The 144,179-nt window shown below is 41.1% G+C and overlaps 2 protein-coding genes across 2 annotated transcripts; both read right to left on the bottom strand.

Annotated features, from left to right (window-relative positions):
- Nucleotides 1-21,329: 21,329 nt before the first annotated feature.
- On the bottom strand, nucleotides 21,330-25,974 carry NDNF (neuron derived neurotrophic factor). The gene is made up of 3 exons (XM_074155130.1): nucleotides 25,784-25,974; nucleotides 24,618-24,742; nucleotides 21,330-23,980 (listed from the first exon to the last, which is right to left on the bottom strand). The coding sequence occupies exons 1-3, from the start codon at nucleotides 25,972-25,974 to the stop codon at nucleotides 22,593-22,595; spliced, it is 1,704 nt and encodes a 567-aa protein (XP_074011231.1). The 3' UTR covers nucleotides 21,330-22,592.
- Nucleotides 25,975-64,524: 38,550 nt separating this feature from the next.
- On the bottom strand, nucleotides 64,525-116,287 carry TNIP3 (TNFAIP3 interacting protein 3). Its single transcript, XM_074154990.1, has 13 exons — nucleotides 116,264-116,287; nucleotides 116,064-116,149; nucleotides 106,675-106,810; nucleotides 96,840-96,926; nucleotides 95,061-95,150; nucleotides 93,865-93,930; nucleotides 92,439-92,570; nucleotides 88,506-88,634; nucleotides 82,928-83,044; nucleotides 79,786-79,911; nucleotides 77,622-77,783; nucleotides 74,152-74,212; nucleotides 64,525-64,556 (listed from the first exon to the last, which is right to left on the bottom strand). The coding sequence occupies exons 1-13, from the start codon at nucleotides 116,285-116,287 to the stop codon at nucleotides 64,525-64,527; spliced, it is 1,248 nt and encodes a 415-aa protein (XP_074011091.1).
- Between the last annotated feature and the right edge of the window lie 27,892 nt (nucleotides 116,288-144,179).

Here is a 144,179-nt window from a genome sequence, read left to right as displayed (position 1 = left end):
TGGTCCACAAAACATTTCTGCACTGCAGATTAATCAAGTTTGCAGCTACTGCTTTGAGAACTTCCTTCCTGGGGATCTACATATCTCCTTTCCAACCCCATCCACTTCCTCTTAACCTGGTAAGATTAGGAGCAACATTTAAAAAAAATAATCTTTAGCTTACCTGGATTGTACCCCATTTGCAGGACACTTACAATAGTCAGACTATTTCCTCTTTATTCATGTATATCTGCATGTTTCCAGTGTGCAAATAACGTTTAGCTTTGACCAGGTATGCAAAGGTTTCAATCAGATATTTCCCTGGAATTTGCCAAGCCCATTTCTCTGACTAGGTACAAGGTCATTAACTTTGTATAGGATCATTGTTCTTTTTTCATTGTAAATGACTTCCCAGACCTTCTACACTGCAATATCTGGACCAGGATGGAGAAAGAGCTTTGCACTTTCTGATTTTGCATGGAAGTTTTTGGGAAGCAAAGGTTTCAGCTTGTCTAATGACAGAATCTGAAGGGAAGATGGGAAGAGGGATAGCATACACACCTCAAGATTTTTTGTTCTTTTCTTAGTTGTATGGAGTTCAGCCTAAAAAAATATTTTTTTTACTATTCCATTGCCCAAAGAAAATAACTAATATATGTGGCAAAAACCTTCCCCTTCTTTAAAGCCAGTAACAGCAACTATGATACACAATGCTGACAAGCTGAATACGAAACCATATTGCTTTAGTCCATGCAGCACGCCAGCGCATGCAGACACAATGACTCTTCTATTGCTTCTGAAAACAAACCCAAGAAGTGTGATACTCTCAAATGAAATCTTTAGAAACAGAAGCAGCAAATTAACTAGCAGAGCTTAGTAAGAGTTGTGTACATGCCTTTAAAGTCTGTCCTTGCTTTGGGGACAATGGCTGCCTTGCTACTAGTAGTCACCAGGCACAGTGACTCTTAAGTACCTGGAACAAATTGTGTTGACATTGAGCCAACTTAAACCATGTTATACTACCACCTAAAATCTCAATCTCTTAGATCTAAGACAACCTACTTTCCGAGAAAATTAAATGTGCCTTTTGTAAATATGACAGTAAGCCCCATATACTCAGTGTCGCGGGGTTTTTTTCCAGTTCTAACAGTGTTTGTTTTGTCTGTATTTTCTAGAGATCTGAAAAACTAAGTTATTCTTTCTCTAATGCACTTTGATTTGCTGAGAAAAATTCCTTTCAGAGCTATTTTTAAGGACTGCTTTCTTTATTTGTGGCTTGTTTTTTCTACACTGATTTTTTCAGAGCTTTCTGAACTCAGTGAACATTTCAACCTAAAAAATTATTCCCCCACCAAATCTCTCTTCTAGTCAATGCACGGCTGGCATTTTGGTTCTTCTGTAAATGAATACAGACTTCTTGTGATGTGATACTCAAGGTCATGCAAAGCAATAGATGGTAAGATTAGTTTTTAACTTATGTCTCTTTCTTTGCTTAAATGTAGAGAGTAGTTACTGTCGAAGTTTCTTTCTTAGATATTTGAAGTTCTGGAAGTTAGCTCCAGGATTTCAGAATTAAGACTTTTTTCCTCCCTCTTTTAAAAGATTAAAATATATATGTGTTTGCATTTCTGTTCCCAAGCTGACTGCATGTTAATTGTTTGCTCATATTGTTTCAGAGTTTTTTTAACTAGGGTTAAAACAAAATTCTTAAGACAAAATTTTAAGTGAGTACCAGATTAAACTACAAATTCAGGTTTCATAGCAATGTATTAAGTAATAACCACTTAAATAATCTACATCATAGGGACCTAAAGAAGCACAATATAATTTGACTGTAGCAGATTTTTACTGCTATCTCACATGACAACGTCACATAAGCAATATCGGAAAGTAGTCTAAAGAGCTAGTAGAAAATGGTTAAAAATACTGAGTAGCAGTAACTCTCTTTTAGAATAGCAGGCTCTGCCCTGAGCCCTGTAGTAGTTACGTTTTTATCTTGACAAATTGAAGGTGTGATCTGATAAAACAGGTTGCAGTTCAATAGTGAAAAAATCTCATAGCTACAAAACATAGGCAAAAGGAAGAGAGAATACAATTGCATGGGTAGCAACTCTTTACAAAAAGTACTGGAAGCAATAGCAGGTCTTAAACTGAACTTGAGTCAAAGTTATTATGCTGGTGTGAAAAATATAATATACACTCTTATTTATACATCCCAGCATAAAAGACTGCAAAATAAAATAATTTTCAGTATTGGTTCAGCCTCAGCTGGAGAACTGAATTCATTTTGAGGCATCATATTTCTAGAAAAAAAGCAGAATGGCAGACAAAGTTCTAGCAAGTTTTTGTTAAGAAAAACATGTCAAGTATATCTAATTTCTTTCTATAGTAGTTACAGGCTATATAGACAAAGGAGAAGTAAAGTCCAGATGATTACCATAGACATTGATCAAAAGTCTAGTAGATATGGCCTCAGAAGAAAGACTGAAGACATTCAAGTGTTTTGTCCAGAGAACGGAAAACTTCTGGATATGTAATAATAGTCTTGAAAGACATTAAAACTGCTTTAAAGAAAACTAGAAAAAACTTTTTTCTTTTAGTGACCACTAAAATTGAAAATACTTTCTAAATTGAAAATTTACATTTTGACATTGAAGATGCTTTCTAAATAAGTACTTGCACAGGCTGCCTACTGAGGTCACTGTGCTTTCATCAACGGTGGTCTCAGAGAATAGGCTAGGCAAGCGTATGAAGTGACACTGGGACAGCCAGTGTTTGACATCGCCCTACACCAGATGATTTACTGAGCTCTTTTCTAGTCCTATTTCTGTGCTGTTTCCTGTGACTGTGTGAGTTTTAAAGTGAGATGCACAAAAAGTGGTGGCAGACTGATATATAAAGTATCAGTACGTAGAGAAAAAATTGGAGGCAGCTTTCTGATATCCAACAAGGACCTCAGGCCCCAGATTTCTACCTTTTGTGATTTGACACTGTTGCTTTTTCTAACCCCTCCTCTGTTGCTGGAGCCAGTCCGTCAGCTTTAACCGGAAAAAAACCATAAGACTTTCCACCCCTCATAGCTCTGGCGGTTTGCTTAGGTTCAAAGGGCTGTTCAGCAGGCTGATGTAAGACAAGCCTGTTGATGGTTATTACATTCATAGAAGCTGTGTCTAGCTAAGAAAGTCTCCATGCCTCAAATATTTGGAGGCGAGACAAGTACCCAGGGGCATCACCATGCACACCTGGCCCAGTCATATAATTTCTCCTAGACACCTGCTACTGGATACTGCCACGGAGTGACCTCTGATACACTCACATGTTATACTCTGATATAAAAGAGCCCAGAAAGACATGAACTCAAAGAATCTTGGAAAGTCAGAAACTAGAGTCCAAATCTCCAAAACTGTTATTTTAAAACATTTAGTGCAAGCCATTTTCATTATTTTCTTCAGTGGCAGTAACTGACAATCACTTTATGCAGTAGCAGATGAACTCCAAATGACCACATCCTTACACGTTCTGAAAGTGTCTTCCTCAGCTCTGTGATATGCTATTTCAGCTCAAGAGAAGCTTCCTAAATTGATCTCACCCACACTACTTTTCCTGTCAGCCCCCTTTTCCCCTTCATTAATGGAAAGTGACTTTTGAGATCCAGCTTCTCCCTGGTGAGCTAGTTCCTTCAATCTTTCACATACGTGCATAAGGGTAATAATTTCTCAGGCCCCATTTCCCATTAGGCCTTGCATTGAGTTGATCATATGCTCCTTCTGGGAACAGTAAGTTTTAAACTTACCTACTTCCTCTGCTGTTTGTAACCTAATCTTGAGAGGGCTCTTCGTGTAACACGAGCTTTGTCACCAAGCTGATTCCTACTCTGTGCAACTATTTTTATTTGTTGAAAAAAAAATAGAAATTAGGCTCCTTTTCAGTACCTACTCTGTGCCTGTCATTTAACTTGTTGTATTTGACAGTCCAACCACACAATAATTTCTTTACAAAACTTTGAAAGAGCTTTAACGCTGTGAAGTATTTTTCCACCATTCCTGAATAGGACATGGACGCTAGAACACCGTGTTGTTTTCCTGTAGCAGGAAGACAGCTGACTACTGTACTATGAACTTACCATGGTTTGTTAATATTATTGTAGCAGACGGATGACAACTCTCATTACTGACCTTTACCTTTCATTCCTGCCATGTGGTGTTGGATATTCGTATTTTCACTTCTTCATGAACCTTTAGGACTCCACTATGTAGAGTATCCTAAAGCTGCTACAGAGAATGTTTTAAAATCCTCGGAGAATGGCTACATACACGCAGAAGACATTTCTCAGAAATGCCAGCTATGGAAAATTCATTTTGGGCACTGTAAGCACATTTTCAAAATCTGTCCTGTCCTTTGCTCAGAGACTTCTCTCAGGTCTCCTTTCACTTTAATTATTATGCTCTTTGGCCTCACTGTCTTTCTCCCATTCTCAGAAAAACAGTACTTGAGTTACCCTCTTTTCAACAGCATAAATGCCCACTACCTTCTACCTTTCAGTATTCTGTTAAACTGTGTCTGAACCCCTGGTGGAGGGCTTAAAACCCCTGATTATCCACTCTAGATACTTGTTTCTTCCTGAACTGTGAGCTGGAGCGATTTTATTCGCTTGGTCAGAAACCTTGGTCACAGAAGAGAGCAGTTTGCTCCAAGGCCTACAGGAGATGGGAAAACAAACAGATCTACAACACTTAGTTGGGGAGCTAAGTCTAATTTCTGTGTCCACCTAAGAGGCAATGCTTATACAGCTTTAATCATTTTAGACCACATCCCATGTTCAAGTATTACCTTCTTGCACTGCAGCCTGCATACCTACTACTTTCCCTTCTGACCCCTTTCCAGCCTCTTTACTCGCATCTTGTCTTCATTCCTGCTTCATTTTGGCATTTCTACTATTCCTTTCTAGTATTCCTATTCTGCTCAAGTTTTAGCCACCAAATACTTCCTCCCATTCCCCCTTGAAAGAATTTAAAACTCTTTCCATGAGTTTCCATGCATCACTGGTCTCACCATCAGCACCACTTCAGTCTGTCTTGTTGACTTTGAATTCAAAGAGGTCACGTTTCAAGGACCGCCACATGCCTCCAGCATTTACAGACACAGATTTATTTCTTTTTTCCCCCCTTTTACAAAGCGTTGAATTCACAGCTATCAACGGTATTTGACCTAAGATATTAGACAAAAACCCAGGTGATTTGAAATGCAAGGAGAATTCTCATTGACTTCAGGGGTCTAGTATCGGGAGTATTATTTAGAAGGCTGTTGGATTTTTTTTTTCTGGGTTTTGGTTATTTTTAGAACAGCTGAAATCAGCACACTGTGTAATTTCAGGTGTATCTCATAAAAGGCAATACAACATTTAGCCCCATAAATGGAATGTTGTTTCTTTTGGGTTTTAAGTTCTATGCACAATGAGATGTTGCAAGGAGGACTGTGTCCTGTGACTATTTCTGTGAAATAGAATTATTTTGTATTGAGCTCTACTTTGACTCTAAGCTGAAACACATTCCTATACAGTTCCTTAGTTATTCTGTAATTATTTTTTAATTTTATATTACGTTAGATTTCTGGTAATTCTATGCCATCTCTAAATTGCAAGGTTATAATAAGAGATTATTATAAGAAAAAGTTGCATCAACATGGGAAAGAATCTATCTTCTAGTCAATTTCAAGAATACAGATTCATTTTTTTTCTTGACAAACAGAAAATATGTCATGGTTTCTTTTAAATTGAAATATATATTAAAAAAATATTGTTCTAAACCTTTTTAGAAGTTTTTTGTGAAAAAAACATACAAAAACCAGTTTCTTAGAGCACACACCAAAATGAGAGCTACTAACTTAAGAATAGGCAAGAACTATCCTAAGTACATCTTAGTGCTTTCCTCAGTTTTCAGTCTTCTACCTGCCTATCCTCCCCTAAAGTCACTTTCTCAGTTGATTACATATTGCCCCAGGAAATACTTACTTTTCAGTGCTGTAACAAATTCCTCTGGAAGAATGGGAAATTCTTACTGCTTTAACAGAGGCCTAGAGGACAGAGACTTGAATTCTTCTGTGGATCTTTGCTTCACTCCATCCAAATGTGTATTGTATTCTGAAAGAGAAGCCAGAAGCCAATCCTGCATATAGAAATTTAAATCTGGGAATTTTCCACCTGCAGGCCTCAGCAGAACCAGCTTCACCGACACCTATAGTCATGAGCTGCTTTATAAGGCTTAAGAACCTGCATAATCAGGGGTACCATATACATCTACGCTTAGAATGAACTGAGCCTAACAGAAACCAACAAACCACAAACATCTGTCAGGAATTTGGTTTTCATTAAACCATGCAGGATGAATATTTGAAAATGGCTTTTCTGTTTGAATGCTTCCATTTGAAAACTCTAATCCTCATTATATTCCGCCTAACACCATGGGTATGCAGCAACTGTACCCCAAACACACAGAATTCAAAGTCAAGTCAGCTGAAAACGTAGGATCAGAGATTAACAGAGCTGCAAGTTACATGTTGGTATGTGCTGTGTATACTTGTGGGGTTTGTTTTGTTTTTAAAGCAGCACATCCAGCCATATAGCCTACAGTTTTGCAGAACTTCAAATAAAGAGAGAAGAGTCATCCAGAAAAAAAATGAGATTTTATACTGGCAATATTTAAAAAACAAATGTCATATCATTCTGAAGAACTGATTTCAATAACAACTCTTCTGATTTATGACCACCCACCGAATAGCATCAATTTCTGTAAAATTAATTTGTGCCCTCTATTAATCTTTGTAAATAACATTTTTTAGATTGCAACTATCTAAAATTTTACTGTCCACCAGAAAAATAGAAATGGTTTTGATGCCGTAACTGTTGGCTACTGCACATCTTGGGGCATTGTATTTCTTGTTAACATTATTTAACTGGGCTGCCATGAGGTAGATGCAACATTGTGAAATGCACTGTTTTGGAAATCATATGCCAGGCTCTAGAGACTGCCTAATCCTATTCCCCTACCTCCTGGATACAGTCAAAATATCAAATAAGAAAACTACAAACACAGTACTTCTGTTGTTATTAGAAAGAAAAGTTACACAAGATAGTCTTTCACAATACTTAGTAGGATAATTTATTTGACTGTAGGAGTCTTATTTCCAAGTCTGTATTATACAAGATGTCAGACTAGACTCTAAAAAATGTAAAAGGAGCAATCATCAAGTAGATGACTCTGGTTCAAATGATTTTTTAATATTGTTGCCAGTGTCTGTAAGGATCAACTGTAAAATGACTTATGTACATTAGAAAAACAAGCAAACAATAAGAGAGGAATTAAGAAAACCAATAGCTATTTCAAAGATTAAGTTGTGTAATTGCAAATATTTTGTGCAGCTTAAGATTGCTTAGTGAAGTTACTTAGTTTTGAAAGCACTGGAAGAATTAAAGACAAGAATATAATTTTCCTTTTTATTCATTATTTTTATGTTTCAAAAGTGAGACAGAAATAAGAAATATGTTCTTCCTTACAAGCAACGGCAGAATGATTCAAACAAGTTCACTCTTTCAGAGAAAGCCTTCTATTTAAACTTTACAGGTCTACTTAGATTCACAAAGCAGAGATGTCTGGAGACTCAAATAATTGGGGAAAGGGATTTCACGTGGCACCCTGTCAGGAACTACTTTCACTGTTCACCAAGAACAGAAGCTGAATTTAAAAAAAATAAATTTATAAAAGCCTGTTAAACCCACACTTTGGGACAGAAGTTGATTTTGAGAGCAGATTAAAGTCAGTGAGGAGTCCTGTAACTATCTGAAATTGGTAGAGAAGAGGTGCCGATGGAAAAGTGTATCTGTATATATATACAGATTCATCTACTGATTAATACGAGACAGGTACTTAGAAAGCACAGTTTTTGAAGAAAAGTAATAGCTACAGAAAGACATTTGAAAGATGTCTGCCGCTATGTTGCTTCCTTTCTGAGGTATTCATCCTTGGTTAACAAGACCACCAAATCCTACTGCTCAGTCTGAAGCTGTAAGCTGGTTCTGTTTTACCATGTGCAAAGCCTGCCTATATAAATGCTTTCTCTTAGCTTAAGTATGTTCTCCTCTCTGACATTTCAGAGAAAACAATGGCACCCCTCTGGGTCAGGCTGCAGAGAATTTGGGTTTGATATTGTTTGTGGGACGCCATTCTGTTTATCACACAATAGGGTTTCTGTTTCTCCGTCGGTTCTATTGTGCTAAATCACACTGCTTTTTTTAAAGTTAGGTTTTAAGTTATAGCCTGTCAGGCGCCCTAAGGCATCTAGACACTGGGTTCCCCATAAATTTAAAGTTATTACTGCTCAGTATTGCCGTAAATGAGTTAGTCATCTTTTCTCATAAAGCAGCAAGGGAATGGACTGAAAATACAATGCAGCTGCATCTTATTTAGAAGTGTGTCTTTCAAGAGGTACAAGACATTAACATGCCCTTTCTGAAACTATATGAAAGTCTGCCCAAACAACAATAATTCATCACAGAAAGGCTGAATGAAGCCCTGTCTGCACTCAAGAAGTAGCCATAGTTAGCCCTTGTTGTACAACATGGCTGTGGCCAACCTGCATGCTGACCACATGTCCTTGTTCTGTTAATGTGGATGAAAAGCATTAACCTGCACAGAATCACCAGATGCAACACAACTAACGTGGTTTTTCCTGATCTGTGACTAAGCAAGGTTATTCTTACAGCATGAAGGGAGCCTAAGAGAGAAATGGGAGAGAAGGATGAACAGTGGATGCAGAGCACTCAATATGCAGCTGCTGCTATGGCCCTGCCTGTCCCACCAGTGGATTTTTGAACCCACCCAACCTGCTCCTCACATAAGGCACAGGCACACATCTATACACACAGAGCCCCCAGCAGAGAAGCGGAGTCTCTATTTCCCTTCTCATGCTTAGACAAAAACCATCCTTTTTTCTATTTGGAGTTCCTGAATTTTATCATTTGTGCAATAGTTCTTGACACTGCATTACTTCCATTTAGTTTACAAACCACAATAAGAGTTACTGGGTTACATACCATACATCTTAATGCTGATAAAGCACCATCAAATAAGAATGGCATTAGTTTATTTCGTCTTGTGTTTTGCATCTTTACAGACTTGCAGGCAGTAGGCGTAACCATTATTTCTAATGAAATTTTGAAGGTTGGAGAATGTTTATAATAATGATAAAAGACATAAGAAAAAACTAGAACAGTCCAAAAGATTGGGAGCAAAACATTAAATAGACATATGTAAAGCATTTGTCCATTGCAGGGATTTTAACTCTTAATAGCCTACACTTAGTTGAAAGCAATCAATCTCTAATGCTCTTGAGTTGGCTTTTTAAAATTTGTTGGTAATAGATACTGTTATGAGAGATTAAAGTCACATAATAACCCCCTGATTTAAGAATTACGTGGTTATTTGGCCTTATAGATCCCACCAATGAAAGCTGTTAGCAAGAACTGAGAACTTAAAAGGTTTCAATAAACTAAAAAATAAATCTGAAATACTTTCTTCATAAGAAATCTACTGCTTTGAGAAGTCTAGGAAGAGACAGCTACTGATTTTGGCATCATCCCACATGGTATTTTGTCCCCCCTCTCCAGCTTACAGTATCTGCCTAATGGGACAAAGCAACCAAAACCCCCATCACCATATGAATCAAGACATTTATCCATTTTGAATGCAATATGACATTGATGAGTGCCACAGCAGTCAAACATCAGTAGGAACTAGAGCTGGCTTGGACTAAATTCAAAGACAAGTCATTTTTAGTAGACTCTAAAATACCTTTTATGAAAGATCATTTACTAATCCCCCTCTCTCTCATAAAAACAAGGATGAAGAAAATATCAAATGAGAAAAATTCACATTCAAACAGAGAGAAGGATAGTCAGGAAGATGGATTCCCTGCAGGTTGGGTAACCTGCAAGCTTCCACTTGCTCGTTCAGCCATCAAAGAGCATATGCCCACAGGCCTTGTCCAAGGGAGAGACATTTGGACTGCATTAAGCTTCCAGGGGGTATGCGTGCAAAACTCCAGTATGAAACAGTTATTAAAAAGACTGCATGTTTGCTATTTCTGTGGTTTGTCAGAAAGGTCATTGTTTAAGTAGTTTTCATTTAATGAAAATGTGCCTCTATTCTTGTTATTGTTGTTTGCTTGTTTCTTTCATGTACGTTCCTCCTTCTCAATATCATTGTTTGTCATCATATTGTGAAGTATCTTGCTGTTCCTCTAGTTGTCATGGAACTGGTTAGATGTTATAGATTTGTATAACTTTTCATTACACTAGTGGTTAATTTACAGATGGGTGTGTTTCTGCCATAACAACTTCTCTGAACTCATTAGGAAGTTCTGGACTGGAGTAGGATAAAAGCAATCACAGTGGTCATGCAGAGTAGTGTAGGAGCTGCATTACTTTAGCAGACAAAGACTTGTTATACTTCTCAGGAACTCATCAGATCTTTCCTCTTACTCTGATCTAAGTACCTCGACTGAACAGACACCTGCACTTGCATTCACACAGGAGGTCTACTAAAACAGTACCAAATGTAAGCAAAATTATTCATCCTGTGCAGAAAATACACCAGATACTGAGCCTCCACGCTTTATTATGAGGATGTCTGCTGAACTAGCAGAAATAAGCAGCCGAGACAACAAAAACAGAGCAATTAAGGACTTGAAAGCACAAATTACAGCTGAGGCACAGAGCCGTCAAAGAGATCACCCAGTTAACCTTTGCACAAACTGGAGATGTGGATAACTGTACATTTCCTCCATTATATGAGAACTGATGAAAACCTGCTTTTCATATTTTGAGATGGAAAAGAATATTAGAAAAATCATACAAAGAAGCACACAAACAGCTTTGAAAAGATAGCCAGAAACATTAACAGATGAGTTGACAGTAGATAAATATTTGTATTTTACATTTCACATTTATCACAACATAGACTTCTTTTCCAGAAAAATGTCCCTGCTAGGGTCTAGGACAGACAGCAACCAATTTATTCATTTCTCTTGGTATATTATGTTCTTTTAAAAAGAGCGATGGAGCCAAGTGGGGCTCTCTACAGGGGAAAGGACACAGTACCTCCATTTGAGAGCTACTGGGTATGCTTAAAGGGTGCAGAAGCAAACAGCGAGGAGTTATGAGTTCACGAGACAGTTCAGACTCAGGAGATAGCTGAGAGCAGTGGGAGAAGCTACACACAAGCCCCAGCGACAATGGAAAAAAGCTCACCAGGGACCAGAGTGAACTTGCAGTCTGCTTCAACCCTGAATGCCACAGAGCTGCCTGAAACCAAGACTGGAAGTGAGGACAAAGTGAGCAGCAGGAGATTTGTTTATAAGCCCTTCCCCATGTCTAGTCTGTCTTTTCTCTCTCTTGTCTCAGTTGTAAGAGGTTTGTCTGATGTAGGTTTTGTTCAAAAACCTGAGGTTTGAGTTTAAAAGCTCTTTGAGGGAAGAGATCTGGACAGACCTACCTCAAAGCTCTGGTCAGAGATATTTTTATTTTTTTTTTAATGACAGAGGTATTTTGGTGTTTCGTTTAATTACGATGACAAATATTTAGCTACTATGTGCAGCATATTAGTAGCTACTAGTCAAGCTGTACCTCTTAGAGAAGGGTGAGTGACAGCATCACACACTATGCACAAGAACACAACTTAAGCTCAGGAACAGCAATGATGACAGAAGCAATTCCTTTACGCTTAGATATAGTCAGTGTGGCGCTCTAGTAAAAAGGATTTCATAACTTTCCAGTCTTTCTCCACTTCTCCCATACTTCATCCAAACTAGGAGCTGCTGATCAAAACCTCCAGGCAGAGCCTCCTGCAAAGCATGCTATGAACGCTAGCCTGAGTTATTATACAATCAGTCATAATGCTACTTGAGCAAGGTCAGAGGAAAGTGGTCAAACATCTCCAAAACACGCTGAGAAAAGGGGCTTTCGTTGTCAATACCAACAGAGAACCTACAACTTAAGAGGATCCAGAAACAGTTGTAACTTGCTTTAACCTACTGCTCAAACCAAAGCAGCAGGGACTGTGTTTTCTCTGTGTCCTTTAGGTCTGCTCCACCCTCTCTGGAGAAGGCGCGAGATGAATTACCCGGCACTCAGCAGTCACCAATTACAGAGGAAACAGAACCACTGTATTGTCTATACACTGTCACGCGTCATCTGCCTGCAAACTGTGCTGCAGCAGCCATTGTCACTGTGCTGTCCTCCCCAGCAGCCAGCAACACAGTTTGAACAAGAGAGGGTGAAAGAACATAAGGAAGGCATTAGAGGTTAGGAGCGGTTGCCCAACATGACTCAAAAAGGGATCTCAGGAAACATAATGGAATCACTCATGAGCAACTGTCCATCCGGTCAACATCCGCAGGCAGTCTGCAGCTGCTTCTGCTCTGAAAGCAGACTAGTTCTCTAGAACATCACAATACATGCATTAGCTTATTGTACCTGCCCATTAGTTTTAAATGTGTCAAACATTAAAAAAAAAAAAAAAGCCCCAAACTTTTGGTCTGTGAAAGAACGGCTGTGAAGAGACAGTATTTGGAAAAGAAAAGTCGAGAGGAGGAGCAATGCCTTGCTATGGAACAACGAAGGGAGAGAGTTGTCTCTAGCTTCTAATTATAACGGTATGCAAAACAACATGAAGTAAATGTATTTGTGTTTATTTCACATTCAGCTTCCCAATTGTGTGATGGGAAATTGAGGAGAATAAACACAGTAATAATAATGGGGCCAGATTGCAGCTGGCATATGCATGGGCATGTGGGAGGAAAAATACCAGGAGTGCCTACACTCAGCAGGGTCTTCATCAATGTGTCCTCAAACAATTAATTAATTCCCCAGGACACAGAGGATGAGTAAGTCCTGATTCTACCATGGAGCAAAATTAGAACCATGCTTAACTGCCTGAAAGGAAACACCCTCCCACCAGCATCATCCCTCCCTGATGATAAGTCATGTGGCTTTGAGATGTAACATCCCTTTTAATAGGCATACTATTTTGTGTCTATAAACAGGGAGTATTCAACTAATAACATTTCCACCTGTTCTTTTTCAGTTTTCCTCACAGCAGGTAGGATCAGTAAGGAAAGTCTTCAGAGGAGAGGATATCTTTTTGAAGTGAATGATAAACATTTATCTAACAGTTCATCAAAAGGTACTTCAACTCTATACTTTTCAGCGGGCAGAAATCAAATTGTAAATCAGTGGACTTTCCAGAATACACAATCAGAATGCCAACTATACATTCATTATTCGCTCATGCCTATTATGAGATAGGCAAGTCCCTTTTTTGTTAAATAGACTGATACCTACCTTTAAAGAGCAAGTTGTGGTAGAAAGTAATAACTAGCTGCATTCAAAAATGTGTAAGTGTCATCAGGTCACTTAAACTTGCATTTATAAACTTTTTTTTCCTAAAAGAAATGGCTATATAAGAAGGGAAGGGGAAATATGTCCCCCACATCCTGATATTGGCAGTCGTTGTCCAGGCAAGCTAAGGGTTATGATTATTATAACCAGTTATGTGTCCTTTAGAGAAGAGATAAAAGCATTCTTCCAAAGCAGACTTTGGAACCATTGAACAGATGAAATAAAGTAAGAACTTGCATCTCCAACAGGATTAATACCACAAGTTTATAAACCAGTCTAGACACTTATTTAGAAGACTAAACCATCTCTGAATTGTACCAGTTGCTATTGTAGCCTTTTACAGATTCACTGAAACTCTAAACAGACTGTAAAATCCTTAGAGTACCTAAAGACAACAAATGAAAGGCTCTCCTCAATAACATGGAGCTACTGAGGAAAAGGTTTAATACGGAACAATGTGAAAAGCCCAGCTTCTCCTCTACGTGCAGGTTTAAATTACGCAGCCAGAAACAGCTGCTGCAGGTCAACAAGAAAATGCAGCATTTGAAAAACAGCAGCTTGAAAAGGCAAAGGGGTGGGGAAGTCAAGTAGAAATGAGTGTGCTATAAACATTAACACTTAAAGAAATTGGGGGTGAGGGTACAGGGGAAGAAAAGTAAAGTCTTTTTCTTTACAAAGCATTTAAATTTCAGGTTTTATTCTATAACGCTCGGTTTCACCTGAAATAGTGTGCAATCCCAGGTGTGGAACAGTACAGATAACAGAATAGGTATGAATTAGGCATGAAATTAAACCACTGAGTACCTGACATCAGACCATTTTCTAATCCAGACTCTCTGATCTTTTTCCCCAATCCAAAACACCCATACTTTAACAATAAGCAGAATAATTTCTTGTTGCTCATTCTAGGAGCAAACCAAGTTAAAGCAATGTTTCCCATTTGTGATTTCATGAGGAAGCAGCCCATCTTACAAACAGATTTCACATGGTCAATCAGGCTTTTCTCTACCAGACTTGCTAGACTTAAAAAAATAATTTTGAGACAATTAAAATGAGAATTCAGGTCCTAGAGGAAGGTATACATTATAAGATTAATGGTTAATAATCCTGTCAACATTTATTTAAGCTAAGCCATTGGAGCAGAAATTTGCAGTTATTTCAGCTGCTTTTTGCTACAAACACTCTTAATAAAGTGAAGCAATTAAGTACACACCTGCTTACTTCTAGTGGGTGTTATACTACATCTTACTAATAACCGAGATGTTTCACTTGCAAGATGACACAAGAAGTGTGTAACCTCTTCTGTCAAATTCTGTATTTGCCATCACTTACTGGGCATCCAGAGTACCTAGGGCAGGTTTTTCAGAAGTGTCCAGAGATGGCTGGACCCTTCTAACATAAAAATTTGTAGGAGTAATTTTGATGATAATTAATGCCTTCTGGAAAAGCCTCATGTAAAACTAGTCCATGCATACAAAACATGATCTGCTGTACTGGGAAGAAGCATTACCATCTGCTGAATCTAGGATGTGGCCTTTTTAGATTGAAACCATTTATAGAATTACAAGACTGATATAGTCAAGAAAGAAATCCATTGACTTCAAAAGGCTGAAGATTTCACTTCAGCTGTCCAGAGGAAGAGATTGTTTCCCGATAATAGTTACAAGGTGTAAACAACATCAGAGAATTGCTCACACCACTGCCCAATACAGCAAAAGCTATGACAAATTTACATTTTTAAGAAAATTTACTTCATATTTTTCTATCTTATTTCAAACACTAAGTACCTAGCTAGCATTGCAATTAAACAATCAAGCAATACAGATATGTTTAGTTCCTATTCAAATCAAAACAAACTAAAGCCTCTGAATACCCATAGCCTTAAACAGCCTAGAGCCTCCCATTACTGCCACATAAGAAAAGTCTGAAACACCATCTGAACCCAGCATTAAAGTACAGGCATAGCAGGGGTGGACAAAACAGGTAATGAGAATCAGCATGTGTATCAACACAGCAGTAGTACCCCCAGAAACCGATAATTATTTCCTCTGTATCAGCCTTTTAACAGCTTTACCATTATATTATCAACACACGTTATGATATGAAGTACTTATTCACTGTTTACTCAGAGAACAGAGCAAGAGTTCTAGAAGTCTTTTGTTTGTTTGTTTCCTAAAGAAAATCACATAGTTTATATTAAACCTCTTATGCATGAGGTTAGATGGCTCAGGAAACCTAACACAGGTAAGAAGTACATACACTTTTCAGACAAAAGGAGGGAAGAAGAGGGAAATTATTTTTTCAGTAGTGCCACATTTACAAATCACTCACAAACAACTGGCTGAAATTCCAGTACCACAATAAGAAGAAAAAATAATTCTCCCTGGCAGAGCTAAAAACTAAAACCAAAACCCCTGCAGATTAGAAAATTCTCATTTTACTTAAAAACAAACTTAAAGAGGCAAAGATAGACTGACTCATCTACCTCTAACAACTTACTCTTATCTTCCCTCTTCCTAAGGCAGGACAACATCTTTTATAGTCCATGTTAAAAGGCTTGTTAGAGGAAGCAGGGTCACTTGGCCCCAGTGGTGGGGCTGGTAATGAAGCCCAGCTGCATCCTCCCAGGCTCTGCGGGACAGCCACACGCTCTGGAGAGCGGGCTGACAGTTCCCTGCAGAACTGGCTTGCACTTTGTGTAGCCGCTTAAATCAGTGAACGTGAGGTAAGAGCAGATGGAAAAAGCCATCTTCCTTGGTGTGGTTTTATTTTGTACCCGTATCGCCATAAAAAGTCTATGTAAGGGAAAGCTGGCTGTGAAAGGGATTTTACAGGGTTTTCCTCAGGTTTCTATGGTCTCAGTAGGTGGCTTTGCTGATATGCCGCAGCTCCACATTTTTAACACAATCATTGTTACTTGCCTCCCAGAAGAGGAAGTGAAATTGCTCTGAGTTTGTTTATTGGGGAAACCTGTGCATCTTATTCTGCTGCATCTTCTAAGCAGATGTGTTGGAATGAAAACCAGTGGCAAGAAGTAACAGGCAAAAAAATAAAAAGTGTATAATAGACAAGAAAAAAACATTCAGATTCCTCTAGTCTCCTTCTAACATCACTGGAATGCCAGGAGACCTTTTAAGTAATAGCAAACATCATGAAATGGAAGAGGACATAAAAGAAAATGTTAATACCTCAGGAGTACTCCAGTCCTTCCTAGCTTTCCGCACAAGGGCAAGAACTTCATGTATACTTTGGCATCCAGAATCTTATGAAATATTTTCTTTGCATATGCCAAGACTTTATCTGTTCATTGCAGCTTGGACCTGCAGGAATGGTTACAAAATGAAATTGGAAAAGAGAAATGAGTGGAAATATACAGTTAAATTCTCCACTTTATTCTTCCACCATAAGCAATTAGTTTGTGGTTAAGAAGAATATAGATTACTATTGGTGGAAAAAGAAGCCAAACAACCTCCTTTTCCCAAGTAGTAAAATATATTCTTGGCCAAAGAAACAATGTAAATTAGTCTATACACATTATTTATCAAATGCTGTCAATTCACTCGGTCTTTGTACTCTCTAGAGGGCCTCAGAGTTTAAAGCCCAAATCCTCAAATGAGATCTGCTTAGGGGAACCCCTGCCCCTACACTGACTTCCGGCCACAGCAGGTCCCTGTGTGGACACAGAGCATCCCGTTACAAGGCAGGGATCCAACTGACATTAATTGTACCAGGTAGCTACTAATTAAGCTGATACACAAATCAGGGGAAATTGGCATACAGGCTGCTTTGAGAATAGTCCCCTGGACCAAAAGCCAGTAGGTAGTGCTTTCAGCAAAGTAACCCTTCCCAGCACAGTTTCTTCATTTGCTAATTTCACTCATTATGCCAAGAGTGAGTTTGTTTGACTTCTCTGAGAAATAAGTTTACACTTCTAAAGCAGACAAAAACACTGTGAGGAGATGCCACACTTTTCAAACAGGAATTATGTTCCTGGTGCTGGCAAAGCGAGAAGATAAAATAAGCATTCAGGCCAAAAGTGTGGGGTTGGATTCTTTTATCTGAGACACAAAAAGAAGGTCTCCCTGGAGTAACTCTTTGACCTGTTGAAAGCAGCCTTAAAACCTGAGAAGGCTCGCTGGCTGGATTAGCAGAAGTGCATGACAATTGGCATTTGGAACTAAACACTGCATTCACGAGTACAAGCTTTGTTGCTGGTTTTATTAGTAGCAGTATATTTTTTACAAGACAAGATAAAAATGAGTACCACTTGTACAAAATGGAAGTAGGTGGCTTCTCTAATTGATCCAAACAGGGGTGAGTGAATAATGACTTTTCCTCAGGCTCTGTCAAAGACTAACAGCTTACTAGTATATGAGTAACATTTCATGACTGCTAGTCTTTAATTTACTGGTAAAAGGTTTTCATAGTGTACACTAGCCTTCAGCCTCATGTTCTCTACTCAATACAAGCCAAATGTGCTTTATTGAAATGTGTCTTCACTTCTAAATAACTCTGAAGTCACAGTAATTTGAATTAATAGCTGTAGTACTGTGAACCCAAATTACTGGCTGCGCTGTACAGATCTGGGACGATCTCTGGGTGGTCAGTCAGACCAAAGATGTGTGTGTTGCCACAAAACTTAAGGCCTGATCTGTGCTATCACAAAGGTTTATGAAAAGGTTTCCAAGCAGAGAGAGGGAGAGAAAGAAAAGTTCAAGGTTCCTGGTACACAGTTGCTCATCATTGTTTATATACTGAATTAGATAACATGCATTTTCACATTCCATTTAACTGAATGTATTCAAACATGATGACTTCAAAGCTGGATATTCAAGAGACTTTGAGCAACCACAACTATTGCATTTTTTTGCCAAGTGCCACGGTAAAAATATTTGCTTTTCCAAATAATGATTTTATTTCTCAGTTGTATGTTATCAATCTTAAAAGCGCTACTTAGAACCCACACAAATATGGCTCTGAGACCCATACATTGTTTTTACAAGTGGAGTTCTTGAACTGAAGTTGTATGTCTGTGTGTATAACTGATTGATTTATTCTGCAGTTTTGCTACCATCATAATCTTGTGTTCTGTAACTCATGGACCATTTTGTCCTTCAGGCTCTTTGAAGCTTACATTGTAAGGCTGCTGCCAGATTTGTCAGTAAGTAAATCAGTAACATTAGATAAGCTCCACTTTGATTAAGGTGTTGAAGATTTTCTTGCTGTGGTATGCAATGGCCCAATGACTCTTTACTCGTTTTGAAACAAACAACAAAAAATAATCTGTAGGGGATTTCTTCTCTGTTACACAGTCCTGCAGTAGATATGCCTTAATGAGGCGCTGCCACCAGGGTAGGCCACCATGTACTGCTTTCCTATAGCGTTACACATTCCTCAACTGCATATTGCAGCATGGCATTTTTTCCCAAAGAGACACATATCATAGATATGGATGCTGAACTCCATTTACCCTTCTATTTTCAAGCTTATGTTTCTATTTTAATTACCGCTCCAGCCTTGTGCTTAAAAAACCTTTTATATGTTATGTATATTTGATTGTGTATTAATATACTGGCTTTTTTTGACCTTTTGTGCCAGGTATCCATCTATTATACTCTTTAAGATGTTTTTTATATGTTTTTTGATATGAAATTAGGGATACAGGAGTGACAGTGGATTAATGACAGGATCGAGATCCGTGACTAAGTCAGACCCATGTAGGCCAGCAGTTCAAAATTACTGTTGTTCTGTGGCCCATGTGAAATGAGCCTGTAGATTTGTTTTGTTTCTTGGTGGACAGAAAGCTGTAAATTGGTGATGAGGTAAGCCAGAGGATGAAGACACATATAGTTTGAACTGCGTTCATGGCCAGGCTGACTGGCAGCGATGGGGCATGAGGAAACCTCTTCGGTCGCCCATGGTATGATTCCTTGTGTGGGCTCTGTGCTTCACAGACACTCAGTCTGGAGCTTTCCCAGTAGATGAGACCTGTTTTACTTTAATACCTACTTCAGTCACCTCCTACTTAAGGGTGACTTATATTTGCACTGTATAAAGACCAGTGTCCTTATTTTTACTCCATCCTTCAAAATCAGAACTGCCTCTCTCAGATACACTTGACTCCATTAAGATGTGAATAATGGGATGATTAGTAGATGTGATACTAGTATGGTCCCAGTTTCATCCAGAAAAATAGATAGAGCTAGTTGTCTGGGAAAATAAGAGTTCCAGTGGGAATAAAGACAAATATTGTGACATTTTTCTTTGAATATGTAGTGTTCAGAAATAGAGCATGTATGCATGTTGAGGAATTTTTTCATTTTGTGACATAGTGCAAACATAAGTGGTTAGCAGGCAGAAAAGCCAAGTGAGCTGGATGAATATTCAAACAGAGAAATCTGGCTAAAGGAAACAAATAGAAAATGATGATGAAACATGTTTTCAAGTAAACATCGTAATACGCCACTGGAAGGGGTATTATCAGCAGCAAACAGAGAAATGCTTAAAAAATGCAAGCGTTGCCTTTAACTGAAAGATTCAGTAGCTTTTTGGACAGTGACATGTCGGGAAAGTATCTCCCTGGCAACTGGTGATCCACCACTAGTGCCACAGTCTCGTTCTTGAGGGCTTCCCAGCTGTAGTCATTTACTGGTCACCTATGCCCTGGCACAGTAATCTGGCAGGTGTGTGTTACTCAAGTCATTTGCTTTAAGAAATCAGAAAGATGTTTGCAAATGAGGAGAGGAGATCACCTCTGGAGAAATCTAAATTTCAGTTATTAGGTTTATCATATAATTACATTAAACACAGCAGGTGTCTTCTGATCAGTCTTCATACAGTATGTGCCTCTTTCTTGGAGAATCATCACAGCAAATTCAGCATGTGGCCCAGCATGGGAGCTTGCACAGCCGCAAAACCCCGCTGCCGCCCACCAGTCTGCAAACTGAAACATGCTGGGGGCAGCAGAAAGGAAAACCTGAAGAGCTCAGGGCTACAGGAAAACTGGAGCTCACCTTTCCAGGAATGGAGAGGTCTCATCTCTCCCATGAGCCGCCTAAGAGGAACCTGCTTTCGGTCTTTATGTGGATTTTAGTCCCTTTCCCTCATCCTCAGAGCCCCAAGGGGGGCTGCAAAGTGCTAAAGTCACAGCAGTGACACATTTTGTGGCCAGGCACCTAAGGAAGAACCATAGAATCATAGAATTGTTCAGGTTGGAAAAGACCCTTGGGATCATCGAGTCCAACCATCTTCCCTACTCTACAAAGTTCTTCCCTACACCATATCCCCCAGCACCGCATCTAAATGACTCTTAAACACATCCAGGGATGGTGACTCAACCACCTCCCTGGGCAGCCTATTCCAGTGGCCGACCACTCTTTCTGTGAAGAATTGTTTCCTAATGTCTAGTCTAAACCTGCCCTGTTGCAGCTTGAAGCCATTCCCTCTTGTTCTGTCATTAATTACCTGTGAGAAGAGACCAGCACCAACCTCTCTACAGTGTCCTTTCAAGTACCTGTAGAGAGTGATGAGGTCTCCCCTCAGTCTCCTCTACCTCAAACTAAACAGCCCCAGCTCCTTCAATCGCTCTTCATAAGATTTATTCTCCAAGAAGACAGACAGAGGTTGTCTTTGAATAAGCCCTGACATCCACTGCCCGAGTGCTGTGGACTGATACACATGGTGGGACCAAGAAAAAAAGGTCTCAGTTACCTGTCCTGAGGCCCTAACCCACACTATACTATTGGGACTGAGGCAGTATGTGTCCTGCTCTTAGCCGCTTGATATGGGGCTGGGCTAGTTGCTTCTCAGAAGTGTGTTTTCCATTAGGCAGCTCTATACAAGTTTTTGAGTCAGTGAAGGTGACATATGGAAAAACAAATAAGAAAATTTAGAAAAGATGAGATCCAGACATTTAATATTTTAAAGAAATCTACACAATGGAAATATTTGCAATTTAAATGAAAGTACATGTTTTTTTCTTAGCATTACCATTCTTTTTAATGGAAAAAAAAATAATCCTTGCTGCTTACTTTGGTCAAAACCAGCAGCATCCAGAACACAAATGTTTTCAATGATAAACTAACAAAAATAACAACTGGTTCTCTGGTGTGTTATTTGTTTGAATTGTATGGTCTCTCTAACTCAGACTGCGAGCTCCTTCTGTAGCACTGGCAGCGCTCGCAACCATGGCAAAACAGGATCCATTTTCACCCGGGACAAGTGAAGCTCCTCTGTGCTGTCCTGCTCCTTTAGTACTTGTATCACTGTAGACCCAGAGTATGCCACAAACCCTTCAATGGCCTGCGCTCCCTTGCAGATTTGAACTGACTCAGTAGCATCAGTAATTCTACTGCACTTCAGTCACCTTGCCCAAAAAGATGAAGAACAACAGAAGAGAGGCATGTACTAGCTGAATTCGGTTCAAGCTTCAAAATGCCTCTTCTGTCCCCAAGTCTGTCAAGAATCCCCTCAAAATGTCAAGAAAAGAAACAATATATAATCTAATATTTTTAATTTTATGTACAGGAATATAACGTTATGGCAACTTTGTACATGAAATACATACAGTATTTAAACATGAAAATCAGCTAGGTAAGAATTTACATTAGCAATGAAACTGCTTCATGTGCAGCCCAGTTAATACTTAGTTTAGATCTGTATTTTATTGGGGAGAGATTTTAATAGTTTACAATCATAGAAACATAAACATTTAAAACAAGACTCTATAAAATAATTTACAGAAGCCCTAGCATCTACACTGAGAGAAAGGGTGTATGGCTGTGAGTTTTGTGTGTGAATAACAAGGTGGACGAATGACGTATCTCAGCCTTTTAAGTATAAAATAATTTAGGAGCAGTTCATGCAATATGGAAGCAAAGGAGTGCCAGTTCCTTCGAGGTTTCCTGCTACCTTGGACATCTACTGAGCATCACATGTGGGTCACCGGACACATGGTAATACCGTTGCCAGATGCTACCAGAGAGCACCAGCCTCAGTTCCTCCAACCAATTACTTATGTAAACATAAATATACAAGTTGATATCTTTTCTACACAGTACAAATACAGGTCACAACTTCTCAGCTGTGTAAGTAGTCAATCCATATACTTGGAAGTAAGATAATGTTCAGAGCGGAGTTCCATATATTTCTATGTACAGGGACACTAACAGAACTTCCTCGTTTTCACCAATTTGCTCTGATATTTCACAGAGTGCCCACCATGCCCTATCACGTAAACGTCCAGCAGGTAGGACTTGCCAGGCTGCAGGCCTCTGATTGTCTCTGTGGTCACTGCTTTCTGGATGTTCTGGCTGTGGAAGTATTTACAGAGAACCTTTTCCGATTTCTTCCTCGTATCTGGACCCAAGCACTGGTTCTGCTCCCTTTTCTTCTGCTCTTCGTTGTAGTTGTCATCCACTTCCCTTCTGTAGATGCAGAATTTGTTTCTCTCCTGTGTGCCTAGCCACGCCACCGTGACCGACGAACACGTGCGGAGTTTGTCAAAGGCTTTGATTCGCGTATCTTCAGGAAGAGAAGGAAACGACTGCTTGTTAGGCCTTGTTGTAGCCAGGATCTTCAGCATAGAAGCACCTTTTTTGCTTCCTTTCAGCCTAATGAGATATTTAGCTTTTGCTTTTCCCCGAAGCTGGAACTGCCGCACACCCTCCACGTTTTGAGACAAGAGAAGTTTTCCATCTCTTCTAACTTGGATCTGAACAGCATCCAGGCATGAATGAATGGAGAAGGTGACTTTTTGGTGAGATGAAACGGGAGCAAAACGTAGAAATTTGGCTCCCTTTCTCTTGATGAATACATCTGTAACTTTGCCGTCCTTCAGTTCGACTGTTTTCTGTTTAGCCTCCTCCTTTGTTCTGGCAAAGGTGCCAACGTATGCGGTGCTCATGTTAGTGTTGGTATTTACTGCAAACATGTCAAAGTAGTACTGCGTATCAGGCTTCAGGTCTGACACTGTGAAGATGTTCTTGTTCCCAACACAAACTTTATGCAGGTCAACTCTCGGCTTTGAGGATGTTTGGCGCCCAAACTTTGATGATTTTAGGAAACCACGTTCTTTGCCAGAGTTGTCTGAGGGAAAGCCAAAATGGGCAAAGTCAAATGGACTGAAATCCAGACCTGGTTTTGGCGCCATCATGAAGGCATCATCAGAACCGAGCTTGGCTTCAACAGCACAGAGGCTTTTGAAATTGTGTTCTTTGTTGATGACTATGCAATACTGAATTGGCTGTTTCAGTAAGGAGGCGGTGGGACTTGGTTTCCACGCCAGTGTCACTGTTGTACGTCCCAGAGAAGTGACATCGATTCTGGGATCATAAGGTAATTCAGGATAAGGTTGGTCCGATTCTGGAGTAGTGGTTGCATACACTTTAAAATGTGTATCTTTCTCTGTTGACAGTAGATCTAGTTGGTACAAACCAGATGGGGAACTAGAGGACACAAAGTACTCAACGTCATTGCCTTTGTAAGAGAACAGCTCTGTGCCTTCCTCATTAGTAATCTGCTGTTTCTGTTGCTCAAGAGGTTCTGGTTCACCTAGATTATAAGCAAAGAAAAACATTTGTACAGACACAATTTGCAAATCTGAGAAAACAAAACACTAACAGACACTTCTACATATAATACAAAAGTGAGACAAAAAAGGAAGGTTTTATCTTCTGAGGAAGATACTTCTGTCAAATCAGAGACAGAAACTGGTTTGGCACTAAGGTTCAAACCAAATGCAAAAGAAATTGCAGCTGACCAGTTTTAATGGAGTCTCGTGAATGGTAGCTCATACCTTCCACTAGACTACTTCAAGCACCCAACCTGGAGATGCCGTACAGCTCCCCAGGAGCCTGTTTCTGGGATCGCACCCTTCACTCTGGCCCTCTGAGTCACACTAAAACTTTTTGCCTAAATACAGTGGGGGCAAAGGTGTGTATAAAATTCAATGTGTGACATTCAGCTCTGGAAGCCAGAGACGTTTTCTCTCCTCAGCAGCAGCTATATGTTTATCCTGTTGCTACCTGCAGCCAGTTTGCTGCACAACAGCCAGACTGGGGCTGAAGAGCCAAACGTAAAGATCATAAAGATGGGCCTGATGTGATACTCAGCATCACACCAAGACTGGTCTGAGGGGCTTCAAATCCAGGGGAAAAGTAGGTCTCTGAAGTCACTGTTTGGTTGTTACCTGAACCTTCTCCGCTGGCTTCCTCTGGAAGCTCTTGCACACTCAGTTTCCACTCCAGAGGGGCATCGCATGGTGTCACTGTCACTGCTAAGGGAGTGTTGTCTTCTTCAACCACAAAGAAATACCTAGAGGAAGGTTAGCAGACCCATATGTCAATAAATCCTGATGGCAGCCAACCAGCGGAGACTGACTTGACATGATCAAGGTTGGTCTTGGTGTGGCAACACCAAGAAACAAAAGCATTACTTACAGGCAAGTGTGTGTAGAGGGAGTATGGAAAGGCTGGTGGGCAAGAACTAAGGAGATGAGGGGAGTCCCCCCACTAACACTGTGCTGCAGAGTTCACACTTTGCTTGTCCAGACATGGCAGAGGGGTTTCTGGCCTCCTGCCCTCCCCTCCAGCAAGCTTACCTTTTTACTCCTACACTAACTATATACAGTATAAATGGTCCAAAGGTATAAATGAGGGAGAAGGGATTTTTCCTGGAATTTAGGGATACAATCCTCAAAGCAGGACACACATTTTATGCTATGTCCAGGTAAGGGCACTAGAAGCACATATATACACCTTCAGCTGTCCTCCCGCATTCCCCGAAGCACTACATGTCTTTTATTGGAAAATAAATGTTTAAAATTGTTTCTCACCAATGACGGCTTAAGGAGGTGGGTGATACGAAGAGGAAGGTGGCAATGCTGGCCTTCCCTGAACTCTTTGGAGCCTCGGGTTCTTCCCCAGCCTAAGTTCAGTATTTTCTGACCCATAGGGTCGAGGTTGGATAGTGAGGAATTCAGAGCAGACTGGCTTACGCTGCTTCTTTAAAGCACAATATGAAATAATGAAGCAAGACAAGCGTGGTGGGGTAAGCCTGGAGTGTCTAATTTCCTTCCCGTTCCCTTTGCCTCTAGACATGGTTAGTGGCTCCACTTTGGGGAACTTCTACGGTCTGTGGGAGCTCTGGGATTGTCCCAGAAATCAGATAAATTGGATAGACCCTCAGCCAGGGAGGCCGGATTGGCATAGAAACTCACATAGTTACTTACTTCACCAGACAAACACTGGCATTTGTATTTTTCTGGTTTAGATCCAATTTTTATTTTAAAACACCCAGAAAATAGAGGTACTACCTTCAAAGTACAACCTCCTCACTTGACCTGGGCAGAAATACCTTTTAGGGGTGTCTCGGAAGAGGTAGCTGCTAATTTCGGCTCCATCTGGGATGACAGACGAATCGTGAAAAAATGCTTTGTCCCGGATCTGCATTTGGAAGAGCTCCTCATCTCTGGTGGGTAACTTCTGGGGCCTGGAGCTGAGCGGCAGCAGCAGCAGGAGCAGCAGCGGGCAGTGCAGCAGGAGCATCCTACAACAACGACAGGGAGTCAGTTCCACCCGAGGAGGCTGAACCAGGCGCAGCAGGAGCTGCCACCAGCTCGTCCCACGCTGGTGGGTGAGACCGTGGCGAAGCACCGGTTTACTCGCAGCCGGCGGTCGCTGCCTCGGCTGCCTGCAAACTCGTGTGGCTCTTGTGAGCTGATTTACTGCTGGAAAGCGGGCATACCTACAACAACGCCACGCGCACTTGATGTTTTGCCGGCACCTTCGCCGTACTGCTGTCCAAGCACTAGGAATACATATTGTAAAGACTAAGCTCGCATCCTCACATGCATCGATAAAGTATGTAAATAAGATTTTTCCATCTTGAATTGTAATTGAAAGCAAGCCCGCACACTGCTTGCAAACTGGAATCTCTCCCTCTCGTTAACAAAGAGCAAAAGCCTTCCACATACTTTGGTAGAGCTACAGTTTGGTGTTTTGCCACAGCAGAAGCAGAGCTCGCTGGACACGGGAGCTAGAGTAAGCACAGAGCAGATGGAGGGTACATCGACTTCCCTTTCCTTAGGAGATTCTGGTTGGGCTTCTAACAATCCTTTGAAAAGTAAATATTTCCACTGAAATTGTTCTTCATAAAAATAGTGAATTAGGAAAACATGTGATATAAACCCACACATATTCAAAGCACATTGGTATTAGCATGCAATTCAGCAGGGCTTAATCCTCAAGCCTGATGGGAATTGCAAAACACAAAAGCAGAGAATCCCTTACAAATTAGGCATAATAATTCATAATCTCAGCCTTTCATTATTATGTCTACAACTAGGTCAGTAATGACTATCCTAACATATACAGAGGGGCAGGCTGGAAATCTCCTTTCAGTACAGTAGATGATCTCATATGTAATGGCTCTGGTATGGAGGGGTAGCAGGGGGGAAACAAAGCCCATTTCTGGTAAAAGTATAGCAAGTTTAAATCACTAAATTATAACATTTTTTTAAAATTGGGAAAAAAGAGGTTTATGCCATTACCTAAATGGTGTTAGCCACTGTTTTGGGGGAGAAGCATGATAAAAAGCTGAGCTGGCAGGAACAGTTTTATCTTGTTGTTACTTGGCTGAATGTGTGGTCACGCTCCGCTCCTTCTACTGCACTGGAAGTTAACTAAGGCTTTATAACAAACTCTTTCTTTTTACCCTTAAGATTAAATCTGCTGTTGAGATTGGGGTGTTTTTTTCCCCTCCACTTGACCTTTCCCTAATATTTTATGTAAAAATAACAACCATAAAGCTCCTTGAGAAGTAGCAGGATGGTAGTCGAAGCAAAAATAAAATTGCTCTTCCCCTTCAAGCGCTTTATGAAAATAGATACAGGTGCCCTTGAGGGAAGCCCCAGCAGCCTCCTTCCCTCTCCCATGGCTTTACCTTCCAAAAACCCCAAAGGAGCCACCAGAGACTGGTGCGGTCACAGCGTGGGACCCTCATCCTTGCCCCAGCCCACCTCCTCTGGCCCTTTGGGAGCTTTCAGCAAGCCCCACTCCCTGGCAGCCCCAAAATCCCCGCGTGCCCCTTCCTGGAGGCAGGTGGCCAGCAGCGTGCCAGCCTCTGCCCCTCTAATCATCACCCCGTCCGTGCCGAAGCTCACCACGGGCACCAGCATCCCAAATGTGGGAATTCGCTGCAGGCGCCACGGGGTCTTGTCCTCTTTTTCACCCCCAATCTCCTGACAAAATCTTGCCAAATTCCCCTTCCCTGCTGCCTCTAGCTTCTCTTCCGCTCTGCGTTGCAGCATCTGCTTGTCCTGCAGCCCGTCCTGCTGCCGGCACGGCTAAACACAGCTATCCATGTGCAGGACAGCAGGTCTCCTGACACCAGCAAGCCCCACGGAGGGATATTTTCACCCTTATATGGCTTTCTCTGCCTCTAACATGATTGTTATTTAATTGCTCCTTCCACCAACAGCACAGGTCCCCCTCTTCTCCCCTCCCCTCCTCTCTGCTGTCCCTGCCTCCATCCAGCTCAGTCCCGGTCCTTCATCTCCCTATTTTCCCACTTAAACTGGTGATGCAATGGGGAAGAGAAAATCTGTAGCAAACCCCAAAGTAACCGTAAGCCACAAGTGATGTCTACTGAAAACTCCCTCAACAGGCTGCAATTTTATCTTCACCTCCTTTTGCTTGTGCCTTCCCTCACACCAAGGGCTGCTACCCCATCCTGAGCTTTCTCCCTCCCCAGCCTGACACATAGTCCTATATTTGCAGCCAGATCCTCCCCTTCCTGAGTGGAAAACCAAAGGAAAGATGAAAGAGAATGTTTGAGGTTCACCTGGCAGAGTTTCCCCCGCGGTCACGTCCCAAGTGGGCATGGACACCATGGAGGAGCCCCATGCCCCCTGCAAGCGAGCGGCAAACGTGCCGGGGAGTCCTGCGGCGAGCTTGCCGGTTGCTGGCCCTGCCGTCTTGTGGGGAAGCCTGTGCCAAGGCTGCCCAAAGTTATTTTGCAGTTGGTGAAGGCTGCGCCCTTATTTATTCAGCGATAACCTGGCAACAGCAACACGCGGCCACAGTTCCCCGTTTGCAGGGCTTGGAACGCTTCATCTCCGGCGCTCACAGGTCTGGAATTGTGCGCTTTGTTATTGTTTGGGATGTTTTAATAACAGGTTGCTGCAGTGATTTGCCCTACAGAAGGGAAAGGAGTAAAGAGCTTTACCTAAGACATGCAATTGCTACTTAAAGTTAAATCCCAATTTGGCTTTTCCAGCATTTGTCAAAATTTATCCCAACCAGCTCCTGACTTAGCCTTTGATGACAACGGCCATATTTCCTCAAATTCAGACTGAAGTGTTGATACTTATCAGCAAATTTAATGACATTTGACCTTTTGGAGCAAAGATTGTAAGTCAAAATACTTGCTGACTTAAGTCACCGAAGTCAGCAGAAACCTCTTCTCACACAAAGTAGGATGAGTTCTGTGTGCTCTAACACGCTGTTTATTGATTTTTCAAGTATTATCATTGGCCAACGGGGAAGAAATTCTTTCCAATTTAATCACAACAGTTACAGCAGATTATTTGGTTAGGTAAGAAACTCTGACACTTTCTGCAGACAGCGTCCTCCACATGAACCCCTTGAAATTGCAATCTTGTCCCATAGTCACTGCCAGTGCGATGTAACCTCTACTAAAATAAACAATTTTTGATTATAGGACTACACAGGGTACGTTTCACTTCTGAAATAATTTCACTAGCTAATTCATTTCAAAAACCGTAGACAGCGTTTCTGTCCTTTTTAACAACCACGGTGTAGTGAAAAGGTACAGATTTGTCTCTGATTTCTTTCTCTAATCGTAAAAGCATTTTGGCTTAAAAATAGCTACAAAAGACACATTAAAGTTAGTTCTGTGATCCCTGCCCAGGAGGGCAGGCAGCACCGGCCCATCCCATACAAGAAATAGCAAGCTGTCAACTGTTAATGAAAAAGAAAAGCTTTATAATCTTTGTTCCTTTACAAGCAAATAGGATTTTTAGTGGTTTTGTTTTCACGTATCCAATCCCAGAAGCTTAAAATGGGCCAAATTTTCATGCACGACACTTCCAAAAGTGGGACACCTCAACAGCAAAGAGGCATCCAAAACTCACTCAGAGTTTTTGGAAACCGTGCTGTCAGTGTTATACCACCCTTTCACACCAGTTAATAAACAGATTTTATGTTTTGCAGTGCACTCATTATAATCTGGCAGAGTTTTAAGCTAAATCCTGTACAGTTTACTCACGCAAAACATCAAGAGGAACGCAAAAAAAAAACCCATTCATTCGTCCCATGTTTCTTTCTGGGCAAGTTCATCACTGGGCAATGACTTTGACAGAGTCAAAAATGCACTTGCTAGCTGTGAGCATGGGAATTTGTGCTCTCCCACCCAGCCCTCGGAAACTTTCAACGAACCATTTTCTTGTCTCGGTGTGCCGTGCTCCGAACGGGTTTCATTTTTCGAAGCCAGGAACAAGCTGAGACCTAAGCACTGCACTGTAAAGCCATACAAATCATGTGAAAGATGTTGTGTGATTTATTTTTTTTCCTCCAGACTATGCCACCTCCTAAATGCCTTTTATTCCCTTTTCTACAAGTTCGCCTTGTTTTCTTTTCTTTTAAACTCTGAGTCAATATTTTATTGATATATTCCTGCTGACTGGAGGGATTTGCCTGCTGTTTATCACTGAATTTAAGAGAGCGCCAAAATAAACAGTCCTAAGTGAAATAATAAGCACCGTTTTCCTTCTCCAGGATTGCAAAAGTGCCCTCTAATGGCCCATCTTTACCTCTCGCTTTTCCCCCAAATTCTCTGCAAACTGAGCCTTAAACCAGCTCACTAAGGAAACCCTCTCCCTGTCCCCCTGTGCGAGCTGATGGGCAAGGAGCAGGGGCAGAGCGATGGGCAGGGGACAGAGCTGGCACCCTGCTCCCCAGGAGGTCACACCATGGCACAGGGGGTCAGGCCGTGCCAGGACACCAGCATCAACTGGAGGGAGATGCCAGGCAGCAACAACAGGCACGCACGGAAGGGAAGGTAAAAACCCACCACAGCTCGGAGGGACCGTGATGGCACGCGCAGACGCCAGTGGCTCTAGACCAGCAAGAAGAGCAACACTGAAAAACGTCCTGCAGAAAATATGACTCTCTCGTATAGTCTTTCATTTCCAAAAGAAAGGGAAAAAAAAGTTTTCTTTTTTTTCTTCCTTTTCTCTTTTTCCCCCCTGCAGACTGACCTGCCCCGGAGAGCCAGGCTGTGAGCAGGGAAAGTCCACCCCATCTCCTCCCAGGTAGGGCTGCTCCTGGTCTGCCTCCCAGCTGGACGGGACCACCTGGTTTTGCCCGCTGGCCACCGGGACACCAAAGCTGGGCAGGCCGAGCGATGCCGGGGCAGCAGCCGTGGTGGCAGATGACTGGCGTTTTCCTTTTATTTTAAGCTGGAAGGTGGCGGTGCTGTCCCCAGGGCAGCAGCTCCGGGGCTGCACAAACACTTCGGCACCAACAGCCACGCCTCGGGAGAGGCTTACATAATGAACCTATATGTATTTACCTACATAGATCACCAGATGAAAAATGTATGCTGTACTGTTGGAGTGGGATAGCAATTATTTTAAACGCCTCAAAATTTGCCACTTCGCCAGAGGTTGGTTGTTGTTTTTTTTCCTTCAGAAAGTATAAAATAAACACAAGCAGCAGTCTGGCCATTTTATAAATTTGAGCTATAAGCACATACATGACAACTATCGTTAAATCGGATCACAGATTTTATGATGATTACAATTCATTCCTATCTTTTTAACGATTTCCTCTCAGGCTGTGAGCCTTACCTGACCTTTCCGAAATCCCACGCACACAAGCCCTCTGCCCAGCCTTAAGACTCTGCGTAACAAACCTCACCTACGCAAAAGGCCTGCAAATATCTGGGTAAACTGCAATTATAAGCAGAAACAGCGAGGATAGCGGGATTTGCAGCTGGCTTCGGTTCCAAGTCGGGACAAATTAGGCAGAGCTGCGGCAGCACCTCGCAGGCTCAAAGCCAGACACAGGCAGGCTCGAGGTCCCATAAAATCACCCCATTTTTTGATTTCACCGATTAAGCCTATGGTATTTTCTGTCTGCCCTAAGCAAGCACTTTGTTTTCCAGTAAAATACAGCGATTGCGCAGGGGTATGAGGCACCCCGCTTACACCCCATCACAGAAATCCCACTCAGCAAGCCGGGAATTCATTTTGTTTGGGGTCAAAGCAGTTGTGTACTCCTGCTCGGGTTCCATTCTGCATTTACGCAGAGACACACGCACTGACAGGAAGGCTCAATGTCACCAAATGCACCTACGCTCCGTAAAGAGGGAGCACGAGTGTGAGCTTCACCAGTGCGATGCCGGTACTACTCACAAGTCATCTTCAAGCGCCTTGATCAATGGAAATCATTTGCTTTACTTCTCTACTGTCTGCAGGTCACAGAGACCTGTAAAGGATTTACAATAACAAAACAAAGCAAAACAAAAGACCTGGGCTTACTTGAAGCAAATGCATCTGGAATAAATAAACCCTGATGTTTAATCACAGAGAGTGGAAAGTGCATGACTGTAATTTAGTGAGGATAATTTCAAGGCGCTGCCTGCCACACTGCTTTCGCGTTGCATTTCTCCTCTTTTTATTGTATGGATGGTTAACTTTTTAATCCTATTTTTAAACTCTGGTGTGTTGGGGGTTTTTTGGTTGTTTACATTACCCATGCTGCATCTCATAATAAGTCTGTAGATTTATTGTTGTTATTTAAGTCCAGCTTCAGAAATAAAAGGGCATTGTGTGACTTCTTTGACTTACTATAGGAAGCCTGCAAGTAAAGAGGCTGTGAGCTTTTCCATTATACACTTCATTTCCAGACATATATAACACAAATAAATGTACCTCAGCATACAGAGTTATCACCTCCACAACAGAGGGCTTTAAAAGCACCTACCCATTTCAATTGTAATACAATTAGTTACTTTTAACGTGCAAACAAGGAAAAATAATGCCTTTGAAATTTTAGGTATTTACTGAGAGCTGCTCAGTTTGTTTGTTTAGGGGAAACCAGAGGGGAAAAGTGAAGTCCTGCCATTTAATACTTACTATTCCCAAAAGGATCTGGAAAACGTTTGGTATGCTTTTCTTTTTTTTTGGGGGTGGGGGTGGGGGTGTGTGTGGGTGTTTGTTTTTTGTTTTTTTTTAAAAAAAAGCAGTACTATTGAAAACTTGTTGTCTGGTCCTGCCTTGTGCCTGGGGAAAAGCCCGGGCCATGCAGGACTGCAGGAGCTTGCCCAACCCAGCCCCAGCCAGCCCCTCTGCTGGAGATGTGCACCAGCCCAAAGCCTTTCCCTACGGAATAGCCGGGGGGGGGATGAGGAACACAGCCCTGACAGGGACACAGGGGTGTATCACAGCCTCTGTGGATTTTAAAGAGAAATAGTTTTGCGTAGCGCCGTGGCCAGCTTGATGTGGCAGATCCCGTTGGCAGGACTGGCTGTAACTGGGAGAGCAGGAGCATTTACGGACCTGTAATCCGTGGATTAAAACTCCCTAAATACGCATGGACACGATGGACTATAATGGTGCCTTTGAAGCATTTAGGGTCCACTGTGTCAATAATCTGTGGATTAACAGACCGCCTCTTGCAATTCCAATTCAACCCGCCCTTTTCCTTTGCTGGGAGTATTGTTTTAGCACAGCAAATCACAGTAGCATGGGGAAAAAATCCAACAATGTAAAAATAAGAAGATATGAAGAAATAAGGGTACGTTTCCACCAAATCTTAATGAGCAACAGTGGCAATAAACTACAGTTTAGGGGAGAGGTTAAGTTCGAAGGGGTAACATTGTAAAACGCGGAGCTGTCTCAAATTAGACATTTGAAAAGCAAACATACTCAGGGAGATATGGTATCAAAAATCAAATTTTACATGGACTATTTTGTTTCTAAACCGAGCCTTATTTATTTTTCCACTTTTAGTGGAAACAGATTCAACTCTGATTACATCCAAATTGCCATCCTGGAGCCGGTGGTAGCTGGATGCTTCAAACACCAGCTGAGCCAGGAGATGCCATTTGGGACACTTGCGGAAATGCCTCGTAGTTTTTCTTTTTTAAATCAGAGACCACATACCAGCGCTTCTCTCCTTCGCAGCCATCTCGACCCATGCGGCTCAGAGGTGAGCGTCAAAACCAAACAAACAGCAAGTCCCCAGTGCCCTGGGTTACAATGCTCAGTTGTTCTCTCGTAGCTCTCCCTGCGAGGGGGTGGCAGGGGCACGGGAAGAAGTGATGTGCTGGAGCGCCGGGTGGCAGGCAGCTGGCGGCTCGCACCCTGTGCCGAGCTCCACTTCCCTTGGCCGTGCCGGCACGGGCTGGCCTGTGTCCTTACTGTCGTACCTGCTCATCCTCCCAAGCCCATACAAAATCCCCAGGCGGCTGGACGTCACAAGCATCACAGGATGGGTGACCGGTACCAGCTCTTTCAGACGAAAATCTCATGTCAGATGCCCAACTCAGAGAAGGGGAATTTTTTCCTTAGTCTCAGCAGGGTTTGAGCCCCAGTAGGAGAAAAAAGATAAGGCAGAGAAATCTTAGTTTGCACAACGCCAGGCCATTTAAGATAAACAACCCTGAATGCCATGCAGCTCTACCACAAATCTTTCATCGCAAGATCTGGAGGTGTTTTATAATGGAGAGTAATTATTATTCCCTTGTTACAAGCAATAAAAGTGGGGCAGCGACTTTCCGTGTTCAAGGAAATCCCAATATAATCCCTTCCTTTAATCATAAAACAATAGCTACTTTCCTCGGCCAAGTCATTCTGCCTTCAGCACAGCTCTCTCAGTGTACGTTACTGCCTCTCTGTAATGAATTTCAGCAAGGGGATTAGCAGGGAGGAACACATACGAACAATTACAAATTACAACCAACACAAGCATGTTGGTATTCGGTACGGAGTTTCCCACTGCTTCTCTGGAATACTTCTGAATGACATTAGGAGCGAGCGCCTTTGCCAAAACCCACGAGGGACGGGGATGACTGAAGTGTCAGGGGATGACAAAGAGCAGGAGCAGAACCGGGGTCCGTGCATACCACCATCGCATCCTCAAACTGCTGGGGCTTACGTCTGGAGGTCAGCAAGACCTTTGCAAAGTGCTAAAACATAAAAACAAAGTCATATTAACTACCAAAGGAGTTAAAGTTGCTCAAGCCATTCCTAGGGTCTGGGGAATATCGCTCGCCTGGCAACTGCCTGCGGCCAACAAGGTGTTTGTTAATGGGAGAAAACAAGGGGCTTGCACCAGGTGGGGAGCTGTGGGGGCAGCGGTGACAGGCAAGGGGCTGCGGGTCACCGGCGTGACTCACCAGTGCTCCGGTTCACCAAGCTTCCAGTGGCTTCAGCAACAACCGGAGCACTCATGTTCTGTGGGAAGCTGTGCCGTGAGCACACCAGAATTGCTTCTTCCCTTCTGCTTTTCGGTAGATGCTTAAAATAGGGGAAATTGCTGACTATTTTGAAACTCTTTTAAGTGCACAGAGGCCAATTCCCTCAGCTTCCACCAGAAGTGCAGTTTTCTTCAGCGCCAGGAACACCACCACACATGTACATGGGATTACAAACCACAGCCAGCCCAAGAACATTAGTACTCATGCCCACCACCCCGCCTCTGCACACAGAGCTTTCCTGCAACAGCCACGCAGAAATTCTCATTTGCAATTTTACCACACCTTCCTTTTTACTGCCTAGGGTTTCTCAGTGCTTCCAGGCCTACCAGTAACGACCACTAATATCCACAATAGCACGGAGAGTAACAGCAGCAGCTCTCCAGAAAGCCCTCTGGCCGCTGGAAGAGCAAAGCAAGAGAGCAGCTCCAGTAACAACCCCTATGATGGTGCTTGTGCCCAAGAGGTGATTCTCCGATCCCTGGGCTGCATCCCTGCGCTGCCGGCAGGACGGTGTCCCGCAGTGGTTTGCAGGTTTGCGGTGGTTATCTAAGAGCAAACACACAGCAACAGGAACTCAAATAGAAACTGTAGCGGCATCTGGCACCAACTGCAATTGTAGGGTTGGATTCTAGGTTTTCTTTCAAGCCAGGAACACTCATAGTTAGCTAGATATGGGACAAGGAGAAAATATAATTTATATGAACAGAGGAAAGAAGTTTTTTCTATTTTATTCTGTTCTTTCCTGTATCTTTTCAATCTTATCCCCGTGTTGCTTTTAGTTACACCTCACTCATGTAATCCAGATCCTCAGCTGACTTCAAAGGAACTATGACTTTTCTACCAAATTGAGAGTGAACCTCATATTGGTTATGCCTACAGTAATACATGGTATGCTGATAGGTGATCCCCCAGAATTTCCAATTTCTTAATTATCATCAGAATTCAAGTTTTTCTGATTGAACTTACTGTCCAAAATTGGACTCAGTTTTAATATTATCTGCCTTCGGCATTAAAGGTATGCAAAGGAAATCTTAGGCCGTACAAGTCCTTAATGAACCCTTAAGGTGCTCTCTCATAACGATTTGTTACATAGCACAGTAATTCACAGATGCTGTGTCTCATTCTCCCAAGTTGGAAAAAGGTTGCTGAAAATATGTAAACATTTGTCAAGTGTTTGAAAATGGAAAGTATCAAATGTAGTGCTAAGATATTGATATTTACATATTTCTACCAGTGTGCTCAGCCTTAGAGCTGGCAGACCTCAGCCACAGTTACAGCAGAAAAAACTTTCCAACATCCAGCATGGATATGGTCCCCCACGCTGACTCCCACTGTCCCTAGAAATCAGCACACACAATTTCTTGGTCGCACCATCAGCTCTGGTGAATCCCTCAGAGGCTGCAGTGGCTGAGAGCACAGGATGGCCCATGGCAAGCGAGTCACATCACAGATCAGCCTCACCGCTTCTCCTGTGTGTCATTCAGAAAATTGCCTCCTTCCCATCCTCACTTCTATACGCTACATGGGTAGGGATGAGAAAAAGCCGGAATGCTCACACTGGCTAAATTTTGCCTACCGGCACCTTTATTTCCGTAGCATCCTTCTTTAAAAAAGACAGAGATTCCTACAGAGGATTAGAGATGCCACATGCATCCGTCTGAAGAGGTTACAAGACACTACAAGTCCAACCACAGCTCACCAGCCCATCACACCAAAGCAGGAGAGGAGCGTATCTGGGAGCTGCCAGTCTTCAGGGTGGCTAACACTTTTTAAGTTTTCTAAGGGGTGGACTTCTGCATGACCAAGCTGAAAAGTCTTTCCTGAGTGTGAAAAGATGGGAAGTGCTGCAAGAGTTTCAAACCTGCCAGGGTCAACTGCAGAGCTGTGATAAGGGATCTCAAAAATCAGATTATCAAAAGGGTCAGTTTCAGCTCCCCTCTACTGCTGGGCCAGTGTTTATTTGTCCAGGCTGGCAGGCGAAAGGTTAGTCCTTTATCTAGTTACTGCGAACAAAAGCAGAGGGAACACATATGGGCGGGTAGGTCAGACTGTCATGGGTGAATGAACATCCAAACAACCCCAAAACCTTCAGGCCTTCTTATGGTGACCATACATCCTTGGCTGACAGCAGGAGAAAGAAGGGGAAAGCAGGGGAAAGACAGAGGAAGAAGGGGAAAGCATGGAATTTCTGCCTTCAGAGATGGCTGAAACCCGTGCCCAGGGCATTTCCCTTCCCAAAGGGGGAAGATGTGGTGAGAACTGTGGCATGAAACCCAGTGCTGCCTTCTGGGGGTGTCCCTTCATAAGCGACTGGAAATGGCTGCAAGATCCTTGGAACGAAAGTTACCGCTAAAGGACAAAGTGTTGTTTCAACACCACCGGTAATGTTGCATGGTAAAACCCAAAAAGCTGTAAATTCAAAAAAGTATTGGCTCGTTGGTGCTTTGTCCCCTCAAGGCACTTCAACAAGCCCAAGAGGTTTGGGCTGGAGCCGGGTGGGGGACTCTGCCGACAGGGACGATGCCCCCGGGTCCCGCTTTGCTCCCCCTGTCTCCATGTTGCACCGAGGGCCACGAGTTGGGGTCTGCACAGTCCCCGGCTGAACAAACCACGCCAAGCCCGTAGCGCCGAGTGGGGACGGCCACGAGCCCAGTGAGCACAAGGAGCCAGAGGAGCGTTTTGGCCTACTGGAAGTACGTCTCGCTGCTCTATATGAGTTTTGCATTTTTTAGTTAAAGCCCTGGTTGCCTGGATTTTTCTTATAAGTGCTTTGCAACTGCTTTTTCTTAAATGAGTGGGAATTAGAACGTGCTCTGGAAATTATCACAGCACATTTCTTTCCCTGTTGCCCTGCGATCACACACTTGCAAGAGATGTCTTATACTCTTGCTTTAAAATACCTGCTTAATTCAAATGTTAATTTAAGTTAGACTTGTTCACCCTTGTGAAAGGGTCTTAAAACCTACTTATTTTTTCTATTATGATTTTTTTTCAACTGTTGTACTATAACAGGATTATAAAAGTTTTAATTGACTGACATTAAATCTTCCCTGCAAAATTGTAACTTTAATACCCGCTAGGACTATTAGATTTTTATTCATTATTTCTCATTACTATAAAATCAGTTTGAGAGAGCCCCTAGGGTCTTCCCCAAATGAGAATAAGATCCTATTAGTCCTACAAATCATACCCAAGTTAAGTAATTCTTACCCAGGAGAAAAAGCCCATGGGGAATTAAAGGCAGATTTAGTAGCCAAAGGAAGAGGAAGAATGGGGACTAGAAACCGTTAACACTGCTCACTGATGTTTTCCTTCGCATCCAGAGACCAGCTGGCAGCCCCGAGACACTTGGCTTTCCCACACCATCATCATCCCGATCTGTAAACTGCTTAATTTGCATCAGGTTTCTGGATTTCAAAATGCTGAGACACGTTTAGACTGTTTGACTATAAACAAATTAGCAGGAAATCTGCTGCACCTAAACAAAACAGTGAGAGAGAAAGAGAGAGAGAGCTCACGTCTTCATGATGTTCTGGTTGCTTTGTAAAAACCATCTACCTTGTTTAATAATCCCTGCAGACATGTGCGAAGAACCTGCGATCCCATTGCGCCTCCCACCTCCCCACCAGCCTCTGCAGCAGGCGCAGTGGCTGGTCTAGCACTGCTCTATTTTGGTACTGAGCAAGTTAAAAGCCAGAAAGATGAAAAGCATCATTTTTCTCACACCCTAATAAAGTTTCAACCCCTTTAAAGTTATTTTTCCTTAAATAAAAATAATAATTAAAAAAATGCTCAATTAGGTGAACAATGCTTTTCCCCTGTAAATCACAGTGGAAGTGTTGGCCTCGGTGGCGTGTCACGTTGTGAGCGTGCGAGGGTCACACTGGAGGGACGCTCATATCCGGACCCGTGGAGGGGGGAATGAAGTAGGAAAGATAAATTATTGCCTTTTGTTTTTCAGATTTCCAGGTGCTCACAGTAAGTACCCACTGCTTCTTATCTCAGCTGTCACACAAGCAACAAACATTTCTCCAACTACTGAATTTAATTACCCTAAAAGCAGTGCGGTCTCGGTCTGGGCCAAAACCCAAAAAACCCCGCGTGCTCTTGAGCAATCCATGAAAAATGCTGAAAATGCCGCGGTTACCTGAACCCTTGCCCCTGCCGGGGTGGAAGGACACAGCCCGTCAAAAGATGCTCGGCGCAGGCTTCGACTGCATCCCTCTGGTAACTCAGGGTATATTTTCGCGTATTGAAAGAATCGTGGACTCGGGGCTGGGTTCTCAGACTGCTCCTGTTGCTGATTACACAAATGGCATTTAAAACCCAACCTGTAAAATGTCCCCCAGAAGTTCACCACATTTTTGGTGAAGTTATAGTATCAGCTATCTCACGCATGAACCGAAAAAGACGATGCTTTGCCTGCTTCTGGCATGCCCTGCACGACCGATGTGCTCCCTGGGGCGCAAACGAAGTCATCTACGCAGTCATGAGATTTTCAGCTGGTTCCTGTTACAGCCCTACGTTAACATTTATCTTTCTCCCGTTCAGTGGGTGTCCTCGCATACTGCAAATGGGAAAATTAATTCTGAAAGAACAAACTTCTTTTTAATATTTACTCTCTCCGTTCCTCTCAATTTATTTCCAGCTTTAAGCACGTTCTCCTGGAGTTATGATTTATTACCCTGACCTATTTCCTGATCTAAGGGCAAATACTTCCTCTCCTAATGACGTCTTGTTAAAGTTTTCAAACAGAACGTCTCCTCAGCCTTCAAAGCTCCTTCCATCCATCCATAAGCATTAGCTTATTTGAGTCGTTTTCTCGGGCAGAAACTCTCCCTGTCTGATCTCATGAAGATTTTTGTTGTAGGAGTAGCGTATTCTCAGTCACGATGTAAAACAAAGCTTGGGAACACAGCTTCTGCACTCTGCCTTTTCTCCAAGGCGATGCTCACTCACTGCACCGCTTGGTATTTAGCAGAGCTCAAGCAGTACTTGAGTCCCTTCTCAATGGTCTTACCTAAGATATTCTCTTTCCTTTAACATAATTCTGATTTATTCACCTTTCGCTCCTGTCCGAACAGTCAGTGACACCAAAATACAGAGTTCAACAGCATTCGGTGTCCTATCGGGTTCTCTGTAAGCAAGATAAACGTAAGTCTTACAGGCTGTCTGTACACTCTGACACAAGCCTTATATTCCAAACACGTATTTCTTGATACATATAATTAGTCGAGGTTATCATCCTTGATGCTGGGCATTCTCACCAGTATGTGTACCCTCGTATAAGGGCTTGCAAACTTATTTTCTTAAATAGAGGAGGAGGCCCTTCCCTCCTTCAGCCAGGTCTACGCTTCTCCTCTGCATTTTATAAGCAAACAGAAAAAGAAAGCAAAACCTCCCCTGTTATTTTAACTCTCTCGAGTGGCTGAACTGGTAGCCCAGAGCACCTCTATAGTCTTCCACATTAATAACATCAGCCCCTCTGAATCCACTGAACAAGAAACGTGCAGTTTTCGTTAGACTGCCCTTAATGCAGAAAACGTGCACGTTCGGCAGGCTCGAGTGGAAACCTGCCATCTCTGGCGTGTCCATCGGTACAAATTAGTAAATCTGCCTCCTGCGAAAGCAAGCTGGGACTGAAAAGATAAATACCCACTTAGTAAAACAAAATAAAATCAGCTCTAGAAAGACGCAAGACCCTGAAGGAGGACTGAAATAGCCCCTTGAAAATAGTGAAGTAATGGGCTTAGAGTTTTATTATTCGTATAAAGTTTAGTGACTTCAAAATGAGCGCAAAGCCAAACAAGACTTGTTATCCCACTAAAATCTGTGCTGTAACTGAAGCCAGTACCCAGATGTTCTGTGGTAAAATCTGCCGCTTCGCTGCATAAAAGCACCACATACCCTGACGTACAGTCCTGGCTTGCCTTTATCCAAACCTACTTAGATTCTGGATTATTTTTCTAGCAATCTTTTAAACTGCCACAGGAAGCATAAAAGGTGGTCTCCTACAAAACCATTTGGTACCAGCTTGAAACGTAACCATTTGCAGAAATAAATCCGGATTTCTTTTTAATAAACTGTTTACTACCAGCCTTTTGGAACATAAATTTTAGAAGAAAAAGCAGGGTCTGAGTTTAATAAACGTCTTATCTTTTGATATATATTAAGGCAGAAGACCCTGGCACACTTCAGAGCAAAAGGTCCGGTGAACAGTCTCTGTCCAGCCCTACCGAAGTGGTGGGGCGGGGAGCAGAAGGCCACTGCGCAGCGGGAGGCTGGAAACCCCCTTGCCCAGCCAAGGTGAGCCCCTGCTGCCCTGGCACCAGTAACCCACTGCAGCTCCCAGGGTACCTCCCAGGAAGGGGTTTATCCCTTCATTTTCAGAGGACTTCTGAGGTGGACAAGCCTTAGGTGGAAAGACCTTCCTAAGGAGGACAAAACTGACTCGAAGATGCTGTTTCTGCCCCTCCACACAGGAGGAGGAGAGGCTGGAAAAACCACGGCAGATGGGCTGGAGCTGCGTGCCGGGAGCTTTAAATGTCGGATGAACGCTGAGTACGTGGTGAAGGCATTCGAGCCGAACAGGGAAGGCAGCACAGGCGTTACGTGATTTTGAACAGCTTGCTTGACAGTTTGCACCATATTGTATTTATAAACACTGGGGAAACCTAAATGCTTCTCCTTGGTGTTTCCGAAGTAGTCATCCACAACAAAACAGGCGCGTGGGGCGATCCTACACAGCTCTGCCTCACCTCTCTGACAACCTTCTTAAAATTAATAAAAGGGACCCATATTAATCTCTGTGGGATCAGTATCCCACACGGCACTCAAACTCCCTCTCGAACTGTGCATCTGACCACCAAACTCCGAACTCCCCCCAGGGGAGGCTGGAGCGTGAGGTAACCCACCGGCCGGTGACGCCAGCAGCGCATCACGCGTGTGCCACCGCCTGCCAGGGAACAGCCGGCTCCTCTGGCAGGCACCGCAGAGCCTGGCGCATCCCTGGGTGGGCGCAGGACACGCACCTTGTGTCACCTGGCCAGCAGGGCTGTGATGACACACGGCTGTGCCCACCCACGGCTGAAAAATCAATGGCTTTTCTGTCCAGGGCCGCGCAGAAACAGGGAGAGCGTGACGCACCCACAGTCCTCATCACAGAAATGCGACAAGGCTGATGGGATTTTTCAGACGTACTATAAAGCTTTTTCAAATTAAGAGAGGCTCGTTATCTCCCAACACAGAAAGTGCACAAGGAACAGGTATCATTCTCACAGTAGGATGAAACACAGCCACGGGACCCCAAATACATCCATACGCTACCCACGTGTGACGGGGTACTGCACACTTCTGCTTCATCACATTTTCAATAGTTTAAATAGAACATAAAATCTCTCAGTGTTTTAAAAAGTCCTCTCCTCCTTCAAATATTAACAAGTTTTCAATTCTAGACATTACTCTAGGTACTCACAAAGACTTTTAGTGGTACTAGAAAGCTGACCTCTGCAGCTCTCCTCATGCAGGTATGTGTTTTGCTACGAGGTAGGAGAGCAAGGCCGGGAGGATGAGGCATTCCTGACAAGAAGCAATCCGAAATGCCATTCCTAAAATAGCTAAGAATCAGCGATTTTCAAAGCAGGCTGAACAGAATCACAAAGTTTTTCTCCCTGCTCCCTTACAGCACAGCTAAGGGTGCTGACGATGTCTAACACCCAAAGTGCTATTTTTATGGAACCCAGGTTATGGCCAAGCCAGCAGAGCCTTCCCAGGGTCACCAGCGTATAAATCACTCACCACCAGGGAGGAATTCACCCTCAAATCACTCTCGTCTCTTCCAGTTTTACACAGATCCAGCTCCACCGGTACGACCAAGCATGAAATCAGTGCACCTAGACTAGTTGCCCATCCTAAGACGGAGCTGCCAGGGATGCTCTGATGGAGACATGGTGCCGTGTTTGTGTCACTGAACATCACCTGGTATCTGCTCGCACACAGCCAGCCGGGCCAGAGATGGGTGTATTTATGCTGGGGAACCTGCCTCCCCTCTGAGCTTGCCTCCTGCTGCTCAGTCAAGCCACTAGAACAGCGATACTGTTTTAAGCGTTTTAATTAAAGATTGTAACTAGATGCTAACCAGATCCTTTGGTGGGGAGGGAAAATCCAAGGGACGCCACAAACTTCACAACCCGCTCTCCGAAACCAGCCTTGCAGAGGCTGCCTCGCTCAAGTAGGTGCCCACCAGGACAATTTCCAGAGCTGTGCTGGGCAGCACGGCACGGACAAGACCACACTCATCCCTGGCACCAAACTGACCGGGATGAGGAATCAGGGCACTCAAGCGCTAAATACGTGCAGAACAAAAATGCTCAGAGAATCACTGCTTTTCAAAAATCTGCACTAGGTTCAAAAAACCTTTAACTGTGAAGGTTTAAATACATAAAAGTTCTGTCTGCAAGTGATTAAACAAGGCTGTGTAGCTATTGTCTCTGAGCTGGCGAAATAAAAACACGACCCAAGCCGCGCATAGCAGATCTCAGCACTTACATCCCACCGTTGAGTTTCCCGTCTACTTTTTTCTGTAGGGACATTTTCATTTCTTATTTCCCCCCCGAAAACAAAGTACGATGCCAGTGAAGACAGAGCCGCTGCCTGCCTGGCACGCTCCCGCCGGAGGGTGAGCCGGGGCTCCCGGCAGCAGCCCGGGCTGCGGGGCACCGGCCGCCACCGGCTGAAAGAAGACAAAAAAGGGGAGGAAAACCCAAACCTCCGAGGGCAAGGGGGGGATCCGAGAGGGCGCCGAGGTCCTGCCGGCAGCATCCCGCAGAAGCGGCGGCGGAGCGGTGCCGGGACGCGGGGGCTCGGGGCTGCAGCCTGAGGGACCGCGCCGGGGCGGCCGCTCGGTGCGGCGCGTCCCTCGCCTCGCCGTGACCGAGGGGTCCCGCAGTCGGGGGAAGGGGAGGCACCGCGCCCCCCGACGGCAATCAGCGGGGTCCCGCTTCCCACCCCGGTGCCGGTGCCTTACCTTGCGCCGTCCGGTCCCGTCCCGTCCTGTCCCTCCCGCGGGACTGGGGGCGGGGGAGGCTTTTTTTTTGGGGGGGGGGGGGGGCGGAGAGGGGGGGAGGCGGGTGTTTTCCTAACCCCCCGCTCCGGCGGGGACGGGCTGCAACGGGGACTGTGTCACGCACGTCCTTTCGCGCTTTATAGCCCCTTCCCTTCCCCACCCCTCCCCGCGGGAAAAAAAAAAAAAAGGGAAGAAAAACAATAAGAAACAGGGAAAAGGAGCCGAGAGCCCCCCCCCAGGGCACCCGCCGCCGCCCGGGGCGAGGGCACGGCCCGGGAGGAACCGCGGGGCCGGGAAAAGTTTGCAGGAGGGGCGCGGAGGGGCGCGGAGCGGCGCGGCGGCAGGCGCGTCTCGCTGCTGCCGGCGGGGCGGGCGGGCAGGCGGGGGTGCCCCGCGGAGGGGGGGGCGGCCGCTCCGCCCCGCTCCGCGGAGGGGCGGGCCCGGGGGAGCCCTTGTCCCGGGGGGGACACACCACCCTCGCCCGGCTTTGTGCCGCCCTCGCCTCTGCTGCTGCGGTGCGAGAAGCTACTCAACATCCATCTTGGAAGGGTTATCCTGGCTGGAGGTCGGGACGGGGGGAGGACATCGGGGGGGACAGGGTACGCTGTGGGAGAAAGTGGGGGGGAGCAGCGCTCCAGCTTCTCCACGCAGCCGCTGCTTAAAGGGGTTGGGGTTGCGGGAGTGTTGCGGAACATCCCAACGGCGATGGAGAGATGGGAAAGGATGCGTGAGAAATGGGATTTATTAAACCCTCCCGCAGTTTAGCAAATGGGTCTTACAGCTGCGTATGCAGCCTCTCACCTTCTCCTTCCTTATGTTTTCAGGGTCAGCGAGTGAGGGACATTTCTCTTACCTGGGAGCTGCAACGAAAAGGCAGAAAGTATCCTTTGCCATTTAAAAACAACCCCCTCTCTCTCTTTTTGTTTCTTTTTTTGGCACATCAGTCATGAAAACGTCAAGTGCTACATAAGCATTAAAGAAGTTATTACCAAGAGCAGCTGATGGGGTAATTTCCCTAGTAAAGGTAATCACTTCAACAAAATTGGGGAGCAAAAATAAAATAAAACCTACTTTTTCCCAAACCACTAAGCAAATCTGACAGCAAAGCCTCAGCGGTAGGATGCAAGTTGTCATATTCCGGAGGGTGACAACCAGCTCCACTCTGTGAAGACACAACCCCCAAGAGCTCATGTCTCCAGGGACGCGTAGCTGTCCAGATCTCTGCTAATTGCCGTTAGTTACTGCCGCTTACCTCCCACTCTGTCAACTCGCAGAGTAGCCAGGTCGCTCACTGCAAACCAGTGAGCATTCTGCCCAAGGGGCTGCTGAAAAATATAAGTTCACCGAAAGAAATCCAGGATTAAGAAAAAGAGTCCCATGGAGCCCCCATCCAGTTATCCTTCTGTTTTCATGTCCCTATTTTTACATATTTGACAACTATAATTATTGCTTTCAAATATGGTAGGAGTTTGGGGAGGGAGGAAAGACACATCAGTTTAGAATTAAGTTATGCACGTTTAAGGAGAACCTATAAATACCTGATATTCACACACAGCATCCGGACTTCTTCCTTTCTAGAGCCTCCAACTGCAACACCTCAATAAAAAAAAAAATCTCAGTAAACTACATGCACTCCTCTTCTGCTGCAGAAGACGCAGAGATTCAATCACCCAAAAATGGCAAAATCTGACTAAACAAGAAAGGCAGAATCAGTAAAGAAAACCAAGTGCAATCTCACTAGTTTTTCCCCAAGCCTTTGGAGTGTGCGGGAGCCAGCAGAGAGGGATGTGCTCAGGTGAAGGCAGGCAGCTGCCTTCGAGTACAATTTGTGGCACAAGAGTATTCTGTAGAGCCTGCAAAAATGGCTGGCTCCGGTTTGAGGTCATTAGAGGTAAAATATTGCTACCCAGCCAAAGAGCTCTCGAGCCTGTGTGCTTCACACACAGGCAAACCGATTATTTTTAACCCGAGGACAGTTTTAGTGCTATTGTTCTTAGAGGGTATTACTGTTTGTGATTTCAGGGGAAGCAAGATGACATCCCTGGGATATTATTTACTGAGGTATGTGAATACCAGCTCCTCTGCTTATAGATAACTCTTTTTTTGGATGCTTACAGTTCCACCTCTATCACAACTGTAAATCTCTGTCATGATTTAAAGCGTAGCGCAGAGTGACTCCCAGCCAGAGGAACAGTTAAAACAATTTCAGAACAAGACTTGCAGTTGTCAAAATTTACAAGGTACAAAAATATTAAACACAGATATGGAAGGTGGATTTGGGATTTAAATGCTGAAAATTATGTGAATGCCTGGGAGGTACTAGGGCAGCCAGTTACATGGAAACCAAACAACAAAAGCCCCAAATACAGAAAATTCTTGTGGGTAGGTGACTCCTTTTAAAGCCATTTAATTGTCTCAGGTACTACTCCAGCACCTAGGAAATTGGTATTGAAGTGCTACCCCCAGAATCCAGAGATGATTCATGTTTGTACAATCTTTACAGGAACAGGTCCCAGGAACCGCAGCGTATCACACCCAGGGCGAGAAGTCTTTCACTGTAAAATGCCTTTCCTTATGCCGATGGGGCAAAACTAAGAAACTAAAGGGGGAAAAGATCGGCAAGCCACTAAATGACTCGGCTTTGGGTGCTCATCTTCTCCTTCCACCCTCTCAAAGGCTTCCAGGGAACTGAGCAAAAACCAGCAAAAATAGGTGCAAGAATGAATTTCAAGAGGTACACGCTAAATACCGGTGAGAAACAAATTACTCATTCACATGCAGTTGCAATCTCTGTCTGGAGCTGTGGATCATTTACTTGGGGGCTGAAACTGTTTTGACTTAAGTGAGCAAATAAATATCCAGAATTTGGAACATCTGTAATTGGTTCACAAAGGCGACTGTAAACTGTCTGGACTGACAATTGTGCTCTTCATGGTTTCACCACGCTGGGAGACCCTATTAGAGCAGATGGATAGGTGCTACCAGAAAACAAGATACATGTTATATATTATGGAGAAAAAGAGGAGGAAATGTTTAATAAGCTATCCAGTGAATAAATCTGAATAATAAATCTTTCTGAAACAAAAATGGAAACGGGCAATTGGATGTTCTAGGAGGAGAGAAGGAGGAATAATTCATCATATAAATAATTCATTGCAAATTTTAGCACCCAGTGCTGCTGTGCATTTGGTGTGGAGGACAGATGACACTGTGTGCTTGCATGTATGTGTTTAATTGCGTGTATATATAATTTTTTTTGCCCAACTTTGTGATTCTCCTTGTGATGCAGATCTGAAGATGTGTTATCAGTAATCCATCGATTACCAATTGTTGCTAGGGAAAGGGTATTTTTATCTATTAACCTCAAAAACTGAGACGCTAAACCAGACTTATCAATCAATTATGCCTCATAGGCCATGATGGGTTTTAGTTACGTGGCATCACACAGTGCTCACTCTTTCAGAAGAGGAATGGGCTAGGCAGCAGGGGCCTCCAGAGGCATCTAGGAAGCATCTGGTTCAGTAGCTGTTCCTGCCTTCCCTAGTGGATCAACACGTGAAAGCTCAGGTGGAGTCTGAGCAGTGACAGCACGCAGGTGAGTAATAAAATGAACTAATTTGCTGTAAGCATAGAGATGATGCTCCTACTATCAGTAGAAGTGGTGATGTTGCTTACTAGGTTTTGCTTGCCTGAGGCTGAGCTACAGGTTTCATCTAAGCAAGAAGCTGAGTTTTCCTTCTGTCCTTTAGGCAGCAAGTGGGTGCTGCTTGAAGCAGAGTGAACTGTGTGATAGGTGATGGCCTTTCGGGGCTGGGCAAATCATAAACCTGAGAGAGCATCTTCCCCAGTGTGCTGCTGCTTTGCCCAGTGCTGCCTGGGCAGGCAGGCAGGCAAGGACCAGTGCAGCCAGCACATTTCCACCAAAAACCCCAGAGCTACTGTGACCAGCAGCAGGGCAGCGTGAGCATCCTGCAAGCACTCTGCCGGCTCCTTTCTTGCCTCAATTATGGTTTCTTGTTTTAATAAGAGACGTTTTCTTTAACCTATCCTGAGAAAAATCAAAAGCATGTGCAGCAGTTGGTGTGCAGCTTGCGATTTAACTCTATATGTCTCCTGCATCACTTAAAAGTGCTGGTGGAAGAAGGATAAATAAAACAAGACACCTCAACAGCAGAGCGTGGTTAATACAATTTCGCAACACCCTGTTACGTGCCCTCTAGGCTTTACCCAGCTGCGGTGTAAACTGACGCATTGCCGCTGACCCCAAGAAATTACACATTTGGGCTACCCTTAACTCATTATTTGCCTATTTTACCCAATTATGTTTTATTTATTAAGCTAATTTTAAAAATCTCTTGGTGTTGACTGTTTTACACTTCCAGTGCATTCTTTTTAATCCTACTGTTTTATGAACTGATTAACAAGATTTTTTTTTGCTCCAACAGCATAAAAATAAAACACAAATCTAAATATATGGTCTGAGTAGCCAGCATTGGCATTCCCCATATTGTAATTGGAAAACACCTGCTATTAGACACTACTATAGCACTTGTTTTATTTTGCCAAATTTCATATAATATTATAAAACCAGTTTAAAGATGAATTATTTCACTGTAAAATCCCAAAATTGCATGTGAAAAATAATGTCAAGCAGTGCTCTCATGCTTCAAGCACTATTTCTTAATCATAATTTTATTCTACCGCGAAAAGAAAAATGATGCTATTTTGCATAAATTAAATAATCTAATCTACTTTCCAGATAAAATTGTTAACAAACCATTGATTTAATCTCAAGTGCCCAACAGACCCCTTAAACTCTGATGCAAAATATCTATTTCTCTAATTAAAACAAATGAATTTAATAGAGGAGAATGGTATGATAATTAGACTTATTATGAAGTATAGGATACTTTGATCTAGAACACACACCCTTTAATTCTTATGTGACTAGGTGTTCCCACAGACACAGCCCAGACCTAAGTTCTTGTTACATTCCTGTCTTTAAAGAATAATTGTTTTAGACATGTCACCGCAAAATGTTTATTCAAGTTACTATTTTTGACCACAGTATTACACACTCACACAATGGAGCAACAAATTGTCTCCTTGGCTCAAAAATGGTACTTAAAACTAAACACTAACTTTTTTTTTTTTCGCATTTAATGCTTCACATGCCCTAAACTTCAGCTATACATACAGCTTCTGCACACATGCAGAAATAGGACATTGTGTTCCTCATAAAATCTCAGTGCAAAAGTAGTAATTGCAATTTTAGAGGACTCTGTAAGTACTTACCTGAAATAAAAAGATTGCAACCTACATGCCAGAAAACTAGAACCGATTTGAACAACTGATTTTGGGTTTATCTGATGACACCTGGCTGAGAAGAATTTGCAGGACAGACAAGGAGAATCTGTAGTGTCCTAATTCCTTCCAGGCCACCAAAAAACCCACGGCATCAACCTCCTCCTCCTCTTCTTCTCCTTCGTCTCTCAAAGTGAAGACCAGCCTTTGATATCCTCAGATCCCATTTCAAGACCGAGACTTCTTCTCTTCTGGTTAACCAATAACAAGAAGAAAAAAAAATTACAAACTCTACTCGGCAGAAACACCCAGATCACCCCCATGACAACATTTCTTCCTTTTGGACTTTCCTAGAAGATCCCAGGGTGAGTGTAACATGAAGATACTCAAAATTCTAGCATTTTTGTACATCTATGGCACATAACATTGCTGTGTGCAGTAGGCAAGGCTCTCTCTTGATCGAATAGCCCTGAATAAGTGCTGACCCATGTCACTGAGTGTGTTTAACCAGCAGACACCCATGATTCCTAGGAAAATGGAATATGCAATTTACTTAATAGACAGAAAACACTGAGAAAGAAAGAGCAAAAGGGAAACTGTCAGTCATTGACCAGATGACACCATTGCTGGAAGCGTCTGAAATATATAAGAACTAAAATTTGATTCTTACTGATGAGGACCAACAAGGAAATGAACTCTTCTGGGGACCCCCAGGTTTCAACTTTATCCATTTTCAAAGTCTGTTGCTATGGGCTGTAACAATACAAAAAGAGGTTGAATTAAGCATGGTGCAACGTCTGGCTACTGTAAAACTACAACTAGCTGCCACACAGCACTTAAAGTATACATCCAGCTATGTTAACTCATGTATGCTCCTCTTTTCTTATCCAAGTGCACCCTGTAGCACCTAGCAATTAGCAGCATTGGGTTTTGTGCTCTCTTTCACTCATAAAGAGCCAAGGAGAGCTCCAGGCAACAATGGAGTGGGATGGCAAGCTATGAAGTGGTTCCTCTAAAGACATTATTGAAGGGAAGCTCATCCTACATGATTTAGAATAAAAGATCATGTGACATTTTTTGGTCTCACAAACCCAGAAATCCCATGGTAGGAGGCATCATGTTGCCTGAAACTAGAGGCTGTTCAGTATGAACACCTTTTTTTGGTTGGTTGGTAGAGCTTAAAATAAATCTGATAGCAAGTGAGTCAAACTCAGCTCTGCATTGCCCCTGGGACATGCCCTGTGCCATCAGGATGGCTACGTTGCGTTATGGAGAATGGAGGTGGGCTGCAATGACTCGACTGTCTCATTTCTAATTTCATTTATGAAGGTGAAATTAGTGATATCCATTCATTTTTCTTTCCACAAAAAACATGGCTTATTACTACCTCACACTGCATGGAGCAGGGGCCAAATCTCATCGCTGCTCATACCACCCATGTCGAAGATAAGCCTAATGTCCTCATAGCTGGAGTGTTTACATTGCTCTCTGACGTATTAGTGTAGTTGTTTGATTACATGAATAACAAATGTGCTTCTAAAAATGTGTTTTTAAAAGCTTTTGAGGAACAAACCTGAGAGCTAACATGCATACCAAACCAGTGAGGTCCCGCTGGCAGTGTCGTGTAGCTGGACCTCTGAATTCATGGATTACATCTTTCAAAAAACTTCACAGACCAAGACACACTTAGTTCTGCATTCTTTGCCACACTCCAAAGTTTTATTAGCTGTCTTTAGGTAACTAAGTTTAAGGTTGAAGATTTTTCCTTCTCACATCCCAATCGTGTATTTTTTTTCCATTAAACCATTAAGCAAGTTTTTGGTTGGTTGATATATGCTTTGATTTTATACGGGTTTAATAGCTAAGGGGTGTAGTTATTATAATTAAATGCAGCAAGCATACTAAGGGACAGAAAGATTTGAGGGAATGAGGGCTAAAACAGTTCTGCAAAATAAGTCAGTGACAAGAAAATGAAAACATAGTGAAAGCTTCAAGCGCTTCTAGCCACAAAAGTGCATTTCCTTTTTCCGCATCCTTAGCATCGAATGTTTCCTGTTAAAAGCAAGTGCTTGGGAAGCCAGGCTTGCTCAATTCAACCCCGTTAAGTGAAACAATCCAATAAAAACGAGGTCTATGTCCTATTTTCTCAGCTTCTGCAGCCTGCTGGAGCTCTATCCCTCAAGCAAGAGCTCCATCTGGTGGACTTTCCCAAAACATCGAAGCATCCATCCAGCCCTCCTGGAGCCAAATTCGGGTACCCCACCAACACGTCGGAATTTCTGCCATAACCTACTTCAAGGAATTGATTTTGGTCCTCAGGGTCAAATCCAGACTTACAAACAACTCCAACAAGAATTGAGAGGACCGGCCGTCTAGCATCAGCACCTCGCCACAGAGTTGGTGTTGCTTTGGTCCACCCTGGCTGTGTGTTCAAAGGACAACTAACCAAAAGCTCACCCTGCCCAGCTGTTCTGCTCTCACAGAAGAAAGTCATAACCAGATTTGTGTCAGAGAGAGAGACTCTCTGACTTTCTGTGCTCTGAAAATAACCTATGAAGTTGTCTTAAGTGTATTTTCCGATGTCAAGCCTTAGAGCATCCCCGTGCAACCAGTATCATGGTCTTTACTGATGGAGAAAGCAAGACACAAGGACGCTATAAGCTACCTCTGTTTCCTGAAGAGAGGGACCTAGCACCCTCTGAGACATCTCTGGGGGCCTGTTCGACCATAGCTGCCCATACTGAAGGGCAGAATCCTCCCATTGCCAGTATTGTACCTGCAGATGTTTTGGATACCCAGTGGCATCTCAGATGGCACAAGGCGAGTGTCTTTAGACAACAAACTGAGCCAGGTGGGACTTGTTTCTAGTCACACAGCAAACCAATGACAGCAGCCCTGATCCCTCAAAGCACCTTCTCCAGCTACTGCACCCGGCTGCTTGGATGGGAGACAGCACAGCTCAGGAACGACAAAGTTCCAAAGTTTGCACTTCAGGATGTTACCACAGCTTTTAATCCTCTCTTACTAAACACCGGATCCCATTAAAGACATTTTGCTGAATCTAAGTAGGACATCTATTTCGAAGATCTATAATTGCTTCCCGTCTCAAGTGAATAGATGATAAAGACCAATGCAGAAGATTAAAAGTTAATTGTAATAAATTGCATTGGCCAGGAAAGCAAAATTTAAGAACACAGAAGATCAAAATGATATAGAACACAATTATGCAAAGCTTAAAACCCAACATCTTATATAAGAGCAGAAATTTGTCTCTGACGGAAGAATACAGCATGTGGGAACACACGTAACCCCTTTGTCTTCAAGAAGCCCTCGCTGTGTTGTTTCTTGTAGAAGCCTCCACAAATTGGGCAGGGTAGCAGGATTCATATGGCTATGTGAACGGCTTGCCCGTAGCCTCAGATGTGCGTGTGGAGTAAACAAGCCCAACCAGTTTGTCTGTTTTTTCATAGTATTCATATGTTGTGAGGAGCAAAAGGCACAACAGAGACGCTTTCTATTTACAATTTCCTTGTAGCTAAGCATGTCAGAGCTACTCAAAAGAAGTTATTTGCGACTTGATAAGCGCAAGGACTGCTTGTTAGAAGATGGGCAATTAACAGAAAAATGCAAGAAAAGAACTGAATGTCTGTGTGTGGTCCTCAGGAAAGCCCATGGGAGAGCTTGCCTCAAGACATTAAGAAATCTGTGCAAATGAGCTTACTACGGAATCCAAGGAGGAATTGACAGGATACATTTATTTAATCTTTTCTCTCATTTTTACACCACCAGCTGGAGGAACACAGTCAGTCAACTAAACTAGAGATCCGGGGTGGAAAGAGCACCCCTGAACTAAGTGGCTAGAAATACTTTTGGGGTATTACTATTCCAAATGAAATTGTTTGCTTAATTATTTTTCTCAGCACCAGCTTTAAGGTTTTTCATACAAGCCAATGAAATATTTTCCAACCCCAGTTTCTTCTCCCACCCTTCCACACAGAACCAGCATTTGTCTGTCAACACGGCAACCTGCTGTGCCTGAAGGCTCTGAGGAATGTTACTAAGATCACTACTTAAAAAACTCTTGCACTGAATACAAGAAACATGCAGGCAAAAAATTTCACAAGCCCAAGGTTTCTTACTGGAATCTACTTTCTCCTTGGGTCCATGGGTGGCTCTTTTTTCCCTCCTCTTTTGCTAATGCTTCTGGTAATAATCAGAATCCAAAATTGGAAAAGGAGGTCACTGTAGCAAACATGTACCACCCCTGGGAGAGAAAAGCGCTCCATCGCACTATATACAGAGTGTTTGCACAGTGCCGACCAGCAAACACAGGCAGAGAGGGCAAAATCATGCAATTCCTTTGTGTACAACCAGCAGTTGATGCTACCACTTGTCCCAGGAACAAGTCCCAAAAAATAAGGGCATATCCTACCTGGCAATATCCCCAGTGTTGCTGAGAGAACAGGTTTTTCAAGGGTGCAGGGTTGCTTTCTGAGTGTTGGCTGAGCAATGAGAGAGGGAAAGCAAACAGCATTTTAGAACCAAGCAAAAGCCAAACAGGAAACATACAGCTTAGAAGCCACTCTTTTTCCCCATCATCACCATAATTTTTGAAAATGGAATAAGATGCAGCACATTTTTTTTCCAAATGATATTTTACCCCTGTTAAGAATGAAATGGGATGACAGAGAACTAAAGAGGGAGACGGCATGAGCACCAGCTACAGCTTGGCCACAGCAACGCGATGCCCCTTCAGTAAAGGTCTGGCACTACGCAGACAAGGCAGCATCCTCAGGTGCTGCGTATTATGTCCCACTCTTCCAGAGAGGAAAGCATGGTTTCTCTGTGAAACCATCAAGATGATGATGACCTTAGCATGGAAGTAACTCGCACAAAAATCCCATTGTCGAATCAAGGGAAGACCAGCATCAAAGCTCTTCAGCTGTGCCAGCTTCAGCCTGGCGTCAATAACGACGCTTCAATTTATTGTCTAGATCAGCTGCCAGCCCATCAACTCATTTATCATGCACTAATTTATAACATTCTACTTTATTGATAACATTACAGATTTCCTCTGAATTGGCCTGGATCTGGATTACAAATGTTCTATGTTTTACGTGCTCATTCCCTCTAGAATCAATAAAGCTCCTTCCCAGCATAAAGTCATATATGCAGTTGTTTAAAGAATTTTATGATCTCCAAAGCCTTAGTCAAAGATCCCACTGACAAAAACAGACAGGTTGTATTCCATCTTCTGAACACGCCCTGATTTTTATATGTACGTACATGAATATGCACACGTATTACTGACATTATATGTTCTTATTTTACTGTTCTACTGACATACAATGTCATCAATGAATGACTACCAAAAAGATAAAATATAAAAGCCTCGGTTCCCTAAATAGAGGAATGCACCGGGTTTAATTTTATACATGAGGTTACATTATTTTGGTATGCACTCTCCTTGTGATACATCTTCAGAGTGCTGAATAAAGACAGAGCTTTCTTTCACTGAAACACTAGTCATTTAGAAACACCAGAAAACCAATCTATCATGTTACATGCATCTAACCTTATGTAACCTTGTCTTCTGCTATATGACCATAATGGAAATAAAGATTGATCTCTCTTACCCATCTATCTGCCTTTTATGGCTTTATCAGATAGTCTTCTGAAAGACAGCTGTTCCTATACAAAATGAAGAGTATGAAACAAAATGCTTTCATGGAAACACTACACATATCAGAAAAATGTGTGCATGGTCTGTAGTATAACCACTCAGGCACAAGTTGATTGCGTGCCTAACTCCGCAAGACTCAGATCATATAGACTGTAGTATCAAGAAAAACATTGCACTAATGCCATAATTATCTAAGTGTCCACAGTGCATAACATACACATCCATATGTGCATGTTATGAATAAATGTGTATGTATAAAGAAAAACATACACATTTATTCTTTATGGCCTGCCTCTCTCCCTCAGAAAAATCTCACCAGCTCTACAACCTGTGGGACCAGGGGTGGAGATCAGACAGGCAGCGTGGCCCTGGGTCACTGAAGACAGGTGCCCTAGGGACCTGCCTCGCCTGGCTGAGATCCTGTGTGGATTCTCTGATGTCTAACAAGCCTGGAGTTCACACTGAGATTCCTTTGCACTAAGAGGTTCTCCTATCTTCTGCCTGCCCACTTCTAGGAAACTAACACCCTTGAGACCTGCTGGCTTTCTGTCACACTTGACTGAGCTGGCAAAGATGACATTTCATAGATGTTACAAATTCACTGGGAAGGCCTGGCGGACACATGCACTCTCAGGTACCTGCACGAATGTAGCCGGTACAGCTTCATAAACACTGCTCCGTAGGAAACCAGGCAAAGAGCATGGACCTGTTCTACCTGGGCCCCTTCCCCTCCATGCAAGAGAAGGCAGAGTTGTTCCTGTGTTTGGAAACTCCTAGAAATAATCCACTCCCTGTAATGAAGAGTTTGTGCCTTGCACAACGGAAACGAACTCTGTGAGATAAGGGAATGGCCCAGGAAGCCTTTGGGGAAGCCAGCTTTTATACTATACTTTCTCGCTACAAAGGAAAGGTGCTTAAATTGCCAGGAGTGATTTTTCAGGCTTGTCTGAAATTATGCAATTTAATACAAATCCAGCCTTCCTCTCAGTCACGAGCACAGCTCTGACAGAGAGGCACTGGCCTTCTCCCGCCTGCTGAAACACCGCATGCCGCTGAGCGAAGGAGAACAAGGGGAAGAAAGATGTCCACTGCCTGTCCCCACTCCAATGACACTCACAAAGGTGCAGCACCAGCCTTTCCATAGCCTGTGGGCAGAGAGGAGATGGTGGTTTAGCTCTTGAGGCCCCTCATCCCGAAAGGAAAAATAGAAGTGGAACAACAGTATGCTTTTGTGAGCAGGACAGAGCGTTTTGGAGCCCAATTAAACCATTCTAGTAAACTCCAAGTACTCTTATAAAAGAGTAAATAAAAGTCAATGGAAATGCACTTTTCCCTCACCAGTGTATAAACAGAAAGCTGGTGCTGAGAGAGCAAGCATGGTGGCAGGGAGTGGACTCTGCCAGCCCTGAATACAGCACGTCATTAACACAGGCAAAGCTTCTCAGCCTGGGAAGACTTAAAAATTAGAGGCTGGTGAAGCTTGAACTCCAGGTTAAAAAGAAATCTTCATTTTCTCTTACTACCACGCTCTCCTCTGAGGACATGACTTACTGACTCTTATTATATGGCCAGGTTAAAAGTTTTAGCAATCCCACTAGATTTCTTTCCTAGAGGAAAGAGCATGCATGTTTATATATTTAGCTCTTACACTCAAATCTTCATAACTTAACACTTATTTTCTATGTATGTAATATAAATATGCAAGTATGCACATGAGCACAAACTGGAATGCATTCACATGTGCATGAAGATCACTGCCTGCACATACAGTCTTTATGTGGAAGAACCCGAATTATCTACACGCATTTTTCCTACAGAGCAAGGAAAACCCATGCAGTTCAGCCTGGCTCTGCAGCAGGTTTCTGGGGACTTCAGAGGCAGAAGCCTACAGAATTTCAGGGACTAATCTGCAGAAGTTTAAAGTAGTCTGAAGCACTTAATTGAGATTTAGATGCCTGCAACTGCAGTGTAATATTTTTGAGAATGATTGACCAAGATGAATGGCAACCGCTTAGTAGTTATGAAACATCGTGTCAGTGTTACGCCCTACTAGCATACATAAATCAAGGTACAATGTCTGTACCATTTTCTTCTCAGATGAAGAAAGGCTTACAATCTTCATAAGATGAAGCTGTTATAAAACAAAATTAAATGCTGCTCATAAACAGTGGTGATATTTACATATAGAAACTAAATAAAATTGGGCGGAATAGGCTGAATGAATCAGAACAAACAAGAAACTCGTAAGGGATGTTCCTTCTTTATTAATATCCTCCCCCTCCCTGGTACTACTCAGAGGTGTTTTTGTTTGCCTTTCCCACGTCTCTTATCTGTGCTTTCAGATAGAGAGAGCCTCACAACATGCTATAGCTTGAATGTTTGCATTCATCAAAGTGAAAACTTCTATTAATAAGAATTCAATTATTTGGAAAATTTTCCTGGCGGTACAGCACCACCTTTCTAAGTTCACTTCCAATGGGAATTTTACTTTCCACAAACTTCATTTGACTCATAAAATACAAATAGATGGTTTGCTGTGACTCCAAAGTAAAGGACTTCAGAGGAACAATCATGAAAAGTGGAGCCTGTCACAAGCATCTGTGGAACAGTAGGAAGTTATGGTAAGCTCGTGAATAGTAGCACTGTCTAAGGCTCCCCATGGGAATACTATTAAATTAACAGCACATTCAGATTAATTGCCTTTTTTTTTTTTCTGGGGATTTTTTTTTTCAGTTGCCCAACAGGTATCTTGTAATGCAGAATCGTGGTTCACAGAGGTCACCCTGTAACACAGTGGGTTTGATTTGGTGGTGAGGTTTTCTGGTTTTGCAGCTTTTTCTTAGCAAAGTCCAGGTTATTTGTCAGACAGAAATAGAAAAGCAGCTACAGTGTTCTGACCCAACCCCACCCAAATCCTCAGGGAAGTCAGATGTCTCTTCAGAAGTCATGAACATGAGATAACACCACCATACACATGCTTTGAATTTTAATTGTCACTGTTACGGATCAGGAACAATCCCTGTGAGCCACCAATTTTGCTGGCTTTACTGAGACTCAAGCCTGCTTTTAGCTAACTGCCATGCAATATTCATCCCTCAAACTGATTTTAGTGAGTTCCCTTCCCTCTAGAGCAAGTACATCACTGGAGGCTCCTAGTCCCCTGTTTGGTATTCCCACCCTCACTAACTCTTGACCATAAGGGAATTATAACAGGGAATAAAGTAATCACTCACTTGCTATTGCCAACGTAAGAGAACATCGTAATGTTAGTTCATAAATGATGGGCTTTTCTCCTGTAGGGCCACACTGTTCCTACCTAAAAAAAAGCTGAAAAGATGGTGAGATCAACCGCCCCTCCCAAAGCTGTTTTGGTGTCTGAAGAGTCATTTACGCAGAAAGACTTTTATTTGAAATAACCTGCTCTTTGGTGTTGATGACTGCGTTTTTCTGGTATTATTGCTAGTCCTTCCATTCAGCTCGACTAGGCTTATTTCTTCTGCCACTTTATTTCTACAGATTCCATGCTGGGTCACGACTAGAAAGCACAGGCTGCAAATCTGGCATTGTGAAAAAGGGGGAAAAAGAATAGGAATTACAAAAAGGCCAGCTCTTATTTCAATCTTCAGAAAAATGCAGCTCTTACCCAACTTTTAGCATAGGGAAATAATCTGGCTAGTGCTTTATGCCTAGCCTCAAGTAAGATTTTTAAGCGACTGCTACATCTAGTCAAAGAGATAGCTGGTTTTGTGAAAAACTTGCAAAGGACCTATGCATGTGCCAGCTCTACAGGGAAATGTCATCGCCTTAAATGGATTAACTTAGAATTTACATGACTAAGAGCTAAGATACAGGATGCCTGAACACCAGAAGGAACAAAATGAAAAATTCCTCCAAGAAAATTAAAACATCTCTCTCTTCTCAACTAAACCGAATAATTAAATGAAAGAAACCAACCTGATAATGAAAATGCCAACAAAGGAGCTTTACCTTTCTTCAAAGTTGTAACTTCTCTCTTAATCAGGTCATGCGATACAAACACTAGCGGCACACATCCTGCTTTCACTCCACGAGATTTCCCGTCTCCAAATCCTTTCCCTTGGCCATGGGAAGAGCTCCAGACTCCCCTTGGTCTGATACCTCCCGTTAGACCAACAAAGTTGCAATCTACGGTCTCAGTCTTGCAAGATCTTAACTCCTACAGCGATCAACAGATTGCCTCAGGAACCGTGCCCCACCATGTACCCTACCTGCCTGTCCTCATTGCCCTCAGCGCTGCTCTCACCACCACCAGCCCATTACACGGTTGGTGGCCAGCATGGACCCTTCGCTCTCCTGTCAGCAGCTGTTGAACAGGAAGCACCTGGGTGTTCCCCATTTATAGAGCAGGTGGAAGCAAGGCTTGTTGCTGCCGTAAGTGAAAACACAGCCTTAGCCAGCATCCTGGCTCCTGGTGGGAAAGTGTTTTATTAATCAAAAAAATACTTTCCACCCTGTGGTGTCTCACAGACCTTTAAACTTACATCTGCAAAAATCAGAGAAATTCTTCTGTCATTCTCATAACAAAGTTAAAATACAGAAAACTTTTTTAAAACTTGACAATTTATTTTTTTAAACAAGTGAGAGAATTTCAACCTGATTAGAAATAAGATCAGCACAGGGTGGTGTGGGCAAGGCAGAATTCCTAGCTCATTAGCATATGCTGCGTTCCCAATCTATTATAGGGAGAAGAATAAGGGAAGCTGGAGTAGCTGAGCTTGCTTGACCAAAAGGTATCATCATACGACACCAGCTTTTTCTCATTCTATTCTAGACTACAGAAAGGGAGAGGGGGATGAAGACTGGTAATTTTGGACATCTCAGAATCCTAATTCACCCAAAACATTTTGTCATGGAAAGTGAAATTATGGCAGAGCAACGACTGGTAGGAGGTTGGGAATATGACGTGGAGGTAAGTGCAAGTCTTTGGGTATGGGGAGCCATAGCCAAATAGTACAGTGCATTCTTTCATCCACAGCATTCACCATGCTTTTCTAGTTCTACTAGTTATATAATTCATTTCATCTCAGAAGAAAATACTTTCATTGATGATGTGTTCTTGCTATAATTCATGAGACTATATATTAAAATGTAACACTTCGCATTTCAGTAGATAACACATTAATCCCTCTTATGGGATTGTAGAATGGCATTCCTTGCCAGTGAATCTAGAAAACAAAGCCCTGACCTTCTCCTAGATATTATTAAAAGACAAAAAGAATGGTATGCCAGAATTCCAAAGGCCATTGCAAGTAAAGAAGGTTTAGAAATCAATCATACGGAGAAGTTGTTGGGAAGTGGGATTATAGGAGAGATATGAAGGAAGACAGGCAGAAGCTGAAGACTCTGCAACAGCATCATCTTATATTGGACACAAAAGCCATGCTCTGGAAGGCAAGGGGAAAGATGAGAAATTGGGAAAGACTGAGAGAGTGAAATGTTATCTGGGAGATGAATGAGAGAAGAAGGTTTATTGTTTGGACAAGAAATCTAATATTGATGCAGCAAAAGATAAAAAACTAGTGAATGGATTCAAGGAGGAAAGTAACGTGATCCAAGATTTTGCATGTAATCTATCAAATCACCCTCAGGTGTGATATCTAGCCTTCCTATCATAGGATAACGTAGGCGTGTATTTGGGGCACCTCATGTGCTTTGCCTACAACATTGTCATGAATCCACTTCCTCTTGTATCTAGAGTTTCTGCGGCAATTAAAACAACTCCCAGCTTTTAGCAGCAACTTCAAAGTAATGATTTTTCCTTCCTGAAATAAATGACAGGCTGAGATGTTATTTCGTGATTTATAAAGACAGACAACTAATTTATAACCAACGAAATCTTCATATCATGCCACACATTATCTATGTATAAGAGTAGAAAGAAATATCAATAGAAATAGAACAGAATAAGCAGTGGCATGACTGTCACCAGCAGCACTTCAGTCCTTCAGGAGAAAAAGAGAATATTAAAACAACATACATTTTTGACAAGGCACAGAGCTTAAAATACCTGGGAAGTAAAATAGTGGTGAATCAAAAAATCCACCTTCAAGTCAGCAAAATGCTGGTGTCACATCTGCTAGCTACACACCAAAAAAAAAAAAATTTCCTTGAGTTCAAATGTGATATGGTAATCAAAACATCATTTAGTGAATCCAGCATATCATGCTGTTGTGGTGAAAATAATGTAAAATAATATTCTAAGTAGATAATTTAACTTGACATATGAAGACTTGCTCTCATTCATGGAAATGAAAATTTCTTCACATGTTCAGTATATAGTACTGCAACCAAATGGAAGAAGTTCAGTTTAGAAGAAAAGTCTACAGAAACCCATGCCAAAACATACACAAAATGTTCTCTAGAATCTGTTCTTTAATAAAATTTCATGTTTCTATCAGATGTCATAACTCACCGTTCAGAATCTGTACAAACACAGGTCGACATGCATGATCCCGCCAGAAGTATCAAGGTTTTCCACGAGCTGATCGTGATCAAGGCCTGGACACCCACCCTGTCATTTTACAACACTGAGTAATCATTATGGTCAGTATACGCTGAGTATGCATTATGAGTTAGTTCCTTACCATATACCTAAAGGTTCTCACCTAGTAAGCATTTTTAATGTGGCAACTGAGTTGGTCACACAGGAGTCAAGCCCTCCCGGTGCATCTCGCCTAGTGGGCAGGCTGGCCAGCATCGATGCAGGACACGTTCGTTGGTTGTTCTGCTGGACAAGTGAAAACATCTCCTTAAACTGCTGAAAAGTTTTGACAGAAAATCACTTTATGCTTGTCTTGTTTCAGCAAGCCACAGTGAGAGAGGAAATCACACAGCACAAGCCACGGGTGTAGCTCATTACTGCAGTTACAGGTTTGGGTATTCAAATAAGTGCCTGGTCCAGCATGAAAAGGAAATTACTCTCCGTGTATTAATTGCTCCTCTTGCAATGTGCATAGTAATTCCAATATTCCCAAACCCTGAGCAGTTCCTACAAGAAAAGGAAGAAAAAAAGAAAAGGCCTTATGCAAACACATTAGCCCTCACTGTGAAATTGGTTCACTTGCCACTGATACACAAAAACATCACAGAAAGCTGAATAGACAGGATCAGATGGAAAATTTGGCAGGTGTTTGGAAAACAAAATATGTAACAAAAATTGGGAAATGCCAGAAGGTTCTTTAAAAGGCTAGAGGAAGAACTGGGAGTGCTGATACCCAGTTTCAGCAAAGCCTGAGGAAGTAAAAACGCCTGTTACGACTACTATAGTTAATTTTAACTAAAATAACACCTCCTCAAACTTATCTGGGTCAGTGCAGAAAGCGTATCCTTTGGGGGTGTTTGAGTCTGACAATGCTAATTCAAATAGATGACAGCACCTGCATTTGGGAGACATACATCATTATAAGAAAATCAAGAGGAAAAATCAACTGTACAAGCATTTTATATGCATTTTCAAAGATACAAATTGTCTATTATGTAATACCCCCCACTTAGCATGATTAGGATCTGTGTGAGTCAAGATTTACAGTCTTGTGCCCAAGCCAGCCAAACATTAAAAGCCTGTGACTAAACAGAGGCAGGGTGGGTGGGGGGCGCGGGGAAAGATAGCCCTGAAAACTCTATTTTCTTACTGTGAATGGCTCACGTTGAATCATCCGCTTGGGCCAGATAAAGCTTGCACAAGCTGTCAGATAATGAGCTAAGCGCCACAAATGGAAGGCACAAACCTTCGCAGTTAGTTTGGGGAAAACAGTGGAAACGAATGAAACGGGGGTTTGTTGCCTCCCACACCAACCACACAGAAGCTCGTCTGTTTTGAGGATCACGACAGCTTTGCGTGTGGGGTGCTGTGCCCACAGCGCCGGTCACCTGCTGAGAGCTCGCATTGAATTAGGTTACATTATAATTGGATTTTCCGAAGGCACCGCATTAGCATTTTCCATGATCTCACCCTTATTAGCCAAATCACTAATCAGGAGTAGCACGGTTATATTGTTTCCTGGTTAAACTGTCTGCTGCCGTAGTGTATGTAAGCCAGCTCCAAATTCACACAGAGATGAAAACTCCTACCTCTCTAATAGAGACTCAGGAGTTTATTTTGTCGTTGGTGTTGCAGTCGAACTCTAATTTCCAATAGTTCATGAGAAAGCAGTTTCTCTCTAGAGGCTGGTTCACTCAGTGCTTCTCTTGTGTTCTTCCTGAGTCTGTATTATAAATTAGGTATGTCGTTTCGTTAATCAGTGTAGGCAAAAGCAGCATCACTGTAAAAGGTAACAGCAGAAAAATCCTTTCCCATGGATTGTTCCCTGTTGTGTCCAAAAATCAAATGCTCAACATGTTTAATCCTGTAAGGTTATTATTTTAATGCACAGGCCTTTGTAAATTGATGGGAATGGAAATACCTGTTCTAAAAGCAGAAATGACACACACAGGCGATCTCTAACTGATGACTGTCTTTGTACAGCTCAACAAGCTGTTTGTGTGGGAGCTTAAACTCATATTAAGTATTTCTGAGCTGTAAGGAAAGTACACAGGACATCTCATGTGGCCTTATGGTGCAAAAATCTCAGTTCCTTCTTTCAGGTGGGATCCCAGCAGGATCAGGGACCTGCCTGAAGGGAAGCAACAGTCTTAGAAGCAGATTATCAGGTAATGTTTGCTGAACATCCATTCATCACAATTTTCTGAAAAATTTCATAGTCTAAATACATCTTCATTTACAGACCCAGGTTTTATTCTCAGGTTAGAGGTTACACAACGATGTTTGGATTCAGTACAAGAATAATTTGGAAATATAAAGCCATTTGCATTGAGAAGTTAAAACCATTAAACCTTTCTACTAAAATTCTTCTGAAACAAAAAGGTATACACAAAAAAACCCCCCTATGATTAATTTTCTTATAACTTTGGAGCCAAAACAGAAGGAGAATTGGCCTTGACTCAAAAAGGAGAGTAGGCACATCCTACCTGGCCTGGCATGAGCGGTACCCTCCTTACAATTACACAAATGTGTTAAAACTGTGAAGCAGATTTCCTTTTTACCAAACAACCACGAAAAAGAGTACAGAATTCAAGATGATATATCAACAAATCATTCTCTGGAATCAAATAAAAAAGACTATATTTCTCAAACAAAACAAAAAATATCACAACACTATTGAGTTTATAAGCTCTTGAATTCAAACCAGATGCAACTGTCTCTTAATAGCTGCATCTTTTCTCACAAGGCTTTCTAACAGACTCTCATAGGCAGCACAAACAGCATCTTCAGAACAAAGGGCAATAACACTTCCCAGCAGAGTTTAACTGGATCCTGAGGATCACTAGGCTGTATGATCTGCTTTTCTATTGTCTTCGCAGGGATTTCATCAGGCATAAATAACATGCACTCAAGAGATAAGGAGCTAGGGGCAAAAAAAAAAAAACCAGAGCAAAACAGAATACTGAAGTTACAAGACTAGCTTGCAGCCTTTGGTCTACACTTCTCTAGGTCATAGGCTGTCAGCGATGGGCTCCCTTCTCCGAGGATGAATCTGCAAAAGTAAATCAATACAAATTATTTTGACATTGAGAAATACAACTCGCTTATGGTTAATTTCCCTCTATTTTGTAACACACACACATATCCCCGGAGCCAATACTGTGCATCTTTACAAGTCTGTAATCACTCCAATACAAATGGCAGTAAGTGTGAAGAAGCAAAAGAGGGCATGGATATCATACAGTGCACTAGTAGTCTCTCTCAACTTTCATCTAGTCCCAGTTGTTGATACAGAGCAAACAGTAGGGTCTAATAACCTAAAGCCCCTATGTAAAATCTTTCTAGACCTGTAAAAAGAAAAGCTGACATTGAGCACTGCTCATAGGTATACATTAGCATTAGGTGCACCCAAGAGAGTAGATAAGCGTGACAGAGGGAAGAATTAGGTAGTAGTACCTACAGCTAAGTAGGTGTCTGTGTTTCAAAGATGTGTTTGATAGTAACTCACTCAAGCTAGGAAAACAAAATAAAATTTAAGAAAGGAAATATACTATTGCTGGTGTAACACACACCTCCTTCCTGAAGTTTCAAAAGATTCTGGAAATGCTGTAACACATCGCTAGTAGCACACACACACACACGCATACGGTATTTCGCTTACAAGAGAAACATTAAGAGTGAAATATTTCCAGCAAGGTTTTGAATTTGCCTCGGAGAATTGCTCTGCAGCTGCTCCACAGTAACCCCATCATTCACTTCCAAACCCACAGTACTGATGATATCCAAATGTATATGAAAGAAAACTTGATCCAAAAGATCCACATTTGTAGCAAGTGGCAGTATCATGAATCATCAATTTTGGTGACATCTTTTCCTTGCAGGTATCAGAGCTAAAATTCATGTTATTTGTTCACAAAACCAGGAAGAGCAGCAATTAGCAGATGAGTTGTTTGTGCAAGAATGATAGATATAGGTATTTGTGTGTCCATTTAATTTCATGTAAGTAGACCCCTATAAGACCTAAGAGGGTAGAACAAAACTTTTCTAACAAGAAATGTGCTTCCAAGCTTCACATCAAATGGTGGTATTTATATAACAATATAATGTGGGGAAAAAGAAAAGAAAAAAGAGAGGACTTGGATATTCAAACATCTCAGGCAGCTATACAGTGGGGATGCCCTTCAATTATCTTTGTTCCTTCCCAGTCCCGAGTCCCACTGGGACACACTGAAGTCACCCTGCTTATGCCAAGATGCTTTTGGCTCCTAAAGTTCTCGCCCAGCTCATGCAAACCAGCAGATACCACAGCACGGCAGACACGGTCTGCCAGAGAGGAAAGGCAAACATGGTATAACATGAAGTTCCCAAAAACAAAGAGTGTGGCTCACTTGGGACAGCATTAACCATTCAGAAAACATTCTGGCTATTTCGCAGTACGAGCAGGCTTCAGAGCCCAGCACAGAGTACTTATACACTTAAAACACATACAACAGGTCAAAGGAAGGTGGACTTGATATAATGAGGGTAGGTAGCACTTGGCTGCTACTTTAATAAGCAAATGGAATGGAATTAATTTTTACATCGCTTCCTTAGATGATCAACGAGGAGCTAAGGATATTTCCAGGTAGCAGAGGCATGCTTCATCAAGTAACCATGAAAGAGAATGATTCAATAAAAAAAGCCACCACCACATCACCTATCACCAGAAGACCACCATCAACATCCCCGATCAGACAAGTTCCCTTAAATGCCTTGATTCTTCCCTATGTTTCATTCTCAAAGGAAAAAAAATGCCAGTGTGTGTGATGCCATTTAAAATTTAACAGGTACTGAATGATTAATCCTGATACATTGTTTCATAGAAATAAAATTATCAAATCATGCAGCTGTTTAAATTACATATCCTGGTGCTCCTCACATGAGAGTTTTCTGCCTGGTACTCTGAAAAACTGCAACATGTTCTGTGATCTTTAGCTCAAACTGACTTCTGAAAAAGGCAACTTCTCTCCTTCTGGAGTTAGAAATTAAAGGTGCACTAATGGCCTTGTTGTTACATTGCAGTAGCAGAAATCAAGTTGCATCAGTAAAAATCCTGAAAATAATCATATTTTTATTCCCAGTGGGGATGGCAAGCTGCTAATTAAATCTGCTTGACTAGTTGGGAGCACTGACAATTTCTAATGTAAAGTATGCACTGAGGACAGGCTAATACCAAAAATGTTTAGGGTCTGGGATTTTTTCCAGGAAAATTAAGATGTCAGTTAATTGACTTTTTTTCTGCCTGGCTTTCATTGAAGACCTCCACAAATCCATTTTTCAGTTTTTCATTTCTCCCTCCTTCCCCCACAGATGTCACTATCTTCAGTGGAAAACCCCACACTTCTCTCTCTCCTCTTCTTCCAATTAGCTGTAATTATAATAACATTAGCAGAAAAGTAGGTACCCTGAGGGCAAAAATCTGGAAAGCAGCAGAGTGTGGAAGGGAACAAGAGATGATACTATAATGAAAGTAAAGTGGACACATCACGCTTCTTCACATGCTCATCTGGGCATCCCTAGGGCTTTGCAGGTTGGTTTCTGCTTTCCCTAGACATGCCAAGCCAAGGTGGTGAGCGGCTGCTCTTGCCTCTCTCACAAGCCTCCAGAGCTTGAACTGGGAGGCAGGAGAAGGGCTACGTTTTGGGTTCCCCTGTGCCCGGCATCATAACTGGATCCAAAATAAAAATGTACAGTTTAGGTCAAAGAAATCTGGTAGTTATAACTGATGTTCTGAAGGGGTAAAGGGGGTTCTTAAATATATGTACCGAGACTCTTTCTGCCAAGAAAACAAATACAGTAAGATTAATTTGGAAGTGAAAGAGGCAATACATGCCAGCAGTTGCGGCATGCAAAAGGGTTCTTGCTCTGAGCAGACTTTGAGCAATAAACCTCTTTTCCAGAGAATTTTTCATTAAAAAATTGGGTTCAGGGAAAATCTCCAAAATCAATCTTTTTTCCAACTGTCTTTTCAATTTTGCACAGTTGGATAAGGAAGTCAACACTGCTTGCCAAATAAAGTGACATTAAGTACACTTGCTGGAAAGCTTTCTGCCTTTCTCCTTTAAAAGGGGGAAAAAAACCAAACTTCAACCAAAAAACCCCCCAAAAGCCACAACTAAGAATAAAAAGATTGGAAACCAGTTCCAGCAACACTGAGTGACAGAGCACAGAGAAACTTAGGAGTTAATGTCCCTCCTAAGGCAGCGTTGCTGGTCAAACAAGGCTGGAAGAATTTAAGCACAGTTTAGGACCAGACTTTCTGCACAGCAAAGTACCTGGGGAGGGACCAGCCCAAAGGCGTGCAGGAAGAGGTATTCTCTTGGAAATACATTGCTGGTGCAGTGAGACAACATCTCATCAACTTTTTCCTTAATCTCTGCCTGCCTCCCATCGCTCACCTTTTCACACTGCCCTTCTCTCTTTATTGTGACCCTCAAGGAAACACCTTTGCTTTTTTGGAAGACTGGCAATTTCCCCTAAGCCTGCTTTGCAGACAAGGAGTTGTCTTGTGAGGACTACCTGAATGGTCTTTACCTGGCAGCCTGATCTCCACGGCAGCCCAACTATGGAACATGGCTAGACACACAACATTCCTATCCATCTCTTTACCCTGCCTGCTCTCAGCCAGAGTATTTCATATTTGGGAAGATATGGAGAAGAAATGTTTATGTTCACAGACAAGTTGAACTGTGGTGTGAGTTGTCTGAGTTTTTAAGCAATTTAACAAGAGGTGCAACATGAAACTTTCTGGATACAAATGGGAAGAAAATGCTAGTAAAATCAGGCCAATAAATCTGAATAAAGCCCACATCCTCCTATTTGCAAACCGCCTGCTGAATACTTCTGGATTCAGCTTGGATCCCAGTGGTGGCATGGAAAACTGAACTCTTGACGAGACTGCAGCGTGAAAGAGTAGGAGGAGTTAAACCCTCTGGGTTAAACCCTCACCTTCCTGTGACCATGCAGACATACAGATGACAGGCAACTGCATCCTGCGGTGCAGTCTGGCATGAAAGTCACCCCAGACCATGGGCATGCCTTTAGTACCTGTTGCACTGTGAATGGCAAAGGGTGTGGAATACACCAACTCACTAAACACATCACCAAGGACAGACATTTTTTCCCATCCATTTTGGAAAATTATATCTTACGTTGTTAGTAATGTTTCACTGTCCCACACAACCCCTGGCAGGTCAAAGTTGTTTCCATGCTTCCCAATGGAGAGGCTATGGTTTTTAACCTATGAAGCCTACTAAAACCATTTCTAGGGTTCCAAAGCCAGAAAGGCCTCAATGGTTCTTTGTTAACTTTTAAGTGAACTCCCTAAAGCCAGAGACATGTTTTTGAAAAGAAGTTGAGTGGTCTGTATAAAGCAGCCAGGAGGATCATGAACTTCTAGTTAAAGAAGGCAATTCAACAATAACTGTGGGCAACTGTGAACAAATAATAATAATAATAAATTCATAAAATAATTTAAATCTTGATTACTGAATCAAAAAGATTAAAAAAGGCCAAGTCTTATCCATAGAATCCCTTCCCGAACCCCAGAATGTCTACATACAGCCAGTAGTTCTTATTTTACTTATCTAGGCATACAGAGGGGGAAAAATGTTAAGTAAATGTAATCAAACACACATACCGGGTTTGCTAGTTGTGTTTGGTCACCTCCCCATATTCATACACAGACACTCCTACCATCACATTTCCATGCCCTACATGAACCAAGGCAGGGATAAAACACCTGAGTACACTGTTGCATCATGCTCTGAACTCTGTGTTCAAGGGGATGCTGATGTGATTTCAAGGCTGAGGACTGGTCTCTCAAGTCACAGCAGCCAGCCTGTGGCAACTCTGGGAATAACTGTCTCTCTCTGTAGAGCAACTTCAGCCTTATATACCACAAGGGCTACAAACCCTTCTCTTCATCCAGATTCTTAACTGGCTGATAGATACTTAGCTGTAAAACAGAGGTAGGTCGCTAAAACCAACTCCTGTCCCGGTTTGAAGTAAAACCGAACCAATTCTCTGTTCTGCAACTTTACATCCTAGCTAGGCCTCCTCTAACTCTCTGAAATTAACGGCATATTGTGGAGAAAAACTGCTCGTTCTCAGAATGATAAGACCAGTGTTTGTGCTCCGTGCCAAGGAATGGTATGCAGGGAGGCCCTTGCTTATACTTATTGCCGTAACAACCAAGGTCAGCCAATTTCCTTATTTGCCCCCTTAGAGGGTCAGAAACGGAAAAAACATAGAGGGGTCACATCGGTGGGGCGGAGTGGACAGGACAGGTAACCCAAACCTGACCAACTGGGGTATTCCATCCCATCTGCCCCATGCTCAGTATAAAGGCTGAGGGATCAAAGGGTCAGCCCCTTCCTGCGATGGCTGACGTCCAGGGAGGACTCTGTCTGTTCATCTGCCTTTGATCCCGATCCGTGGGTTCCTGACTCCAGAGCTGGAATCCAGTTCCCATTCGTCACTGAGTCCAGTCTGGGACTTCCCCAGTGCCTGCCGGTGATGTGACTGTCATTCTGGGAGCTTGATACGGTTTTGTATATGTTGTATCTATTTCATTATTTTTCTTCTTTATTTTTATTTTAATATTAATTCTTCATTAAAGTAGTTTAGTTCATTCTAAACTTCTGAATCTCCTTTATCTCTTTCTCCTCCTCTCTCCTCTTTTTGGGGGAGGAGAAGGGGGGGGGAAGGGCCATCTGTCGGTCCGGTTTTGGTAAATTCGGCCGAAACCACGACAACTCCTTATGCTCTTTTCAGTAGGATTAAATCCTTTAATGGCCCCTAGATAGTCTAGCTGCAAAATACACAGACACAGATTAATTTACCAACAAGAAATGCGGGGTGGCTCTGAGATGTTTTAGTCAAAGAATCGAGGACTGCTCAGCACATTTGTCACTCAACGGACAAATTTTTTGGGAAAGAGGGATCTGATATAGCCCTGATTCAGTAAAAAGTGGTGGTCACTACTCCAAACTCTGAGCAGATACATAAGGTTTTTTGCATAAAGCCATACTTATAGCTGCAATCTTAGTAGTTCTCTTCATAAAGCTAAATTGCAAGGGTTTAATTTAGATAATTACCATTGTCTTGCTACTGTGGAACATCTCTTGTTCATTCTCATTTTGGAAAGAAAGGCTTAATGGAAAAAAGAACAGAGTTTTGGGGTGTGTGTGTGTGTGTGCGTGTCTCATTTTGCCGCCCTATTCCTCTCATCCTTCCTGCATTCTGGTGAAGTTGTTTCCAGGCTAATTAGAAAGGGCTCAAATCAAAAAGTGCCCGATCCAAACCATCACACTACTATGAAAGTTCAGTGCTGAAAGGCAACATTGCTCTTCAGGCTTGTGCATAAGTGATCCTCTGTCAACAACCAAAACATAGATCTGTGGGGAAAATAACAGACTGCAGTAGTAACTTTGGAAAACAGGATCAAATAGGACTTATCATATTTCTGTAGCACACTTTTAAAAAAAAAAAAAATTAAAAATATTTCAGTGATTATCTTATTTCTGTAGATGCAGGAAAAGAGGTGTTTCTTACAGAAAACTGAAGGACAAACTAAGCTTCACAGAGGCAACAATACTTTAAAAAAGCCTTCTTTGAACAGGGGAGCAGCTAAGAAAAGTGGTTCCAGTCAGAAGAAAAGAACAGATACGGTTACATGAGAAACAGAATACAAGAGACTACAGCTGGTTACAGAAAAACCTGCAGAACCTCAGTCAAATGTCAAAGTACCTGGGTGCTCCCTCACAAAGGAGGGGAGAGAGAGAGGAAAATACAATCTAGGTACATCTATACAAAACTGCAAAAAAAGTTAATAATTCCTCTATGGTGACACCATGCCTTTGCAATCCCAATGACATTATAGCAAACTAGTTAGAGTCGACATAGAGACTCACATAGATTTCAGATATCTTTAAAACAAGCTTTTTTTTGACGGTATATTATATAAAAATATCAGTTTCCTGATTTATTTTGCTAGTGTTCAGCTCTAAAGTTACAGCCTGTGACCTGTATTTTGTAATTATTCCTCAAGAAAAAATACCCAGTGTCAAAGGAAAACTTGTTCCGTTAAGGAAAACTTAAGATTTTTCCCTAGAAACATAAATCTACCAAAATAGCATTCTTAAAGGAAACTGCCTCATGCCTAAAAGTTGCTGCACTGCTGTTTTGTTTTTCTATAATGAAGCCCTATCTCAGAAGAGATAAGATTTATTGGTCAGTTTATCATGTAATGAGGAAACGAAAGATGAGAAATGAGACTTAGGAATGCTGCTACACATACTAGCTCATTTAAACTCACCATCGTAATTAGCACTCATATGAAACAGAACAAAGAAATTGGGACACGAAGAACACTTTCATCACGTATTCTTGGAGTTTCTATCTTTGAAACCTTTCCCAAAACAATTTACTTAAATGCAGATTTAAGGTGATTTAAGATTACAGGCAGCTATATATAATACACAAACCCAGGCTCGTGCCTTTCAAGTGATAGTAGAAGCTGGACTTCTGTGATCGATGTCTAATAAAACAATCTTTGTTTTATCAACAAAGATAAAAAGAGTATGAGCCCCAAAGATGTTAAAGCCAACATCCTACACAGCATTATAATGAGACTCGTTGAGAATTCCTCTTTATGGGGACTGAAGAAAAAAAGAAAGGGAAAAGTCTCCAAGTGTCCTACTCACTGTCCCATTGAGAAGGAGGTATTTGGATGTTCTGAACAAGGAACAGTAACAGAAAGTAGAGCATGGATTTAAAAGAAAAAATTCAGGGAGCCAAAAGTCAAGTCATATAATCAGAGTGAAATAACTCTCTTTTCTTCAGATCCCCTAAGTGTACTGCCCTGGACCACAGCTGCAGTTGGTGGCCGGACTTGTTTCATTCACTGTTATAAACATCCTCCCTGTATTCTCTGGTGCAGTAAATTACTCTAAGTTTAAGTGGGAGGAACTAAAAATTTAATCTCCTGTCCTCTCTTGCAGTCACAGCACTACTTTCCCTACAACCACATCAGAACCCTCCACACAGTTGCTATGTAATTATGGGAAGTTCATCCTCCATTTCAGCGAGCTACGTTCCCACCCTACCCTCTCTTCTGTGCAAATGTGGAGGACAATAAGTAACAGAAGAGTTCCTCTGTAGCCATCTTCTTCTTCTAGATGTTACACAATAGCTTTTGGTGGTGAGTCCTGCCATCCCATATGGTACCCACTCGCACCATGAAATGGCAGACATACGAAGCACACACCCTCTCCTGCAGTGCACACCAGAAAACTTTGCTGGTCCCCTTGCACAGCACAGGATGATGTATCATTCATCTGAGATGGTATCTCTACAAAAGGGCCATAAGACATGAGAACAGAGCAAAACACAAAACTTTAGGTGCCAGAGGAGGGCAATAAAGCTGGTGAGGGGTCTGGTCTACAGCACAAGTCTTACGAGCAGCAGCTGAGAAAACTGGGGTTGTTCAGCCTAGAGAAAAGGAGGCTGAGGGGAAACCTTATCACTCTCTGCAACTACCTGAAAGGAGGTTGTAGCGAGGTGGGGGCTGGCCTCTTCTTCCAAGTAACAAGTGATAGGACAAGAGGCAGAGGAGATTTATATTGGATATTAGGAAAAATTTCTTCACTGAAAGGGTTATCAAGCATTGGAACAGGCTGCCCAGGGAAGTGGTTGAGTCACCATCCCTGGAGGTATTTAAAAGCCATATAGATATGGTGCTGAGGGACATGGTTTAGTGGTAACTTAGCAGTGTTAGCTTAACAGTTGGACTTGATGATCTTAAAGATCTCTTGCAACCAAAACAATTCTATGATTCTATAATTGTCAACCACTGAAGAGAAAGGGGGTGGTTTGGGGGAGTTTCTGAAGGAAAAGATCCGGAGGGGCAAATTCTCACCCAGAACAATGTCCCTTCTTCCTTCTGCTCTTTGGCATCCATCTTCTGAGTGGTCTGAAACAAGTACTTCAAATCACCCAGGAACTTGGTATGATTTCAAATCCAGATACAAGTATTGAATAATTCTCCTGGTTTCCAAAAGATAGTTTGCACTGACACTTGGCAACTAATTAACTTTGTCCACTTACATAGTTCTATTTTCAGATCTGGCACCTTGAGCTATCAGAGCAGATCAATAATAGAAATGGGAATTTTGCCTTTAAGGTGAAACAACATCCCTAAAGCCTATACTTTGTTACCAAGGGCTTCTAAAATCTGCCCCATCTTGGCCCCCAGGTTTGGCACGCCATTAAATTTAGTCTTAGCTGGAGCAACAGAAGCTCTAAGGACAACGGTGAGGATATATTTTCTTTAGGACTATTACTAGGTGTTTAATGAGGCAAATGTGTGATCCTATAATGTGCAATAGAGACATTTTACAAATTGCAATGAAGCTGAAAGCTGTAATGTAGATGGTATTACATTAGAAACCTCACCTGTGTTGCACATACACCAATCTCAGCTCTCTGAGGTAAAGCCATCACGTAAGCACTCAAGAGATAAATAGGAACATTTACCCTATATCCCTCAATGGCCCTCATTTAAAAAAAGTACATTTAAAGTACGCTCTGTACAGCTGTTGTCTTACCATTTGCCTTGTGCTGCACATCTGGCGGAAACTGGTCAGGAACATACCACTGATAGTCTGGCTGTACAGAACAATAAAACATTATTACAGCAATATGGACTTCATAGACACTTCAAACAAAAGAATAGTGACATGATAAAAATATAATTGTGCTATGAAGTTTTTTATTAGTCATACAAAAGTTGTTTGCAAAAAAATCTTACATTTAGGTTTATATTTCCACTGATCAAGTCTTTCAGCTTGCTTCCTTTTTTATGACATGTGGTTTAGATGCTGCACTCATCAGAAATATTGGTGTAAGCCTTTCTAGATCCCACAAATCAAAAGAAACATTAACAGAAACCAATCAGATTTTAGAAGGGCTAAGAAATAAAGTGCACCAGAAGATACTAGCAGGCATCACATTCTCTGTAGTAAAGAACCCCAGAGAAGCCTGGTACACATCGACCTGACAGGGGAAGCTGTTCCAGTTTGAACACGTGTAACACATGTAATATGTTTCAATGTGGCGGGAATAGCCCATTTAATAAAGTTCTCTCTCCTCCCTTCCCCACAGGTTACCATTAGTGGTACTGTAACATTAGCTATTATCAAATAACTTATTGAAAATACTGTGGGATGGGAAAAATTCCCATCTTTCTTACAAGAGGAAGTATTGGGAAGGTTATGTCCGCGCAAACATAGTTTTGTCCAGGGAAATCCTGGAAGAAAGACATACTGCCTTATAGTTTATACCACACACCATGGTAAATGAGTAGTAAATTACCACTAGAGAAAACAATTTTGGGACCAGACATTTCAGTTGAAGTTGTATTAAGCAATCTGTCTGGTTTAAGTAATACATGCAAGCTTGGTGAATTCCAGGTAATTACTACTTCAAATTAGTTGAACTGGGAAAATAGTTCTTGTTTTGCAGAAATTCCCCTGACAAAATCCTGCGTAGTCCCTAGGAGACTCTAACAGATTTCAACTTGTAGGGAAGAAATTCCATAGACTTCTAAAGAAGTTTTGCCTAAATTAAGATGGCAGTATGAAGCTGTAGATACAGAGAACGGATTTAACTTTTATGTAGGCTGTCATTCGTAGTAATCATGCTCATATACTGTCAGGAAAAAGGAGCTCTTATTTTCACTTAAATTATACCATCCACAGGAATTATTAACTAATTCTGTGCTTATATGCAAACAAAATAGGCTTTGATACAAAGCAAGACTCTGCTTTGCTTTAAGCACAGGTAGCTTTTCTACTGATGGCTCAAAATACACTTATTTGCATTGCTTTTTTGAGTTTCTGTTGAATTTTGAATTCTGTTGAATTTTCTCCTCTTCTCTTTCATACGTACTTACACTATGCAAACTTGAATGAATTTCAGAAACAAGAGGTCTATTTCATGTCAGACTAAACAAAATGTTTCTACTAACAATGTAAAAAGGAATGAAAAGGTGCAAGATATAAAAAGAATGAAAATGTACGTAATCCTCTGTGTTCAGCCTGTGCTTTAACTCAGGACACTCATTAAATTCTAACACCTTTCTTCATTGCTAACAAATTGCTCAGGGAGGTATCAAAAGCTCAGAGCAGCAATGCTGCACTCACACAGACAAAGAATTTAAAAGAAAACTCAGAATGAAATTGGGAGTTACAAAGCAACCAGTCAAACTGACCCCGGTGCTCCGGCAGGAATGGCAAAGTTGTAAACCCAGTGATCCCTCGCAGAATTAGAAACCCAGATGATGAAAGTTCAGGGAGAAGAGCCAAAATAATCTGGGACAGTGTCCAAATTGCAGTGAAAAAACATTCTGCAATACTTCCAGCTCTGATAAATAGGCAGATAAGCACACTCCTGAAGCACAGAAATTACTTGTTTGACCACAGCTTTTCCCTTGGATTTCTACAGTCTGAATGCCTTATATACGTTTTGCAAAAATTCAGCTATAATTTCTCAAATAATGAGCACCTCTCCACAGTTGACAGCTTTATAGCCAGAAATAGATATTATGTATTTAAAATGACATTCACCACGTTTAAATGCATTCTCACTAAATTTGAACAAGCACAGCCCACTTAGATAACCCAAAGCACTTCAAAAATATAATTCTTTGAAGCAGTATTTTCCTTGAAATAGGTAACTCCCTCTTCCATAACCTGCCCTAGTGCAAAGCTATTTTTCCTCATACTGAGGAAGAGAGGACCCTGTTGTGAGCCATAAAAAAAAAAAGGAAAGTTTCCCATTGTGTTAGCCACACTCTAACTTCCACTTCTGCTAATTTCTTTTTTTTTTTATCTTTTTTTTTTTTTTTCCAATACACAGGCTTGCTTAGGAAAATTGCATTCGTAAAGCATTCACAGCCAGAGCGTCCCACCCTCAGAAGAGACTTATCCGTCACATAATTCCATTTCACAGCAGGGTACCAGAGGAAAGATACTACTGGGTACAAGCCACAGCATCTGGGATTTTGCCCTTACAGTTTAATAGCAGCATTGTGAATCCTGCCGATAGCTTGTCTGCCTGCCCTTGGAAGCATAGAGGGAACCTGGAATTGTGCAGTCTGGCTACAGCAGTACTGCCTGACAGCAGGAGAGTTATATTACCTATGAATACAGAAGCCGTAAATGAAGAAGAACGAACGTCGTTTTCCAAAGACAGGGCCAGAGAAAGAAATACCCAGTGTAAGACATGGAAATAAGACATATTAGTCAACAAGCCTTCTTAGACCGAGTAGGGGGAAGAGACCAGAATAGTGCTGACCACAGCTATGTTCTTGGTTTTGTCCCTATTAATCATGCTGAAGGCCCAGAACTGGGCTCCAGAAAGTAGATCATGTTTATGAATTTGAGTGACTATATAGATAGAAAGGGCTCTGAATGCGTGCTGTGGAAGTAAATTAACATAAGAAATCAGCAAGAGTCCAATCAAACAAACTTATTTTTTTAACTAATGAAAGACCACCAGTGTCATTGAAAGCAGATGTATAATACTCCCCTTTTTCCTCTTAGTGGTATTAGAGCTAAATAGTATTTGCCAAAGTAAATTAAAAAATATATAAGAATATATACTTAAAGTATAACTCATCAACTATATATTTAAGTTGCTGTGAATTTTCCTCTTTGTGCACAGATTTCTGTTGATTATGCTTTGATTTGCACATAGCAGCACTCTGTGCCATTCAGTACCAAAGACATTGGAACAGCAAGGAAGAAAAGAACACGACTCTCAAGAGAAAAATTACATTTTGGGACAGGTAGCAAAGGAAGAGAGACCATACAGAGATCACCAAGGCTGTTCCAGACCTAGGGCGAATTCTAAAAGCAGTACAAAATCTTGGTCTGGAACTGACAACAAACTGGGAAACAACAGATTTAATTACTGGTGGGGATGGCACTGTGATAGCACCACGTTATATTCCTGCGGTCACCATGCTGTGAGAAAATCAGTGCCCTTGTGAAACAGGAGACAGTGGGAACCTTACCGAGTTGCTGAGTTGCTGTTGCTGCTCAAGTGCCCTGCGAGGCGCTGGATGTAGTCGAGGATCTTGATAGTGAAGAACCAGACCACAACTCCCAACACATGGTGAGAGGAAGAGGGGAGGCGGATAGCTGGGCCTCTCAGACTGTACCGGGTGGTCTTTTGTCTGTCAAAAAAAATAAGAAAATCAAGAAGAAATGCATTAGTAGCAGGATACAATGACCAAGAGAATACTCATGTACAAATTCATCAGTAAAAAGCAACGGTGAAGAAACCCTCCCCTCTCAGCATGGGTCACAATGCTGGTCGCTTAGACTCTTCAGACTGTTCATGATTAAAAAAAATATTTAAGAAAGCTGAATTGTGCCACACCAGAGTCTTGACACTATGTGGGAAAATATTGCTTTCAAGATATGGTAAGCATATTTCTGGGTGTTCTCTATATTCAAGAAACATTTTCATTACACACAGTAGCTTTCAATAGCTTGAAGCAGAAGTACAGGCACTTGCATAACAAGAAAAAGAAATGATTTTGGTAAAGGAGGAAATTTGATGGTCTCAAGATTTGGGTCTGCCTTCTCTTAGGCCCTTGTCCCAGCAGAGTTAAGGGGAATTTGTCTAAGGACAGAGCAAGGAAGGGTAAAAGATGAGTCACAACTAAGTAATTTGACTTAAGAAAACTTATAAATATTCTGTATGGTTCTTCTCATGTTTAAAATCTTTCACGAGCTCTGTTTAATCAAATCCCAAGGCAGGAAGAGACAAACAAGAAGATCTCTAGTGTAAACTGTTGATGCAATACGGGGACAGTCAAGGTATATGTACACATTACGCAGCCATTGCACACCCCTTCAGGTATGTTTTACCCATGCAGTGCTGTTGGCATTTCTCCTGGTCCAGAGTGGATGGGGAGGAGTGGGAAAGGCCTTTTAGCCGTATCTGTAGTCCCCCTCTTCACTGTTACTGCTGTGAGAGGTCCTCACAGCGTCCATTGACCAGTTGGGGTTGTGCAAGAAATTTAGTCTTTTACAGTCTCCAGACAATGCAGAAATATGTAGGAAGAAGGTATCCGAGTACTCTGTCTCCTACCAAAAAAGTTCTTTACCTTATTGAACCACCCAGCAGTGGGCTGGTGGGTGAGGGAAATAGACCTGAAGGTTATTTCCTGCAACGCTAACAGATTTGTCCAAGGTATTTCTATACGCCTGGGATGCCTTGAGTGGCAAATCATGGGATTCCCTCTAGCAATGCTATTTTTACACTTGCATGGAAGTCTTCCAAGTACCCCTAAAGGCACTGATTAGTCTGCACCCTTACTGCAGCAGTGCCCAGCATCGGCCAGGATGCCCAACCTGCTCTCCACTCCCATTGAAGCCAATGGGAGTGAGGGGAACTTGCCAGCACCTTGCCTCTGATACTGTTGCAAGACCCTACTGGTATCGGTGCATGGCTTGGTTGAGAATAAGCCAACACTAAAGTTTCTGTTTCACAACAATGTTGGGGAAGGCAATAAATCATCAAAGAACATTTTGCTAATCGGCCATTCTTTTAAAAGATTGCACAATTTTGTCAAGACAGGAAACCTCGAAATTTCATCATTTTTAAAGGGGATTGAGAAAGCTCAGAGAGTTTTGCATGCCATGATTTTACTATGGTTTCCTGGATGTCTGTGAACAGAACACTGACACTGCTCTGAAGAGATAAAAAGGATGTTGCAATTAAAAATTAGTGCAGCGACTGCTTGGCTAATTTGGATGGAGACATTTTTTTTTCCACAGTGATGTTAACATTACTCTGCAAATCCACTGCAGAGGTCAGGATTCATTACAGAAGCTTTTATTTCAAAAGTTGGTTTGATGTTACAACTCTTATATCAAGTGCCAGTGAAACAATCAAAAGTCCTCTGGATTTGTTTTTGGTTCCCCCTCCCTCTCCATTTTAAGATGTTTGAAGAGTTTTTGCAATAAATACTCCCTTCATCTACTTAATTTGGAAGTAATCACTAATCATTTCTCATATTCTTACTGCATTACTTCAGAATGATTTCATCCCAGGTGGTGACCTCGTATAAAACCTAATGTCAATTAATGGAAGCCAGAAAGCCTTGGGTTGTGTGGAAAGTGAGAAAATAAAAATAAAATACATATGTGCTGGCAATGGACTCATACCTGAGAGTTTAGTTTATTCAGTTGAGACTGTAATCTCTCATTAATTTTCTGCAATGCTTCTTTCTCCTCATTAAGTCTTTCTCTGTCAGATCTCTCCTTTCTGAAGTCTTCTTCATATATTTGTACCTGCAATCATTACGACCAAATACGTGAATTTCAGCAGAGCCACAATGGAAATTTTCATCCACTTTGTTGTTTGGTTGCTTTTTAAACACTGACCAACCAGTGAGGTGCATTCCAAAAGGATCCCTCCCCTTTCCAATCCTGCAAAAAAAAATTTCCCTCGTCTATTTTATGACCAAAGTGAGAAGCAATGGCAATTCTCCTATGGTACCCATCAATCGAAACAGTCCACAGCTTCAGTATTTGTACACCCTTGAAATGTAAAAGGCTGACTGGTGGATAACAGTTTTAAATATGATAAATAAGATAGCAAATACTCAAGACATTGATCTTTTTAAGGTATAAACAGTAGTAGGACAAACATTTTATCATCATTTTTTCCAGTTTTCTCTTCAATTACAAGCACCTTTATCTCCCCCCTGCGTCTTAGATGCAAGCAGTTGGCATCCTGGTGGAGACAGGATGTGCTGGCACAGCACAAAAAACTGACTTCTAGCTTGCAGTCTGACAGAATGTTACCACCTTATCCAACCTAATGATAAGCCACTATCTTCAAATAATTTTCTGCCTTTTTATAGCCCACGGAATACCATTGACCTTGAGCCTGCTTTGCTTTACACCTTTTTTTGGTTGTCTGCAGCATGACCTTACCCACTGCACTAGCTCTCTAACCAAGTGTGGCCCAAAGGACTAACACGTGCAGAATAAGTGATGGTATTTAGAGCCGTGGTCACATATTAATGACTAGAAGATTTGGACTAGTCAGGGCTGTCAAGGAACTTAGACTTTGGCTGGAGCACTGTGGAAAACGAAACCTGTAGGAGGCTATCGTGCCCCAGATGTCAGATACTGTATGTGGAAAAAATAATTGGCCCACGTACCTTTTATCTTAGGATAAAATAGAAATCCTAATATAGGACTTCTAATTCATCCTCTCAAACTGCAGCTCAAAGAACCTACCTGCCCCAATGTATAAGCAGAGGGGAATGTTATGTACACAATTCAAAATGGAAATACTGAGGTTTAACCCTGTTCCTAGAAGATAAGCTGCCTTTCAAATGGATGCAACTGCTTAGCTCTTTTTATGTTGCCAGGAATCATAATGTTTCATCCCATTAAAAAATATCTGACCACCCCAGGCACAGGCAGCAAGCACACGGATTCGGAAGCAAAACACAAATCCCTAAATTAATTGGCGTTAAGCTGACCAGCTTAATTCTTCAGCTGGTAGGCAGGCATCCACCTGGTAAGAAGCTGGAGGTTGGTGGCACTTCTGATAAATAACAGCAAAAGCATATTGGAGTGGGAACCATCACCAGAATTTTCAGGAGTCCTTTCATGTCCTCTTGGTTGGTCACTAAAGCCTGCTGACAGTCTATTTCCAAAGAAGTTGCTTGCTGCGGCTCACGCCCTGCCCATCATACAGACCCAGCTTTCTTTTTGTTGGCAGCAGCACTATGACTTCACAGGAGGGCTAAAGAAATGCTAATACCTCAGGGGAAGAAAAAAGTCAACACAGGGCTCCATAAATTATTTTCACGACTTGCCTGTTGCAGCTAATTTTTGCAAAGTTGTTTTCAGACCCGGCAGTCCCCCACTAGATACAACCCCTTCCTGAATGACGCTGTGTGAAAGGAACAAAGGCTTTCTGTGTGGCCGCATGGCGACTCAGCTCCACAGCCTGTGCCTGGAGGAGGCACGCGTGCCCCTGACCCTCTAAAGCAGAGACAAAGCTGTCGCTTGCAGAAATCTAGGTCTCTTGTATCCCTGTCCATCTACACACTTCTCACTATTTCCTCATTTCTTCTCTCCCAGTTCCCTCTCTGCTGTCCCACCTCCTTCCCGCTTCCCATCTGTATGATCTGCTGAAGCTGCAAAGGAATCACTTTGTCACAGTTTTGCCTCACATTCTGTTGCCCTGAGAAAGAGGGGGACACCTCTCAAGGAATGAATGCCTTCATCTCTTCTGCAGTGGCCAGGGATGGGCTGATGACAGCCAAGCTCTGGTGAGACTGTCACATTGCTGTTTGTCCTAAGAGTCCCTCCTCACTACAGTTAGAGCCTTCTGCTCCCTTTCGTGCAGGGGGAAGTCTGGACTCACTGTACTGATTCACACAGCTAGAAAAAGACATTCATAAAATGGATACCCCATGAGAATTCTGAAAAAAATTGGTTTACTCTATTTCATTGTGTAGAATGAAATAACTCATTACTGTACAATCAAGTGCTGGATTCTATTCTCCAGCATGTGGCAAGCATTACATTAGAGAGCAAAATCTGGCTCTGCTGTCAAACGTGACAGAAACAAGTATTTTATTCCCATTGAATAGAATTCCCATTCTGATCACATCCATTTGTGTGTCAATAACATTAACCCTAACACTGTCCAGGATGACAGACCTAAAATGTAAAATTATCTGAAAAGTATCATGTTTTAAACAGATTGTTTAACATGGAAAGAAAAAGTGTGCACAAAGCACTTGAATTGCTCAGAACACAGCTTAAAAAAAAAAAAAAATACACTTCTCTAGTGACTGTATGCAGGTTACAGATGCAAATGTTTTGCATCACACTTTGAAAAATTTCAATGCCAACACTCTAGTTTCCCAAGACTCTTATTGTAAGACAATTTACTAAACTTTTAACTTCTAAGAAAAAAGGAGCCGAAGACACAATCAACAGATTAATCAGTAACTCATGAAGTTTAGCATTCCCTCTGGATGCAATTCAGCCCCTAGCAGAGAGCTGGAAGGGTAGTCTCCAAGAGCCAGGAGAACCATTCTGCTGCTTCAAGTACTACACAAGTCCTTGCTCCAGTCTTTTGCAAGGACTCAGTTTCACTTCATGGACACTGCTGTGATGACAGCATCTTAGGAAACACCATTTGAATGGGCTGTGGCTAAACTGGTTCTTCATTTCAAAAGTTCTACATAGTAAGTCTACTGGGTGCTATTCTTGGGAGAGAGGGCAAAATTATGCTGTATGAAATCCATCTAGGCTTACTTCCAGCTGTTCTCACCTGCTGTTTGAGAACTTCAAGTTGGGTTCTCATGTCCTCAAGGCTGTTCCTGTCACCGTTCTCTGGAGGAGTCCCAAGAACAGGCGAGTGCTGCTTTTTCAACACATCCAGAAGGGCCTGCGATGTCAAGCAGCAAAATTACTACACAGACATTCACTACCTCAAAAAAACCCTCCACCCTAACAAAACCCAAACCTTTTAAATTATTAGAATGTTTGCTCTCTAAATAAACAGATGAAATTGAGTCACAGACTTGTGGGGGATTTCCCTTCACTTGCAGTTGCTTCAGTTATATACACCGGATATAAACCCCATAAATAACATATATGCATGACTAGGCCCACATTTTCAAAGTGCCCACTCTACATTCATTAATTTGAAACAGTTTAATTTACAGGATTGTGCTTTTACTTATAACTATAATCAACATTTACCTATGGAAATCACAGCTGCAAATCTCATTCATAAACACCATTTCTCTGTGCAAGTCAGAATTTGGGAAAACAAAGACAGATGTCTAAATTCAGCTGAGGCCTAAAACAAGCAAACAAAAACGCAAGGACAAAAAAGCAATATTCGAGGATTGCCTAAAAATGTGACTTCAGTAAAATCTGACTGAAACATTTTTCACTCAGAGTACAAATTTCTTCAACTGGAACTGAAGTGAACCCTCTGGTTGAGAGGAAGTTGTGCAGTCTCTATAGTTCGTCACTAGAGGGAGTTATGAATACATACACTATGCTGGTAACACTCCATTTTTCAGTCAAATTCTGCAGAATTTTGTTTATTTTTAACAGTATTACACAGCTCTCCCTTGGACTGAAATAAATTTTCAATCGCTCTTACCCCTCTCTATCTATAAGTGCACACTACACTTACATGATTATTTCTTTTTACTCTAGCACAACTATTCACCTTTTAGTACTTTTCAGTGTCTCTCACATAAGATATGGACTCAGTTAAATCCATCCATTTTAGAAATTTCAATTCCTCCTAATGATCCCCAGCTCCCCCTTGCTGGCCACTTTCCATTCATGCCATAAGGGAAGGAGGGAAGATAACCTGGAGGGGGAAGAGGCAGGGGGTGGGAAGTGGCCAAGCAGGAAAACCAGTATCTAAAGTAAGCCAAGGATTAGTATTAATTATCAAAAGGCCAACAAAAAAACCCCACCAAAATAAAATTATCACTTTCCATAGAGAGCACTGAAAAGGGAGGCTTTTTATGTGATGCGCTACTGTCCCTAAGAATCGTGCTGAACAGAAATTAATGTAATAGTGGCAAAGTTTGCGTGCCATGTCAAATACATAAATAAGGTTGAATATAAACATGGGAGGATGAAGATACAGATAGTTTACTGATTAATCCTATTTTTGCCCCTTTGAGCCATTGCTAATCCCTTTTAGGCTACGACATTACAGTGCTCTGCACAAATAGTAAAACAAATAATAAAGACAAGTTTCAGGTTGGTGTTTAGGTTGGGCGTGGATCACCAGCAGAGTCAGTGAAGTCTGACAATACCGCGGTACGTGTGATACATTCCCTGGCTGACTGCAGCCCAGATCCTCTCCCAGCCGTGTGGTTTGGTAAGCATACTGCTGAGGACGAAGACAAGTGAAGCGTGCTTTTCTTCTTCCCCCTGCCTACACAGGATACATCTCGATCTTGCTAACAACCACAGAATCACAAGACTCATTTGGGTGGCAGGGGACCTCTGGAGGTCCAAGCCCCAGCTCGGAGCCGGGACAGGGAGGTCAGGTTGCTCAGGGCCCATCAGCTGAGTACTAAGCACCTCCAAGGAAGGTGATTTCACAGTCTCTCCAGGCAACCTCTTCTAATATTTGACCACCCTCAAAAGAAAGTGCTTCAGATGCCCTAATTCAAAGATAAACTGAGTGTCCTGCTTCCTTTACAACATACCATCTTCCCAGTCATCTGCTGCACCCACTCTTTCTATGGTTCTGCCTTCTGTCAAAACTCCTTCACTGGGACGTAGCTTACTGGTGATGGTCACCCTCACGTTGCCAAATGGTAATGCACCTTTACAATTGAAGTATGTATATTCGTAAGCCATTGATGGTTCTCTTAATTCTTGAAAAAATGTCACTATACTGACTATTTTTCTTGCAGCTCACTTCCGAGAATCATATCGTGATATAGCCATACTAGGTATTTGGGCAATTCTTCAGGGCTTTTTTTGTTTATTTGGATCTTTTTTTTTAGGATATTCTACATCTCGGAGAAAAAAAAAAAAAGTAAAACCCAGAAAATTCAATCTTCAAGAGGTTAACATTAGAGAAAAATAAGGTGAGGATTTTGGTTTTTTAAACCACATTTGGAAGCAATACTGTGAGATCCCATTTTATCATTTCAAATAAAATAAGTAACTGCAGCATGAATAAAGCTGAATTGGTTTAGGGTCATACTAAACTGAGATCAAAATCTTTGAGGAAAGATTGTAAGAGACATTCTAAGAAGTGCTAAGTATGTGGTAAAAACAGTAAACTTTTGTAATGTTGCTATTAGATCAAGAGCAAATTATTGAGAATTATATAATTAGAGGAGATTTGGGTTCCCAAGTATAAAATGGAGACTAAACACTACTAAATCTAGTACTCAAAGATATAACTGAAATATTTTTCTTTCAAAATTCCCATCTCCCTGAAATGACAAAAAGTGGGACTGGTTTAGAGTCACCCATGGAAGAAATGAAGATATTACTGTTCCACTGGTTTAAAAAACCATCTGTGACTAAAACGATCATGAGATACTTGAAATTAAAAGTAAATAAGCTATTTTAAATACGTAACTAAGATTTGCAATTTCAAATTAGCAAATCTGAGAAATGACTGATAACTTCTAGGTACCTTCTATAACTGAACAATTTTTTTTCAGATCATTTGGCTATTCCTAGTTCATTAAAAGTCAAAGCACAAAAAAAAAAACCCAAACAAACTAACCATTCCCCTGTTGACCAGAAAATCATCTCTCAAGGAAGCTAAAAAAAACTGTACAGGAAAATGCTCAAGGGATAGCTAGATGAATAATTTCAAGAAGAAAACTTAAAATGCCTTTAGGGACTGCAGAAAGGATTTAATCCCAACAAAAGCTACCACTTTTGGCAGCTTCTACATGAAAGTACAGGGTAAGAGAAACAGTCACACTGAACTGTATGCTACAAAAGAAATTAAACTATAAAATATGTACACATACATTATTTTTTTCCACTACAAAAATTAGTACAAGAAGGCAGGCATTACACAGGAAAGCAAGCCTAGAGATATTATGTCCAATAAGGAAGATAATGTAGAGCACTGTGGCACTGGCAGGATGGTTAACAGCAAGGAAGATGTACCAATGAGAAAGAACTCAGAGCTCACTGAGTTAAACTGAATTTAACTTAATGTGGTGTTAAATAACATTCATTCAGAAGTACTGAGAACTGAAACCTGAAAATGCAAGACAAGCAGCACTGAGGTTTTCTGAATTTTTCAATGTCAAAAATGGAACTGTATGACTGAAAAATAACTACATTGGTTTCCAAAGCTATGAAAAGGTTAAGTGGTCCATGGACCTAGAAACCTCTTAATCTAACCTCAAGAGTGTGTTAGGCTTCAGAAGAAATTTTGAAGATGATTTATAGACATGAGAAATGGGATTAAGTAAAGGACTCTTTAACCTGATGACTTTAATAAGAAACAGATTTTCTTATCAGGGGAAATCAATTAAAGCTTATTAGTCTATGTTTAAATAAATATTGAGATGGTGCTGCAGCAAAGTTATGAAATAAGTCAGAAATTTGGCTTGTACTTGAACTACATGGTGAACAAGGAAACAGCCACAGGAATGCCAGTAATCTTGGGATATAGCATTGCAAACTATTATGGCATTGCAACATCACTTTCATGCTGCAAACATCAAACTAGGATCAGATTGGACTATATATTTCGGGTACTCTTGATAACTGGGTCAAAGTTGGATGAAGCCAAAAGTAAAAAGGTCAATGTACTTAAAGCAAAAAGGCTAATTCACTGAGAAACAAGTAGTAGTATCTCCCATAAACTGAGAACTAAGGAGCTTAAAATGACTGAGAGAAAAAAAACCATGCATGTTAGCAGGCATAGCTGTATTTTAAGAGACCAAAAGAGCTCTGTCATCTTAGCTAACCTCTAGTGAAAACACAATTGCTCTGTGTAGCTATAGGGAATAGTAAGTGCCACTGAGAGTAATTGTGTTTTCACTAGAGGACAGTTCTGCTTCACACAAGGAGTGAAGTAGATCTGTTCGACACTACTACCAGAAGAACGAATGAATATCATCTGGCCAGAATAAATTCAGCTCAGTTGAAACAGATGAAAGCACCTAATGAAAGAAGGGTTACAGTTCCAGAACAGCTTTCCAACACAAGCACAGTAGAAGCAGCTAAAGTATTTTTAAGGAAAAAGTTGCTTGATTTTGGAGAATTTTTAAGAACTTCAAGTCACCGAACCTGCAATAGTAGGAGACTAGACTTAAAAGGGTCCCTTCCAGTCTTACGTGCATTCATGACATGAGATTGGAAGGATGGATATACACAGAAAGTCAGTAAATTACTCGTGGGAAAGTGTCTTACATGAAATTGATGTTTCATTTAAAAGAATGGTCATCTGTTTTAGTTTCAACCACATCATAAGTTAAGACAGCAAAATAAAACATTGAAATAAGTTGTTTTACAAACAAGACCTTGAATGAAAGTTACACTGAGGCTTTGAGGAAGTCCTGTCAATGCATTTCAAAAAGAGCTAAAGGATCATATGTTCTGTCAGATTTTTTAATATGGCAACATTACTTTCTTGCCTTGACTTTTGCACATCATGGCCCTTTAGCTTGTGTATCACTTAAAGTTACACAGCAATGGTTCTGCAGTGCATTTCCTCAGGAAGTGTTTGTGGTTCACCATGAAATACAAAATTGTTAGAAAACACCCACTGCTTTATGTGATCTTTTGATTAAACAAAGTTACATTTATTACTTTCCCTCAGTTAAAAAAAAAAAAATCCCATTTAGCTATTTTATGGCAATTTCCTCAATGAGACATATATACACATAACACACAAACGTATGAATATATACGTATGTATGTAAAAGTGAGGCAGGAGCGTATCTTGTGAAGAGAAGCCATTATTCTCAAACACAGAATATATGTAAACCAACAAATTTTAAACTGATTTTTTTTTTAATCACAGTGTTACACTGGATGCGTTTCTTTGTGCCATTTACCTTTTGTTCTAAGGAAGGAGAACACAGAAAGAGCTTAGATATGACACGCAGAAATGTTTCACAGGTGAAGCCAAAGATTCTCTTAACTTTCCTCTTTACAATGCAACCCTACTACCTGCCAAGAACAGCTACACAGGTATTAGCTAAAGTAAGTTCCTGCTTTTTTCCCCAGCTCCCAAATGGTGATCATGAGTTTGCTGCCATGAACAGGTTATTCACTCAGGATTGAAAAGATGGGCATCTGGTAGTGTCACTGCTTGACAACACAGACCCTAAAATTAAAGGAAAAGGTCCTGGTCAGTAGCTCATTCTTTTTCATACCTTATTGAGACGACTTATTTCACACTCATAGTGTTCTTTCTTTCTGATCATTGAGGCATTCTTCTGCTTCAGGAGCTTGTTCTCTTCCTTCATTTCTTGGAGAGCTTCACTAAGGACTTTTGTTTCTTTCTGGGATGCAAAAATACAGAGAGATGCTGCTGAAATGCAGATGGAACCATTTTTCAAGAACAATTTTAAGAATATCTGCTGTCTGGCAGATGTGCTGCATTTTTGTTGTCCCAAACACAGCTGGGAAGGGAGGCAACAGGAAGGCGGATGGTTAGTAAAACCCAGATATGATAAAGTCTGTTTAAGTTGTTTTGACCACTCGCCATATGATGAGACCAAGACAACATACCAGACAAAATCCCTGCTCTCTACAGTCTGGAGGCATGAGAAAGCTGGCAGGCCAAGCAGATCGGTACGTACGGATGATCATCCCAAACCTGCATTACACCTATATACTCATAGCGCAAGGCCAGGGCTAAACACTGGTGGCGTCCCAGCCATTCCCAGTGTCATACGACATTAAAAACAAAACCAGATCTCAGTATCATGTAGTCTGAGGGCTTTTTCCACTACATGAAAGGCTGAGGCAGGTCTCAGTCAGCTCAAGAATTACCAAGTGACCAACCAAGGCTTAAAAATCCACTTTTTTTTTGACCCCATCACAGTTGTTGAGTTGAGCTTGACCCTTCCTAGTGTACATTGCCACCCCAGCAAACTACCAGGAAGATGTCCCTACTTGCAATAGGATTTACACACTAGTTTTTCAAGATGATATTATAGGAATTATTAGGACAGATTTGTAAAACTTTAAGTTTGATTCTCTTCTTCTATCACTTTAAGTGCTGCTATTTTCAATTTACAGTGAAGGGAGCTAAGATATGAATCAGACTCTGAAGCAAATGGCATTGCGTAAGCTTCTCTTGCAGGGTAATGCATTCCTCACCAGCCTGCTTCTGCCAGACTGTCTTAGACCAAAGCTGTTTTGATATATGAAACAGAATGGTTTGTTCCACCAAAAAAAAAAAAGAAGAAAAAAAGTATTTCAAATACTCTTCTGCTGCTTTATGTGATTAAAAAAAATGAGATCCAACAATCACATGCACAGGACACCATATGAATGCTTTTTTCTGTGCAACAGGCATATCTCCATGCAGCCCGTGACTAGGCATTTACAGTTTGGGCTTGTGAGTGCCTCACCGTGTGCTAATTGAGCCACTGAAAAGCACCCTTGAGAAACTGTTGCTTATATATGAGGTACCTTTCTTTTCCTTTGTTCTAAGTTAGTTGGAACATTTCATTTTATCCAAAAACTGGGCAAGATTAGCAGGGTATCTCTGCATTAAGTATGGGAACTCATCCAGGAGCTAGCTCAAGCTGGCACACACACTTATGTTTTAAGATATTAAAGAAAAACAAAACAAAACACTAAAATCCATATAGGCTTTCAGCTATGCTCTTCTCTTCACCTTTGCCATCTTCTTTTCCTAGCTCCTAGCACACACCCTCCTTCTCAGAGGCTGACACCTCCAGCAACAGGGCCATTTATAACTACAGATTTCTAGTTTGTTCATGTTTTTGAACCATCTTGAATTCTTACATCTTATCGCTTCTTATTGAACACTGAATCTTTGGTGTTATGGCACCTAGACTTTCCAGTGACTAGGCTGGTCTTCGATTCCTGTCTATGGATTACGCTGAGAGACCAAAAAAAAAAAAATGGAATCTCCAAAACAGTTTCCTTCTGCGTGCCATGTGGAGGACATGGGGGCAGATAAAATTCACAACATAATCCTTCTGTGAGAGCCATACCTTTAGGTGCATTAAAAAAAAAAAAATCTCTGTAACCTGTGTTGTTTGGTGTTGCTGTTTTTCCTAAGTGGCTCAGCAGAGCACCAGCATCTAGAGAACTGCCACTCTGAGTAAATAAATCTAAAAGGTACTGTCAGTCTGCTGAACTAGATAAGCAAGTAGAGAACAAACATCTTATTACTTTTCTCTGGCAATTGCCCTATACAGCCCATCCCAAATCCATGGCTATGGGGGTTAAGTAAAACATTTAAAAAAGAAAAGTTGTTGCCTTTCAAGAAAAGAAAAAAAAATACACACTCACACACACCCCTATATAAAACCAAATGCAAGTATGAAGAATGTTACTTGCTACAGAAAAAAACTCAAAACATAAAGACCTAAAAACCTAATCTTGATAGATCTGTCAGCTTGGGCCTCTTCTGCATCTGCTGAACTTTAAAGCAACAAGCCTGCTCACGTGCTTTCAAGCTGAACATAACTTTATGTATTTTTCCAAATCATACCCTGGCACTGCTTTTTCTTCATTGGGCCCCATGGGCAGCATAGGATAACTTGAGTTGGCACCGCTGCCGACATGGGTATTACAATCCTTGTTGCTTATTCAAAAATCTCTGCTTTCAGCAGCTACCTCTGCAAAGCTGTATATCTCCTGTATCCCTGCATGACATCCAAGAAGTAAAGAAATTCAGGGTAAACAGAAGCACTCACTGGCTGAGTATATAATTTGTAAAGAAACTGCTGCTCTAAGGCTGAAGTTCCATGCAGATTAACCCGTCCCCGTAAGAGATTTTTGTATTATATTGTCATTTAATTCATTATTCACGTACGTAGTAAAAAAGATTGGGAGAGTGTACGGCTCATCCTTACCTTTCCAAAAAGGTAGCTAGGGCCCTTTTTCACATCTATCATATATTAAAGGGCAGGCAGTAAAAACCTTAGTGATATGAACAGGAAGACGGATTGTCTCGCATTGAATCCACACTTGGAGCAAATATAGGCAGTGATTCAGCAAGTATATAACAACATAGTCTGCTTTAAAACACGTAAACGGTCCTATTGGTTGGAAAATCAAGCACGTGCTTAGCTAAGACCATACCATAATTGATAAGCAAGTAAGATGAATGTTCTGCTTATGAAGATAAAAGCTAAGGGCTTTGCATTTCTTTTCCAGCAGCAGCTAAGTTATGTCTTATCTGAGCCTGGAAGTGACGTGATTGTCACTGGTTTTCAGGCTTCATGTTATCAAGCGAATAGAGAAGCCCGACTTCAGCCATCAGAACACCATACAGAAACTCTAACAAGAGTTTATGAACCGTGTGATACCATGAAGCAGAATGAGAATAGGAAGCACCACACTGTGGTGCTTGTAAAACGGCACACAAAGTTTTGTGTACACGTCGGGGATATACACGCTGATGGCTCAGGTTGGTGGTTTTACTGTGGTGGGAACTCAGCTTAGGGATCTAACTTTAGAGGCGAATGCCTACACAGAGCGAGTGCATAAGGAGTTCCAAGAGAAGTGCCCAACCCCGCTCAGAGCGAGGTGAGTGCCGCTCTAGAGCAGCTGATCAGCCCAGGCACTTTCAGCCCTAATAACTGCACTGACTACATGGCTAATATTTATGGGGAGCTGACATAGCTAGCACACATATAAAAGCCCATACTGTCAATACCAAAATGTGGGTGTCTGGAGCTGAATTCATTCCTTCAAGTATTTATTACCAAGCACTTCGTGTAACATCTGCAATGATGTTCCTACTCCATTTGAAATCACTGTAGTATTTTCGTTCACAAAGAAATTCACCTCGAACTGAACAGCGAGGCAGGAAATCTCTGCAGTATTTATATCAATCTGCTCTTTACACCCCCGTGCACACTAATGCTGTGCTCTCTGCCAATTTCTATTGAAATGACTCTCTCTCTATACATAGCTCTCTGATCATACAGAAGATCAGCCGCTGCCTTGGGTTATATATTGAAGAGCACTCCACACCACAGTCTCATCTCACCTCGGTGCAACAACCCACGCCCTGCCACTCGCAAGATGAGAAAGAGGAAAGGCAAGACAACATTCAACACTGAACGCAACCAGGGTAACAGCGTGCATCCTCCTACCGCTTCCTGCGACGGCCTCTCTCTGCCCAGGGCTCGCAACCTCTCATCTTCGGGATGCTGACGATGTCTCTCTTCCTCCAGCTCACCGACTCTCTTCTCCGACATGTCCAATTTTGCTTTCATTTCTACCAGCTGAAAAGCAAGTGACAGATCACGGTGGGCTGACTGGGGATCCTCAAAGGCACAGCACCTTGAAGGTGCCTTCAAATCTTTTCAGCTCGCAGCAGATAGGCATAAGGGAGTGGATCTGGTTGTGTGTAAAGTCCCCAGCCACTGACTTTCCCCTCTCCACCTCCAAGCTCAGCTGCTCTGTCTGCAGTGGAAACTCCTAATGATCCCTTGCAAATTCTCTGTTGGCATTAGACCAGTTGGGTCTTACACTGTTTTTCTGCCAAAGGACAGCTATTATGGGTCTGTCCCTCCAAATAGATTTTACATTTTAATGTTTTTTTCCTTTTTTCTTGCTTTTGCAATTCGGACTCCCTCTGCAGTGGTACACATCCAAATGATCTAGCGAGAAGCATAAAAGGGTCCCATATTAAATGAATGAGAGCCATTTAAACTCCTCTTCTCTTTGGGGAAAGAAAAAAAAAATCAAATTATCCACATCTCAGTAAATCTTACTGGAAAACATTAGAGAGAAAATTTTCCTAAGAAACACAAAGTCATTCTGCAAACTTCCTTTTCATAGAAGGAAACGGGAGATAAGAAGTGTTAGAATCAACTTGGGTTTTGGAATACCAGGAAAAATTGTAAGCAGCCAGTTTTACTAGGCAAAGTGAAGCAAAGATGTCACACAGTCACAAGCAGGAGTGAAAGCCATGCCAATGGGATCTTGTCAAACATGGAAATAAAAAGTATTTATTTACAATTTACTTTTTTAATGAAGAGATTTTGTACAGAGCAGTTTCTCAAAAGCAAAAAAGTCTCTCTGCTTATGGAAGGCAGCATTCATGGGCAATTTAGCTGAGAGCTCCCCCATTACAAGGGGTCTCAGTGTGCTTCCAGGTTTCACAAGCCAGCCACAAGAGATGGGACAAGAACCAATAGATACGTGATGATGTGGGTCGGTGGCTGGGCATACCGGGTTCTGCAGGCTGATTTTCAGTTAATTGCTTGGAAGCGTGAGCAACTTTCACTACCTTGTGGAGGGCATTAAGATCTCTGTTGTCACATCCACCTTGGTCCCTACTATTTTAGAGATGCCCTGCTTCTCTGTTTATTTTGTTTTAATGAAGACTGAACGCACATTAGCTTTACTTTACTGTGATGAAGCTTTTTTAATTTGTGAGCTAAAGACAAAGTAAACATTATGCCTTTTCCCTCTAAGATATTTATTATAGCCACGGCTGCTTGGCATTTAAGCACAAACTTAAATATCAGCAGTTGGCATCCATATTCCAATAGAAGTAGTCAACATTGTTACCTGTTTTTCATAAAGCTGTTTCATACGTCTAAATTGATGATCCCATTGCTTGTTCACCTCCAGAAGCTGTAATTATCAGGAAGTCATAGTAAATAACCCTTATTTCGACATTGTCAATAAATAAAAAATAGACTGGCATTCTAATCCTCCAGCTATGAGTGTTCACAACCTCCTCATTATCTGGCCAGTTCATTTCACAAAAAGCAAGTTTAAGATTTGGCAAGTTATGGCCAGTTCGCCAGTGCTTTGGTATTTCAGTTAAAGGACATGAACGTTCAGAAAGTAACATTCAGGACACATGCAAATACACAATAAGCTACAGGTGAATCATTTCCAACACTTTACAAATCCCACGTTGCAACTCCTGAATGGCTAAGGACTTTTTAGTTTGCTTTAAGTTACATAAACATACTTCCAACCAGAAGGCCCCTGACTTCAAACAAATGAAGACTCCTATTGACCGCAATTACTACTGGGTGCAAACCTCGCTTGCCTTTCTCAGTACCTCTAAACCGAGCAAGCATACACATGCAAGATGGGAAGACTGGCTAACACCACACACATAAGCGGTAGGAGAGAAGTCAGCATGTGTGCATTTCTATTGGAGAAAGCCAAATACATCCCTCTGAAGCATTTTGCTTTGTAGGGTATAGGGCCACTCTTTAGGACACTCAGCAAAAGAAGGGCTTCTAGTTTGTTCCTGTCTGTGACCAAGACACCACTGGCTACTACTCACAGTGGTTCCTTGGTCTTAACAATAGTCATCATTAAGAAAAATTGCCCTTTGTCCTGTATAAATCTCTCCTCTTCTAGATTCATATCCACATTACAATAAGTCATAATTTGTTTTTAGGAGCAGTTCTCCAAATATAATTCTGCCTATCTTGGTAGAGAGAAGTAGGACTATAGGAACTAATTGAAACACAATTTTAAGTGCTTGCACTCTTTGTGCTGTGAAAAAATGCGAAGCAGAAAGTCTCCATGTAGAAATTGTCTCACAAGAGGACAGGATGAGATTCCCACAGGAAAAATATAGGTCTTGCTGGACATGTGGGCAAAACCAATTGCAGCATAAACACAGTGTAAGTAACAGAGATAACACATTCAGTGATTTCCTGCCCTGAGCATATTAGCAATATTGGAATGTCTGTCTTAGAGGTTATATCTGTAAAGGTTAAGGGTAAACTTAAGATTACCTCTCGTTTCTGTCTTTCCAGTGAGAGGATCTGTTGTTCCAGAGAACTGGCTGACATAGTGCTCTTTTCAGTCAGTAATATGTGCCTTGACTGGAGAAAAGAAATGTTCAAAAATGAATGCTTTCAGCATCCTCTCTTCAAGTCAAGATTGTCATATAGAGCTCCCATCCACTATGCCACATGCACATAAAGAAATTGAAACAGCAACATTTTCTTACATTGCATTTGTATTTTAGTACCTTTACACCTGCTGATAGCAGACGCTGAAGCATACATCTGCTTTAACCCTGCTTAGCCTGTGTTTTAGTTGAAGCATTATGCAAAAGGACACTGAAATAAACAAAATTATGTCTATTTGTAACATCTGAGACATAGAACACAAAATAGGATTTTAATTATCTTACAGATGGTAGTACAAACAAGTAGTACAAGCCACAAAAGTTGAGTGTAAGTTGAAGTGGGCGTAAGTAATTCCCTTCATTTACAAGAACTAGAATAATTAGTAATATTGCCCCTGGTAAGTGCTTGCAGGCCCAAGACAATAAACTTTAGAGAACAATGGGTTCAAAACAAGCAATACAAAAAATGAATAGGCAATTTGGAGAAATTAGGAAATCAGTCTGCAATTGTTCCATTTTATTTTTTTAAAGTGTGGAGTTTTGCCCATGCAGGACAACAGCAGCTAAATCCTCTTTTTTATAATGACAATGTCATATATCATAATTTCCAAGAAGTTTCTATGCATTGCCATGAAAACAAATGTGATCTATTAGATATATATACATATATATATGTATCAAGAGAACTGTACTGGAAAAAAGATACATGCTCATAAAAATAAAACATACTATGTTTGGATACCTACTCAGGATATTTTTGCTCCCTAAATTCTCAACCAATGTATGAGAAACTAGGATAAAAGTGTGAGCACTCCTAAGGTCTTTAATCCCCTGAAATAAATTCTCTTTTTTTTTTTTTCAGCTAGAAAATTTCATGCCAAATATCAAAGAAGAAGCTTAAAGTATAGTTTTGTTGTGTCTTTCCACAGGCAAAATCCTGACTACGTATTTGCCCCATAGCCAGTCCTGCTGAGCTCTAATGTGGAGCACTTGACTTCCATGCCAGAAAACACTTAATCCCCTCTTCTCGTAGAAGTTCATCATGTTTAACTTAAAGTATCTGAAGCAATTACCTGGCAGTCAATGGAGTTATTCATGTATTGAATTGTTTTTTGAATCTAGGCCTTAGGCATGTTTGAAGAGCATATTTAAGAGTCCTATTAAAGTGAATAAGACAACTTACAAATCTAACTACTATATACACGCTTGGCACCAACTGGCCCGAATACAGCTCACAGAAGTTGTTGGGTAACTAAAATGAACCACTTTCTGCCCTTTGTATAACAAATTAAATTGACCAGATACTTTTCTGGGGAAAAAAAAAACCCAAAACCCAAACAATATGGCAGGTTTTCTTTCAATATATTTCAATATTTTTCTATCCAAAAACATTTCTAGTATTTCCTTCTAGTAGTTAGATTTGTAAGTTGTCTTATTCATTTTAATAGGACTCTTAAATATGCTCTTAAATACATGCCTAAAGCCTAGATTCTAAAAACAATTCAATTCAACAGCGTAAATCATTCAGACAAATCTACTGGAACACAAAAACAAGCCCATAGTTGCCAATCTACAAAGCAACATGCATAATACCTGCACCAGCTCAAGTCGATCCTATTAATCGACAGCACTTCAAAGGAGGGCCAAAACAGTCACTTACTTCTAGTGGGTCTGCTGGGGCTTCCATGTCACTCACACCTACCCATGTGCATCCAAGGCGGCCTTGAGCATTTGTTTCACTACGGGTCTTCGGAAGAAGAAGAGCAACGAAACAGGTATTTTATGGTGACCAAAGGAGCAGGAGACTTGCATTAAGACCCACAAGACCCACTAGTGCTGCCTGTGGAAGCAGCTGAGGTTCAGAAATAAGGGGTGGAATTTTGATTTTTAACCTTTTCCTTCTTCCTGTCTGGGGCTTCCCAGAAGGGTTGAAGCACACTGCCTGTGACTAATATACCGGGCAAGGCAGTACTCTGCTTAGTGTGCATGTAAGTAACAGTCAACTGGCCCCGAGAGAGGAAGTTGCATGTGTAAGGGAAGGAAGGGTATGTTTTTTCAGTAAATAAGAGAACAGGGTTTTCTATCCCTGCTCCCAACTGTAAAAAAGGACTTACGTAAGTATGACAAGTATTAAGAGACACTACGACAGTGTGAACTATCACGATTGAAAAATTAGTGAGTCATGCTTACAAAGGAGTAATAGCCAAGTCTGCTAACAGCTATGGGGAAGAGCACACCTATACAAACCCCTAGCTGTTTAGGGGAAAACCACAATTGGAAATTTGATTTACTTTCCCTGAAGAAAAGCTGCACAGAGATGAAGAATGACAGGTGGTATTATTCTTCTCCTAAGGACATCATATTTGCAGTTCTAGTACTTACTTTATGCAAGCATGGATCTAGCTTCAAGCTACTCAAGTCTTCACTTGAGTACTCAATGTACCCAATACTTCAAACTTGTGTCTTAGTTTTCCATTTGGAAAAAGAAGTTAAACTTACCAAGTTAAAATGTCAGGAAAGATTAATAAAGAAAAGGCTTCTACAGACTTCACATGCAAAGTCAGGATGAAACAGAAAAGTGCAAAGTGTTGTTGTATTCAGTTTTGGAATTCTGAATAATGACGGATTTGAGAAGGAAGCGTGAAAGAAAAATCTTTTTCCTTATTGTGGAAAGATGCCTGGATCTGAGGCTTTTTCAGTGGGGACAGAGGTTGCTTATTTCCTTTTCAAGGAAGGGAATGAAAGCTAGCCTGTGAAATTTGACATAAAATAATATAACTCTGTGGGAGTTCTTTCAATTTCCAAAAAAGGATTTAGACAAAGTAAAGTAATCCTGGGAAATGCTGGAATTTAACGGCCACATTCCAGATCTCTGATTCATAATGTGTGACTAAGCAACTCCTCTTTTGCAAGATACAAAATCCAATTTGGAAGAAAGCTACTATTTTATAATATTTGCATATCAAATATATCCTACCTAGCCTGATGTTCTTTTTTATTTTTTCCTGATTTATGGAGTGGCTGGAAAATTCGTGGTGTATACAGAGAGAAATTAAAAAACAAATATTATTTTAATAAAGACATTTTACATTCTACACAGGAGTCATCCAACCCATCAAAAATAAAATAATTTCATCTGTACCTATACCAAAACTAGTCTTTGAGCATATTCCTCCCACGTACAGCATTGGTTTAAAGAAGGAAGAACTACTGGCTGGTAATGCAGCAGCAATTTCCACAATTGCATTTCTTGACATTTCTGTAGCAATTAATATATTGCAAAAAATATGAGCCAGTAACTGTCAGGCAATGAAATAAAGTAAGCCTCTGTACCACCAAAGCAAGGCTGAGTGAAATAGGAAGGCCATCCTCTGGGAAACAGACATGCGAGCAGGCCGACTTCTAAAATGAATAAACATAGCACGCTACCTGAGAGAATGTAGTAATAGTTAAACCACAAAAATCCCCATAGTGGAGAAGGAAGAGGAAGCAACATACATTTTAAAAATGAGACCAAGCATTATAACATTATTAAAAGTGTATATCAAATCAAAGCTTATGCCTAATGACTTCCGAGCTCTTCGTGGAAGTAGGCAATAACCCTATTATACACACAGGGAAACAGGCCAACTCAATGTTAAAGGTCATCCAGATGTTAGTGTCCGATCAGAGAATGGTGATGTCTCCTTTCACCCACAGTCTGTCCATCTGTCACAGCCATGTCTGCAGCATCCATTAGCAGGCTGTCACTGCATAATTGTGTGTTCTGACTGTGCTGAAGTTAGGGCACATGAAGAGTCCAGAGTCAGCTTCTGAAGCAGAGAGTACTGTCACTAGGCACAAGTGACATGAACAGTAATTATCTATCGTCTTCTCACAATGTCCTGCTACAGTCCTATAGATTATATCAACCCAGAGAAGAGAAGGTCTCCGGGGAGACCTTATAGCGCCTTCCAGGACCTGAAGGGGGCCTACAGGAAAGATGGGGAGGGACTCTTTATCAGGGAGTGGAGCGATCGGACGAGGGGTAATGGTTTTAAACTGAAAGAGGTGAGATTTAGATTAGATATCAGGAAGAAATTCTTTACTGTGAGGATGGTGAGACGCTGGAACAGGTTGCCCAGAGAAGTTGTGGATGCCCCATCCCTGGAGGTGTTCAAGGCCAGGCTGGATGGGGCTTTGAGCATCCTGGTCTAGTGGGAGGTGTCCCTGCCCACGGCAGGGGGGTTGGAACTCGATGATCTTTAAGGTCCCTTCCAACCTAAACTATTCTATGATTCTAAATTTATGGAAACAGAGTCTGTCTCTGACTATAAAATACCAACACTGTTCCTTTCCACTCTTTCCCTCCCAACCTTCATGATGCTCTGCGGGAGCTGGGGAGACCTGGGGGAAAAGGTGAAGCTCTTGGAAGAGTAGAGAGTGGAACAGCAACAGCGTCTTCACATCTCCCCTTTTCCACAAGAAACTGACCTGCACATTTGTCCATTTTCACTCTCTGTGAGCCTACCATGGTGACTGAGCAGCAACAGCCATTGTCCTTTCCCACACTAGGGCTATACATAAGAGTTTTAAGTCAAGGTTTTCTGAAATAGCTGTTGTTTGCATGCAGTTTGGCACCACCAGTGAACACAATTTATACTGGCCTCATTCATTGGGCAAATTTTTTACCTAACATTACTGTCTTGTTTGAAAGACATATTGTTCTCTGCTAACAATCAATAAGTTCTGAGCTATGCACGCCTGTGTGGAAGCTCTTAACTTTGTTACTGGCCTTCCACCTTAACTATACACGTTAAAAACAGTGCTGAATTTTCTTGCACCCTTTTAGCTGTTGCTTTTCACTACAGGGATTTTATACAAAATCTGACAAAATAGAAATGACATTAAGTGCTTCTCAGTGTCTAGGTAGGCAAGCTTAGTATTCATATGGATAATGCTGATGCCCTTTAGCACAGTGCCTAAAGTAAAATTCCTTTTAAGACGTTTGATAGGAAATACAGCTCAAGAACAATGGTGCTGTTCAGCTGTGTGAGCAGCTTGGTGGGGGACAGGTTCCTTGTCCCTTCCCTCAAGAACGCTTTTCTATACTGATTGCCACATAAGAACAGTACAAGGTACTGAAATGAGAAGAGTATGTCTGAAATCTATATGAATAGAAGAAATGTCAATGAGTAGGGAAGAAAAGCTCAAGCTCTTCAGAGGTGGTGGCAATCTTCCAACAAAAACTGGGAGAAGTTGAAGCAGAATTGTTGTCTCTCTCTGTGAAAATAGTGAATATCACTGAAAAGAAAGACAAGATGACAGCATTCATTTTCTTTGGTATTGCAGAGACAGAGACACTACATTTGTTTATCAGTCTACTGCTACACAATGAAGGAAAACTTAGTTGTATAACAGCACTTTAGAATTCTAAGATATATAAAAATCCTCGAAAGAACTCTTTTTTACAACTATCAGACTTCAGAAGTCAAAAAAAAAAAATATTTTAAGGCATTTATATTAGGTTCGAAGCTATTGAATAAATTATGCAGTGTCAAATTGCCTGGAGAATTCTAGTTGAAGACCAGACTATAAATGCAGTCGCAAATCTAAAAAACTGTTTACAGATCCAAGCAAACTTTCAAAGAGCTGTTAAAATTTTCCTGCTTGCAAAACACAACCAGACCAGTTAAAGATTTTGGAGGAAAATTTGTCCTAGTGCTACACAGTCACAGGAAGCTTCACAGGAAGCAAAAACGACAGCTGAAAAGGGTGTCTAAAGCATGAACAGGTTTGCACAAAAAAACAGGAAAGTAAATTTTGAAGAAAACACAGACTTAGCAGTGTTGTCCAAAGGTAAGGCAGTGTATGTTTGCTCGGTTGTCACTTCTTGCCACAGACAACAACAACAAAAAAAAATATCAAATTTTACTGTGGCGTGTTGCTAACACGCAAAATCAAGACTTGCTAAATGTGGTGTAACAGCAGTGGCAAACTGGTGAGCAAGTTTTATAAATGCCAATCTAATGCTTGCATGAACCTTAATTTCCCTGATTATTTCATCTCTTCCTCTTTAAATGAAGAGGTCAGTCCGTGTCATGGCATTTACTGGTTACAATTAAAAAAAAAAAGCATGAGAAAACAGACTGCAGGGAAGAGTCTCTGAGTGGAGAAATACAAACTTGGCAACCTCTTACAGGGTAACTGCCTCTGACTTCTCCATAAACACATGTAAAACCATATCATATTCTGCAGTGGACAGAGTTGTGTTACTTTTTATAGTCTCCCTGAAATACACAGACATATGGGCCTTTGTCTACCTGGGGTCCATCCCACATTTTAGAGCAAGAGCATAAGTAACTTACACTTTCTTTTCATCCATTTCTAATCCCTTACTTCTACTTCCACTCTCTCTCCAGAAAGTTACTTCCTTCACATGTTCCTTCTGTCCATCCCAAACAAGGAAACAAAACGTCATTACTCCTGCTGGTGGGCAACTTTCTTTTACATTTGAGTATAGTTCAAGTAAACGCGGAAAACAAAGGACAGAAAGAGAGTAGTGTCTGCTCTCCAGAAGAGTAAGTGAAGTTTGGTAGCTTAAGAAAATGAAGTTAATATGACAAGAATGATCACTTTCTGTCTCTGGAGAGCTGATCAGATCTGGCTCCTCCTAGAAGACTGGTTGATAATTTCTTTTCACTGTGTATTACAAAAATGCTTCCTTAATGTCCACATGAGCCCTTCAGTTCCTTGGCTTTCACTGCTCTCTTTTACGGTGACTGATCCAGACATGATTAAATGCATTAAAAAAATATTATAGTGATCAAACCTGCACCTTGAAGTTTAACTAATCGTCTGAAACCTTCTGTCATGTCTGTGAAACATAAAACATTTAAATTCTCTTAATCAGTACGAATTCTTAGTAAGACCTTTACCCAACTTTCTCCTACTCTTCACATTCCTTTTTTTCTCCCCAGTCATATTCACATACTTAGCCTATGAATCATTATCCTTGGCATTTCTGATTTTTGTCCATGCTACAGGCAATGGTGACAGAAGAGAATTGGCCATGTGTTTTTCAAAACCCTTCAGGCAGCTCTGATCATTATGACAGATGGTACCAGTTTTATCTTTCATTTTTGTTCACAGCTGTCTTTTATTACTTTAAAGACTGGGGTGAAGGGGGAAACACCCTCTTTTATGGCCATCAGTTTGAGCACACTCAGGGAAAAAGTTTCAGGTACTTTGGAGTGTGGCTGCCAGGAACACCTGACAGAGAGCTGGGAGCCAGAAGATCCTGTAGACAGACTGCTGCGAGGAGCAGCAATAAGACAGTCAGCTACCACGTATGCAAAAAGCTTCCTAAGAAGCAAATGCGAAGGACTAGCCAGGATTTGCTGTCCCTCAGAAACGCAATGATTTAACTCACAAGCAGCAGCATAGAAGCCCACCTGCAAAGTGGGCTGAACTGCTTAGAAGCCTTTTATTAACTTCTATTCTATTTCTATGATATTCTGTAATTTCTATTAGTAGAAGCTTTGAGGTTGGGTGGCTTTTTTCCCTGTTTAAAAATGAGAATTATTTTAGTTTGTATTCTAGGAAGACCTGATCTTTCTGAGTGTAGAAGTGTAAAAGCCTTTTAGCCATCTTTGGGAAGCTTGCAATGGGAGAAAAATCAAAGCCTTGGATCTGTGGCCAACACTGCATCCTCTCACAAGCATCAGCACCACAAGAACATAAAAGTTCTCATTTTCAGAGTTCTGGATCTTTATTCTGGGAAAGGCTTCTGTTACAGTATTACAAAATAGGCACTCACAAATTAAGATAATGAAAGCCACTCATCGCTTCTGAAAATTCCATCTGTTCAGTAACTGCAGTGAAACCAAGAACCATTAAAATCTTTGGTTTAAGCAAAACTGAGCCTTTCCTTGATGATGATAAAATGGTAAAATCATCTTTCTTTTTTGTGAGGTTTTTTAGGGTTTGTTGTTTTCATTTATTGTGCCATTCAGTCGCAGAATTGTAGGAGCCAGATTTACTCTGATATTACTTAAATTAAAATTTGGTGGCTTCTAGGGAGGCTTCTGTTTGCTTACATTTTGGTTGAGCTTTGCTTTTGGCTTTATTTCTGAAGCTGTTATCATGCCAGCAGTGCTTGCTACAATATCCATTGCAACCCCTTTTCCTATTCTGGTGCATATGGTGAAATGGTAAAAAACCAAGGGATTTTAGCTGAAGAATAAAATCATCTCTTAAATCAGAAGAAGAATCTACCTCTTCCTGTCTAAACCTGGTCCACGTGTGCTAGAGAAGTGTGCTAGAAAGTAGCACGCTTAAGTATGTATGTCAGCATCAACCTTTTGTGCTGTTCGGTTACGTACTCACTCTGACAGAAAAATATGTGCAGATGAAAATGTGTGCCTTAATATGTGGGAACCAGATAAAATCAGAGCAAGATGTAGAAAACTAATTATTTTAGTTGCTATTCTTCCCTTCCTATTCAATACTTTTAATGGTCCTCACCTCCCCTAGGAAACATCCTTCTTGTGTGTAAAATCTTGATGAAGCCCTAAACATACTGAAAACACTCCGCATGAGTACTTTTTAGTAATATTTATATTTTTAAGCACAGTATTTAGTCTACCTTATTCCAGTTAAATGTAATCAGCTTCATATTTAAGTTTGAAAAAGTAAGCTGCCTTTTTGTGAGGTAAGAAATATGTTTCTTTGATTCCTTATATTAAAATGGCAAATTTCTTGATCCTTTTGGCCTTCAGTTTCCTCCTCTGTAGAAGACAGAACGAACAAGGAACTCTTTCCTTCCTGAGGCACATTCTGAGGACAAGCGTTTTCACAGATTACAGCCTCTATGGGACTGGAGCTTGGAATCCTTCTCATTCACATAAACTTTTGCTGCACATCGCAGCAGTAAGTGATGTTACAGAAGACAAGGGGAATACATCAGTAATTGTGAACTTGAAATTATTAATTGTTCTAATCAGTAAAAGATTTCATTGTATGTTTTCCCTTTTTGGTCAATGGCTCTTGCAAAAGCGAACACATTTCAACAAACTGAGAAGAGCTTAAATCAGTGTAAAGTAAAGATGCCACATGAACGTCTCACCTCTCATTTCAGCTTAACCCCTGTCTGTTTGCTCACCTAGACAAACTACATACAGAGACAAAGGCACTAACATCCCTTGTATTAGACCAATAAACCGTATGTAGGTGTCAGGGACCTGAGTACACCAACAGGCTCTAATCGCTGTGATCTGCCTGTAAAGATGTTCTTCTGTAATCTCCTGCCTCTTTTCCTTCTCCAGGAGCAGAGACCAGCAACCTGGTCTAGTGGGAGGTGTCCCTGCCCATGGCAGGGGGGTTGGAACTCGATGATCTTTAAGGTCCCTTCCAACCTAAACTATTCTATGATTCTATGATCATGAAAAGCTGCAGTTAAAGTCCTACAGATAAAGGAATCACGGGATGCACTCAGAATTAGCTCATTCTGCAGAACTACATTTTCTCTCTCTCAAATATTTGCCTGTAAAACCACAATAATATTATATACTTTTATGGAAAAAAAATCCTGGTGAAAAAGGGAATTTATTTACAGACATTTTGAGATAACAGTCTTGAAAGTGATTAAAGCTCAGAAAGAAATGCCATTTTGCAGTGTGCAATTTACATTCTTCACTCCAGAAAAAAAAAAGTTACAGAATAAAAATGGCTTGCTGGCTCTGCCAAAGAACTTTCTGATGAATGACCAACACTATAGGGAAGGGTACACTTTTGCTTCATTATTAACTTTTTTCAGTTTCCTAAATACAGAATTTCCCCCTCATTTTAAGTCTAAATCAGCATTTCATATCACAAACTGATTTTTGGGGGTATTTTTAATATGATTTTATCAGCTTTGTAATTGAAAGTATAGTAGGTTTGTTAAAAATATTACGTCATTTTCCAAAACACACAGTCTGATACATGTACTCCTAACATCTTATACTGAGCTTGTTGGAGCTTATCATCACAACTGTCAAGCTGTCACTCATGTGAAGTCCAAGTCAATAACTAGCCAAGTGAAAAGCTGTTTGACTTAGAAGTATAAATAAAAAATAGCTAGTGTACTTTGACTGCAGAAACACCATAAAACTTCCTCCTTTAAGCTATGAAAACCACACACATGAATCTTTCAAGGGCAAACAGTGCTATAAATGCAAAAAGCATAAAAGCACTGCAGATGAAATGCCGTCTCGGTATTCGTGAAGCACTGAAGCACACCACAGAAACCACTGAGGTGAGCGCATTCTTTTTCTTCCCCATATCTACCAGATCCTTTCCTACATCTCCTTCCATCGGAGGAAGGCTAACATGGGGGACCAGGTGTTTCCACAAGCCATTTGTGTCTTGCTGTTCTGCGCTGTAGTTTCAGAGCTCAATGCTACTTGATTCTGCACTGACTTCTGTTTCACCGTGCTCATTCCTCCCCTGGGGTCGGGAATCCCCATTCCTCCCTGTGGCTTCTCTCTCACTGTTTCTAATCCCACTAGTCTGACCCTGGGGCATCTCCTTAGGCTCAGCTCAGTTTCATGCCCTAAGGTCATGAGTCATTTTGGAGATGGCGGTTTACATGTGAAAGGAGCTATGTGTAATTTCAGATTTCATAAAGAGAGTCATCTCTCCTTTACCTCCTCATCAATTTCCTGCATCACGCCTCCGGGCACAGCCTTCAGAGGTTTCCTTCCCCTTCCCCTCCCTCCCCTCTCCGTACTGCAGTCACACAGGCAGGTAAGCGTGTCATCCCTTGCAGGTGGATGGCATTCATGGCTTCATCACTTCTCTCACTCCTCCCTTTCCCAGTTTGCAGAAAACAGGAGTTTCCTTTTGTCCTCCTACTGCACAATAAAAATCAGCTTGCTATTTCAGTGCAGAGGAGGGAAACTGAGAGGGAAACCTAGAACAAGTTTCTGTCATGCTTGTTAACCGCTGCTTCACTGCAAGCAAAGGCAACCATCTCAGCAGGTGGCTTAAGATTTTCTGTTTGTAATACCACAGAAGCGTGGGTTTGAATCACCATTTTTCTTCTTTCTTCCTATTTATCTAAAAGCCTAGCTGACACTCCCAAAGCTTTTTGGCCCCCACACCTCTGCTCATCCTCAGTTAAAGCAGAACTACCAAACACAACTAGCTAAAGAAATGTCAGTGTTCTTGGGGTATCTAGTTTTGTGGATGTGTTATCCAACAAGCACAGCCGGCTACAGAGGGTGGCACTTTGGATATCCAATCAGTGGATTTAGCTGACCTTTTAAAGCACTATAAAACATATCTTCTCACTCAGTTTTCCTCATAACAGAAAGTAGCTGCATCAGAAAAAAAGAAAAAAAAAAAAAGTGTAGCAAGGTCATTGCATCATTTCAAAAAATCAAAAAGTTTCATGCATAATCAAGTCACCCAGGGAACATCCCCTGAATGTTCCTTCCTGGCAGATAAACATTGCAAAAGCAGACTGCCTTTACCTTAAGGGAACATGAAGTTCTCTGATTGTTCAGACTCTCTTGGGCAATAGGTTCAGGGTCCTCACACGACTGGTAAGTATTATTCTTCTCTATCAGGTTCCTTATTTCAACATCAAGCTCTTCACTTTCACACCTGCTTAGAAAGAAATAGCAATGTTAAATTTTACATGTAAACTTGAAGCGCAGAAAAGGTAAATTTGTCTTCTCAATATAACAACGTTCAGAAGGTAGTCTTGCACCGAGCTCCTGCTCCTTTCCTCCCTGGTACGCAATCAGAGAGCGCTACAGCAGTGTCACACAGGCAATCTATAAGTCCCCTGTGACAGAAATTCACCTAAAGTATTTAAACAAGCAGTCTTTATGAATTTTACTACCTTGAATCTACAAAATCCAAGTTGACCCTTTTGGGGATTATATGAAGGCTGTCATGTGCCCTGAACCCCATCCACCCACATGCTGCTTCAAAACTTTTAAATTCAACTTTAACAAAAAATGTAATCAAAAGGGTTAAATTGGTTTTGAACTCCAAAACTAGGTGCTCAGTTCACAAAGGTTTTTGATGGCACATTTTTTTTGCTGTAACACTTCATAATAGATACCTGATATACATTCTCAGTTTTTTATTTCCTGAAAGTTCCTTTTAAAAATATTCATATCTTGTAAAAATTGCTCTGTTGTGAACACTGAAATGATATTCATTTGGCGGGAAAATTCTTTTCTTTCTGTTTCTCTGCTAAGGACATAGAAGGTGTGCACTTAAAAGCTCACTCCAAATTTGCAGAACTAACTAGCAATTAGGGCTAATTCACTTGATACATGACAATGGTGGAATGTGACTTTCAGAGAATGGACTGAGGCATAATTAAAACAAACCCTAAAAAGTCCTAGACCCTACCCAAGTTTTCAAGAAATACTCATGTCTTTAGCAAGCTCAGACCTTCATTTCTTAATCAGCTAAACCAATTCATATAAGTAATGCATGACCAGAAAGCAAACTGCAAGGCTCAGAAGTATTACCAACCTGTTATAGCAGGATCACTTATTGATTTAGGTAGAAAACACTGAAGTCTTCATTTGAACTACCAGAAAAACTCAAAGCAGTAAGAATTTATCAGCTATATTTATTGCAGCTTAGACAAGCAATCCACAGGGACTGCATCGCAGGTTCTGAGGAAACTCTTGAAGCGCAACTGATAAAATTATCCAATAAACAAACCCATCTGTCCTAATCATAAGAGTAAATAAGTGTAGCAAATTTCATGCTGATAGCATAAAAACATTCATTTTATTCTTGATATTTACAGCACAGAGACCATAATAGAAATGTATTTTCATTAAGCACGACTGCAACGTTATTTGTAGGAGTACTGCAATAAAATACCAACAGTAGCAAACAAGGACAGGTAAAACTCAAGAGCTTTTTTTTGACTTGCCGCCTAGTAGTTGGACAAGCTGGAATTTCATGGCAGTTTCAGAGTTGCCACAAAGCCTGCCTGCACCAAAAAAAAGTTTCATGGCAGAAACAAGATATTTGGATGTGTTTCAAGAGGTAGACCTATGGCATAGGGAAATAGGACTTTTACACAAGGAATCAAGACCAGGGGGTTTTTAGTGCTGGAAGGTCCTGAAGCACTAGAAACATCACATGATTTTTCTTCTCTGCAGAAAGATCTTTCTTCTTACTAGCCTTTCGCCTTTTTTTTTTTTTATTATTTTTTAAACCAATATAGCAACTAGTGCGAGTTCAAAGAAACAGAGTACCCAACTGAAGAGGTATTGTCTTTTGTTAGACCACTTTAACTGGTCACAACTCCCTTTCAAAGCCATGACGATTAAGAGAAAGACCTTCTCAATACACATTTTCATGAACCTCATGGCAGCGCAGTTTTCAGTCTCAGCTGCGCGCGTGTGGCAGGTGAGCCCCAGCAGCACCGGCACCGCGTGGCAGCTCATGAAGAAAACTACAGAAGGAAACCAACAAACCTTGTGAAAGAAATCCAGCCCTTTTCTGTCTCACTAAATACTGCAAAATCCTGGATGGACCAGTGTTAGTGCCACTTTTTCTTTTTTAAGCAATTATGTGCTAAGGTTCCCAGAAAATAAATCTCAGGCAGCAGCATGACCAAGTGCTCTGCTTGTAGCCTTCATCACAACAGGCTTGTAGCCTTCATTTTTAATCAATTACATAATGCAAACCTTGCAACACAAGCAGCAACACCCCTTTTCTCTCAAGTGCACTTCCCCAGAAAACAGCATCTTCAGCTCATTTGGAGTCCCATGCCTGACCCAGCCTGAGATTGCTCTGTGTAACAGAATTGGATATAGGCTGTGCAAAGCACTCGTTCAGGATGCTCAGAAGAAAGGAAAGGCCTCAGTACAGAAGCAGTCACTCACAGTGCAGTTTTAGGAAAAATGCATGAAATTATATTTACATAGTGAGGGAGAAATTATTGCTGCAGCCTCCTTTGAGCCCCTAGAAACGTGGCAAAAGGAAGGGAGAGGTTAAGTAAAGTGAGGTGAAATGTTACTGAGCAGTATTGCGAGATTTAGGACAGAGCTGCTAAAACCACAGGCCAATATTTTCAGACTGAGCTTTCAAAACTTCATATTTTTTTATCTTTGCTGCACAACCAACCAAAGGTAGGCTAGTTGCTCTCCTCTTTCCTTGTTCCACACATCTCCTGTGTAAGACCAGTAGAACAATCAGCTTACTGCTTAGCTAAGTTCTCTTAGACTAAGTTCTCTAAGACTCTGGCGTACAAGTGGCTTTTGGTAAAGGGTATTTTGCTCCTTTCCTGGGGCTGCAGTCACACATCCTGCTCCAGCTGCAGCAAAGCCAGACAAAGAGTTTAACTCCTCTACAGCCCCAGCCACTTTCCACCTCCACTACCCCTCTACTGCAAATTACCATCCCCATCTCCCAGCACAACCCACTCACCCGGCTTGGTCAAAGTACTCAGGGTTTCCTTAAAACTTTAAGTAAAATAAAGCAACTTAGAGTAAAATAACTGTTCAAAATAAAGGAGCAACATCTATGTGCAGTCCTGAGGACAGTAAAAGACGGGCAGCAATCTCTGGCAGGAGTGCAGCAGCAAGTATTCAGGGAGGCTCCACTCATCTCTGCTGCTGGTTCAGCCACAGCAAGAGATGTGTGACCACAGCCTCCTGAGATCAGAGCATGAATAAAGCTGGGAAATACCCCATAAAGATGGTGGATTGGCTTTAAATATTTCATTGCAGCCAGGAAGCATTCATTCCTCTGCTCTGCTCCCCACAGTTTGTCTGACCCTGTGGCTGTAAATGATGTTCACCTCCAGCTGCTCCCGCCCTGTATCTCTGCATTCTCCCTTCTGGGATTAGGAGCACCTGGGCAAGAGCAGGAACCAGCTGTGCCTGGGTAAAAGAAAGGGAACCACAAAAGACTCAAATCCCTACAAACTGATTACTGCTCTGTAATATAAATGTGTTTCGACATCATCATGGAAGTCAGAAAATTGCTTCATTGACTGGATTTCTTAATCCATTTGATTTTCCCTTAGTTTTTAGACTAAGGTCTTCTGAACAGAAACTATTACTCCATTTACCTGTATTTTAGTATTAGTCACTTTGACAATTGGAAGGATATATTTATTGTGATGTAGAACATTAATCATATTTGGTGTATAGATCCATTTTACAGTCCAGACCGCACAGATGATCTGAGTGCTTGAATACATCTTCAATAGACTGGTGATTGGGAGCTACGCCAGAAAAAGACAGCTCTTGATGACTACCCGAGCTTCCCCTGGTGAGCTCTAGAGGGCACACAGCATCTAGCTTCTGCAGAAAGCAATTTTTTCAAAACTGCTTTTGGTTTTGTGAAGTTCACAGGTACATTTTTACACCATTAATACCTTTACTGTTCTACACTGTTGCCAACATTTTCTAAAATTAGGTATTTTGGGTTTTAATAATTAAATTATGCAAATAGACAACCTGTTAGAAAAAGATCAGAAAAATGAAGTCTATTCAAGTTTGGGAGATGCAGTTTTTTGTTTTGTAAAACCAATCATCAGAGGATATTAAAAGCATTTTTATGTGGTCATAAGGGACAAAGTATATCCCTTCTATGTGCATACGCTTCCTAAAGTACATGAAGATATAAAAAATACATCCTACTTACACAGCATGCTATGATTCATGCAGAAGCCAATAACAGACTAGAATATTAACTCCTCTTTGTAAACATTGAATTTGTTGCTAAATTTCCTTTTTTGGGAAAATTAAGAGACTTCACATGGAAGCAGAACCTACAGATATAATGAAGGAAGCTGGTCTCCCATCATAAGTTTTAGCAACTGGCAGAGAAAGGAGAGAACCCAACCTTACTCATAATTTCCATGTCATATCTGAAAAGTAATAGCCAATATCCTTCTAGCCATGTCCTCCAAGAGTGAGAAGCTAGGTCTGTTCTCTTCGGTTTGCAAGTTGCCATATCCATGCAGGATTTCACTGCTAGAGACTAACTGTGCACCACGTTAACGATATTTTCATTTCTCCCACATATTCACCTAGCTGCCTTTAAAATGGTTTTCACTTTTTGTTCTATGATACATCTTTGCACCATTTCAATTTCTAGGCTCTATCAGCTTTTTGTAATTAATTATTTATAAGTGGTTGCATACTTTTTGCAGCAATTCAGTTTTTCAGCTGGGAGCCGGAGCAAAAGTTGTGCCCCGCACATGCTTTGTATGTGAATGGGACTGAAATTCTTATGTAGATCAATGCCACTCAGCTAAATAAAGCCATGCTGGTCTGTCTGTCCTCACAGGGTTAGGCAATGAAGTGCTGACTGTACATGCACAGGGAATTTGATTAAATTATGCATGTAATTGAGCCAGAGCAAAACCCATATTTGGCCCAAAACTGTCACTAAATCCACAATATGATGGCACCAGAAAGGAAGCGTGAGATGTGGGCACCCGTGGCTTCTAGTAATGTCAAAGACACCCCTTACAGTCCACCTTATCCTGGTCAGAAGAAGAAGACGACAGAACAACTCCCACTAATACATGCTTTCATAAAGGAGCAGCCAGCAACCGGTTCAGCTCTTGATAGCCTGCCCCATGCTCTTTTGATGAGCCACATGATGGCCAGGAAATACAGGTTTATCAAATAGCCAGGTACAAGCCCCATGCAGAGTCCCAGCTCTGCAGCTGGTACCATTTGTGAGCTGTTGGCTCTCCCTAGTTTTCATTGGAAACTGGCATTATTACTAATAGCAGTTATGTGGCAACAATGGACATACCTACAACATCCCTCAAGGCATTTATTGCAAAATATTAATACCAAAGGCATATAACTCAATTTGAAATAATTTCAAGGCTGGTGTGCTGGGGTCATTCTCCTGGGATTGGTGAAAGCACAAATACACACCATAAACAATGAAAAAAGGTTTTAAGCCAGGATTTACAGCCAGACGCCAACACCACGGAGTCATATTTTGACGGGAAATGAATTCCAGAGTCTAGGGGTTAAACGCATACTTCATCCCCTTGGGTGGGCATTTCAGACGTAGGATTCTTGCTTGGCTAAGCCTAAGGAGCAGATCCATGGAAAGAAATAAATATTTGCATTTGAATTATGGAGGATGAACTGGTTGGGACAAACTAAAAAAAAATGTGGCAAATTTCAAGGCAAATTGTTTCAGCTAATATTTCCCCTATTTTTGATAACACTTCATCTCAGAAAAAAAAGCCTTTAGAATACGGGAGAGAATGAGATCTGGAGTACAGAATATTTAATCTAATTTGTACTAGAAACAGACTTAAAATAAGAATAAAGTTAGGCATATGATTCTTCAAAATGACAGTTTACCTGTAGAACTAGGCTATTCTTTTTCATTCCATATAATTTTACAGGATTTTTGCCCTCTTAATTCAGTTTTGTAAAATTTTTAGATTTTTTTTCATATAAAATCCTTTGGATTTTTATATTAAAATCTTATCTGGTTAAGACTAAATGACAAAAAATTTTCCGTCTAACAAGCAATGGAAGAACAAAATCTTGCCAAGAAAACAAAGACTTTTGTTATGAAAAAAAAATTTTGCAGCCTCATGAGCTCTTACAAGTTTAGTAGTTTCTGAGTTGATAGAGAGTAATTGCAATGTGCTGCTCCTTAAGGATCAGTGGTGCTATTCCAGTACTCAACACCCAGTGAGTGGATCTCCACTCAAAGTTTAGGCTTGGGAATTTAATCCACATCTCTTGAAATTGAGCTCCACTAGTTCTACATTCCACCTTAGGTGTACCACTATAAAAAACCGTTTATTGGGCATAAAGGGTACTGTGCTGGTACAAACACAAAAAGAACACCTGCCTTTGATGATTATGAGGATATACTTAAAAAGAAAGTTGTTTTTTTTAAAAAAAAAAAACCAAAACAACACATTATTTCAAATTATTTGCAACTTAATTCACCCAGTATTTCAAAAGTGTAGCTGTAAAGCCAGCCACCACCAGCAGCTTAAGTCCCAGATGTTGCAAAAAAAGTGCTGGCACTGTTGCTTGGGAGGTAAGTGTGAGATTAGAAATAATCTCCCTCCAGTTCCAGGAAGAGAGCTCCATAAGGCAAGGTGCATGATAGGGGTTAAAACACGTACATACTGCGACTATAGCAGAGAAACCACTTAAACTTTTGCTCAAATCTGATGTAGCCAAAACATCTGCCTATCACCCCATAAACGTCCCTACACTTCTGTTCCCTTTATGACAAAGGAATGGAGCTTTTAAGGCACATTTAATAGCCAGCAGCTGTTTGGCTGTCAAATGCCACATCTGGAGAAGCTGTGTGCTGTTAATGTGAACAGAAACAATTATTCTTTAATAGTTTTGCTTAATTTTAAGAATTACACAAGTCACAACAACAAAAGAGGTGTTCTTAATGGAAAGACGTCTGGTTTCTCTGAAAATAAGTAAAAAAAAAAAAAAAAGGCCCCAGTCATTAACTGAAGCTGCACCTATAATCTGTCCTGTCTCAGTGAAGAGAGAAGCAAAGCTAGTGATATACAGGCACTTAGTGTCTTCCAGTCTCTGACTATTCCCCTCAACAGATATGCAACACATAAGACAACGACTAGCTGGTTTGTGTTAAATGGCATGTTACTTATCACATGCTGCTGCTCCCCTCTGTTGAGGTTCCTGACTTTTGGGAGTGGGTTTCAATGCTACCACGTCATTTCTGTACCCTACGTGGTCTGTATGTCCGGAAAATAACATTATTCCCCTTTTCACTTGGTTCTTCTGCTTAATTATACTACCAAGACCGTAACTGAATTTCTTCCTGATGGACAGCATTTGGGCTGAGTTCAAACCTCAGGAAAGTCAATCAAATTATTTTCACTAACTTTCTCAGGCTTTAAATGAGCCATGAGTGAGTTACAGATGGCTCTGGAGATGACTTCTCTCTGGAGAAGCAGTAAATGGAGCACTGTCACCCAGACTCATCACCCAGGACTCACGTAGCTGCGTGTGGATCACTCGTGGAAAGGGAACTGAAGTTTTGCCATGGAAATCAATCAAATGGAAAGCTCAGCCAAGCAGAGCCACCAAATAGTGTGTGCTTTCTGAGCAGATGAATTCCCCCACTGAAAAGCGCACATGCAGAAAGCTGGGGGGAGATGGCAGGAAAGTGTTGAAAGAACTGAAGTCTGAGTTAAAAAAAAAGAAGGGAGACAAATCTAGATGTTTTCAAGTACTCGCTCTTTTTCTATAAAGATCAATACCTAGAAAAGCTTGCACCCCTTTTAAGACACTCTCCTAGCCCCAGTAGGCACCTTTTTGAAATGGTCCCCCTCCCACCGCCCTTTCTGGACTAGCTGCTTGCCCCACAGCTATAGCTTGAGCACCACGAGTCTATCCAGAACTTACACGTACTCATTTCTGTGGAAAGTTATGATTCTGATGCAATTACATAGTTGACATTTTTAACTGGTACTTTACACCACTGTTCTTTCTTTTGTCAAATCAGGCATCACCATAAACAGAACAAGACCCATGCAGAGCGCATTTTGCTTCCTAGTTGAGTCTTGGCCAGGATGTGGATGCGTCACCAATGCTTTACTGACCTGGGCTCACAGCTGGGCTGCACCCTTGGAGGAAAACAAGCCCATGATTCATTTGGGTCAGTGTCTCCCATACAGACCTGAGATACTTTTAGTGATCTAGTAACAGTGCAAGCAGAACAAACAGATGAACACCATTTGGAAATGCAGCCAGGAAATTTAACACAGTAGCTGACAGAGGACAACCAGCTCTGTGTTAAGTCAAGCCAACTTCTTGCCTGTGGTAGCTGTTAGGCAGCCAAGCTGAGAGGCAGAGGAAGCTCGCTGCATGGCTGTCTGTGGCACAACTCCAGGGCTTGAACTGCCAGCGACTGGCAAATGGTTTCAACAGGGATGCCATTGCCAAGCGGGAACCTGGCACCTCCCTCCCTTCACAGAGAGAGGTTGGAGTCCAACTATACTGGCAGCAGCTCACAATGTCTTCAATAAATGGGAAATCCCAGACCAGAAGGAATTTCAAATCCAGTTATTTCACAATAAACTAACCTGGGAAAAAAATCTTACAGGAAGAAAGAAGGGTAGGGTATTATTTCTTAAGCTTCCCCAAACAATCTACAGTTACCTTTAAACAATTTTTCTTTTTATCTCTCTCTCAAATCCACACACTATACTTAATACAAGCTACCTTTTAATCATTCTTGGCTACCTTGAAATTTTATTTTATTTTATTTGGCCAGAGGTTATCTTCTTGAATACAGCAGCATTCACTGAAGTACTCAGCACTATTAATTTTCCTAAAGCTTCTTATTACTCACTGACAGTCTTTGAAAGGCGTTGCCATCATCACAGCCTCATTAAAGGCTGTAGTAATAATGTGACCTCTTTATATCCTACAGTACAGCCTCTTTTATTGCCAGTAGCAGTAGAACTAGTACTAGTTCAGGAAGAAGCAGGTGCCCAGAGAGGTTGTGAAATCTCTACACTTGGAGATATTGGAAACGCTTCTAGACAGGCCCTGAGGAACCTGACCTAACTAGCCCTGCTTTGAGCAGGAGGTTGGTCCGGATGATCTCCGGAGGTCCCTTCCAACCTACATTATTCTCTATGATTTTGCTCTTCTCAGTACAGAAAATTTCCATGTTTCACTTGTTTAAACAGAGCTGACACAGGTCTCCACAGGACAGATTAAAGCACAAAAAAAAAGTGTTGACCTGTTTCCCTGGAAGATAAATTTATTGACATATGCAGGGAACACTCAACTATATATTTCCAATAGTGTAATGTAAATTACTTTTAAAAAATAAAAACAAAACAAGTTTTTTCATGTAAAATTATGATAGCTAATACCTTTCCATCTCAACACACTGATGGGAGCACAATTCTAGGTGATCTTCTGCACCTTTATTCTTCCGTTTGAGCTGCTCACAGTGAATCTATTAGAAACAAAGAGGGAAAAAACAGACTTTAAGAGGACATAAAAAGATTAACAATGTAGGAAGAAAAATTTAAGTACATGATTACAATGAGAAGAGATAACCATGTCTTGCCTGAATTTCTGTCTTCCTTTTCATATACCATAAATGCTTGCCACAAGCAAGTCAGGAATCTACTACTTCCTTCCCAGCATCATCCTCCTTTAAGTCCACCACTCTGTCAGGGACAGTTTTGCAAGAATAGGAGCAATAACCGTCTCTGGCTGTGGTGGCAAAAAAAACTACCCAAGGAGCAAAGCTATCAGCAGCCCCAGGAACACTGGAACTGTTGCAAAAATGACCTTTGTTATTCACCTTAAAAGAATCAACTATCTTAAATACTTTAGAGTTCAAGCATGTCCTCACACTGACCAGAAAATTCATATACTTCATGGAAGTGTCCAGTAAAATTAATGCTCCACATTTAAGAGAATTTGAGTAACGGGTCTGATCTAGATCACCTGGAGTGAAAAGGAGCTGTGTGTGAGTTATTGTGCATGAGCATGTTGTTCAAGAACTATACAAGCTCCTAACAAGCTTCCCTCTGGTCAGGGCCAGCTACTGTCCAGCACTGCATTTCCAAAGAGAAAGAAGAGAAGAAAAAAAACACTTCTCCCAGAGAAAAGACACACATCAGGGTAACAGTAAGAAGTCCACATTTAGATATTCCCTTTTGGATGATAACTCCAAACAGGAAAAAAATATCAAGGTTTTTTAATTTTATGAGATACCGTCACCTCTCTGTCACAAGTAGGAAAACAGATGGCACAAAGAGGGAGCCAATGCCACCTCATCCAGAGGAGTCATTCTGCTCCTGTGACACAGGCTGGTAAGAGTCCTGGGTATGTTTCCTCAGGCTATGTGGGACATCTCTAGTTCAGCAGAAAATGAGCCCAGAAGTCTTATTCTTCTCTTTAGATCAAAATGACAAACAACAGCATTATGATAGTTGCTGGAATGAGAAAACTGGCAGGTTTCATAACACCTATCTTAAGGACAGCAACGTGACCACCAAAATAAAATGGGAAGCCATCAAGAGCAAAACCTGCTATTTATAAGCAAGTAAGTTTTCAATTACAAGTCACTCTATTGGTAACATCAACTTAATGTGAAACCACAGCTGAACATTTTATAGAAACCATGCTGCTCCATCTATGCGCAGAGCAGAAATTTAAAATGAAAGGTTGCCAGGAGAAGATCTGAGGTGTTTGGCATCTCTCCCCCCTCTTAATTCCCATTCCAGCAGGCATTTCACACATTTTAAATGCATCTGGTAATCACTAATTACAAGGATCCTATTAAGAAAAAATGTCAGTTCAGTTTCATGTGAAACTTGATTCCAGCTTGTCTGAGTTTTATGAGTGTCTGTTTAATCATAACAAAGACAAGTATGGAAAGCTTTGTTTGATTTCAATGGGAGCTGCAGACACTGAGTACTGATGGGAATTAAGACTTATTTTGGAATGCCTAAACTTGGCTTTTAGGTGTCTAACTTAAAAATATAGGATTTGAAAAATGTTGACCTAGAACACTCCCTACCACCACTGAAAAAAACCAAAAAATAAAACGAAATTACTAAATGAAAACTGACCATACTTGTCTGAATTTAAAAAAAAAAAAAAAAAAAAAAAACACACACAACAAAAAAACACCACAAAATTCAGACTGCTACTCTATCTCTAATTCATCCCACTGGGCTTAGACACTTCAGCAGTCTCAGATGCCAAGTTACGCACGTGTTGCAGCCCATGGGCTGAAAAATAGGCCATGTTAATGGCCTAAACAATTAAAGGGAGACAGGTTAGATGTTACTGAAAAGAAGACACCTATGTTGGTACAATTCATGCAAGAAGCAAAGGAAATCCTGAAAAACTGAAAATGAAAAAAAAAAAAAAGCAGTGAAGAACACAGAAAAAGGTATTTATTTATTAGACATGTCACTTCCTGGTTCTGCAGTGACAGGACGGTGAGCCAGATTTGGCGCCCGCAGGGAAGGGCTGCTGCACAGTCCCTGCTGGGGAGCGCTCCGGCATCACAAGGAAGTGATGTGGCAATAGGAAGTTCCATTGAAATATGAGAAAAAAAACTTCTTTACGGTGAGGATGACAGAGCACTGGAATAGGCTGCCCAGGGCGGTCGTGGAGTCCCCTTCTCTGGAGATTTTCAAGACCTGCCTTGATGCAGTCCTGAGTAATGTGCTCTAGGCAATCCTGCTTCAGCAGGGGAGTTGGACTAGATGATCTCTGGAGGTCCCTTCCAACTCCAACAATTCCATGACAATCACATAGTGGGTGCTCTGACAAGCTGGGGAAACACAGGGAAAGGAGCTGCTAAAGCCAACAATTCCCAAATCACTGCGTGGCCCAGCTGCACACCCAGCCAGCATAAACAAGCAGTTCTCCAGAAGTCCTACTGCTAACATCTGCTGGGGCTGGGGGCGTCCCCTCCCCTTTGGCTCGACAAGGTCCGTTGTACGGATCTCCTGACTCTTAGTCATATGCAGATTGTGCAGCGTGTCCCTTAGTGCTGGGCACTGTGACTTAATGCACATCTGCACAAGCCAGCCCAGCTATCAGAAGCCATTCCTTTATCGTAGAATGGGAACACATCCACCCACCCTCAACTATCCAGTTCAAGATATGGGAAAAAGTAGTGAAAAGTCATCTGCATGATCCACCCAGCTGAGCACGGTCAGGCTAGAGCCAGCCAAGCAGCATTCCCACCTGCTTTGATTTTCCCCCACTTTTTCCCAAACTGCACAAGGGATTGCTGATGCAGAGTCACAGCTTTGCCTTTCATTTCTTATGGCTTTTTGGTAAAGCGTGTCACTTCTAAAAGGCTTTTTTTTTTTTAACCCATTTTTTATTCTTCATAACCAAAAACTTACTGCAATGCGTCTGACCTGTGTTGGCAGCAAGAGTTGTGCTAAATCTAAACCTACAGTTACTCATCTGAACAGAAGAGGTGCAATTAGGTTACTGTACTATGTTCAAGTGTTTGTTATTAAAATAACCTTAAGTTTTTACAGCTATAATATGCAATTTAATGCTGTAGGTTTTTACTAGATCAGACAAATTGAAACTATGATGGATAAAATTCAGCTACTTCAAAGAGTTACGGTTCTGTAGAAAATAAGAGGTTCTAATGGTCATGTAAAGGATTGCTCAGAATTACATAAATTTTCTGCTTTCTGTCAAGGCTTTTAAGAACAGGAATACCCTGAAGTAAAACAGGATCAGATTTGCTCACAGATTTATGGGGTTTTGTAATAATTGAAAATGTTTGGGAAAAAGCGTGCAAAATTTCCTTGGTGATGGCCCACCAAATTTATCAGTGGTCCAAGCCCTAAGTGCTTCCTAGATATGCCATAATAGGCCAAAAAAGCACTTTTTGTTTGGAGTATTAGTTTGCTTTAAGAAAAATAAGTTTTTCACATACCAAAAAAAAAAAATTTGGAGAGAAAAAACACATCATTCTAGAATGACAAGACTCCTTAATTCTAATGAAATCTTAATTATAAAAATGATCACAGACAGACAGGCACTTATCACAATGGAGTTTCAAACTGTTATCAAAAATGCATTTCACAAACATCTGTATTGTCAATGTTAAATCCAGCAATGCTTTTGCTCCATTCTCTTTTTCTTTCTCTAAGTCTAGTTCTAACTTAAGAGCATCCTACTTTCCCAAACCTTTGTTCATTTTCCCCAAACCTGCTCAGTAATTCACTTGCTCCTCATTTGTACCAAAGCAATATTTTGTGGGAATGCAATGTAAAATAAACATCAGAAATGAGCCAGCCTAAATGAGGCAGAGAAGGGAAAGCAGATTTTTGTTTTGTTTTGCCTACCTAGATCAGTTCAATGATTCGATGTTACAGACCCCCACCATAAATGGATATATTGTCGCAGTGGAGGGAGCAGAAAACAGATAGTATGCCAAATAAATGGAAGTACATACTACCAAATCATACATCAGGAATAAACCCACCAACAAGTTGCCCTTTCAGCAATACCCATTTTTGTATTGTGAAAGATCCAGGGCCTGTCACAGCCGGGCTAAGTAAACTTACCTCATTTAAGTATTGCCCATATTGCAAAATAGCTCTGAAACAAAGTGGAACATATATAATCATAAATGCTGTTGATAAACAAGCCATCAGGTTAAACATTATCTGCCTGTGGCTGTTGTGTAGGAGGAGTGGGAGGGAGGAATGGATTATTACTGTAAATGTGATCAAAATGGAAGAACAAACAAAGAAACAAAAGTGCATTTGATGAAACAGGTCCTAAGCAACACTCACTGAAACTGATCTGAAACATGACTAAAGCCTTCAAGATTTTTTTGCTCTGAAGTCAGAAATATAACATTTCTGTGATCTCCTCCTACCTAGATATTCCCAGGTTTGGTACTCATAATAGCGCTAGTGTGCAGCGCAGCCAGCCTTGAACCAGCCATCACATCACATGCCCGTCTTTCTGCTTTTGCATCCAACGCTCTTCACTGAAAATGCAGCTTCAGTTGTGTAAACACAGCACGAGAAAAAGCCACAGACAAACACAGAAAGATCTGCCAGTTCTCTCCTTCCCCTGTTATTTCCTGATAAAATGCTGAAACTTCAAATTTTAGACCGTTTCTAACCAAAATTTAAAATCTGAAGCTTGATTTTTGCCAAAAATGAAGAGTAGTTAGGTTCCTCAGTTCTGTCTTTTCCAATTTGGTTCAGATAAAATGAAACTGGTATCTGTCCCTGCATGATGCAGGAAGATTTAATGCCGAATACTTAAAACTGATCTCGCTATTAAAGTGCATTTCTCCGTGGTTAGGGTAACAGTAGATTCAGAACAGCAATCACCCCACAGAACTTAATTCACAGATGCCCTCCCACAAAGCTGGGATCCACAACTTGATAAGCAATTTATTTATGTGTCTTGAGATAATCTCAAACTACACAGTAACTGAAGTAAACTAAAACCCAAAATAACAGAAACCCCTTGAAGTGGACCAGACCAACGAATGTGCCAATTAGAGGCTGAACAAACTATTTCTACCCAGAACTGAACGCCTAGCTTTCAGCATAGAGCAGATGGGACTCCAGAGAGGCTCTGCACCGCGGGTGCTTTGGCTCCGGTCCAGGAACGGAAAATGTGCAGCGTAATCTCTGCATTTGCTTTGTCGTACTGGATGTAGCAGGGTGACTCCACGCAGACAGACAGTGCCTGCTGTACAGCTCTTCAGTCCTACAAGTGCTAGTCCTCCACTGTGTGAAAATGCTTCTGTTGACACACAAACTAGTTTAAGTGCTGGGTACAAAACACTGTTGTAAACTGCATGGCCTCGTTAAAAATCAAGATACCACTTTTTTCTTAAATTAAAACAGAGAGAACGCCAATTTTTAAGCATATTTCTCTCTTTGGAAATTGGTTCATTTAACAAATTCTAAACATCTTTGACTGATGATCTTAAGAATTACATCTGAAAGTGAGAAAATTATTCCCCAATGAGTATAAACTCCTTCTTCATGTAGAAATCAGTGGCACAAATGTTACCAAAAAGCAACCATAGTCACGCGCAGGTGACACAGACTTCTGCATTTGAGCTTATCATGTCAGTCACTCCACACAGACATCTGCACAGATGAGTTTAAAACATACAAACTAATTTGAAAGGCTACGAAACCTAAGTTCAGTGCCAAAAATATCATGCAAAAATAACATGCAAAGAGTCACATAAGTGACCAGAGGAAGTCATAAATATCATCAAGCCACCAAAGCCACACACAGCACCCCTCAAAACAACCTCAGTACTTCTCTGGATTCCTGTAGACACCTTCTCTTTTCCATTGTAAGAGGCCACAAAAAAAGTTAAAATACTAGCCTCTAATTATTATAAGTTTATGAGTTTGAGGTTGGGAGGATTTAAGCTTTTCTGGTTTGGGGAGCTTTACAACATGCTAAGAAATTGCTAGAAGATGTATGATGACAACCAAATATATCCCCTAAAGAAAATCCCAAAATTTTTCTGCGTTTTGAAACAAATCTTGAAGTTGTTTGAGCCCCTTAGATATTGAAATGCAGGCTGTCACTGATTTTCAGTTACTGCACGTGTACTCATCATTTTTAGCACATTTCAGAGATACCTTTTTTCCACTGGAAAATGTTAGGTTTGACTAAAGCCAATTAGCGTACACAGGTCTGGGGGCAAAGTCAATGATACTTCGAACATACCTATTGTACGCAATTTCCGTGAAAGCAACTTGTTAAATAGAATACAAATTAATTCAAAAAATATATAAGATATGTTGATAAAATAAACCCCACAACACTAAATATCTTTGATTTGTTTATAATTCATTTATCAAGCAATCACAGGTCTGTCAAATATACAGAAATCTGCCAAGTATACAGATCTTCAGAAAAACACTTGCAAACTAGGCATGTATCATGGAATTGCACTGCATGAACATTTCCAATGGTATTTTCTCATGATCTGTATTCAACTTTAAGCAGCATGACAAATTATTTGTAGGTGGGCAAGATGAGAAGGAAGTACTTAGGTATTTGTTAAATACCAGCTTTAAATTATGCAGTAAAAAAATCATTCTTTATTATTATTCACTGCCAAGGTACGGACAGGAAACTTTCCAAGAAATAAAAATACAGAAGTGAATAGGAAAAATGCTGCAGGATAAAAGCAAGATTAATAACTATGATATTCATTGATAGTGCCCATAATGGTTTTTCTGAACAATTTTTAATGGAGATCTCACTACAGTGAAACTATGATGTTGTGATAGGAAAGAGAAATGATGGAACACCCTTGTGCAATCCAAGCCAAGAGAGAAAAGATTTAGGATCTATCAACTCCAACAACCTTGAAATCGAGTCTCTGCAGTACAAAGCGGTAGCACAGTAACAGAAAGGAGACAGCTCCAAGTATGGGGCCCACATGGCTGGGAAGGAAGAGAGGCTGTGAGAAAAGAATCCAAGATATCGGCAGACCTACCTACAAAAAGTTGTGCAACTACAGGAACAGAAGTTTAACAGAGAGAAGGTAAGAAGGATCTGATTTAGATGAGGAATGCGGCTCTGTTTTATTTAAATTTCACGCTCTCCAGCCAAGCTTCAAAATCCCAGGACAATAAAAAGAAAAAGCCCATGGAAAGGTAGGAACAATCTAACAAGCCAGTTGCAAAAAAATAAAAAACCTTGTCATTGCTTGGCAGTAGGAACACCAGTTCTAACCCCCTCATAAATGCATGTTACTTTCCATACATTCTAGTGTGCCCACACTTCTGGAAACACAGTACTGCGGCTGCTAGAAATTAGGACTCTGCTGACAGCATATCACGGTGTACTAAGGATCCAGAAGAGAGTCAAGGGAAGATGACCCTTTAAGAAGCTCTCTCTCTCCAGGCTTCTAAATAGTTTGCTGTGAGCATTTTGTAATCCTCACGGGTGTGCTGACAACTTTTGCTTCATTTTGAGAGGGGGGGCGGTAGAGTGGACTAGAGTTCCTACTGCTGCCCTATCACAATGGGTATGTGTGCCCTCTGGCAGCACAAAACGGTTCTGAAAATAGAAGAGTTGCTTCCCACTACGATGGATAAAAGTACTGCAGCTTTACCTTTTTATCAAAGAAGTAACTAAAACAAGGAGGAGAAAAAGCACACGCCTGTTTGTTTTCCCCTCCCTCTACATGAACCTCGTCTCACTAGTCCTCATAGCTCACCTCACTTATACTTCTTAATCTGAAGGCATACCACTTGAAATCTATAACACTGTGGCATCAAGTATTCCTTACTCAGGGTTGGAATGCATCAAAACTTTTTTTGAGACACAGCATTACTGCCAATTTAGACGAACAAGGCAAGCAAAAATACCCCACCTAGTCCAGAGTCCTATCCCACTCTCAAACACTATGTGGATTAGAGAAAACAATTTGTAGCAGATGTGGATAAAGGGTCCATCTCCTAATGACAGACCCAGCTAAAGGAGTCCTGTTGCTGCTCCAGTCAGTCAGAGTCAGTAGCCCAGGGAACATCGCAAACTCTACAGAACAGGTGAAACTTCCAAAGGTCACAGCAGAAGCGTTATCCAAAGGAGGAATGTGGGTCAAACCCAGTACAGGTGCACTGAATCTTTGTATCACTAGATTTACCCCAAAATAACAGTTTGACACAGCCTTAGTGCTCTACATGGCAATAATCCTTCACTATTCCTGCACCTTTCATTGTCCACCTTTGTGCAACAAATGAAAGTAAAAGAACTCTGCTGTAGCTATTGTATATAAAAATTATGAAGAAATAAAATAGTCGCTAAAAAAAAAAAAATATTTCAAAATACCAGGTTTTGGATTGGAGGTCTCTTTGGTAGATGGCAAGGGAAAAGAGACACATGACTTCATTCTGAGGCTAGGCAGAGACCCACTGATACGAGCTTCAAATTAATTCAGAAGTTACTCACCATATTTAGGGAAGGTGTTCGTCTCTGTGCTGTTAGGTTAGGATGTACTAGTCTCAATAAAGGCTCTCTGAATCAAATGAGAACTAAGTGGTTTGGAGGCAAATATATACATATATATCTCTCAAGGTTTAACCTACACACCAGGCTTAGGGAAACCCCTTTCTTAAAGTCATTCTAACGTTGAGAGCATATTCATATCTCTCAAAAAAACACAGCCCACACAGACCTACTTGAAAGCACTGCTTGTAAGAGACCACAGAGGATTCCCTCTCGTTCTTCACAGTACCATGGAACAGTGACACAATGGTACGCCCACGCACCAGCAAAAGCTGCTCTGTGGGAAAAGCAGCGGTCTAGCATGGTGGAAAAGTTGCCTCAACTCAAAAAGTATAGAACATCAATATTAATCTAGAAGTAGAATAATTTACTGTAAGGGGCAGATCAGTCAGGGACCCATTTCTAGGAATGCATTTTAATTAGAATTTATTCTAAAGGTTTCCCTACAGAATCAGCACTCAGTTCAACCAGCTACAGTCTCTTCATCAGAAGTGACATTCAGTTCTGCCCCCAACCAGAAACGCTACACTATCGTATCTGATTTTCTCTCTGAGGAAGAGGGTGTATAGAGGTGGAGACTGCAGAAACGTCTTCCCTTCACCCGGAAAAGAAGTGATGCAGCATTTTCAAGAGTACACTATTCATTTCAGGCTATCGTCCACTGCACACAGGAATTGATTAATCAAGTTTCACAGATGATAAAAATTAACATTGTCATGCTGTTACCTAGAAGTGAAAGATTCATTATAGGTATGTTCAGAAAAAGGTTCGTCTTTAAGCCTGATTCTTGTATTGGTTTCGGTTTTGATGACAACAAAACCTGTGCAGTTTTGCACTAAGGAGTAGGAACCATTCTGACATTTTTAGGAGACCCCTGTTGTCTTCTGGATTGGAAATACTAGTGATCTAACTGCTCTGAGAGCATTTTCATCCTCCTAGCAGAAATATCACAGCTGCTCAGTGGAGCAGGGTGGATCTTTTTCTGTCAAACCATTTACACTCTGCTTCTCACAAGCACACAGACAGTAATCATTTGCAAATTCATGTTCAATTCACTGCAGTTTTGTTGAAACAAAACTAATCTGGAGGCATTTGTAATTATAGCAGAGGAAACAGCAGGCCAGGGTCAGCATGTGGGAGACCAATGTTCAACTCTTTCTCCTGCCTTCACCTGAAGGGAGTTTTAACCATGTTTGTACCTCCTGGATAAATGTTTTAACTGCTGGAGTTGCAGGGTGATTTCTCCAGTCTTTTGCAATAATAGTCTTCCACTACATACGAAGTATTTAAGTATTTACTGTTACTTTGTTGGAGAAAATGTTAATGACTTTAGTTTGATGGTTCAGACATTTACCAACAGAGTTCAAATTTACTGTCTGCTTGGCTAAAATAAAATAAACTAAAATAGCACTAACATCTCCCGTTTCTCAGAACAGCATCCTATTCACTCAGCTACACATCAGTCACTTTTTCTTACTCTGATGTCTAGTTTAGTTTTGTATAAGCATTTATAAAACTCAGAACAGTGTCCACAGGGGAGGTTTGAAAGCAGCCCACCAGCAAAACCTCAGTAGCAAACTGCTAGAGCAGTGTCTTGGGAGGCGAGTGGCATGTACTCAAATCCTTCCAAGCAGCCAAAGAAATCGAAGCCAAGAGATACACCTCTGAGGGGAAATGCTTTTTCCGCTGGATGACTGAGTAACAAGGGAATAGCATTACTTCTTCCTCGCAATGCATTCACACAGAGTACACTGAATTTAGCCTTCTGTGGTTTTGGCTTTCACTGCACTCAAACACAGCTTTTGACTTTGGACTGACCAACACGCTTAATTTCTATGGGACTGGAAATAGTTCGGGTGGTCATTGTTGTCATTTTTTCATCATCTGTCAGCTCAACAATGATGCGGCTAAATTAAGATTTTCCATGCACACTGTTCCTGGGTTTAACATCTGTCACCTGTTCAACTGCACCACTGCAGTTTCTGCCAGGGAGGCCAGGAATAATCAGATTTCTCCTCATCCAGGACCAGACCAAGCCAGGACTGTTAAGCCTTTAAGGTCAGGTACCTTCCTATCTGAAAGGCTGCATGTCATCCCATGAGTTAAGAAAAGTGACCAAAGATGCCAGTTTATTCTGGGAAGCATTCCATAAATAAAATTCAAAATGCTTATGAACATTTTAACTGGGGTCATTCTGAGCCGCACACATTTACTGTTGGTTTGGGCTACTTCTAGCAACTCTCAACAGCCATGTCCGAAGCACAGATGGGGAGGGATGTGCTGTTCTGTCCGCTACAGCAACAGCTGCCTTCTGCAGATACTAACAGGGAAGAGCATCCTTGCTGCTTCCAGAGAAGAGGAGATGAAAACATGGGCTCTTCCTTTCTTGTTCACACCAGCTTAACAGCCACCTTGACTTCAACAATTATATTGTTTCATTTTTAACTCCTGTAAATGTTAGCGATATGAAAGTAATGACATTTTCATCACAGCAAAGCAGGCACAACAAAATGTTTTGTGGAGGCAGAGAAAAACAGCAAATGGAAAAATTGAAGGGGGGGACCCTTTCTCTTAACCTCCAGTGGAAAATTGTGGGGGTACAGCAGAAATCACATATGCACCTTTTTACCTGACCTCCCCACTCCCCCCATTCGGAAGAGGAAAACCCCTTTGGCTACACCATACATAACTGAATAATAAAAATTTCATTGCTTCTTATGCATACCCAAGCCACTTATCTAGAGAAAGTCCAGATTGGATGGCTGCCATTCAAATTATTTTATTGTCCACTGAAGAACTATTTGTTTAGGGGCTTTCCATAGGGGAAAAATAAGGAAATGAGTTAGAGAAAATTTAATATAAAGCAAAGAAAGCAGCTCAAAGTGCCAGATCCTGGGTGACTTGTAAAGGGCTTAATTGCCATGTAAGTATTATTCAGGAGAGAAAAGACCACTACAAAGAAGAAAGTAGACTGGAAAAAAAAGCTATTTCGAAAGTGCTCGAAACAGTTTAGGAATCCAGTATTCTGGAGAGGAAGCTGAAGACAGATTTGCTGTCCAGGAAGTTTCTGAGATTTAGTTTTAAGTTTTATACTTTGATACCACACTTAAGGCATTAGGAATTCATTCTGGTGAAACAAGGCAGCCTGCTGTTCTCAACATGTCTACAGCTGTCCTCCTCTCTTCTTGGTGCATGAATGAGAACTGCTCCCACGCACTTACATTTTTTTCAAGCTAAAATACTCTCTTCTGCTTTACTCAGAAATAGTTTGGTCGCTATCCTCTTTTAAACAGGCTCACACGATCAAGAAGTAGTAATATGAGACAGTCACTACTACCTGTCGTGTTTTTGAGGTATACTAAATAGTTAAAGGTGAGGGTACCTCTTATCCACATTTCATACAGAATTAAAATACATTTCTGTGCTCACAGATGTTACTTTCCCAAGGAGGAAGATGCTGCTACCCAGTTCTACCATAAATTTTAGTGAACCACTTTGATTTTAATTTGGACTCAAACAGTTTTTGCCTGAGATGTACTAAAAGTCAGGCACTTTCCCACCTATTTTCTTCCTGCTCCCTGTGTGGCTTAGTTCTTAGCCAGGAATGAAAGACCACCCACAACAAGTTCTCCCTTCCTTACAGAAAAATTGGAAATGTCACAGCTCCTTTATGAGGTCTTAGATGGCAATTCAATCAAATCTTTATTATTACTCAGATATATTCTTATGCTATTTCACTGGATTTTCTTGAAGAAGTTCATGAATTTGATACAGTAGCAAGTATGAAAACAGGCTTTACAGCAGGCCAGCAACAGGTTCCAGCAGAGCATCACTTCCATCACATTTATCAATTTCACAAACTTTAGACATGCAACTTAGTATCAAGGAAGTTTGACTACCAACCTTTTTTTCCGGCCAATAAGGTCAGCTTGTTCTCCAGGTGGTTGGAGAACCCATTGGTTTCTAACAGTACTTTTTTTACAGAAATACTGCAGCGTTTAATTTCTGGTCCAAACTGGAATTAAACTTAATTTTAGGCAATGTCTGAATCCTCCATGAAAGGGATTTCTCTTTCTGCATAAGCTTCAGAAAAATTTGTTTCCTTTCCATGCATAGTTTAACCTGCTTGCCGATTAACAAGAGAGAAAAGTGAACCCTGAAGCCATACTAAGTTTCCTACTCTACACGTCAGTGAAATTTTAAAGCAACATCTAGTGGTTTGACAGAAACATGACCTTTGCCTCACGGAGACAGGGATTTTTGGATGAGGCAAAGCATATTCACCCAGATCCAGGGACTACTGAAAAGTGCAAGATGCAGACAGTTATGTACCTTATACTACTACAAAATACTGCACAGAATTTTCTTAACAAGATGATCTACCACAAAACTAAGTTCCTGGTTTCTGATTTTCTTCTCAGCATCAAGGGACTGTAGTGAGTTACTACAGCCAAGGGCAGACTGCAAGCGCCAAGGATAGACTGCAAGATGTTCAAAGCTATGTTCAAGATCATAGAAAGAATGAAGGATTGTTACAAACCCCATTGATGGCCCACTCTAAGTGCAAGGTGAACACTCTTGACACTAACCTATCTTTCTAAGATAGTACAAAAATGGGTGTTTCAAAGTATGTCAAAAAATTTCACAAAAACTAGCCACTCTTCACCATATCCGCATATCCCTCTGTATACAGCTCCATGGAACTCAAGCACGGCAGAGGTTTTGGTCACATTAACTAAAGCACCATTGGAAGTCAATGATTGTGGTAAGGAAACTCTAGAATGACACTGAATAAGGGAATACACAATAATATAAAACAGTATAGCACAGAAAAGCCACTCCCTTGAACAGTAAGCTTAGCCTGCCTCCGTCAGCTACCACCACTATTAGAGGCTGTAAATTGTCAACTGAGCACTGAGCTACAAGCCCAGGTTAAAAACAAAAGGAAAAAAGGAAGGCAGGCCTGACGGACCCAGTGAGACCTAGTGTTTGCCATCAGCACTATCATCCTGCTATCATCCTGAATAGAGGAAGATGCCTTTGCCTAAGTGTGGAGCTGACCAAGGGCAAACAGGAAGTGCAGGCATCTCATAGGAGGTATCCTGGTTGTTGGTGGACAGGAAGAAAGGCATTTTGTAGGAGAGGAGAGTGGTGAGGGGTGACACTACTGTATTTCAGGTGAGAACTGTACTCTTTCTCAGCTTCTCTGGAGGATCTGATGACCTTTACACTGCTAATACTCATTGTAACACTGAAGCAGAAGTTTCAACCATAAAGCATATTAATCTAATTTTCCTTTTCGTGAAATCAAGAATACTATCTGCTTACAATTTTGCTATGTGGTTGTACAAGACATACAAGCGTGTGGTAAACGTAATCACAACATTAGAGAGAGAGCTCTCTCATTATTAGAAACCAGATCCAAATATTTCTAATGCTTATCTCTATCACATAAACATGCAGAAACACACACGTAAAAAGAAATCTATGAAGGCAATCATTCCTATATATCGTCCTGCAAGAAAACTGCCTTAGAGCTGTTTCCTCGTACCGAAAGAAAGGACTATAAAAATGAAGGAACTCCTGATCTTAGGCTGCTATTTCCACCTCATATGACCTTAATTTTATGGAAACTGTACCCTTGTGTTATTCAGATTTTAGTCATAAAACATAGACAGAGGCAGTGTATAGGCATCAGGGAACAATCAAGAAAAATGTAAAAATTCTCTGAACAGTAAAGGAAAATGTTGTTAAAATGATTAACTTTTAAAATGATGTAAGGAAAAGCCATTTGCTGTAATGAAGATAAGGTCCTATTTTTTTTTCTTTTCTTTTTTCCCTTTAAAAAAAAAACAACCCAACATGTTCTTGGAGCACTAGGATGCCATAGCAAACATACAGTTTTACTTCCCTTATGTACTTTCCCAGTTACAATCTAGAAAAGATAAACTACTGAAGACTATTTTATAAAGTAGGGATATGTATCTACCTGTTAATTATAACCTTACTCTAAACTTTTGCAAGTACCTCCCTGTGCATCCTACTTTTAGGGAAGCCTTAAGCTACAGCAGAGAGCCAGTGGGTCTGATAAATATCCCATTACTACCTGTAAGTCCTTCAAATGTTTGCAAGCATTCAACTTTAGTTCAACCTAATTTCCTAAAACAGGATATTAAGCATTTGTAAACTGAAGATGGACGTTGAAAAGCAATTGAATACATATGCAAGGGTTACTTGGATGAGACATCCTACCACAGAAGAAAAAGAGTAATGGTCATAGCAACGGAAAAAGAAATTTAACTATTAGCAGTTCACAGCCTAATCAAAGCACCAAGGTGATCTTAATTGTCTATGTAGAGATGTCACTACATAAATGGATTGCAATTTTCAAAATCTCTGCAGGATGCATAGAATCTGTTTCCTTTTCAGAAGTGACAAAGCATTCCAGTCCAAATTTTTCAATCCAGCCAGACTCCATGCTATGTACCTACACACTGTATGGAACTGCCGAGAGTGCACTCAACCAGACAACTCCCAGTAGCCATGTTTTATCCGGGCTTGAGTCCGAGCTGGACCACAGATGTAGATTCCCAACCTGACTCCTGTGAACAGCCAGTTTGGGCCACCACACTGCCTGCTCACACAAATGTCCCAGTTCTGCAGCCAGGCCTCTGGACCCTGGAGTCAAAGACAAATCACTCCACCTACACCTGGCTTCGACCCCCAGACCCACGGGGGTGTTGCACTGTGATGGGGCTTAACAATTTCTGCTCAGCATAACATGAGACAAGTCTGCACTACTGGACCCTGGGATACCCTCACCTGCATGGGATAATGGGGAAACCCAGCTTTACTCACCAGTGACCTTCAGTGTAGAATCCTGACCTAGACCAGCCAAGCCAGTCAGCTTCCAGACTCAGAGTGTCTCCACAAGGACCCACCTGAGTGCTTTCACCCCACCCCACCCAGGTTCACAGTATTTGTGGGGCAGCTTTGGTCTGATTACCCTAAGAAGATGGCAGCTAAGCAAATTAGGCAATTTAGGGTAATAGTATAAGATTCTGAGTCTTTAGCTCTTGAAAACCTTTGAAGAGAGGCAAACCCAAAGCATTTTGGGGGTTGAAGGATGGAGCTATGTCCTCCCATTCATCAGCACAGGCACTCCTCACACTATTAGGAAACAACTGCCTCCTGAGGTCACTGGTTCAGAGCAAGGCCCCTTAAAAGCATTCTTCCTAAGGAAATCCCCTCACCTTCAGTTAAGAGTATTTTTTTAAATGTGCTTTCTCTTAAAGCATTAGTCAAAGTGCTATGGGAAATTGTACATCTTTGTGGCTTTTATTAACTTATTTCCTTTACAGCAATATGCTGTAAAACCAGTAGTGAGACTCTTTTTAAACTCGAGTGTTACTGTGGGGCCTTCAGCAACCTCACGGTCCTTTTCAATGCTCCATAATCACCATATCTCAACATAAAACCACCACCTTCCATATCTTAATATTGAAGACAATCTGCTTTTAAATGGTTCCTTTTGTGGGGTGGTTTTTTGCATTCCTAGACAGCCTATAATACAACTGGAATTGCTGAGTTCTGTTTAAATGACGATAAAACCAGAAATGGACAAGTGAAAAAAAAAAAAAAAAAAATGCCAGGTGGACTTTCAGAGTCCAAAAGCAGCAGAGAACAAATTGTCTCACCTAGCGCTGAGTGCAAAGGTAGCTGTCAACGGCAGAATGGGGGAGCCTGGATTACAGCCTGTAGAAGCTCTCGAGTAAACTCTGAAATAAGGAAGGAAATCCAGAGCTGAAAGGGGGAGCAAAGTAAGGGTTCAGAGAATACACCTGGATTGCCTGCATATCTCTGCAGACATGAGAAGGCAGGACAAAAGGCTACTGCAAATTGAAATTTCCATCACCTGTGTGCACACCCAGAGGTTTGAAATGTGATGAAAACTCCAGCACAACAGAGCAGTGCAGCAGTCACTCCAGATTAAAAAAAAAAAAAAAAAAAAAAAAGTGATAGACCATGGTTTCAGAAGACTGCAGCGTAAAGCAACAGGGGCTAAACCAACAGTAATACAGATATGAAGACAGTCAGATTTATAATGGAAGAAGGAAATTCAAAGCAATCTTCCACGCCTGAAAGAAACATTTTAAAAGCAATTCAATTTTGAATCCATAATGAACATGCACACACACAAAACAAAAGGTCAAAACAGACTGTGCTTCTTTTGCTGAACAAATATTAATATTCATTATTGGGAACACACAAACTATTATGATTTGGGGTTGGTTTTGTTTTGGTGGGGGTTTTTTGTACAGAACTTCAGAGATACATAACTGCTGAATAATATTTTCAGTTTGAGATTGGTTTTGATCTATTAAACTCCTAAGCTGCTTACTTCTTACTGGAATTGCCATTAATCCCCAATTTAATAAACAAAACTAGCAACATTGCTTGCTTACCCTATAACTCCCCCAAACCTTTCTCTGTTTTAAACTACAACCTACGCAATGGAACAGGATTATATTTTAGCAATAATACAATTTTATAGTTGGAATCCCCTTCAGTTTGAAGCAAACAGCAGCAGTGACTCATTACAAGGCATTTAAAAAAGGGGATTTCCTACCGAAGTAAAACACCAATGAACATTACAGAAAACAAAAATCAGCTAAGATGACAGCAAAGAGGGAGCCCAAGGATCCACCAAGGAGGCAACAGGATTACAGAATAAAAGTAATAGCTTTTATTTCAGCTAGAGGTGCATGATCCAAACTAGATTTGTTATTCTAAAACTGAAACTAGAAGACATGCTGAAATATGATCCTTCGCTCTGAAACCCGGCTGAGCCAACGCAAGGCTGCTTTCATCAGTCAGCAGCGGTTTTGTAGTTTTCGCTTCATCCTAGATTCTGGCAGAGAGAGAACCCTTGTATGCATCACCTACAATATTGTATCTGACACAGAACGAGGCTTCGGTTTAACTATTGCACAAGACAATAGAGAAAATGTTATCAAGCAGCGAGCCATTACCCGATACCTGGGCTCATTCCATGAGTCAGAGTGGAGCAGTCTACTGCTTTCAGTAAATATGAAGGTCATTTTTGCAATTACTGTTTCTAGTAAAGATAAACTCCCACGCACAGTGAAAGCAGGAGGATGGTTACAAACTACGTGGGATGTTTCGTATGTAGGCTGTACCAACGGGGGATGCCTTCTGCCTCGAATACAAATGCCAGCAATTAGGATTTTTAGTAACTGGGTGACTGCCCAGTGCGTGAGGTTCTCATGGAGTGCTGACGCACCAGTATGTTCGCAGTTGTTTCATGTTACTGGGGGGGAAGATTGGCAGGCAGAAGATAAAACCAGTGCTGCTCTGCCACTGAACCACGGTGCTACCTCACCAAGTCACACACAAGAGAATTGCATAGCTTAATGTTCATACTGCTCTCTGTTCTCCAACAAAAGATATTACTGCTGACTGAGTATAGTTGTATTTGGGTATCATCATTGTACTGAGTTTAGCTACGTAAGTTCTACTTCTTCACTACAGAGAGATGGCAGCAGGAGGCAATACCAGAAAGTCAATCTGTCTTCTGCCTCCTACCTGTGCTGTTACCACAAAAACAAAACACCATGAAACAGAGGAACAATTCAAATATCTCACTTTCAAATGCCAGGCATGGAAAGCAAGAGGTAAGCAAGCAGTGTGAATAGATGTTAATTAAAAGGAAAGCAACATGGCGGGTATCAAACAGCTTCATTTCTCCACAGCAGCTGCTGTAGAGAACTGGCAGCGCTTCCACCAACTTGCTTGTGAAATCTTAATGAGTACAAAAATTAGAAGAGGTAAAATTCACCCCTTTGTGAAACTGTTACTCTTTCATAGCAGAGTTTTGTGGATGGCTTTTTATTACAACAGGTCCTCTGGACTGACTCCTAAATTCAGGTATTAGAGACCCCTTTTTGCTTTTCTCAGGCTCAGATGGCCCAACGCTTGCATCTAAAGAAAAGACATGGAAACCAAGAAAACTATCAATGGAATCAAGGACATCAATTAAAGGACTAATCACACAATCCCACAGAAGCAAAGAGGTCTGGGGTGGCTAAAGAAGAGAGGGGGAGAATACCAGAGGGAAAGGCTGTTTAGACAAAGCAAAAAAAAAAAAAAAAATCAGTACAGCTGTGCTTTGCTAGAAGAGAAGCCACAGAATCTTCTTGAAGTCTCCAATTCTTTCTTCTCAGTCATTAAAAGAGGCAAGCTGCTGGAGATCAGGCTTTTGTTAGTGTAAGAGCTTGTTCTGGCCTCTTTTAGCCTGCTCAGTCTCGCTTGCTCTGTTCCTCTGACCGGGGCAAGGCAGCAGGCTGACATGCCAGATGGGTAAAGCTGCAGCCAGTGTATAACTTTGAGGACACAAAAGAGATCAATTTCATAAGCGGTGCTGTACAGAGGACTTCAGTTATCCCTAGACTTTGCGCTTTTCACAAAATAAGAGCAAGCAACAGGGAACAGGTCTTCCACACATCTAGCCAAAACAGTTACTCCAGTACCACTAGAGTAAAAGGTCCCTAAAATCATCAGGCGAAAGTCACCAGAAAGTTCTAAAAAGTGAACTCTTGGATAGTGAGATGTTGATTAAAGTTTTCTAAATACTCAGTTTTGAACAAAATAATTTTTAATTGTTTAGGGTTTTTTTTTCCCTACCAGATTTTCCTTTACCAGACAGAACAACGAACTGAGTCCACCTAAATCATGTCAGTACAACTTATTCTCAACAATTCTATTTCTAAATGTTTCACTCTAAAGTGAATCTAAATACATTTATTTTGAAAAGTTACAATTTATTTCTAAATAATACTATGTATACACACACACAGAGTAAAGTGTTTAATACCTCAATGGACTAAGGAAGAGCAAATTCAACATTATAAAGTCTATCTCTATAGCTTGTTTTTAATGCGTTTCTGGGAAGCAATGAATTCCGATTCATGACATCCATGAGGTTGTTTCTCAGAAAAAAGTGATAATCAAACCAGCAAACTGAATTGACTGAATACCAGATATACATTCACTAGAAGGAGCATGAGTGTGTGTGTTTGTTTAACATCTAAATATAAAATATACCATTCACTACAGAAATCAATATAATTTTGCCCCTTGTATTTTTAGTTCCACTAATTACTCCAGTGATGTCATATATTGATTCAAGCGTTAAAAAGGAATTTTGCTAGTCTTCAATCCCCCTATTGTGCCCTTTTTCTCATGTCCTCATTTAGCATCACCAGCAGCCATTTAAAAGACATTTTTACTGTACTTTTAACATGTAAAACAAATAACTGGATGGATCAACCCTTCAACAGGTATTCAGGGTTTGCAGCAGTTTTCAGAGCTATACTGAAGACAACGTCTAAGTTATCATCAAAGCACCGCAAGAAAAGAAAATTAATTATGAAAAATATTTCTTTCACAGAAAATGTTAGCATTTATTAAGGAGATGATATGTAAAAATAATCTCATTGAGACCATTTCTGTAGGTCTTGAATGAATTACATCACTGTTATTTTCTGGTATTAACTATGAGCCAGATACTGAGTTTTACGTCAGCCAACTCAAATGAGTCTTACATAATGAAGCTAAGTCTTGCTACACTAAAGAAGAGGCCAACACATTGTGAAGAAAAAAAGAATACCACAAAACTTAGTACCAAATTACCCAGAAATAACAGCAGAGAGCAGAAAAATGTTCTCTGTGTATAAGAAAAGCAAATGAAGCAGAAATCTGGAAGGAATGTTCAGTGAAACCACAGTATTTCCCTTATTATTTTATTATCACAATTAATCTTATTCTTTACTAACAGTTATTTTGTTTTAAAGAAGGTCTTAGATATTTTCTTGTTGTATGCAGGTATGCCACAAGCGCACAGGACTCCGCTATTTCTGGGGTGCAACAGACTTGGCTCCGCAAAATACTCGTTTTCTCAAATATTAGCATGCAAAAGAAGTAACAACTGTTTTTACCACTCACCTTGTTCTCTCTGCTGCCCAGGTTTGCCACATAAGCTGTGCCCACTTGGAATTTGAGCACCTTTGGGAATGGTCGTCTCCTCTTCTCCTACTCTTCATCTATCCTGCATCTACAGTGTGGTCTTGAACTCACTGAACCGAGAGGTAAAGTTCACTATTACCCTCACTGGAGCAGAAACAAGAAGCTAACTCTTACTTTTTGTATCACCCACATGCCCTGTAGAGGAAAAGGGCAACTCTCAACTTATGGCCTTCTAGAATATGGATTTAAGACTACTGCTAGTCCTCAAAATCTAAGAAGAACTTCAGTAGCCCACAGCCAGTGAAGATAAAACTGTGATAGTTATTATTTTTAAAGCTGCTGAGCAACTAGATTTTATAGCTGAGGAAATGAAAAGGAAGTTACTCTTTCTTGGTGCAGTAGAAGACAAGGAAAAAAAGTTGAAGAAGCATGCCAAAGCGCTTTGAACAGCCAAACGTGTCTTCATCTAACTCTTCTTTTTTTTTGTACTGGTCTGTATTGTGTTTAACGTTTCAAGGAAAAAAATAAGCTTCTGCATCAGTCCACAGGACCTGCATATTTTTAGGTCCTCCATTTACCTCCATTGCTCTTTGCTGAGAATAAGTCATTAGAAGATCAGTCTAATTTGAATTCCTGTTGAATTAGTAGCTGGGGCTGCAAAGTTGTTTCAAATGACTTAATCCTTCACCTTAGGGAAAAAAAAAAAAGTCTGTACCAAAAATCAGAAGCCAGCAATCTATTTACAGAGTTTCCACTTTAACTGCTATTTGTGAAAGAGCCGTTAAATGTTTTGGTACTTTTTTTTGTTCCAGGGAGCAGGACTGAGGGTCTGATTGTATAATCAAAGAATTCAGCATGAACAGTAATTATTTTCAGCTGCTCTATAAAGAGTACTGTATATGCTCTTAGCCTAAAATCCCAGGGAAACAGTTAATCTAATTAAAATCTTAGCAGTCTAACCAAAACATAAGTTAATATTATTAGTCCGCTTACATTTATGGTTAGTAATACAGTTAAGATTAACATACACAAACTTCCCAGTATTCTTTTTTTTCTCTGGACTTATATTCAGTCTTTCAGCATCCGTGTGGTTCCTGACAGGCAACAGCACCAGTCTCCACCATGCTGAAGTAGCAGAGGGGTATGGCAGCTTATCAGCAGCATCCCAAGTTCCTCATTGGGAGGAGTTCACCAGTGGTGTTGAGGGTCCCTCTGGATTCTATCTATGTTTTCTTAACACAGACAACTCACTCTTACTCAGCTACCAGTTTAAGTTTGAAAATTACAACACAGTCCACTCCATCCCCAATTAACTTAAAGGATGTTTGTTAAATGATTACATCTAGGTTCTCAGATATTTATATATATAGTTTTTACAGAGCAAAGCTCATACATGTTAGGGATAAATAATTGCCTAGCTATTAAGCAACACCCATAGCAAAAGCCAGCTCAAGGCCAGACAAGGCCTGAGATGCTCCATTGTCAGGCCAGTAAAACAACTATAGCCTTTTACTATCAACAGCAAAGGCCCTACTTACCAGGCTACAGAGTCTCCATCCGAACTGCCTCTGTAACAACAGAAAAATGTTTATAACAAGACAATTTACCCAGCACAGTCCTGGAGCATGCCAACCTGCTAAGCCCTCTGGAAGGCCCAAGCACAAGATTAGACCATTTAAGAGACAAGCAAGTCACCAAGTGCCTGTACAGACATTGTCAGGGCATAATGAATTGCACAGTCCTGACTAGTTCCTGAGGAAACTCAAATCCATGTTTGGACTGTAGGACTAAACAAACTTTTTGATCTAAGTAATACACGTTGAGGAAAATGGAGAATTCACTTTGATGATATTTAAGGATAATGGAGAAAGCACTTTGATGATGTTTAGGGATGTCTTGAGGAGGTAGTATCAGGCTTTAAACTGAATGGGTTAAAAAATAAAAAAAACAACATGCAAATATTTCAGCTTTGTTTTCATCCAAAGGCAGGTTCATGTGGCTGTCTCCTTCTAGCATTCTAATTAAAAAGGTATAAAATGAGATGTTATGCTGGAGTTAAAGCATCAGTTATTCCAAGACGCAACAGTAGAGAATATCAACGACAATCTGTAAGATTAGGACAAATAGTCTAATATTTTTTTTTATTGTAATGCATAAAGAAATGGAATTTCTATATCAATGAAAATCCTAAGAATTGCTAGATTTCTGCTTAGCTCTTTTGATTAACTCCTTATTAACACAATTTGCTTTATCAGTTCTGAAATCTCAATTTTAAACCTGAAGGCTTGTCTCATAAAGTAGTAATTCCAGAAACTGCATTGAAGGAAAATCCAACCGTCACCATAAAATCTGACAACAAAAGTGTCATCTTTCAGTTCTCTACTGTCCTTAGTTGCCAAATAGCATCTTTGATATTGTTGTCTATTTCATCCTGTCTACTAACTACAAGCTACAAAGACAATCCTGAAAAAATGACGGAGGTGTGCAGAAGTTTAACCATATCCCATGTGGAGTATTTGGGCAACTTTTTGCCCAACAGCCCTTTCAGTTTTTTTCCTCCAAAATGAGTTATAGACGATTCTGCAAAACATCCCCACAAGGTGTCACTAAAGATGCATCAGCCAAAATCCTCCTCAATCACCCTCCCCTGTCTTTGCTTCCCCTGCCTATGAAGCGTGTTATAGACAGCTTTGAAAACATGAAGAAGAGTTAACATCTGGGCAGAAGCGTGCTTATTTGTGCAGTGCTATCCTTTAAGTTGCGGCCTATTAAGGAGCTGAGTAATTTCAACAGTGAATTAACTGAGTACATACACGTCAATTGGAAATGCAAATCAGTTTTAGGCTTAACTTCTAATGAAATGGCTCAAAAAATTTGCAGTAAGTTTTAAAATATTACATATTTTACATATTATGTATTTACGTATTACACAGTGGGAGTCAGCAGAAGATGCACCACCCTCCTTTTCAGACTCCTAACAGAAAAAAAGGCACAAAATCCACCATCAGCTCTGCCTCAGTTCCATGGTAATACCAGGAAAGATGTTTGGGTTTATTTTATTTTATTTTCATCGTTCACAGTTTTATACCCATCTTTTATCAATCACACCTACCCCTGAAAGCTACACAGATGTTTTGCAAGTTTCTGTTATTGTCAGACATGATGGCATGACAGTATCCTCATTTACAGTTATCGCTTAAGGCCCTTTCTGTTGAACACTGTATGAACCAAGTATGAATTCAAAACTACTGTGTTGGATAAAAAGATTATTCTCCCTTCCACCTCCCACATATTTCCTTTTTTTGAAACAAAACAAAACAAAAAAAATCACATCTAACTGGAAATAAGCGTTAATTAACATTTGAAAACCATCTTTGACACTAAGCTCTCAAGTAGAAATTACATTTCAGTGGCTAATTTTTCCTATTCTCTGAAAAATCAGTATGATTTACAGCCTTAGTAGATAACATATTTACTCACAGATGAACAGTGCAGAGACATATCACTGACCTAGCATTCACCTGCTCCAAAAAGACTCAAGTACACCAGGTGTAATGACTTACATTGCTTATTGCCTAGCAACCCGTGCACTTTAATTAATTGCTGTAGAAATTAGGCAAATCACTCCACTCCTGTGCTACATGTCAACTTCCAAAGAAAGCCCCACATGATGCAGGCAGCCAAGTCCTATGTGCCCATGTTGTAATCCACAGGATAGACCTAAGTTGATTCATTTTTTAGCTTTTAGGGACTCTTCCTTATTTCTTTGATAGAATCCCTTAAATGATCACTCCCCTCTTATTTCATTCTTCATGAGAAGCAAGAAGGCCAAGACAATCCATGAAATCTTTGTAAAGCAATAGCAGGGAACATAACTGCTAATGAACCTGTCCTCACTACACAAACCAGTCTGGACAAAAAGACCCTTAAACAAGAATGAAAACACAGGGGGAGAGGAGAGTTGGCCATTTTGTCATCACAAAACTACACTAAATTACACACCTAAAATAAGAATTAGGGCTGTGGATTCATGCTTCAGGCTTAAGTCTACTAAAAAAAAATTGTAGTCTGTCCTTACAGATCCTGAAATAACAGATTGTGCTGGAAAACATCCCTAAAAGGTCCTATCTGAAGAGCCAAGTTTGCCCTCTAGAGAGACTCATACAGCTTATGGCAATGGTTCAGCAAGTATTTTGTGCAAGGCATGTCTGATGTTTCTGGGTTAGAAAACTTATCAAAGCTTCCCCAAAACATCATGCTCAGCAATAAAGAGTGGAGGGTTGTGGTGCAGGGGTCAGATGTGATTAATCGGACCAGACACAAAAGGCTTACAACAATGTGACAACTGGAAGTGTTACCTGCTGCCTTTATGCTTACCTCAATGACTGAACAAAAGAGTGGGAGGAAAGCTAAAAAATGGACACTTCCAGAGCTCCCCATGACTATTTTTGAGACTGCAGAGACTTTCCAGATAGGAGCAAAGAGTTCAGATCAGCTGAGAAAAGACTTCTGAGCACTCCTGCAGGGAGCCTCCTCGCTCTCTACAGGCAGTTCCACTCCAAGAAACTGCCACGCTCGCTGGCACTAAGTTCCATCAAAGACAAATATAATTAAAGAAAAATCTACATCTATGCGTAGCCTTTAAAATTAAATAATTTTAAATGCTATTAGAAATTTTACGTAGAAAGGACTTCTGCTGCTAAACAAAACAGGAAAAAAAAAACCCCACATTTAAAATGTCGCCACTTACATTGGGAATATAGCAGTAACTAGCTTATATATGGGAAATAGGAGGGCTTTGTGCACCATCCTTCTTACAGGCCAAATACTGAATTCATGGGACAAAAAGTTTGGGATATAAAAGATATATATACACACACATCAGTATAATATAAAGACTATTTAATAAAAAGTATAGCACATATATGATATTGGGTCTATTTACCCAGTATACAGTTAATAGAAAATGTGACCGTGGTCTCGGGTAGAATTAAAATGTTTTATGTGGTTGATTTGTACATTATAACCATGATAGCAGTAGTAACAGCCTATAACATATCCAAATACAACCCCTAAGAGGCAGTCATTTTACATTTCCTAGAATAAGCAACTAACTTGCTCTGCATGGATGAGTAAAAATAAGACTATTTAACATAAGGCTTCATGTATTTTACGCAGAGGTAGTTTCTCAATAGCTCAGGGTCATCTATCAGACATAAATGAACCAGATACCAACAACTGCAGCAGAGCTTCTAGGAACAAAAGCTCCAGGAGCACTTTTGATCTCTAAAATATATTAAAAACCAGAAAGTAATAAGATGGCTACTGCAAAAGCAGTGAAAGGAAAAAACCATTGTCGGTAACCATTGACTGGAAAAAGCAACTGTGACAAACTGAAATATGATTGCTTTCCAAACACACCCGAAATTTGTACCAAGACAAACTAGAAGGACTAAAGCTTCCTTTACTGCTGGCTGTGTTATGAATCCTCTTTAATAGCTGATGAATGAATTAATGGCTTACTTGATATTTTTCTCTTCAGTCTCAAAACTGTGTAAGTTTACTTTGGAGAGAAAAATACCACATGCTAAGAAAAGTAACTTTTCCTTAATATGTTCTTTTAAAAAAAAAAAAAAAATAAAACCACAACAGCGTTTGCCCTATTTTTCATGTGATTATCAACCATTTCCATTCAAAATTCCTGGTTACTGTAAACTGAGCAAGTTCCTTTGCCTCTTTAGGTTACTTTGCAAACAAAACAAACCCCCTTGGTGGCTATGTCCTTCTGTGCTCCTTCCTCCTCACCAGTAAAGTGGTTTTATTCCACTTTAGTCTTTATAAACATACATCAACAACTCTTTGAAGAACTTTATAATTTCATGTACACAGTACAAATTCTGACAAAAACTTCCCACTTTTTCTCATGGTTTGTTACCTCAGATAAGTAGGATTCTTATCTTCCATTTATACTCTTAACAGGTTCAAATAATAATTTGTTCATTTGCCCAAGTATTTGTGGAGCTTTCACTTACATCACTATGGCAAGACTTGCATTTTGTCAAGATCAGACAGCTGATCTTGACAAGCTGCTAAATTTGTTTCCCTATAGAAGGGTATTTTTTGCTTTTTTAACTTTAATAGCAATGTTCCCCCACTCCCTTTGAGATTTTGGAGGTGCTTTTTGTGCATAACATGATTTCATGAATATCTGTGGAGACTGTAATAAAAACAGATCACTTTTTGAGACCTTCTACATTTCTAAGTTCAGCATTTCAGAACTAAGATTTCTCCTGATTGCTAATGAATAACTCTTTATTCTCCCTTCCCCCCCCACCTCATTTCCCCTTTGGCTTCCCCCACTATATCACCAGATTTGGGAAGTGGGATGTCTACAGCTATGGGCCTTTTAGTACCCTCCAGGGAGTCTGGAAATGAGTTGTCTAAAGAGACAGGCCTTCAGAGAGCCCTGATCTTGGTTTTTTGGTTTTGGGTTTGTTTTTTTTTTTTTGTAGATCCATTCACTAAGTTATGTTTCAAGTCCTCAATTTCAAAAACAAGATTGACAGACCCAAGTGTGGTATTTGTTTTGGAAAACAAAAGTTTTCCAAAGCAAAGAGGATGACTTTCAGATGTTCCTCTCAGAAAAGAAAACTTAAAACTTCTCAGGTAAGACTCGAAAAAAAAAAAAATAAAACCAATTTATATTGGATTGTTTATACTGTTGATCCTTGGTCACTCATCAGTTCTAACTCCTTAGCTCAGGCTTTTGTTCTCCCACTGTTTCAGGCCATGGCTAAGCCCAAAGGACCTCATACTGCGCCCTCCCTCATATCAGAGCTGATCCATTCCCTTTCCTGCCAGTGACATCCACTTTCTGCAGACATAAATATAATTTTAAAGTTCCAAGAGTGGACTGAGATGTTTAAGCAGACAAAATCGGAGAAGTGTAGGCTCTCAACTTCAGTATCCTCCAACATATATCATGGCTATAGTAGCCTTGTTAGGAGTATCACAGAAAACATCACAGTGTCCTGGTTTCAGCAGCCAGAGTTAACTTTCTTTCTAGTCGTTGCTGTGTTTTCAGATTTGGTATGAAAGAATGTCAATAATGCATACTGTTTTAGTTGTTGCTAGGTGATGTTTATACTATTTAAGGACTTTTTTCAGCTTCCCATAGAAGCCAAGAAGGAGCACAGACAGAACAATAGAATGGCCAATAGAATATTCCGTACCATAGATGTCATGCTCAGTATATAAACAGGGGTTTATATAAATGGGAGGGAGGAAATCCACAATCTCTGCTCAGGTAGGGCTGGGCAACCACCTCACTGGGATGTGAGTGAGAGGCTGCATGGTCCTGGTTGCTGGGATTAAACCACGACACACAGAAACCCCAAAGATGAAAATAAGGAAATCCTTTCAGA

The sequence above is a fragment of the Numenius arquata genome, chromosome 10 (genome assembly GCF_964106895.1).
Source record: "Numenius arquata chromosome 10, bNumArq3.hap1.1, whole genome shotgun sequence".
Classification (NCBI taxonomy): Eukaryota; Metazoa; Chordata; class Aves; order Charadriiformes; family Scolopacidae; genus Numenius; species Numenius arquata.
Note: the sequence above shows the minus strand (reverse complement) of the source record. Positions and strands in the feature narration are given on the sequence as shown.

Excerpts from the sequence above, each read along its gene's own strand:
- NDNF (XM_074155130.1), bottom strand. The coding sequence starts at position 25,974 with ATGCTCCTGCTGCACTGCCCGCTGCTGCTCCTGCTGCTGCTGCCGCTC. Across the intron at positions 24,743-25,783 it reads TTCCGAGACACCCCTAAAAG|GTATTTCTTTGTGGTTGAAG; the intron begins GTATTTCTGCCC and ends ACCTTCCTCTAG. Across the intron at positions 23,981-24,617 it reads AGCCAGCGGAGAAGGTTCAG|GTGAACCAGAACCTCTTGAG; the intron begins GTAACAACCAAA and ends CTTATAATCTAG.
- TNIP3 (XM_074154990.1), bottom strand. The coding sequence starts at position 116,287 with ATGAAAAGGAAGACAGAAATTCAG. Across the intron at positions 95,151-96,839 it reads CCCCAGCAGACCCACTAGAA|TCAAGGCACATATTACTGAC; the intron begins GTAAGTGACTGT and ends TCTTTTCTCCAG. Across the intron at positions 88,635-92,438 it reads AGAGGCCGTCGCAGGAAGCG|AAAGAAACAAAAGTCCTTAG; the intron begins GTAGGAGGATGC and ends TTTGCATCCCAG.